The sequence below is a fragment of the Ambystoma mexicanum genome, chromosome 13 (genome assembly GCF_040938575.1).
Source record: "Ambystoma mexicanum isolate Mex_15411 chromosome 13, UKY_AmexF1_1, whole genome shotgun sequence".
Classification (NCBI taxonomy): domain Eukaryota; kingdom Metazoa; phylum Chordata; class Amphibia; order Caudata; family Ambystomatidae; genus Ambystoma; species Ambystoma mexicanum.
In genome coordinates, this window is record NC_090938.1 from 158995127 (window position 1) to 159139305 (window position 144179).

Below are 144179 nucleotides of genomic sequence, written 5' to 3' on the forward strand. Positions count from 1 at the left end.
GTGTCTCGCCCACTGAGGACCCCACGCACAACCTGTCAAGAGTTTTGTTTTAGGTACTGCACAAGTGGAGGGGGTCGTTGTTTTCATTTGTTAATGAGAGTTAGGAGCGCCATAGATCATCCAGCTATTACAAATCATGCATGAATTTTAAAATTGCAAGTGTTTTTTCATTTAATATGGCAATATAGTTATATTGTCCCTGAATTTCAGCACAGGTGATCTAAGTGCTGCTGCCTGCTCAGCTTCGGGTTTTGCATAAGTTCTAATGCGAGGTTTCTCCCTCGTGTGCTGCTCGTTACCACACCCTACTAGGGTGAGCAGATTGAGGTGCATTTGCTCAACATATTCCTCTGTTACAACACTAGGCTAAGGTGTGGGAAGCACATTAACGCTTACCTATTGAGAATTTATTTATTTATTTATGGTCCTTCAAAGAAAAGAGACAGGTTGGTGAAGTAGGTCATTAACAGACCTATAGTGGGGCCTTGCCTTCCTTTCCAGCCATCACTCAGACCTCTATTCTACGCTAGCTTTAGTATTTTATAGACCCATTAACACAATTTACACCTTTTCCCATTAGGTGGAAATTTCCTGTAGATTATTTAATAAAGCAAACATGTTCAGGACAAACTCAGTCTGTCCACTTCCCTTAGGTATTTCTCCTCCCCAAGAATGGGGAAAAAGAGTTCCCACAGCTCCAGTTGGTTCTTCATTAGTCTGCTTGTTTTTTTTTTCCGCTACTGCTCCGACAGTCCTTATTTCTTCTACAGATAGAGGACTCTACTTGCCTTCATAAAGACTTTAAAGATATAGGGCCCTTTATTCTTTTCCACTCATCAAAGTGACAGTCATCGGATGCAGGGTCATGCTCTTTCCTGGTGTGCGGGCCCTCATGACATTGATTGAACAGTCCTTGGTATCCCTCTTTGCCCTAAAAGAAAAGGGGAATGGCCATAAGAAGGGGATATATGGAGACTGGAAGAGTGGTAACTGTGTGATTGGGTCAGATATTCCAGGTTGCTCAACTGGCTAGAGAGGGAAGTATCCTCTAATTTCCCTATTGACGTGCAAGTCCTGCGGAGCTTGATTTTGAGATCTGTTTGCCAGCTCGGCAACGCCAACACCTCCACCCTTAAGAGAGGCGTGAATTTCCCTCATGTGTCTTCATCCTAATATGGCAATCAGCCAAGTCCAATATTAAGGATATTTGCGGGAGGAAGGATGGCTCAAGGGCAACATATTGCTCCTGGAAGCATGAAAATGCAGTGCCACCCAGGTTCGGATCCTGATACAGTGCTTGGCAACAGCTTGATGATATTAGGGGGGGAAAAACATTGATCAAAATATAATTTTAGAACCCGCCCCTATAGCCATTCCTCCCAAGGCTCTGCCTGTCCCAGTTAATACATCAAGCAGTGTGAAAAATGTCTCCTCTGATCGAGGTGTTCAAGCCCAGTTTTTTCCCTCAGGGGAATTTTGTTCTCCAGTGGAGAGCGGGCCGGCAAGACACCTCGGACCCCTGGTGGGGTTGCAGCTAGTAAGTGGGGAGGTTTATTTCGGTCTATTATCCTGTCAGTTTTTTCCCTTGACCCTTCCCCTAGTGGCCGGCAAAGCCAAGCAGGGTTGCATACATGCAGAGGTCACAAGCCTTATTTTTTCTCGAGGGACGGTGGTCCCAGCATCCCTTCACAGCCCTCAATTTCTGAGCATGGTAGCTCTGCTCTCAAGTCTTCCCCCCTTTTTAGGTGAATTGCATAATAAGGTTACAAAAGCCGCTGATGACTCACCTCAAGTCTAAAGAAACTCAGATAATATTCTTGTTTGGCTAATGACTTCTCAGTCTCTCCAGACTCCAAGGGAGTTAGCGGTGCTCCTTCTTCAGCCGTGGGGTTTTGGTTATAAGTGCAAAATAGTCCATATTGAAGCGGCGCAAAATGTCCAATTTCTGAGCTTCAACATGGACCCCAGACTCTGCTTCCCTCTCCTTCTGGGCTGCAGATTTTTCTTAGATAGTGAAGTAAATTCTTCTCCTTCTCAAAAAAGGAAGGGTCTCCCGCAGTCGGATAGCGGGGTATGGTGGTGCTGTTCATCTTCCAACCCTCTCTATCGCAAGCCTTTACAGCACTCAAGCCTCTTTCATCCTCGCAAGACTCTGTTTTTTCTGTTCCCCGAGAGCAGGAGGAGACTCCTTTTGTGGTTCAAACTATTAAATGCCTGGATAGCAGGGTTAACATTTTGGTTCCCCTTCCAGAGGTAATACTGGAATCTGATGCCAGCAGAGGATGCAGGGGGTGCCAGGATAGTTCAGTTTTTCCTCAAACGAAAGTTAGTTCTCTTCTAGTAGGAAACGTATTATTATTGCTTAGTTCTCCAAGCGGTTTTGGTAGTTTAGGATTTTCTCAAGGACCATGGGATTAATTGTCCTCCTTAGGTAGGAATATGTTTCCTCTACACGATGTATCTATCATTTGGGGGGGAATAAGGTCCAAGGCCCTAGCACATTTAGCATGGGTATTTAGTTTTGGTCAGCGTTCGGGACATTATGTGAAAGTAGAATGTCTTTCGGAGTCAGACACTCTGTTGTGGGTTGGAATTGCAGACATCTCCATGACAGGGGCAACTGTATGTAAGACAGGTCTCTCTTTGCAAAGTTCTTGTTTCTTCAAGGTCGGATTTAGGTAAATATCCTTCCCTCTTGTCATGATAGCAGAGTCCTGGTTCAAGGGCTCAGGAAGGCAACACCGCTAGTGTTGTTTGCCCGACCCCTTGTTTGGCCTTTTTCCAGGTGTGCTTGTCAACTTTCTGGATTTGGCATGCTTTGTATTATCCTTCTCCTCCAAAGGATTCTCTCTGACTGGTCAAGTCCCTCTTGAGCTGGTCATTGAGGGTCTCCGTCTTTTATGGCTTGGAAGTTTGAGTTCTCCTTGGTGTTCCCTGGGGTTTCACATAAATATCTTGGGGTCATCTGGGTTTTCTGGGAGGCCTCCTCGACGTTAGGCTACTATTTAGCAGGTACCTGCTAGGTTACATGGTGTGTGGCTCAACTCTTCCATCCCACTTCTGCCTCCAGAAGAAGTAATATATTTCTGGTGGAATGGGTTTTGAAAAGCTGAGAGGTTTATAACGGGCAGGGCCCTCAAGTTCATTTGCATTAAGGTCCCACTTAAGGCTTGGTTTTGGTTATATGGGATGTTAATAAGGTGTCCCTTTTCTCCCGCTCCGGTTTTTCTAATGAAGATTTGTCTTTCCAACATTTGTTTTCCAGGATTGCCATGTGGTTATGTCTTCTTTTTCGGTATCCGGTTAAAGGTGCGATTACAAAAGGTTTGAATGCAATAGGTTCGGGTACATAGGACCGAAAACAAAAGGTTCACATTTTTTATATATATTTATTTTTGGGTTTCCGTATAGGTAAAAAAATGTGGTTTTTACCACAAAAACAGGGGTTGGGGGGGGGCCACCCCAAAAAAAATATATTGTAAAAAAATCAAAATAAACATTTCAAACCTTTTGTTTTCGGTCCTTTTGTTTCGAACCTATTGTATTTCGAAACATTTCATTCGCACCTTTACCCTCTAACCTTCTTTTTCTATATGACCTTTTTTCTGGGATCATAGTATTGGATGTGGCCAACAAATGTTCACCCCTCAGGGAGTAGCTTTCTTTATCTTCAGGGTTTACCTTCTTACTATGAAGTGTTTTGAGTTGAAGATGGAGGAGCTTATTGCTCCTCATGCCACTCAGCTGCTAATTAAGTTACAAAGCCCTTTTGGCCAGTGTCCTCTCCCTGCCCCCGTTAGCCGGATGGATTCTGTGGAGTTCTGCAGGATTATGGAATTGGCACATCTTCCTGGGTTCTTTGCAGTTGAATCTGCTTTACCATATAGGACAGCTCCTGGGGGGTCTGGGCCTAGAGAGGAATTTTGTAAGCAGCTGATGGGTCTAAACTCAAAAACATTTGAAAATTATCTGATTTTATGGTATTGTCACTATTGTATTGATCATGCTGCAATTAATATGATGCAAGGGCTTCACACTTGCATAATATGAAGTCTCCTGTCTTGTCATAGAATGGCTAACCCCTCTCACTAACGTGAGAAGGGGGTTTAGATTCTATTAAAGACAAGGAGGCGAGCATTATCCCACCCACCCACCCTTTTTTCTGTTTCTTATTCCACCCACCCACCCTGTTTCATTTTGTTTCAGCTTTGGGGTGAGAGGTCCTATCCAGAAGAGTTTTGTCTTAGTTTCAGATTGCGGAAAGGTTGAGATTCCTACAGTTTTGCTGGATCTTTTTCTCTGCGCTACGCAGTTGGATCATTGCAGTGGGCTTCTGATGCAAGACAGTTGCAGAAAGAGGAGTTGGGGTTAGAGCAATGGACCTTTATTGGGGTGGGTCTTGGCTCATTGGTCATCCACAGGGCATGACCTGCCCTCCATGTTGTACTAGGGTGTTCCCATCACACTGTATTTTAACTTTGTTCTAAGTTTGTGATTACATTTTTTGTTTGTAAAGTTTTTTCTTGGCTGCTGTGGTTTCAGAAGTAAAGATTGTAATGCATAATACTCACCTCCTTGTCTTTAATAGAATCTAAACCCCCTTCTCACGTTAGTGGGGGGGATTAGCCATTCTACAGAGCTACCCGTCTCTTATCTGCCACCCGTTGCTCCTTGTTGCACAATGTGATCAATGTAGCGATGTGCGAGCAGACAGGCAGAGAGAGAAATAGAGAGAGAAGGGGGAGGCAAGGGCAAAGACAAAGAGAAATTGACATTGGCAGAATGAGAGAAAGTAAATGGGAGTGCATACAATTTGTATGCAATTGGCTAGGGTATCCCTGCTGATTGACCAATGACATCTCAGTGATATTCTAACCTCAGCGCCGCACAACTTTACACTGTGCGACTCTACACATGACCAGACACGCAAGATGCACTTTAAACTGATATAGCCAACCACACAACGCATCCCTACCATGCACATTGCAGGTGCAGCATTTTCATGCTGACATCTAACTGTGGAGAATAGTCTACTATATATAGTCTTTTTATGCTGTTTTGCCGGTAAAGTTATGCAAGTCCCCTTTATAAGCGTGTACACAGAGTCAATGCTATTATTTATGACCTGTTCGACCAGCATATATATGCACATATAGCATAGCCCCATGGCATAACCTTGCACTGCCCAAAGTTAATATGAACTACCAAGGATCCAGGAACCCCTTCAAGTCAGAATTTGAGAGCCCAGGGGCGTATAGTCAGAAGAAGAGGACCTAACATACTTATCACACATGAATAATGGGTGAAATTACATAACCTTATAAATCCTGAACTGAAAGCTTAAGAAAGCTTTGATATCACCATGCACTGCACTTGCTGTTCTAATACTTTCTGTTATAACTGTAAAGATTGTAATAACCAAACTGTCTGTAACTATGCCGTGATACTTCAGGCTCTGGGAGTATAATACATGTAATAAATAAATAAAGCAAAAACACAGCCCTGGCTCCACATCTCCTGACTGACATGGGTCGTGTAACACACTATGTGTCCAAGAATGTAAAGTAAAACAAGTAGTGTTACTTGTGTAACAAGCTAGCACGGCACCGCTTACAGGGAACACGTGCCTAAAGATGCTAGATGTTCAAGTCACCATATTAACAGCCGGTTCAGGCCGCCCAGGCAGGGGCTTGGAACAACTCACTGTGTGTAGGGGGAGGCGGAGAGAAGGCGGAGCAGCCCCGCCTCCCGTATAAGCAGGACACACACTAGATGTGGTGGTTCGTGCGTCACAAAGATGGCGGCCACCAGGTACCGCCGCTTCCTCAAGCTGTGTGAGGAGTGGCCCGTGGACGAAACCAAGCGGGGCCGTGACCTTGGGGCGTTCCTGTGCCAGCGCGTGGCTGCGGCCTTCCGCGAGGGCGAAAACACGCAGGTGAGCGTACTTCAGGGACCCTCTATCACCTACATGCCTAAAGGTCATAGGCGCGCGCATGCGCAGTACGTCATTGACTTCCGTCCTGTCATATTCAAATACTGTGCTCGTCCTGACTTGTGGGCGTGACGCCTTCAGTTATGCGTGTTCTTTACACGTGGGTGTCTGTGGAGTGTGGCTGGCCACTGGTAGATGCAAATATTCCTAAGAGCGATTGCCCAACACTACAAAGCACTGAGAAGAAAATGTTTAGTACTAGAACTCGAGAGACATGGCTCTGCAAGTGACTGTGCTCGCAATTGACACATCCACTGCAGAGCTTGTACAGTGGGTAGGGTGACCAGATGTTCAAGATAAAAAACCGGGACAGCAGCAAACAAAAAAGGACTGATATGGCAGTATGTGCACGCAGTATTTCCAGGACTGAACTGCTATCCTGCAAATAAACTGCCGTTTTGATTATTTAATGTAAGCATGTCACTAACAAAGGAGCATTTGCTCTGATTAATATTACATGCTTTCCTAGTTATTTGGCTTACCAATGTCTGTGTGGTTGAAACTGGTAATGTGTATGGTGGATATGTGAACGGTTGGGGGTTTGAGCCCAGTCTAGGATGTGAGAGGGACGTGTGAGGTTCTAAGTGTGGGAGAGAGGAGGAGCTCTCGTGTAGCATGGTGTGTGCAGTGGCAACAGACGCGACACCCCCTTGGCAGTCCACCATACAACCAGTTCTTTAAGTGGGCCGGGGCCTGCCGGTGCCAGGCCCCGGCAGTCTCCAAAAAGTGGTGCTGAGCTGGGGCCCTGCCGGGACCTCCCCGGTCCCACCGCAACATTGGTGGGACACATTAACCCGCTACAGCCGCGACGGGAGATGCGCCCACCATGCAGTCATTCAAGCTGACAGAAGTGGCAGCCCGCCTCAGCGACGCTGTGACTGACTGCCACTTCTGTCAGTCATAGTAACTGCCTCTGGAGACCAGTTGCACGAGGGGTCACCTGGTGATTCCTCAACATATTTCAAGGTTTATAAAAGATGGCGTGAATTGTGTACTTTTTTAGCCATCTTTTCTAACCCCAAAATGTTTAAAAAGATGGTCTGAGAACTAGGCAAACTGTAAGGTATGCTCACAAACATATAAATGTTATATATTTGTGTGCATACCTTACTATGGTTTGTGTACTTTGCAAGCCATCTTTTATAAACATAGAAATATGCTACATATTTCTATGTTTATAAAAGATGGCTTACAAAGTATACAAACCATAGTAAGGTACGAACACAAATATATAACATTTATATATATTTGAGTGCATACCTTACGGTTTGCGTACTTTGTTTAGGTCACGCCCCAAATGAGGCCCCCCTCGATTTCTTACCCCACTTAAAGCCCTGCATACAACTGACTTTATTCACGCGCCAAGCACGCTCTCGTTAACTAGGGTCAGTTGAAGCGACCACACGTTGCTGTGTCCCTCATCGGGTGACTACGTGCGATGCTACATCTCCCCCAAAATAACATCATCCTACCCCATCTCGGTTTTCGAATGATACAACGGGGTCTAGTAATGGACACATCGTTGCTTTCCGTGGCTTCTTCACCAGAACTCTGTTCTCCCCTTTCTGATTCGTCTTTGAACGTTCACGCCAAAATATGTGACGTATGATGAGCAAATAAATCAGCAGAGAGCCGCAGTTGGACTCTGTCCAGTACCTATCAGAAGAACAGCACCTATTGAAGTAAAGACACCTAAGAAAACCTGGACAGTGAGGTACCCATTTATAAAACCATATCGACACGTGAGACAGAATGACGATTGTCAAAATTCGATACCTGAAGAAGCCAAGAAGATACTAAAAGAAGACGAATGGTGACGTCACAAGAACCCAGACTGACTCACATATAGAATAAATGACAACCTGTGAATGATGAAAAGAGACTAAACACCATGGATAAATGACATCCCAAGTCTAAAGTGAAATGATTGATGTCAAAATGTCAGAAATGTATGCCATGAGCGTGATGAAGATATTCAGCCAGTTTAAACGTGTACATATGCACAGTAACCGCAAGAAGCACGGAAAATCGTGATGCTTACTTATGCTTAGTAGTAGGATAGATTGCAGCACGCGCCACCTATGCAGATCTACCTCAAAAGGAGCACTTTATAGAAGTATACTTCCACTATGCACAGGAACAGAACCAACCAAAGTTTACTAAAGGTCTCGAGAGGAGAGCGTTGCAGCAAACAAATTTACAATTAAAGACAGAGAGATAAACTCGGATGAAGACAACCATGCCAAGAAGCCAAGGTCATATCGGCTGAAATAGACCCGCAGTGGATACAATTATTGAAAAGAAGAACAGAGTATCCAGTGCAGAAAGGTCAAGATAAGCCACAGGTGGCAGATGGCTGACAGAATTAAATCAAATACACCAAATTGCATGGAGAATAAGATGATTTCACAGTGTCGAAATCACGTGACCGAGCAAGCAGAAGGGATGCAACTTTCACACCTACGCATGGACTCTTGCCATTGCCAGATGCCTTAACTTTCCCAGACCAAGAAGCAGACTCGAGGCCAAAATACAAAGAAATAATTGACACATGACCACTGAAGTGATGATTGATTGTTGCAATAATTGGAGGGAGGCTGGGGTTGCAGACGAACTCCCTGCACCTGGCCGGCTATTCTGCACACTGCTAAGCAAGTGGAAAATTATAAGTGGCGTTGATGCCAACCCAATCATATTGGACTGTGTAATCTAGTGTCCTATAGTTCGTAGAACAATGCTACATTGTACCTTTAGTGATGTCTACAGTGGCCATTTTGAAGGAAGGGCTTAGATGCCCCACCTGACATTGTTTATCCAATCCCCTCACTTCGTTACAATATACAGATATAGTATCTATATTAAAGTTACCTTCATAGAATCCTAAGCGCTAACGCTAAGCATTCCTCAATTCTCATCCTCCTTGACCTCTCTGCAGCCTTTGACACTGTAGACCACCCCTTACTTCTCAGCACTCTGTCCTCCTTTGGCTTCAAAGGCCCTGTCCTCTCCTGGCTCTCCTCTTACCTCTCCAATCGAACCTTCACTGTCTCCTGGGGCTGCCGTACCTCCCCCTGAACTATGGAGTCCCCCAGGGTTCCGTACTTGAACCCTTTGTTTTCTCTCTCTATGCCTCCCTTCTCGTCCCAGTGATCTCTCCTTTCGGCATCTCCCACCACTTCTACGCTGATGACACCCAACTCTTTCTTTCCTACACATCTGACCACCATCACAATCTTTCTTTCTACCTCACGGCCATAAAAAACTGGATGTCTTCCCATTTACTTTCCCTCAATACTGACAAGACTGAAGTGCTTTTCTTCCCTCCTACCACTCTCTCCCCTCCCACCCCCACCTTTCATCCACTTTCATCCTTCAAATCTCCCCACCTCGGCCCACACCCGCAATCTTGGCCTCCATCTTGACTCCTCTCTCTCCTTCTCCAACCACATCTCCCTAACCTCTCGCGCCTGTCGTCACCACCTCTTCAACATCAGCAAGATCCGCTCCTCCCTCACCTTCCACGCTTCCAAACTCCTAAATTCCTCCCTTATTTTCTCCCGCATCTTCTACTGCTCCTCTCTTCTCTTTGGACTCCCCGTCTCTCATCTGACTCCCCTAAAATCCATCTACCACTCCTCTATCCGTACTCTGTCTTCTCGGCCCTCACGACTCTATTTCTACCTCACCCTCTCAACTCGGCTGGCTTCCCTTCCCCTCACAACTGAAATTCCTCTGTCTTGTCTACAAATCTCTCCATGACCTCACCCCCATCTCTCTTCCCTCCTCTCATTTTACCCTTCCTCCCGCTCTCTCCGATTCGCTGATCTCTACCTTCTCACTGTACGCCTTGTGACGCCTCACGCTTCCGCTCCTTCCAATTCTTGGCCCCGTCCACTGGAACTCCCTATCTCTCTCTGTCCGCTCATCCCCTACCTACTCATCCTTCCGTTCCTCCTTGAAAGCCCTTCTTCTCTGCTCCCCCTTGACTCTCCTTATCTACTTCTCTGCCTCCCTCCTTCCCCCTCCTCCCGCTGACCTCATACTGGATACTGTAACTAGGAGGTAACCTGGAGGGCTTCCCCCCCCTTCGTCCCACTCCCGCTGACGTCAAACCTGACATTGATACCCCTTCACCTACCTCCTCTCCCCTCCCTCCTTCTCCCCCTCCTTTTGAGCAAATTGTTCCACATACTGTACTACTGGTTTGTTTAGTGTTTGTAAATATTCTTGTTGTTAGTCTGTAAAGCGCTTTGGAGTAAAGCGCTATATAAACTCAATAAACATAGAAACAATCAAGTTGCATGCTAAGTTTTGAGATATTACACGTCAGTGATGATGAGTTTTTGGTATAAATGATGTGTTTTTTCTGAAATTAATTGGAGTTGAAGCGAGATGGAAGATCAAGCAATTGCTGATATTCATAAACTCCCCGTTGTTTGTTCTTGTCATTAAACGGACTCCCTTTGTCATTGATTTGATGCAAGAGTATTAATCTGCATCCCCATCCATCTCGAGGGTGCTGCTACTCATCCTAAAGTGCTGTTTGGAAAACCCTCAGTCCTATGGGCCGGCTAGGGTCTCTACTGCCCACTTGGTAGCAGAGAGGATGGTTCGATTAGAATTGATTAAATAAGACACCCATTGACCGTCGACAGGTCCTCAGCAATATCACGAGTCCTTTGCAATCTGGCTAAGTAGACTGAGAGGCTCCCCTTAGATATAGGATAGTCTAGTGTAAACCCTGCAGGTTGAGGTCTGAAGGAACCTGTGCTTTCTCCCACAAACCCCTTCCCACTTCTACGAGCAGCTGATCGGACGAACAGCAAGGAGAGGCGGTAACGAAGGCGGTGATCCTGAGCATCCAGAGAGGAAAAAATGCAAACGGTGAGTGAGAAAGACTAAATACTTTGGCAAGAAGTGCATGCCTTAGAACAAGTAAGGGAAGGTAACGGAGGGAGGTGGGACAAAAATAACGTCAGAGTAAGAGTATAATGTATATAAGGGGAAATAAATATTGACTCGAGGGTGGCAGAGCATACAGGATACCGGGAGGATACCCGAGCATAGAGGATACTGGAAAGATACCCAAGCATAGGGGGAGATGCCGAGAGGATACTCCCAAATACCTAGGCTTTAATAAAGCACTAGAAGAAGCCTGCATTTAAAGTCCTGAATGAATAGGACGACATAGGAGACCAGATTCGATGAAAGAGACGATCTGAAAGAAATCGGCTTAAATTCTATGTCGGAATAATGATAGGGGCAGGAAATTTATGTAGCCGGCCGGAGTCTGTCTAGTCTGTTACATATGTTTTGTGTTTTTTCTTTTTTCTGACGTCACGAGGTAAGACATTTTGGGGGGAAATAGCATGAACATTGTGCGATTGTATAGCCAGGATGTTGTATGACATGAATTGATGGTTGTTGTTTGAAAAAGTAAAACAAATGTTGTGAAAAACGGGATTGGAGCTTGCAACGATTGGTGCTCACTCATATTGTTGATTTTGGTTGAGAAACTTAAAACATAACAAAGTGTCATATGAGGAGAAGATAAACAAATGTAAGCATGGAAGACATTACACTGTTAGTACACTTGTGCAAACAGTTGCCAAAACATGCACCTAAGCTGAAAAAGTACAGTGCAGAATGGGTTAAAGGAACCACCTACAAAATGTTTATGCCTTGGCTCCAGGGCGGATTGCTATCTAAAACGGTCCAGCAACACATGACAACATATTTGCACGCCACGCATACTGGCAAAAAGGTAGATAAACAGCTAGCTAGTTTAGAGCTTTGGAAGATGTACCAAGACGATAAGGAGGAGGAGCCTCCGTTAGATTGGATACTTAACATATGCACAGAGGGGGGTGAAACGCCTTCTGCGCCACCCGCCCCCTCTGAAACAAAAAGTGAAGCCAGTAAAGACGAAGGATTATATCCATTGAGGGAACTTAAAGCAGCCACGGGATATTGTCATTTTTAACTTCCTCGGCTTGTTGATATCTCACATTCTGAAACCCCTCCTCTTCCTCACCTGAATCTTCGGGCGTGGATTCCTGTTTTCAGCCTTTCTTCTTCTGACCTTTATGTTTCTTTTTTGTGTAGAGATACGGCCTTCCTCAGAGAAAAGCCACTCTGACCCCTTACTGGAAAAGGAATACAGAGGACCCCCTCCAGAGAGCGCCAATGAGAGGAAAAGAAGCTAGAAGCTTAAAAAAAACCTCTCTCCTAATGGGGTCATCGAGACTCTTTGTAGCAAAAAGTCCAAGGTAAGAGGCAGTCTCTGTAGTCAGGCGTAGAGGACTTGTTGATATTCTTGTTCCACGTAGATCTACTGAGATGGAGACACGATCGGGAAACAAACTCACAGCTACTCAAAGGGGACGGAAAACACCAGCCCATGTCTTGACAGCAGGTAAGGAGTCCAAGTGCGTAACCGGAACCACAATAGAGGAAAAAATGGAAAGTCACCAGAGGAAGGATAGAAAGTACGGCCGTGAAGAAGGCAGAAAGCAGCAGAAGCAAAGAAGCGGAAGCATGTGTAACAAGCGGTACGAGACCCGGTAGGTACGAGATTCACAGAAATAAAAAATAAAAAAGGGGGAAAATACAAGCAAGAAGGTAAGACAAGCGAGAAAAGGGAATCAGAAAGGCAGACTCAGCCGAAGCCTGACTGAAAAGACAGAAACACTACGAGCGAAATCCGAAAGAGAAAGATAGAAAAAGGAAATCAAGGCAGAAGGAAGCGGGACTAGACCCGCAGCGGAACAAAACGGACCAGAAAGGTAGGAAAAGGGAAATATAAGAATGGAAAAAAGCACTATCGTCTAAACCCAGCGCGAAACGAAGGGGTTGCAACGCATTGATCTGACAGGTGGGTGGGGTTAAATGCAGGACTGAAAACAGGAAGAAAGAAAAGGACTAGAACGGGGAAACAGGAAATGAGCAAAGCAGAATGGAACCACCTAATGGCAGCAGAGTCTCCAGTGGCCGCAAAGACGCCAGGCGGGCAGGCGTGAGTAGCGCATGACAGATATAGCAACCCGGCATATGAGTCACCTACGCAAAGTAGTGACGAAAGCCCAGAGAAGGACAGAGACAGAGATATTACCTCCAAGTCCCAAAGGACAAGGAGAGGCGCGAAAAGGAGACCAGGCACAAACAAGTAGATCTCTAGATACAGATTGAGAGGGAAAGAGATGGAAAGGAGATGAGGACAAAACTGATGAGATGCCATTCAAACAACAAATGGATGGGAGGTCAGATTTTATTAAAACTCGATGGCAAAGGCATTGAGGACGTGAGACAAAAGGGAGAGTTGGACGATTCAAAACGGAAAGAGAAAGAAAAGGAAAAAGGATTGAGAGATGAAAGAATCAGGAAAAAAGATAGACAGAGAGGAGAGCAGCTGTATCGCGAAGAGCAAGAAAAGAAACGGAATCATAAGCTAAGAGCAGCTAACGATCAGGACAGGCAGGAACAACAAAGAATAGAGGAAGAAGAACAAGACATACAGGAGAAGAGAATGAAGAGTCGTAGGGCAAATGAACGCAGAGATGCTAAGAAACAGGAAGAAAGAGTCAGAGAGGAAGTGAGGAAGCGCAGAGAGTTCGATGATGAAATAGAACGCAAGCGAAGACCGAGGGCAGAGGATCTTGACTATCTAGGGACAGGATCTTGACTATCTGGAAAGAGAGGTTAAGAAACCTGATCCAGTAGTAGACTGGGAAGGCATGAATTCTTTCCTGAGTACGATTCAGTACCAGGCACGTCTAGAGCAAATATCAAAGATGACTCCGACACCAGAAGCATCAGAGAAATGATCGATAGAATATATGATGAAATGGTGCTAGAACAGGTACCCCAAGGGAGAGGAGAGGACGAGCTTCTTGAGAGCACTCAGTTGTATGACACTGAGGACGCCTCCCGAAGTAACAGAAATAGAGAGATGTCCCTGGATAGGTTGACACTAAATGGAAACGAGGAAGATGAGAGGAGTTAGACAAGTTCGGCACAGACAATATCGGATCCAGAAAGAGAGGAGTATGAGGAAAAGGAAGGTGAGAGAAGACGCAAAAAATGCTTCTCAAGGGTAAAGGGAATAAGATGGTCAGATTCTAGTGAGTCTGCACCTAAGGCATCAGTCAGCCACACAATCAGAGCGACACAAAGGAGTATCCTACGGTCAGAGGGGGGTGTCTCCACCACCTTCTGTCAGCAGACTAAGGACATTGCCAGGTAGACGGCGATGCAGGAATATTACCCATGCAGTGGATAGGAAAATAATAAGAGAAGAAAAGGAGTGCCATGTGTTACAATTCCCAGTGCTCGAAAAAGGAGGAACGAGGCCACAGTATATAGCCTGACCACAAATGGATCGTGAAAATCTGAAAAATAAGCTTCCAATGTTAACCTCGGGAGCTGGAAATTGGATACATGAGCTAGAAAAAATGACAGGGGGAACACGTTAGCTATCGGGGATATTAAGGGTCTTATAATCGCCATACTTGGTGATAGAGCTGACGATGTGTGGACACAAGCAGGTTATCCTGGCATGACTACAGTTAATACTGCGCATGATGGAGCTCTGTTTAACAATTGCAGAGCCGCGGTATGGAAAGCATTGCGATTGCTATACCTGGATACTTCTGACATGGGAGCTATCGTGACACGAAAAAATGAAGGAATGAAAGGATCCTTTGCTTTACATTCAGAATTTCCAAGACGCAAGGGTGTTGGAAACACGGGAATCTTGGGGGAAATCTATACCCGCGTTTTACCATATATTATGCCAAGGACTTCCAGATCAGGCACAGAAGCAGCTCAAGAAATCGGTAGGAATCAAGGCCAAACCGTGGTCTGAAATACAGTTGACCATAGCTCACTATTGCAGTTTATTGCAAGAGAAAAATCGTAAAAAAGAGGCTTCACGAAAAGCTGAAGAGGCAAAATTAGTGCAGAAAAAATTGTCAAAATATGTAATTGAAGGAGCAGTGATAACTAGCACAGACGGATCGAACATACAGCAGGTCAATAATCAACAGCAGATTAATCAAGGCAGTAATGGGTTTTACCCCAGACGGAGAGGCCTTCGAGGAAGAGATTTCCAGAGTTATCAGGGAGGTTCCCAAGCTAACCAGGGAGGTTTTCAAAACATGCAAAATGGCAATCGGGATATGTCAAATAGGCAAATAGTCAGACCACCGCCAATATGTTGGACGTGTGGGATGACAGGGCATCTAGCATGCACATGCAGTAGTCATGGCATGGTGCAAAACGTTCAAGTAACAAGATTAGGGATGGTGAATCCACCTGTATTTTTACAGCAGGGTGGAAATGGAGTTGCACAAAATCACACGGTGCAGCAGCAGGCACCGGGAGCACAGCAAAACTTGCAACCTCAGAATATGATACTTTTTCCACAAGGACAGTCTCAACAGTTGCCGATGCAACTGTCACAGAGAACAAGTACAGGACAGGCATTGAATTCTGGAATGAGAAATAACACTGGTGATGGAGGAAGTCCATTCACTCAGCATGTATGGATTAGGACAGCTCACTGGGAAACCTGATGTGTCCTATCCGATCCGTGACACTGAACTCTCATGAGGAACCAAAGGTAGATGTCCTCACAGGGGATAAAGAATTTTCCTTCTTAGTTGACACAGGTGCAACACGCTTGTGTATACGTGAAGGAAAGTTTTCCTTGTCCAGCGATGCCATAAATACTCAGGGCTTCACAGGAGCAACAAGTCGTGTTCCTTTTACAAAAGAACTTCCAGTCTCTATAGGAGAATGTGACATGAATGTGCCACTGCTATATTGGAGGCAGACCCCAGTAAATTTATTGGGACGAGACCTAATGACAAAGTTAAACATGACAATCTCGTTCACGGAGAAGGACATAGTATGTTCGACTCTAGGAATGCATTATTTGAACATATGCGAAATAATTAGAGCATACGTGGTACAAATAGCTATGAGAGCTGTTCCACTGGAGCCAGAAACCTTTGCGTATGGAGTGTGCATACTAATGGCAGGGCTACCAGGCCTTACAGACAAAACCATGAGAACCCCAGATGAGTTTCTATTCAGGCCAAGAATACCTATGCATGAGGAAAAGGGACAAGAGTTTCCCTTGGCAATACACTCATCGACCTACAGCAAGCCTTTGATTGTGTTTTCAGGGGTAAACTATGCACTCAATTAAGAAAATGGGGATGCCCGATAGACCTAGTGGAAGCCATGGAAGCCCTATATACCAACACTTCTGTTAGGATACGGCTGTCTAATAAGGGAATTTTATCGAATAAAATAAACACCTTCTGTGGTTTAAAACAGGGATGTGCCTAGGCGCCACTCCTGTTTTGTCTTTATATAGCCGATCTGGCGGTGTCCCAAAGTACAGTTAGGGCCTTTCTGCTGAAGATCAATGGGAGGGGGAATTCCTTGTGTCCTCTTTGCGGACGATCTGGTCTTCTTAGATCAGACTCAGATCGGCCTGCAGAGGAGATGCCTTTTGAGTCCTATCTGAGCCATAATGGTATGAAGATCAATGCCGGAAAATCAAAAATTATGGTCCTGAAAGACGCTGGAAAAAAGAAGTGTGAGAGATTCACTTGGAGAGTAGAGGGGACTCCTCTAGAAATGTTCAACTCCATTATATACCTTGGAGTGACAATAAATAAGAGTAGAAGTGAAATTGACCACTATCTCTATTTGTGATCTAGGTTGTCAATATTGATAAATCAGGGGAGGAGCTTTCAGAAGAAATATGGGAGGTTCACGCTCATCACAATACTCTCATTTTACAAACAAAAAGTGGCCCAAATACTTATGGTGCGGAAGCAGTTCTCCATCTCTCCTTCTCTGTGTGGGACAAGCTAGAGGGTTTGTTCTGACGTAAGGCCCTGAGGCTCCCTAATGGTTTGCCAACTTGTGCAAAAAGGCACGAGCTGAAACTGCAGTCACTAGAATCCATGGTGGTACGGAGGACGATGGCTTTATATCTGCATATTCCCCTCCGCTAAGATCCGAGATACACTACTCCGTTGTCTAAATATTTTGGAAAAACGGGAGGTCCAGTGTAAGAGGAAGATCCCTGGGGTCTTAAATCCGGAGTGCAGATTCTGTAAAGAGGCTGAATCGGTGGAAAATCCTATGCATTTAGTAATGGCCTGTAAGTCCCTAATTGAAGTCAGAATTTTTTTGTTGTTGAAAGCATACATGGACAGAGGTGTTGCACTGGCTCTTCAGGAGTGTTGGAAATGGGTACTGTTGGGGGCGAGCAAATAGGAATGGTAATTGCAGCAATGAAAATGCTGGAATTTGTACTCTCGGGAAACGGAGAGGTGGCAACATTGAGCCCTCATGCTCATTGATTTACTGCGACTGGGGATCATGAAATTGAAAAAGTGAATGCTCTATGAATTTTGGAGGGTTCTTTGGGATAGGGAACTATTTATTTCAGCTGGATTATTTTTTTCTTCTAGTTTTTTAATTGTGACTTCCAAGATGATATGATGTAATGTTAAAGGTTTAATGTTATCTGGTTAACAACATGTTTGTTCTTCATTATTAAACCAATAAAACATTTTAATTTAAAATAAAAAAGTAAAAAGCTTTCCCCATGGAGAGACAAGCTCTCCTTATTGTAAGTTGTGCTCCCTTGGCAGCCGAGCACCGAGTGCTTCAGGAGCAGGGAGCACTCCTTTCCTGACCGGCGTGGGCTGTGGGAAGCAAACCAAGTTTGCTGTGGAGGAGGTGGCAGAGGTAGCAAAAGACACTGTGACAGCGGATATGTATGCAGCAACCAATGAGTTCCCCACTGTTGGCTAACCCTGGTATGCTCCATAATCGCCTGGTAGCCACTAATAATTATTTTGAATACCGTAATGATATGAAAAAGTTGAAGTGGCATGATAACACTGAAGAACAGAACCGAGAGGAAAGGTGATCATTGTTACCATAAACAAACAGCACCAATGTGTATCATGTCTTACCAGGGCAGGGACCTTTTAGTGGAGGTCCTTGCAGGATAGTGGTCCAGAAGTCATCAAAGTACTGTGGTTAAATGCTCTGAAGAAGAAGGGACAAGACTAACAAAGTATTTTGTGAATCATCCTGAAAAAACATTGTTGTTGATACAGATGAATTGTGGAAATGTTTTTTCCTAAGAAGAAGTTGTTAAATGTTAAATGTAAGGTATTTGTACCGCGCACCGTCACCAACGGAATTCGTCCCCAGGCGCTCCAGCGGATCTGTAAACGATAAGGTGGGATTGGTTAGTAAGGTGGAGAGGGAGTAGGATAGTGAGAGGAGTGGTGTTCTGTCGGCAGCTTCAGCTCGGTATACACCAGATACTGAGCTTTGGTGCAGGTATTGGATCGGTGTCAATCCGCGTGTGCTGTTGCTCCGGTTTATGTGTTGTTGCAGTGTTGTGAAGTGCGTGCGGCTTGTGGTGCGAGAGATGGTTGTGTGAGTTTTTGAGTGGGATAAGTGTGCAGAGTTTGAGGTTATATTGGTTAGTGGTTTGCCTGACCTTTAGCATGCTAACATTCACAGTTTTCTCCAAGTGTGGCACTTGATGGCCTTCACAGTCCTATCTAGAAGCGGCGCAGGCCAATGTTCAGAGTTCCATCCAGGTGTGGACATGCTAATATTTACAGTTCCATCTAAGTGTGACCATGCTAGTATTTACAATTCTATCTAGGTGTGGACATGCCAACATTCATAACTCCATCCAGATGCGACGCAGGCCAACATTCACGATTCTATCTAAGTGTGGACATGCTAATATTTACAGTTCTATCCAAGTGTGGACATGCTAATACTTACCATTGTAGCTAAGTCTGGACATGCTAATACAATTGTAGCTAAGTGTCGACATGCTAATATTTATAGTTCTATCTAAGTGTGGACATGCTAATACTTACCATTGTAGCTAAGTGTGGACATGCCAGTATTCACAATTCTAGCTAAGTGTGGACGTGCCAGTATTTACAATTCTATCTAAGTGTGGACATGCCAACATTCACAATTCCATCTAGATGCGACGCAGGCCAATGTTCACAGTTCTATCCAAGCGTGGATATGCTAACATTTACAATTCTAGCTAAGTGTGGACATGCCAGTATTCACAATTCCATCTAAGTGTGGACATGCCAATATCATGCCAATGAACTATTTGCTAAAAGTGGAGAGATAAAGACTTGTCTTCTAGTTGATCTGTAAGTCCAAGTGATAGACTTTTGGAGCAAGAAGAACTTTATAGTCAGAACTTGGTTGCAAAACAGAACCTTCCTAGTTTGAACTTTTGATCGAAATTCCTGCTTTGAATCTGGGGAAGGGGAACTACCCCAGGTTATAAGGATATACAGTTATCAGGTTACGTTGAAGATAACTGTTTCTGTTATCTTCGAATTGCTATATATTCCCTTTATCAGTTTGATGTATGTATAAGTGTGAGGGAACGATTCCTTTTGTTTAGAGTGTTTCCTTTAGTTTATAGGCAGGAAAATCATCTTTAGGGCAGGGATTGTGAGGTGTTTCTCAAAACTCTTTTGAGATAATAAAATGGTAAGAGGCCTCGCAAAATCTACTAGCCCAAATTGGCGAATAGTTTTTATGAAGGGTGAGTACCATTTGCATAATATGTGACTTTGCTGGCGAGTATGGAGATGTAAGACATTTTTTTTCATTTACTGAAACACACTGTGTAGTAAATGGCAAATGCAAGTGTCACTGTGCATGCTTGACAGCCTTGCACCAAATATGAAGTGTGCTTGTAGCGACATGCACCATTTATCAAAAAGTAGTGATAAATATTTCGTCATCAGTCACCTTGGGGCAAGTGCATTTCTCTTAGGTCGAGTATGTAAACTAAGGAACTTGCCCTGCAGGTCTAGTGGGTTTTTTAAGAATTTGCAAGTATTCTTATGAAAAACCTTCATCAAGTTGTCTGCCTCACATTTCTGACCCCTCATAATAGATGACCATAATCATGTTGCTGCTGAGGAGATCTTCTGTGAGAGTGGTTTGATTCGGGGGGCGAACATTCAAGTTGCAAGTTACTAACCAGCCATGAAGTCACTTCCCACCTCTGTTCTATACATGCACAAAGCACACCATTTCTTAATCACCAAGAAAACAATATCACTATCTAGTGGCGAGTGCGCTTTTTGTACTGTGTGCAGGGGAGGAGTACGAATTAGTGGATTGTCGCATGTTGGGCGGGAAGTAGAATTGTGAGCACTACAGTGAGGAGTGCAAACAACGAAGAGGCTACATATATGAAGGAACAATCAATCTGGTGGCAATGAATTTACAGGAGGAGAGCATCTATCAAGGAGTAATCTAGATTGGGCTACAGTGAGGGAACGATATCTGTGATGCAACAGCCCAGGAACAGGTTGATCATGATTCATTGAAGGATCACCAGTGAAAGTGTGCCTTTTAAATATAGACCACAGTGTAGCTGATGTGTAAAGTCTGTGAACTTATGGACTCTTGATGGGGCTGATTGCTCGATGGAAAATGCCAACTGGTGTTTCTGGCAGCTGTGGTGTTGCCAACCTCCTCATCTAGCGTCCACAAGAGCTGTGCCATAAAATGCAAGTGATCCCTTACAAAACACACAAGCTAGATTTCGCAACTGGCAAGCTGTCATGCTGAAATGAGGATTATGGTTAAGTTGCTGTTTCCACAGGAAGAGCATTTTTTGGGCGGCTTATAACTTCGCTCCCCCTGGAATAATCCTCACCAAACTTTGCAAAAAAAGTATATGAGCCACTCTGAATTGTTTTCCAAAGTTTGGTGAGGTTTGTTCCAGGGGGGGCAAAGTTATAGGAGGGGTCCCAAAACTTCTGTTTTTCCCATAGACTGAATGGGGGAAAAACTTTGTGCACAGCTACAGGTCAAACCGCTGGACGGATTTTCACCAAATTTGTGGCAGGGGCTTGGTCCAGAAAGCTTGCTTTTGTAAATTTGCTGACGTTCCGTGCAGTACTTTTCATTAAAATGACCAAAAAGTAGGTGTAAAAAAATAGTGATATCTATGTCCACTTCACGGTCACACTTCCCTGTTCCGTCCACGGACAAGATACCGATTGGCTAAGGGGCTGGCGTCATGACCGCGGACATGCAACGTCTCTGCCGATTGGCTGCAGCGAGATGTCTTCTGCGTCAGATTGTTTGGATGCGCCCGACATCTTGAATCTGCTGATAGCGGAGCGACAACCGGCGGAAACATGCTATATTTATAAAACTCTTTTGCTGTGTCATAGAGCGTTGGGAAAGGTTCAGACAGTAAGACTTGGGTGATGAATGCATTTGTTCTGGCGGTCGGTCTTCATGATGTATTTTCTGTGGCCACCTTGTACGCACAGAAAATGAGGGGTCTAATAACGTAGCATTTCAGTCCATGCAGTGCACAGGGAACTTGTAACTGTTGTAAGGACACGCGTGGTGTTAGCGAACATTGAAATTGACAGCATGCCGTAATTGCATTACTTTTTCTTACGTATATTGCATTCATTAGTACACCGCCATGGGTGTGACATGCTACGGTGGTTGTGGCCAGGGCCTACAGTCTTGGATGCATGGCCATTGGCCGAAGGCCTTACTTCCAAGTCTGTAGGCCCTGGCCACAACCACCGCAGCATGTCACACCCATGGATACACCCGTAGTATTGCATATCGATTGCCTGGTTGTGGGGAGTGTGTACAGTCTTGGGTGCATGGCCAAAGGCCAGGGCCTAGAGTCTTGGATGCATGGCCGTCGGCCGAAGGCCTTACTTCCAAGACTGTAGGCCCTGGCCACAACCACGGCAGCATGTCGCACCCATGGATACACTTGTAGTAATGCGTATCGATTGCCTGGTTGTGGGGAGTGTGTGCAGTCTTGAACAAACTTGTAAGCACTGGACGTCCCAGCCACTGTACACTCGTACCATGTAATATCTATGGACATACAGCTAGGACTGCAGCCTCTGGCCAGAAGCACTGAAGGATACGGATACCACACCTATAGAAAAACCCTAACTTCCACACATTACTGAGGTGGTTGTGGGGAGACCCTGCACTTTTGGGTGCATGGCCAGAGGTCATGCAGCCAACAACAAAGTTATACCCTCTTCACTTACAAGCCAACATGGGTTTTATCTAGTGCGGTGGTTGTGGCCAAGATGTATACTTTTGGGTGCATGGTTGCAGGCTGTATGCCATACACCAAAGCATGTACACACTGGCCACAACCACTGCAGTTTATCACATTTATACTTCACACCTACACAATAGATTATGTGTCTGGCAGATGTGGCCAGCTCCCAGAGTTTTGGGTACATATTCAGTACATGCTACATTTACAATGTTTCCTTCTATGGGTGTGCTACTGATTTTTAAGCAACCATGGGTGTAATATGCTGCGGTGATTGTGGCCAGGGCCTACAATGTTTGGTGCATGCCATAGGCCGTAGACCGGACGCCATACTTCCAAGACTGTAGGCCCTGCCCACAGCCACTGCAGCATGTCACAGCAATGGGTACACCTGTAGTATTCATTATTGATCAGATGGTTGTGGGGAGCGTGTACAGTCTAGGGTGCATGGCCAAGAAGAAACTTCTAAGCACTGGAGTTATAAGCTATTTCACATCCATATATTAAAATGCATGGACATAAACCTAATATTTTAGGCCCTGCTCACAACCACTGCAGCCTTTCACAGCTACAGAGACACCCCTAGTATTGAACATCACTCAGGTGGCTGTGGGGAGGGTCTGCAGTCATGAGTGCATGGCCGCAGGCCATGCACCCAACAGCACAGTTATATGTAGTGTACTTACAAGTCACAATGGGTGTGATATGGTGTGGTAGTGCATCACTCAGGCGGCTGTGGGGAGGAGTTGCAGTCATGGGTGCATGGCCAAAGGCCATGCCCCCAAAAGCATATTTGTACGTAGTGTAGTTATATGCCCCAATGGATGTCATATGGTGTGGTAGTAGTGACCAGGATGTAGAGTATTTGAACAAAATAATAAGCACTGCAGTTGTAAGCAACTATGGATTGTATATACTGTATACCCATACATTGATAAATCTATGGCCTCACACTCACGTCTGTAGCCTGTGGCTACAAACTACTGCAGTATATCACAGCTATAGGTACACTTGTACTATGCAACATCATTAAGATGGTTGTGGGGAGGGCGTAGCGTTTTGGGATCATGGCCGAAGGCCATGCTCCCAAAACCAACTTTGTTTGTAGTGAAATTACAAGGCCCAATGGTTCCGATATGCTGTGGTGTTTCTGCCCAGGACCCAGAGTCTTGCCTGCATGCCCAAAGGCCATGCACCCAAGACTGAAGTCATAAGCCGTGGGGTTATAAGTGAATATGGGTGTGGTGTAATGCGGTAGTTGTGTGCACGTCCTAGCTTCTTGGCTGCATGGCTGCAGACGATGGTCCCAAAAGTTAACTTATAAGTAGTTAATTTACAAGGACCATGGTTTTGATATGCAGCGATGGTTGTGGGTAGGAACTATACTCTTTGTACCTTGGTCGTAAGGCGTAGGTGGTAGGTTACACAACCAAGATGCAAGGGCCAGCCTAAAGCCACTGCAGCATATTAGTACCATAGATTAGACATGTAGGTTTGCATGTGTACAAAATGACTGCCAATTTACTTACTCCTTACTTTGTTCAGAATCCATATATGTTTTAAATGCCTTTAGTACTTGGCAGAAGTATCCTTTTTTAATTTCTGTGATAAAAGAAAAAAGTATGTTAGTCTTTGCATTTTATGAAAACTTACTACGTTGCATAATACACAGTTTACCTTTTTTTATCCTCATATTTAGTTTACAAACCAGTGTACTGTGCATTCTGCTCCGTTTCTGTGTTTGCTTTTCTAATCCTTGGGTCTGGGAAAAAATAATCCATGTCAGTTTAAAAAAAAACTTTATTTGCAATGGTACTAACTACTTCCTTGTTTCCTTTGAGTGTTTCCTTCATCTTTCTGATTAATGTTACGTTTGTTGCCTTGCTGCCGATTTTACCTTTAGGCGTATTCGAACTGTGCATTTGTTCTTACAGTTCTGTGATATTCATTTATTTGTGTCGTTGTTATATCCTCTTGGGCAGTTAGATACCTGTTGGCGTATTCTGTTTGTAGTCTTTTCCATCGTTTTTTGGTAGTCTTGAAGTACACATTATTTATTAAATTTTGGCTTTAAGAAAATTAAATAAGCATTTGTAAGATTAGCTGGCAATCTCTGCTTTAGAGTAATGGTGCTATCATTACATTCGAACCATCCACATTTCTTTTTAATGTATGCAGTGTAGTTGTCATGAGCACTGCTCCCGAGAAGCCAAGTCAAGCCCAGCATCCCCGGAAGCAGGCTCACGACCCTCGTCCCCGGCTCCAGCAAACCCCTATTGGGGCCCTTTGGACCATGTCCTGGCGCCTCTGGCGCCAGGCTCATAATGAACCTCAGTCCCGGCGCCAGGGACGCCGGGCTCATAATTCTTGCAAAGGTGCTTGGGTGGACCTACCTGTAGCAGACCATGCTGCATACTCACCTTTGCAAATGCTGGCAGGATGAAGTCCCCAGCCTTCTGCTGGGAGGAACTATTCCCTGAACTGGGACTACTTTCTTACCTGGGTGGGGCTGGTGCCACTCCTTAGCTCTGGAACACAGGAACTCTTTTACCTGGGCGAGGCTGAGGAAGAAGACACCCAATCACTCCAACACTATTTAAACCACACCCGATTGGGAAAACGTGCTTCGCGTTATTCTGCATCTGCAGCAGGACGCTCACCGAGTCAGCTCCAGCATTCCAGTGACATCTCCAGCTTCAGATCAGCCACCTGAGAAAGAAAGACACGAGAACTATACTTACCATCCAGGAATCCAGACACCGGCAGAACCTGCAAGCAAAAGAAACATAAGGTTAGCAAGTTGCAACACGTTCGCAGCCGCGCTCGCTTACCTGATCCATCTGTGCTTTCACGGATTCTTCGCGGCCTTCTCTTCAGCAGCCTAACGGCACCTGTAAAGACAAAGAACATTGTTAAGTAGGAATCGGGTGAAGGCGGCCGCATTTACTTTTCTTACCTGCTTTTGTGCGCGTATTACGATCTCTTCAACCGCAGCAGCCCGGCACCTGAAAACAAGAAAAGACATTATTTAAGTGCCATTAAAGACTGCAAGAAAGCCTAACACTTACGTGTTTCCCCACGTGCATCCGCGACTGGGAAAACACCCACAAGGTCCCGACACCTCCAAATAAGAAAAGAACATTGTTAGAAGTGCTATAATAAGGTCACAGATCATTATACTCACGTACTTCGTACGTGCAACGGCAATGGACGAACAACGCCCGCAACATCTCAAGACCTGAAAACAAAAAACAAGGGACATTATTGAGGTGTCATTGAAATTCCCATACCTACGTACAACCGCACGTGTCGCGCTCTCAGTGACCACGCCCTCAGCATCCAGGCACCTGAAAAAGACAATGCAAAGACTTCATTAAAGGTGCCCATCTCTTCAAGACTATAAACTCTTTATACCTACTGGCATCCGCTCGTGCAGTAACGGCGGCATCACCTTTTGGCATCTCAGCACCTGTGCCACTTCTAAGGCCACAAAAGACTTTGAGGACCTCCAGTGACGTAACTGGAACCCACGCACCCCTGCATAAGTTGCAGGATGGAGAGCCCAGCATTTATACGCCTAAGGTGAGAGCTCACCAGGACATTGGACTTTCGAAGAGTTGGCGATTAGTGAGGAGGAAGTCCAGCCAAAGGTCATTAACCTTTTTTTCTTCCGCCTGCAGAAACCTTACCCTGCAAGCCAGACGGTCAATAAGAGGAAGCCCAGTCCAGAGAGTCATCCGAGCTCTACGCTTCTCAATTGAAGAGACTATAACAGTTCATCCGGGACCAGCGCCTCCGTGGGAATCAGGTGAGCGTTACAGAACGCAAAGCCCTCCAATAACCTCCTACCCAGGCGCTATGGAAACTTCCGACACTGATCAAATGGCCCAGTTTCTAGGGGAATTAAGAGCTGAAGTACATGCTGCCCGCCAGGAAACGAATGACCTGAGGAGGGAATTGATTATGTCCAAAGAACGAACTGATGACCTTGCCAGACAGTTATTACAAACACAAGCGGGGCAAACCCCTCTACCTAATTCAGGAGGGACCTATACCCCGGCGGCTTCAGCCAATCCTGTTCAAATCAATCTGCCCGGAAATGTGCCTTTGGCTCCGCCCGAACGCTTCTCTGGTGACCCTAAGAGGTTTGCGGTGTTCATAAATCAGTGCCGATTGCACTTTCTTTGTAGACCAGCTGCTTTTCCGACTGATCAGACTAAAGTAGCCTTTGTGCTTTAGTATCTTAGCGGCAGCGCCGCTAATTGGTCAATCCCTCTGGTTACACAGGATGACCCGATTCTTCGCAATTTCCAGGCCTTCCAGGCCAATATGGAAAGACTTTTCGCAAGACATTCCCAGGGGCAGGCCCTGGACAATGAACTCTTTTCCCTACGGCAGGGCAATCAGGATCTTCTGGCTCATATTGCGTCATTTAACAGACTCATCGTTGAAACCAGATGGCCCGAGGACAAGAGGATCACGCTTGTCAACAGGGGTTTGCGTGGCAAACTCAAAGTCGTCCTAGCCCAGGTCGTGAATCCCCCTCAAGATTGTTCAGAGTACATTGATTTAGTGGTCCGATTGGATCACAGACTACAAAACAGAAAGGCAGACCGCTCCAGGTTCGAAACTCGAGTATTCTCTAAGCCACTAACTCACACCAAAGGAGTTGAAGCCGTAGAACCTATGCAAATAGGGGTCGTAAAGGGTCCCCTAACCCAGAAAGAACGCGACAGGAGACGACAATTGCAGCTATGTCTCTATTGTGCAAATTCATTTCCTCCGAGATTGCCCGGTGAAACCTCCGAAGAAGACAGTGGGAGCTTCTGATAAGAATTCCGAAAAGCCCGAGCCGGGAAACAACCTCGCCCGACAAGTGTAGAGGTCCGCTTGCCGAGCGTAAAAAACAGTTCTTTGACCTCGCACTTCATAATGTCAATGGTCCTCATAAATCCAGAACGACAGGATCGTTTGCATGCCATTAAAGCATACATTGATAGCGGAGCGATTGGAAATTATGTAGACCGCAAGATGGCTTCCAGGATGAACCTACCCCTTTGTCCTAAGGTAATTAAAGACGTCATTACCACAGTGGATGGTACAGAAATAGCCTCTGGACCGGTAACCCATACCACCACAGAAGTGACGTTATTAGGCCAAGATGGACATCGGGAGGTAATCGTGTTCGATGTGATCAAGGCCCCTCAGTTCCAAATAATTCTGGGGATCCCTTGATTGGAGAAACACAATCCTCAAATTGATTGGCGAGCAAAAAAGATACAGTTCCCAGAGTGTGCACCTACTTGTTATCCTCGACCCAGTATTGGCCTAGCGGTAGCAACATCCGAAGGACCGCAATTGCCTCCAGAGTATCAAGAATTCCAAGATGTCTTTCAGAAGGAACAGGCTAATACCCTGCCTCCCCACAGATCTTACGACTGTCAAATAGACCTGATACCCGGAGCCACTCCCCCTTGTAGTAGAATTTACGCCCTTACCGAGCCTGAAAATCTTCATTAGCGACAGTATCTGGACCAGTACCTGGCCAATGGATTTATCCGACCATCAAAGTCTCCTGCATCCTCGGCTCTGTTCTTCGTACCTAAAAAAGAAGGTGACCTTAGAACCTGTATTGATTATCGTGCCCTGAACCAGATAACGGTAAAGAACAGATACCCACTACCTCTGATTCCAGAACTCCTTGACCAAGTTAAGAACGCCTGCATTTATACAAAGCTAGATCTCCGGGGAGCCTACCACTTGGTACGGATTAAAGAAGGCGACGAATGGAAGACGGCATTTCGCACCAAGAATGGACTATTTGAATACCAAGTGATGCCCTTCGGACTATGCAATGCACCAGCCGCTTTTCAGTATTTTATGAATGATGTCCTCAGAGAACTCATAGATGTTTGCGTAGTCGTCTACATAGATGACATCCTTGTGTACTCATCTTCAGAAGCAGATCATCGGAAACATGTTAGAGCCGTCCTTGAAAAACTCTGCCAACATAAGCTTTTTGCTAAGCTCGAAAATTGTGTTTTTCACGTCACGGAGGTCGAATTTCTAGGCTTTATTCTGACACCAAAAGGAGTCCACATGGACTCGAGAAAGGTGGACGCTATCATCAAGTGGCCATCACCTACTTCCGTGAAAGGTGTCCAAAGCATGTTAGGTTTCGCCAACTTTTACCGCAGGTTTATTCCAGAGTTTTCACGAGTGGTGCAGCCCATCACCGCCCTCTTAAGAAAAAACAAACGATTCGAGTGGTCAACAGAAGCAGAACAGGCCTTTCAAGAGCTAAAAGCCAAGTTCACCTCAGCACCCATACTGAAACACCCACGCCCAGACCTCCCTTACATCGTTGAGACCGACGCCTCCAGTTTAGCAATGGGGGTGGTTCTATCACAGAGAGAGCCGGAAACTAACCAATTGCACCCCGTGGCATTCTGGTCTCGCAAGTTCTCGACGCCTGAAATTAACTACACCATCACAGATAAAGAGCTTTTAGCAATTAAGTCCGCTTTCAAGGCCTGGCGGCACTATCTCCTTGGAGCCAAACACACTGTCACGGTAATCACCGATCATTGAAACCTACAATACCTGAAAACCGCGCCAAAGCTCAGTCCTCCAGAGAGCTTCGCTGGGCACTTTTCTTTGCTGAGTTTGACTTTGTAATTACTTATCGCCCCGGCAACAAAAATGGCAAAGCGGATGCCCTTTCCCGGATTGGAATGGGAGATAATATTGTCAATCCTGAACCTGTGCCAATAATTCCAGAACAGAGAATCCTGGGCCTGATTTCTTCACAATCCATCGAAGATATCGAAGCAAAAGTTAAACAACTTGTGACCCCTTCGGACTTACAAAACTGGCAACTGAAGGGAAAGGACTTCATCATAAAAAAAGACCTGCCTTACTTTCAGGGACGACTATTCCTACCACATGCCGATTTACAAAAACAGGTAATCTCTTGCTACCATGATTCCTTGATGGAGGGCCACCCAGGCATTGCCAAAACCTCGGAAAAAGTCAAGAGACACTTCTGGTGGCCGTCATGGAGAAAAGACATAAAGGAGTTTGTGATGTCCTGTGGTATGTGTGCCCAAAACAAAGGTCAGAAGGAAAGACCACCGGGTCTCCTGCATCCGCTAGACATCCCGCCACATCCCTGGCATACCCTCTCCATGGACTTCATCACCGATTTACCCTCCTGTTCCGGATACAACACTATTCTAGTAATTGTAGATTTGTTTTCTAAAATGGCCCACTTCGTTCCACTAAAGGGCTTACCTTCAGCTTGAGTTCTAGCACGGGAATTCCTTGAAAATATTGTAAGATTGCACGGCTTCCCTTCGGTTTTGATCTCAGATAGGGGGAGCCAGTTTATCTCTCACTTTTGGCGAAGTTGATGTCGTTTAGCTCAAATCGATGTGAGACTTTCAACCAGCCATCATCCCCAGACCGACGGACAAACTGAGAGGACAAACCAAACTCTGGAACAATATTTACTTTGTATGCTACAGCAGTCGGAAAGTAATTGGAAAGATATCCTTTGGATAGCCGAATATGCTTACAACAACTCGATCCATTCAGGAACTGGAAAAAGTCCCTTTTACATTTTATATGGGATTCATCCTCGAACCTCCAATCTCGACCCGCCCCAAGATCTTGGAACGCCTGCCGTGGATCAACTTCACAATGCTATCACTCAAGCTTTCAAAGAAGCGACAATCCGCCTACAACAGGCTAAAGAAGGGTACAAAAGGGGATCAGACCAACACCGAAGAGACGCCCCTCAATACCAGGTTGGAGATCAAGTTTGGTTAACCACCAAACATTTATCACTTAAAGGACCTCACACCTTCAACCCAAAATATCTGGGACCATATCCAATTACAGCCATAATAAACCCAGTGGCTGTCTAATTGGGTTTGCCATCCCACATGAAAATACATCCGGTGTTTCACGTATCTCTACTAAAACCTATGCAACCTGGAACCAGACTGAATAAACCTCCAGAGCCTATTCAAGTAAATGGAGAACCTGAATTTGAGGTTAAAAACATCCTGGACTCCAAGATCATCAAGTCAAAATTATACTATCTGATCGACTGGAAGGGTTACGGACCTCAAGAACGACCATGGGAACCCTCTGACCACGTCCATGCTCCTCGTCTAGTCAGAAAATTCCACCGAACCTTTCCCAATAGGCCAAAACCTCCGGGGAAGGCAAGTTTGGGAGGGGCCTTGAGAGGGGGTGCTGTCATGAGCACTGCTCCCGAGAAGCCAAGTCAAGCCCAGCAACCCCGGAAGCAGGCTCACGACCCTTGTCCCCGGCTCCAGCAAACCCCTATTGGGGCCCTTTGGACCATGTCCTGGCGCCTCTGGCGCCAGGCTCATAAGGAACCTCAGTCCCGGCGCCAGGGACGCCGGGCTCATAATTCTTGCAAAGGTGCTTGGGTGGACCTACCTGTAGCAGACCATGCTGCATACTCACCTTTGCAAATGCTGGCAGGATGAAGTCCCCAGCCTTCTGCTGGGAGGAACTATTCCCTGAACTGGGACTACTTTCTTACCTGGGTGGGGCTGGTGCCACTCCTTAGCTCTGGAACACAGGAACTCTTTTACCTGGGCGAGGCTGAGGAAGAAGACACCCAATCACTCCAACACTATTTAAACCACACCCGATTGGGAAAACGTGCTTCGCGTTATTCTGCATCTGCAGCAGGACGCTCACCGAGTCAGCTCCAGCATTCCAGTGACATCTCCAGCTTCAGCTCAGCAACCTGAGGAAGAAAGACACGAGAACTATACTTACCATCCAGGAATCCAGACACCGGCAGAACCTGCAAGCAAAAGAAACATAAGGTTAGCAAGTTGCAACACGTTCGCAGCCGCGCTCGCTTACCTGATCCATCTGTGCTTTCACGGATTCTTCGTGGCCTTCTCTTCAGCAGCCTAACCGCACCTGTAAAGACAAAGAACATTGTTAAGTAGGAATCGTGTGAAGGCGGCCGCATTTACTTTTCTTACCTGCTTTTGTGCGCGTATTATGATCTCTTCAACCGCAGCAGCCCGGTACCTGAAAATAAGAAAAGACATTATTTAAGTGCCATTAAAGACTGCAAGAAAGCCTAACACTTACGTGTTTCCCCACGTGCATCCGCGACTGGGAAAACGCCCGCAAGGTCCCGACACCTGCAAATAAGAAAAGAACATTGTTAGAGGTGTTATAATAAGGTCACAGATTATTATACTCACGTACTTCGCACGTGCAACGGCAACGGACGAACAACGCCCGCAACATCTCAAGACCTGAAAACAGAAAACAAGGGACATTATTGAGGTATCATTGAAATTCCCATACCTACGTACAACCGCACGTGTTGCACTCTCAGTGACCACGCCCTCAGCATCCAGGCACCTGAAAAAGACAATGCAAAGACTTCATTAAAGGTGCCCATCTCTTCAAGACTATAAACTCTTTATACCTACTGGCGTCCGCTCGTGCAGTAACGGCGGCATCACCTTTTGGCATCTCAGCACTTGTGCCACTTCTAAGGCCACAAAAGACTTTGAGGACCTCCAGTGACGTAACTGGAACCCACGCACCCCTGCATAAGTCGCAGGATGGAGAGCCCAGCATTTATACGCCTAAGGTGAGAGCTCACAAGGACATTGGACTTTCAGAGAGTTGGCGATTAGTGAGGAGGAAGTCCAGCCAAAGGTCATTAACCTTTTTTTCTTCCGCCTGCAGAAACCTTACCCTGCAAGCCAGACGGTCAATAAGAGGAAGCCCAGTCCAGAGAGTCATCCGAGCTCTACGCTTCTCAATTGAAGAGACTATAACAGTTCAGCCGGGACCAGCGCCTCCGTGGGAATCAGGTGAGCGTTACAGTAGTGACCTGCATTGGTTGTAGCTCCTGCATGGTAGATTATACCTATTGTTGTAAAGGTTTCCTTTCCAAGTGACACTTGACCGTGTGGGAATTCAGTCAGTTTGCAGTTGTTTTTGGTACCATCTGCATTATAACGTAGAAGCATAAGTATTATGTAGGCACTATGCGATTGTATCAGTAAGGTGGAGCGATTGTCTGAATTGCAAATAGTACATAATCTGCCATGGCGTGCATTCTGTACAAATTGCTGAAATGGAATGGATTCACAATTAGGTATGGAAACATACACAAATCGCTCATTTGGGATTTGTTCCTGTATCACATTGTTACAGAGAGTGCATGTATGTTTCCACATGTACGATATCTGGAAGATTTCATTTACAGGTATGCTTTTGTTTTCCAATTCTAGTAGTAAATACATTAGAAATTCTTGTGGATCTTCCTATGAGTTCATAGTGAATCTCACATTTTCCAGCACAGTAGACCAATGCTTGCCTTATTCCATGAACACTGTATGTGTTGTCAGGATTGTTTGTTGCATTTCTATGCAGCACTAACATTTGCAAACACAATTGGTCTTTACTGTGTAAGTAAATATTGTTAACAATCGGTGGCAATTGAACTAGAATATTCATTGCCACATTTACATAGCAACTTACCCCAGTTTCATTTGAACATTTGAATGGACCAGCTAGTTCTGTATCTGAGTGCATTTTTCAGAGTTTCTGTTCCTTCTTTGAAGAAGTACCTGGTTTACATTCCCTAATAGGTTCTTCTTTGTTTGTGGTAATTGATGAAGATTTAGCTGCCTTTGTTTTCTTTGAGGGATTCGCTGTTGGATTCTGTTGCATTTCTGTTTGATTTAGTTTTCTTTCACCACATTTCACTTTATCTGGAACAGGATATTGTTTCAGATGGGGGTTGTACAGTGAACGCAGTCTATTGTATTCTAGAATGCAAGGAATATCAGCTTTGACTTTACTTGCATCAAAGTTCATTAGCAATATACCGTCAAGTGTACGTAAGCGTTATAATGCTACGTAGCTCATGCCTTCTTTAAAGACTGTGGGGTCGATTCATGGAATTAATGTGCGCCGAAAATTCCCGCGCAGAGGTGCCAAAACGTGCGATTCGCAGTAAAAGTGCGAAAATCGCAGTGCAAGTGTGAAAATCGCAGGGAAACCAGCGCACATCGATTCATGGAAGTCCGTGCGCGAGAAAAACATTGGATGTACGCCGGCGCACAGGTCATCCAACAGCGTGCGCCACGGCCACTGCGAAATCGCACATAGCGTGGCGCACATCACAAAAGTAGGCGGAACACGGGGCGTAACACTCGGAATGGGGAACAACGCGTGAAAATATGGGCGTCACTGGGGGAAGTACAGGAGGCAAGTGCGCGGAACGCCCACACGCTCGCCTACAACCCGTATTCATGGAATCGAATAGGGCAAACCAGCGCACGGTGAAAGACGCGCACAGGGCAAAACAAGTACGCCACAAGAAAGCAGGCGGTAGCGTCCCTGCGCCTGAAATAAATGTGCGCCAAAATGTGCGCTAACAAAAAGCACCCATATACAGCCATGATGAATGGTCCATACAGTGGCCTTCTTGGACAAATGAGGTGCAAAGGGGTACCGACAAACACGGACACCCGCTGTGTGAAAAATAGCGTGTGCGTGTGTTTCTGGGTGCGCGGGAAGTTCCACACGCGATTGGCCTGGGTACGTGTACTTCGGGGTGCGCGGGGAGTTCCACACGTGATTAGCCTGGGTACGTGTACTTCGGGATGCGCGGGAAGTTCCACAAGCGATTAGCCTGGGTACGTGTGTTTCCGGGTGCGCGGGAAGTTCCACACGCGATTGGCCTGGGTACGTGTACTTTGGGGTGCGCGGGAAGTTCCACACGCGATTGGCCTGGGTACATGTACTTCGGGTGCGCGGGAAGTTCCACACGCGATTGGCCTGGGTACGTGTATTCCGAGGTGCGCGGGAAGATTCACACGCGATTTAAGCAGGGTACGTGTATTTCGGTGGTGCCGGGGAATGCTACACGTGATTTGGCCGTGTGGGTCCTCCCAGGTGTTCCCTCTACACCCTCCACGGCCCCTGCAGGCAGCCCACACCACAGGGCACTACCATGCACCCCTGCTCATGTCCCACAGGCAACCCACATGTCACCTTGCACTACTGATCACCAACACATGTCTCCCAGCACCCCCACCCCCCAGAACTGTGGGGCACCCTCCACCAGGCCCCCACTCATGTGTCCCATCACCCCACCCACCAGCATCCAGGGGCACCCTCCACCAGGCCCCCACTCATGTCTCCCAGCAGCCCCCACCCCAGCCGTGCGATTTGCCTGGGTACGTGTATTCCTGGGGTGCGCGGGTAGTCTCCCATGCGATACCATCAGGGTACGTGTATTATGGGTCCGCGTGAACTTCCACACGCGATACCAGCAGGCTGCGTGTATTACGTGGTTCGCAGGAAGTTCCACACGCGATTGCCCTGGGTACGTGTATTTCGGGGTGCGTGTGAAGTTTCACACGCGATTTTGCAGGGTACGTGTATTTCGGTGTGCGCGTGAACTTCCACACGCGACTGGGCCTGTGAGAGTGGGGTACGTGTATTCCAGGGGTGGGTGGGAATATTTACTCGCGACTCGGCCTGGGAGAGCGTGTTACGTGTATTCATGGGGTGGGCGGGAAGATTCACACGGGTCGCCTACAACGCGCCGAAAAATAAATGGTCCAATCCTGAAACACGTACGCCAGCATGAAGCAGGCGTACGTCGACCCGCGCAGCATAAAAGTGCGCGCAAGCAACAAACAAGCTCAGACGCCAGGATGAATATACCGTTCCTAGCAGCAGTGGCCGTGGGTTACCAAAGGAGGAGGGGGAGGAGGATAGTGAGGGCCCGAATAATTTTCACTCCCAGAACCAGCCTTTTTGGGATGCCTGATGACCAGGTGTATGGGAGGTACAGGTTTCCACCACACATAATACTGGACCTGGTCAGTGAGTGGGAGGATGACCTCACATCACCCACCCTGTGCTCCCAAGCACTCAGCCCCCTGGAGAAGGTCCTTAATGTACTGCACTTCTTGGCCACAGGATCATTTCAGCGGACAAGTGTCATAGTGGGTGGGGTGTCACAGGCCACGCAGTCATGCTGCCTACACCAGGTCTTGAACATCATCACTCCACGCCCATCAGTCCGCAGGCACATATACCTGCCCAGGACACCTGCAGAAAGGCAGGCTGCCGCCCTTGATTCCTACAGTGTGGCACAATTCCCCAAAGTGCTAGGTGCCATTGACTGCACCCATGTGGCACTACGTCCCCCCAGGGGCATCTGAGCACATCTATAGGAACCGCAAGCACTGGCATTCCATCAACGTGCAGGTAGTATGTAATGCCAAGGGAATCATCACCTCAGTATATGCCAACTATCCAGGGTCCACCCACGACAGCTTCATTTACCGAATGTCTACCCTAAGCCGGGACCTAGAAGCTGGGCGGCAGGCGATACATGGCTGCTTGGTGAGTATGAATGCCACTGCACATGCATGCATGTCAGATGCAGAGTTATGTCACTACCCCACTAATGATACCCATCACCTCCTCACCAGGGGATAGTGCCTACCCTCTGAGCACCCACATGATGACGCCAATTCGGAACCCCATCACGCGTCCCGAGTTAAGATACAACACAGCCCATATTGCAACCCGGGGCATAGTGGACCGCACATTCGGAGTGCTCAAGTCACGCTTTCGCTCCCTTGACCGTTCTGGCGGGCAGCTGTTATATGCGCCCCCAGTAGTGTGCAGGATCATAGTGGCAGCATGTGTCCTGCACAATGTTGCAACACGCCGGGGCCTGGCTGTGGACATGGTGGAGCCCCCACATCCCCAACCACATGCACGCCCACTGCGCATGGGAGGGGAAAGGGCACGGGGTGAGGCAGCCCGTACGCAGCTGGTGGCTAATTACTTCACATAGAAATCACACCCCTGTGGAGTGCACGCAGCCCTGGCAGATACCATCTGATAAGCAATGATGATTCGACCTGACAATTATGACGAACAAAGGGACAGTCAACTGTCAGAACCATAGCGGCCTGAGATTGTTCATGTGGAAGTGTCACAATGTGTGCATCCCTACCTACACAAACACCACCAATGCATTGTCATCAAAAGACACACTTCCATGCTGCAGAAATAAATACCCACTTGCAAAATACTACATGAGAACAGTGCCATGTCACCCAACCCCTCCCCGGCACGGCCACACAACATACCATGGCATGTCATGCAATGTGAGAGCAAACAAATTAATCCCCACAACATGCCCCAAGTGTCACCAACTACAGTGTCCCTAATGGAAACATGGCCACACATGAAATGCTCACAGTAATGCAGGACCTACAACACACATGACCAAATACTTACCAAGAATACCAATCACCTACACAACCTCCAACCTACCTTAAACATGACTTTACAGATTTAAAATATTGGTAGCCTCACTACCTGATAATGCCAGCACTTCGAACACTTCCAAGTATACATTGTTAGCGCCACGCAAGAGTGTAGGTGCACTGCTTACAACATGGGCTCCAGTTCCAAGGTGGACCGCCTTGTGAAGACATGAGAAATGGACCTGCAAATTAGGAGGATGAGATGGATGCAGAGGCACATATCAATTCACAATGCAGTGTACAATACAACAACAATATGCACTATGAATGTATACACAGTATTGACTACAGACTGCCCACACATCAAATGGGAGTCCAACGTCACCATGTACGTTAATGTCACTTGGGCACACCCTTTGCAAGCCAATGGAAACGGGAAGCAGGAGGGGTGTGTGTCACACAAAACCAAGCATCTGAACCAAATTCATAACAAGCCTGCATGTGCCCAGCCACAATACAGCGTATGCCCACGGGAGCCACACAAGGCAACACACTGTCCAAAAAATAAAATAAAAAAAAATAAAAAGAAAAAAAAATCAAAAATGGCCATTAATGGGCCCAGGGGCGTGGGGGAGGCCACCCAGGAGGTCCGAGGACAGGGTGCACACCAAAACCCACCTGTGTGGATGTTGCAAAAAAAAAACACCTCCATGGGCTCATGGCCTGCACGGCTACCCTATTGTGAGAGAATCACTGCTGTCGCTCTCCTCACCCTCTGCAGCTACATCAGGAGGTGGTGGCACTATGGGAGGCAGCCCACGCAAAGCCCTAGTCTGGTCCTCCATGGCAGCAAGCATGCGGGTATGGAAGGTCTCGTTCTGGAGGATAATTGTGCGTAGGTCCCCATGCAACAACTCACGGGATGCCCGGACCTCCGCCCTAGTTGCCTGCATCTCAGCTGAGAGCGTACGTGTGAGACGCTCCAGCTGCTGTTCTGTCCTTCTGTTTGTTGAAGCATCAAGCTCAACAAGAGTCGTCCTGAGGTGAAGGAGTTCCACCTTCAGGGCTTCCCTGTGGCCCTGGGACTCTATGGGAATGGCTTCCCGCAGAGTCGCCAGTGCCGCCCGCCTGTCCCTGTCAGACGCCAACATGTCCTCCCTGTGTGACTGGCAGATGGAGTCTGTTGCCTCCTGTAGTCGCTCCATCAGCCTTTCGGGGGGGACAATGTAAGTGGCCACCCTATCCATGGCCTGAGCCATTATCTCTGATGATGCTGCCTGTTGGGTTACCATACCGTATATGGATTGCTCCCATGCGGTATTGCCCGGTGGCGTACGGACACCACGTCGGCGGGCACCACACCTGTCTGGGGCAAGGCGAACTGCGCCTTGCTGTGCCGGCACTGCCTGAGGCTGCAGGACTGCATTCCCCCTCTGATCCGCTGGCCCAGGAACAGGATCAGATGTTGCGGAGTGTGACCCTGCACCCGTAACTACCAAAGGCGTAGCTGCCAACACTGACATCCCCATTGAGGGTTCTAACCCTGGTGCAGGTGGGTCGGACAGAACAGAATCCCTCCCAGGAACACTCACCTGCGACGGCACATAGGTCTCATCATCCGAATCGACACCTGAATACAGCTCGGGGGAGGTGCAGCCAGAGACACCCTTTGAGAGCACGAACTGCAGCAGTTGTGGGTTCTCACCCACCACCACACCACGTCCCTCACTGGTGGTCGGTCGGGCTTGAGACCCCTCCTGGGTCTGCACCATCTCCACAACCCCAGCAGTATCAAGTGCGTCATCCCCTGCAAAGACATAAAAGAAAACAAATGGAAACAGGCATTAGCACTATGGCACACAATTAGGGCTGAGAAGCTACAGAAACAGTACTTGATTGACACATGTCCCACATGACTAAAACCCTCCCATGCATGCACCGTCACTGCGTGTGAAGGGGAGGCAGATGGCACACATTGATGACACCAAGATGGAAGATGAACACATTTGCTGCATGCTGCCTAGCAGTGGAATCACACATTAGCCTGTGATTGGCAGGTCAAATACACATGCCATCACACAGATGGCATGTACCCTAGCCATAAAGTGATGATGGAGAGGAGGGCACCAATTGTTCATTCAGTCTAGTTTGCTCATGAAATTGATTTTTTCATTGAAATGGTTCAAATGTTTAACCTGGAGCTGCCAGTCCAAAATGGTCCTATAGCTCAGGGACATGCCTAAACAAATCATGTCCAGGAAACAAAGCCAGTCCACTGTTACCATAGCCATGTCAGACATGTGACAATAGGACTGAGAAATGCCTAGTAAAAGTGGTGGTATGCAAACAATCTGCCTGAATAAACAGAGGAAAATAAGCAACAATGTTGTGGCACGATGACACTTTAAGGGCAACTGGCGTGGTGTTGGGCTGGATGTCTAATGTTGGCAGAAGGGATACTGCTATACCCAAATGCTGGTGGGCAGAATGTATTGGATGAGGCACATGGGTGACCCAAACCACTCAGGCACACACACCCTCACCTGGCACCCAAACAGAAGCCCTCACACACACACCATGCACATGGATGACACACACATGCATGTGCACTCACCGGACAATGCCTCGTAATCTGCCAGTTCTCCCACGCCTTGGATCTGTTCCTCCGTGACGTAGGTCCCAGCAACCTGCTCATGTGGAGTGAGTTCTATGTCCTCTGCTGGAGACCCACCTCCAGTCACTAGAGTAGCGGCATGACTTGAGGCCAGCTTATCCTTTGCCCTGCGCTTCAGGTCATTCCAGCGCTTGTAGCATTCAGTAGCTGTGCGCCTCACGATTCCAAAGGCACTTATGAAGTCCGCGATGGTCTGCCAGTGTGCCTGACGTTGTGCAGGTGTGGTCTTGGATCCTGCAACAATCACCATTTCGCGGTCATGTGCAGACACATACTCTACAAGTGCATTCAGTTCGGCCTCATTGAAGCTGGGCTTCCTTGACGGGCCGGACTGTGTAGCCGTGTCTGGGGCATCAGCCTCTACTGGACTAGCACTCTTCCTCTTCCGCTTGCAAGGTGGTGGGGATCCTGAATGTCCTACGCCACTCTGGACACTAGGGGCAGGAGCCCCGGTGGACTCTGTACTAGGAGTGTGGGATTGCACACTCAGCATGGGAGTTGGTGCAGGCATTAGCTCAAGTGTGATGGTGTCTGGGAGAATGTCAGCACGATGGACTTGGACCGACACTGTCCTGGCTGGGTGTGTGAGAGGTGGGGTGGATGGAGCCGCAGCTGCCCCTGCAGCCTCCGCAGCCTGCCTACGCGGGGCAGCAGATGACCTAGCTGCCCCTGATCCACGTGCCCTGATGACACCAATGTGCACCGGCGCACGTGGCCTAGACCTGCTGACCTGGAAGTCAGCCATGGAGTCACCCTGTGCCAGGTCTGGTTCCACAGTGGGCTGGTCCAACAAGGGGTGAGCATGGATGGTGTCAGCCACGTTACCCTCAACCAGGGGGGGGGGGGCCTGGGTGTCCCTGACTGCTCCTCCACACATGGGATGGCTAGGGGCACCCTGCAAGTCACGGCCACGTCCCCTACCGGATCCACCACGGCCACCACTTGGGGCTCGGCCACCTTTGCCACCCTTACGGCTTGTTCGCCTCCCAGCCATGGCACTGATGTTATTGTGCGTATGGGAGTCGATGTGAACTATTGTCCTGGGCAATTGGGGGTCAAAGGGGTTGGGTACCAGATGGTAATCGTACCCTAGTGCTCTAGCAAGGCTGTATGTCACCCCTGGGGAAAGATGACGAGTCACGCAACGCACAGGCACCCCAAAAAAGGGAAGTAAGGTGCACGCAACCCCTCCTAGAACACGTGTGTGGAAAAATAAACCTGCACTACGCTGTGGCACCCAGAAACGCAAGAATGAACGTATGCGTGTCACACGCAGCCTAGAATGACCTCTGAAGGGGTATGCGACACACGGGGCAAGCACAGATGTTAAATACGTGCGCGACTCACCGTCTGCTAGGAACAAAAGCGTGAAAAATGTGCGCGTTGGCAACACCCCCGCCAAAAGAAGAATTGTACGCTGTCTGAGGAGACAGGACAACAGTAGAAGGGAACGCTGTTTGAGGAAACAGGCCCAGGAAAAAGAGGAAAAGAGAAAAAGCTGTCAGAGGTAACAGGGAGTACGAACTTGAAACGCTGTGAAGTAAATCGCGTGTGAACTGACAAGAAGTACAGATTTCACCCACTCGCTCTCCACGAAAAGCACGTACAAGGAAATGGCATTCTACACGTACCTTTTATACACACGTCACAGACGCGCATACGCGATGAGGCCATTTCCACCAATTACACGCTTTGACACTCGGACGTGTATCTTTTTTTTTACACGCACCATTCTCTACGGTCATGCGCGTGACATCATAGCCGCGCATGGGGGCCCTTTGTGCCAATGAAATCGCGTATGCGTGCAGACGCGCTTACGCCCTTTCCTCGAATTACATGCAGACGTGCAGGATTTTCACGTGCCAAATCACTCCGTATCAAGCTGGCCACGCGTAAGCACACGGAAGACCACGCTCCTGCCCAGAAAGCCGATTTACTGCCCCCCAGAGCCCTGAGCACGCTCCCACCTGCCATCTGCTGCTGCCTGACTGCCTGCTGCCCACGTGCCCTGCCATTTGCTGCCTGCACATCAGCCAGGGGTGCTGTTGCTGTGACCACCCCTGCTGGAACCGAAGACTCCCGACTGGGATTCCATCGCTCCACAGCCCATCCCCGCCCCAGGACCCAGTTGCCCACCCACTCCTGCCTCTGGGGTTGTCATGTCGGGCACTGCAACATCTTGCACCACTGACAACCCCCGGCCAGAGAGGCAGAGGGGCACCAGCTTCAGTGCCAGGGAAGTTGGTGTCCTGGTGGAGCAAGTCCTGGGGCAGTATGATGCCCTCTTCGGAAGTGTTCGCGCCGACAAGGAAGGACGGACTCGGATCTGGACGGACATCGTGACTGCCATCAATGCGGAGGGGGTGGCAGTCCGCGACTTCCAACATGTCAAGAAGCGCTGGGAGGACTTCAGGTCCAGGACCCTGAACAAGGCCCAGCGCCTCTTGAAGGCAGCGGATGCTAGGGGGCGCCGGGGCCACTTGTCGGAAGATCAGATGAGGGTCCTGGAACGCATATCCCCAGCGCTCCACGTCCAGGTCCTTGAGAGGCAGACCCGTCTGGAGTCGAGCGGTAAGTGTACATGCATCATGATTGTAAGCTGTGCGTGTGGTGATGTGCCAGTAGTGTGCCGGTTGCACATCTGTTTGTATGGGGCCGAGTATGGGTGGGGGTGTACAGGGCCGTGAGGCTAACACATGCGAGGGCTGTCATGTGTGAGACATGGATGGTGCTTGTGTGTGTAAGCTTGCATGCCAAATGCAGTTGTGTGGACACACATGTTTGGATGAATGTGTATGTAAGTAGGCATGTTCGTGATGTCACGCATGTATGTTGTTTTCAGCTGTATGTATCAGCACTGTGTACATGTGCATATGTGTGTATTTGACAATGGTGCAACAGTGATGTAACATGGATGCATGTGACAGCGGGATGTGGAAGCCTGATTGGCAGATGTGACATGGATGCCCATCTGAACACTGGGACAGTTGGCTGAGGTGTACACATGCATGCAAGTGTGGTGGTGTGCGTGCATGTGTAGTGCACTCCCTGTGTTGCATGTGATGTCTGGCTCACCTTTGCCTGCTCATGCTGTTGTATGTGTATGGATGGTGCTGGCAGTTGCGATGTGGCTGTGGTATGGCTCATGTGTGCAAGTTGAAATGACATGTGTGTTGCCAATTGTGATGCCATGTCTGAGGTTTGCCAATGCCACTCATGTGCAACTGTCATGTGTGTATGTGTCCATTGTACAGTGCCCTGATGCCTGTGTTTTATTTCTCCCTGTCTGCAGCGTCAACTGATGAAGAGGGCGGAGAAGGTGCTGTGGAGCACAGCGGCGGGGATTGCACCGCCAGCCGGAGACGCAAGGCCCGGCTCCCCTCCCAGGTTGTGATCTCATTGGGGAGTGAGGAGTCCGGTGCCGCGTCCCAAGCCGCAGCTGCCGGGGGGAGGTCCAAGAGGCGGAGGTCGGAGTTGGACTCCTCGGCAGCAGAAGGGGCAACTGGGACCCCACAGGGCCCAACGGGGGAAGATGGCACGGAGTCAGGTTGGTGGGGGGTTTGGTGGAGGAGGAGGCCGTGCAAGCAACAGAGACGGGGTCTGGAGGTGGGGATTCCACTGGTGCTAGTGGTGCAGTGCAGGACCAGGGGCAGGAGGCAGCACAGGTCGCCGCGCAGGTGCCTGTGTGCAATCCTGTCCCTGATCCTGTCACTGCATCATCTTGCACCAGCAGGGATGCCTACGTCCAGACCCGTTTTCAGGCAGGGGATGAGCTCACGACAACTGGCCTTCCTCTGCCTGCGGACGTGGCTATCCGGGTCCGGGTTGAGCCTGTCCTGACTGGTGTGGTGTTGCGTCAACGGGCCATGCGAGGTGACCTGCAGTCTTTTCATGAGGAGACTGCACGTCATCTCGAATGGCTCGTTGACCGCGTCGGCCTACTGGGACAGGTCACCCAGGCCGGATTCCTCTGTTTGATGGGGCTTGCTCAGACCCCCTCCTCAACTGAACCCCCTATGCGCCAATCGTCCTCCGTGCCATCTTCCCACCCATTAGTCACCTGGGTGCCCTGTGGAGCTGCCTCTGACGGTGCGGCCAGGCTGGTGGAGGAGGCATCCCTGCCACAGTCGGGAGTCGGACGTCCAGCAGGGGTGGACACATCAACGACTGCACCCCAGCCAGCGGAGGATGTGCAGGCAGCAGGAGGCAGTGCACGGGCAGAGGCACAGCAGCAGCAGCAACGTGGTGGGAGCCATGATGGCTCGGGCCCTTCGACATCGGAGGGGCAGACATCGGCCGGAGGGCAGGAGGACACAGGACGGGAAGTGTCTTCCGTGTGGCAGCGGTTGGGCCATGCCATAGATGCGGAGCGGCAGCGGGCGGAAGAGGCACGGCTCACGATGGTCAGGGCGGAGAACTCCATGCGGAGGGCCCTGAGGCGGGCCGAGTGCCTCGAGGCAATCCGCAGGGAGTTTGGGGTGAACATGTCGACGGCCCTGCGGACCCCCAGGGCCATGGAGGAGGACTGCCTCCGGGACATTGAGCAGGAGTTCGATGATGCCCTGGCCCGGAACATCCCGAAGTGAGCCGTCGGACTAGCCCGCTGCCCTTGTAAATAGTTCTGTAGTTAGTGTTAGGTTTCCTTTGGTTTTGCATTTTTTTTGGACCTTTTGGACAATGGGCCACATTTTTGTATATAGTTTCTTTTTTTTAGGTAGTGTTATTAGATAAGTTTCATTTATTCTGTTGGGATCATGCACCCTGGATTGTTTATCTGTATATAGTTGACTTTTGGATTTTCATTTTTTTTTTATGATTTACCCATGGAGCAATGGTTTTCGATTTTAATTTTCCATTGGATTTACTTTTGTGGACTGTGCCTTTTGGACACCTTTCCTTTGTATTATGATTTGTGGTTTTGCATTATTTTACAGACCTGCTGGTTTATTTTTTTAAAATTTCCATTATTGTTTGTTTATTTTTGATTCAATTTATGTTGCTTTTAATACATATTTGTTCTTCAAACTTCAATGTGTAGTATCATCTCATTGGTTTCATGCATATCATGATATGGGTTTTGACATTCACTGACACCCATTGGGTGTATGTGAGGGACATGTGTTCATTTCCAAACTTGCAATTGGGGTTCTATCATGTTATTGCCATTTCTAAGTGGGTGGATGCAATACTCGGGTGGGTGTTTGGCATTTGGAGGCTGACCATAAGGGCCAGGGATCTAGATTGTGATGACATGTTGGCTGGGGGACATGAGTGGGGGCCTGGTGGAGGGTGCCCTGCACTGCTGGGGGGGTGGGGATGATGGGAGACATGAGTGGGGGCCTGGTGGAGGGTGCCTCTGGATGCTTGTGGGTGGGGGTGCAGGGGGACATGAGTGGGGGGTCTGGTGGAGGGTGCCCTGCACTGCTGGGGGGTGGGGGTGATGGGAGACATGAGTTGGACATGAGTGGGGGCCTGGTGGAGGGTGCCCTGCACTGGTGGGGGGTGGGGGTGGTGGGAGACATGAGTGGGGGCCTGGTGGAGGGTGCCCTGCACTGCTGGGGGGTGGGGGTGGTGGGAGACATGAGTGGGGGCCTGGTGGAGGGTGCCCCTGAATGCTGGGGGTGGGGATGCAGGGGGACATGAGTGGGGGCCTGGTGGAGGGTGCCCCTGCACTGCTGGGGGGGTGGGGGTGGTGGGAGACATGAGTGGGGGCCTGGTGGAGGCTGTCCCTGCACTGCTGGGGGGTGGGGGTGGTGGGAGACATGAGTGGGGGCCTGGTGGAGGGTGCCCCTGAATGCTGGGGGGTGGGGGTGCAGGGGGACATGAGTGGGGGCCTGGTGGAGGGTGCCCCTGGATGCTGGGGGGTGGGGGTGGTGGGAGACATGAGTGGGGGCCTGGTGGAGGGTGCCCCTGGATGCTGGTGTGTGGGGGTGATTAGACACATGTGTTGAACATGAGTGGGGGGCTGGTGGAGGGTGCCCGGCACTGCTGGGGGGTGGGGGTGGTGGGAGACATCAGTGGGAGCCTGGTGGAGGGTGCCCTGCACTGCTGGGGGCTGGGGGTGATGGGAGACATGAGTTGGACATGAGTGGGGGCCTGGTGGAGGGTGCCCTGCACTGCTGGGGGGTGGGGGTGGTGGGAGACATGTGTGGGGGCCTGGTGGAGGCTGCCCCTGCACTGCTGGGGGGTGGGGGTAATGGGAGACATAAGTGGGGGCCTGGTGGAGGGTGCCCTGCACTGCTGGGGGGTGGGGGTGGTGGGAGACATGAGTTGGGGCCTGGTGGAGGGTGCCCTGCACTGCTGGGGGGTGGGGTGATGGGAGACATGAGTGGGGGCCTGGTGGAGGGTGCCCTGCACTGCTGGGGGGTGGGGGTGATGGGAGACATGAGTGGGGGCCTGGTGGAGGCTGCCCCTGCACTGCTGGGGGGTGGGGGTGGTGGGAGACATGAGTGGGGGCCTGGTGGAGGGTGCCCTGCACTGCTGGGGGGTGGGGGTGATGGGAGACATAAGTTGGACATGAGTGGGGGCCTGGAGGAGGGTGCCCTGCACTGCTGGGGGGTGTGGGTGGTGGGAGACATGAGTGGGGGCCTGGTGGAGGGTGCCCCTGAATGCTGGGGGGTGAGGGTTCAGGGGGACATGAGTGGGGGCCTGGTGGAGGGTGCCCCTGGATGCTGGGGGGTGGGGGTGGTGGGAGACATGAGTGGGGGCCTGGTGGAGGGTGCCCCTGGATGCTGGTGGGTGGGGGTGATGGGACACATGAGTTGGACATGATCGGGGGGCTGGTGGAGGGTACCCTGCACTGCTGGGGGGTGGGGGTGGTGGGAGACATCAGAGGGGGCCCGGTGGAGGGTGCCACTGGATGCTGGTGGGTGGGGGTGATGGGAGACATGAGTTGGACATGAGTGGGGGCCTGGTGGAGGGTGCCCCTGCACTGCTGGGGGGTGGGGGTGGTGGGAGACATGAGTGGGAGCCTGGTGGAGGGTGCCCTGCACTGCTGGGGGCTGGGGGTGATGGGAGACATGAGTTGGACATGAGTGGGGGCCTGGTGGAGGGTGCCCTGCACTGCTGGGGGTGGGGGTGGTGGGAGACATGTGTGGGGGCCTGGTGGAGGCTGCCCCTGCACTGCTGGGGGTGGGGGTAATGGGAGACATGAGTGGGGGCCTGGTGGAGGGTGCCCTGCACTGCTGGGGGGTGGGGTGGTGGGAGACATGAGTTGGACATGAGTGGGGGCCTGGTGGAGGGTGCCCTGCACTGCTGGGGGGTGGGGGTGGTGGGAGACATGAGTGGGGGCCTGGTGGAGGGTGCCCTGCACTGCTGGGGGGTGGGGGTGCAGGGGGACATGTGTGGGGGCCTGGTGAAGGGTGCCCCTGGATGCTGGGGGGTGGGGGGGATGGGAGACATGAGTGGGGGCCTGGTGGAGGGTGCCCCTGGATGCTGGTGGGTGGGGGTGATGGGACACATGAGTTGGACATGAGTGGGGGGCTGGTGGAGGGTGCCCTGCACTGCTGGGGGGTGGGAGTGATGGGAGACATGAGTGGGGGCCTGGTGGAGGGTGCCCCTGGATGCTTGTGGGTGGGGGTGCAGGGGGACATGAGTGGGGGCCTCGTGGAGGGTGCCCTGCACTGCTGGGGGGTGTGGGTGATGGGAGACATGAGTTGGATATGAGTGGGGGCCTGGTGGAGGGTGCCCTGCACTGCTGGGGGGTGGGGGTGGTGGGAGACATGAGTGGGGGCCTGGTGGAGGGTGCCCTGCACTGCTGGGGGGTGGGGGTGGTGGGAGACATGAGTGGGGGCCTGGTGGAGGCTGCCCCTGCACTGCCGGGGGGTGGGGTGATGGGAGACATGAGTGGGGGCCTGGTGGAGGGTGCCCTGCACTGCTGGGGGCTGGGGGTGATGGGAGACATGAGTTGGACATGAGTGGGGGCCTGGTGGAGGGTGCCCTGCACTGCTGGGGGGTGGGGGTGGTGGGAGACATGTGTGGGGGCCTGCTGGAGGCTGCCCCTGCACTGCTGGGGGGTGGGGGTGATGGGAGGCATGAGTGGGGGCCTGGTGGAGGGTGCCCTGCACTGCTGGGGGGTGGGGGTGCAGGGGGACATGTGTGGGGGCCTGGAGAAGGGTGCCCCTGGATGCTGGGGAGTGGGGGTGATGGGAGACATGAGTGGGGGCCTGGTGGAGGGTGCCCCTGGATGCTGGTGGGTGGGGGTGATGGGACACATGAGTTGGACATGAGTGGGGGGCTGGTGGAGAGTGCCCTGCACTGCTGGGGGGTGGGGGTGATGGGAGACATGAGTGGGGGCCTGGTGGAGGGTGCCCCTGGATGCTTGTGGGTGGGGGTGCAGGGGGACATGAGTGGGGGCCTCGTGGAGGGTGCCCTGCACTGCTGGGGGGTGGGGGTGATGGGAGACATGAGTTGGATATGAGTGGGGGCCTGATGGAGGGTGCCCTGCACTGCTTGGGGGTGGGGGTGGTGGGAGACATGAGTGGGGGCCTGGTGGAGGGTGCCCTGCACTGCTGGGGGGTGGGGGTGGTGGGAGACATGAGTGGGGGCCTGGTGGAGGCTGCCCCTGCACTGCTGGGGGGTGGGGTGATGGGAGACATGAGTGGGGGCCTGGTGGAGGGTGCCCTGCACTGCTGGGGGGTGGGGGTGATGGGAGACATGAGTGGGGGCCTGGTGGAGGCTGCCCCTGCACTGCTGGGGACTGGGGGTGGTGGGAGACATGAGTGGGGGCCTGGTGGAGGGTGCCCTGCACTGCTGGGGGGTGGGGGTGATGGGAGACATGAGTTGGACATGAGTGGGGGCCTGGTGGAGGGTGCCCTGCACTGCTGGGGGGTGGGGGTGGTGGGAGACATGAGTGGGGGCCTGGTGGAGGGTGCCCTGCACTGCTGGGGGGTGGGGGTGCAGGGGGACATGTGTGGGGGCCTGGTGAAGGGTGCCCCTGGATGCTGGGGGGTGGGGGCGATGGGAGACATGAGTGGGGGCCTGGTGGAGGGTGCCCTTGGATGCTGGTGGGTGGGGGTGATGGGACACATGAGTTGGACATGAGTGGGGGGCTGGTGGAGAGTGCCCTGCACTGCTGGGGGGTGGGGGTGATGGGAGACATGAGTGGGGGCCTGGTGGAGGGTGCCCCTGGATGCTTGTGGGTGGGGGTGCAGGGGGACATGAGTGGGGGCCTCGTGGAGGGTGCCCTGCACTGCTGGGGGGTGGGGGTGATGGGAGACATGAGTTGGATATGAGTGGGGGCCTGGTGGAGGGTGCCCTGCACTGCTTGGGGGTGGGGGTGATGGGAGACATGAGTGGGGGCCTGGTGGAGGGTGCCCTGCACTGCTGGGGGGTGGGGGTGGTGGGAGACATGAGTGGGGGCCTGGTGGAGGCTGCCCCTGCACTGCTGGGGGCTGGGGGTGGTGGGAGACATGAGTGGGGGCCTGGTGGAGGGTGCCCTGCACTGCTGGGGGGTGGGGGTGATGGGAGACATGAGTTGGACATGAGTGGGGGCCTGGTGGAGGGTGCCCTGCACTGCTGGGGGGTGGGGGTGGTGGGAGACATGAGTGGGGGCCTGGTGGAGGGTGCCCTGCACTGCTGGGGGGTGGGGGTGCAGGGGGACATGTGTGGGGGCCTGGTGAAGGGTGCCCCTGGATGCTGGGGGGTGGGGGTGATGGGAGACATGAGTGGGGGCCTGGTGGAGGGTGCCCTTGGATGCTGGTGGGTGGGGGTGATGGGACACATGAGTTGGACATGAGTGGGGGGCTGGTGGAGGGTGCCCTGCACTGCTGGGGGGTGGGGGTGATCGGAGACATGAGTGGGGGCCTGGTGGAGGGTGCCCCTGGATGCTTGTGGGTGGGAGTGCAGGGGGACATGAGTGGGAGCCTCGTGGAGGGTGCCCTGCACTGCTGGGGGGTGTGGGTGATGGGAGACATGAGTTGGATATGAGTGGGGGCCTGGTGGAGGGTGCCCTGCACTGCTGGGGGGTGGGGGTGGTGGGAGACATGAGTGGGGGCCTGGTGGAGGGTGCCCTGCACTGCTGGGGGGTGGGGGTGATGGGAGACATGAGTGGGGGCCTGGTGGAGGCTGCCCCTGCACTGCTGGGGGGTGGGGTGATGGGAGACATGAGTGGGGGCCTGGTTTAGGGTGCCCTGCACTGCTGGGGGTGGGGGTGATGGGAGACATGAGTGGGGGCTGGTGGAGGCTGCCCCTGCACTGATGGGGGGGTGGGGGTGATGGGAGACATGAGTGGGGGCCTGGTGGAGGGTGCCCTGCACTGCTGGGGGGTGGGGGTGATGGGAGACATGTGTGGGGGCCTGGTGGAGGGTGCCCTGCACTGCTGGGGGGTGGGGGTGATGAGAGACATGAGTTGGACATGAGTGGGGGCCTGGTGGAGGGTGCCCTGCACTGCTGGGGGGTGGGGGTGGTGGGAGACATGAGTGGGGGCCTGGTGGAGGCTGCCCCTGCACTGCTGGGGGGGGGTTGATGGGAGACATGAGTGGGGGCCTGGTGGAGGCTGCCCTGCACTGCTGGGGGTGGGGGTGGTTGGAGACATGAGTTGGACATGAGTGGGGGCCTGGTGGAGGGTACCCCTGGGGGCTGGGGGTGCAGGGGGACATGCGTTGGTGGGCAGTAGTGCAAGGTGACATGTAGGTTGGCTGGGGGGCATGGTGGATGGGCTGCCTGCGGGACATGTGCAGGGTAGGCCCCTGTGGTGTGGGCCGCCTGCAGGGGCCGTGGAGGGTGTAGAGGGAACACCTGGGAGGACCCACACGTGCAATTCACGTGTGGTGCTCCCCGTGCACCCCTGGGATACACGTACCCTGATGGAATTGCGTGTGATACTTCCTGCGCACCCCTGAAATACACGTACCCTGCTGCTTTTGCGTGTGATACTTCCCGCGCACCCCTGGAATACACGTACCCTGCTGCTTTTGCGTGTGATACTTCCCGCGCACCCCTTGAATACACATACCCTGATGGAATCGCGTGTGATACTTCCTGCGCACCCCTGAAATACACGTACCCTGCTGCTTTTGCGTGTGATACTTCCCGCGCACCCCTGGAATACACGTACCCTGCTGCTTTTGCGTGTGATACTTCCCGCGCATCCCTGGAATACACGTACCCTGATGGAATCGCGTGTGATACTTCCCGCGCACCCCTGAAATGCACGTACCCTGCTGTTTTTGCGTGTGATACTTCCCGCGCACCCCTGGAATACACGTGCCCTGATGGAATCACATGTGAGACTTCCCGCGCACCCCTGAAATGCACGTACCCTGCTGTTTTTGCGTGTGATACTTCCTGCGCACCCCTGGAATACACGTGCCCTGATGGAATCGCGTGTGTTACTTCCCACGCACCCCTGATGTACACGTACCCAGGACAATCGTGTGTGAAACTTCCCGCGAACCACGGAAATACACGTTCCCCGCTTGGCGTTTGCTGTTTGGCAGCCCTGTGAACTGGTCCAGGGTTAGCGCAGCCCTTTGCGATGATTTGGGAATTTTGAAGGCTTTTCCTTGCGCGAGGGCGTTCTTGGGGGCGTAACTGGCACTGCTGCAGGGTCGCTGCGCCACTCTGCGCCACGGCTGGTTTCGGAGGCTAAAATCCATGAATACGCTGTGCGATGAAAAGGATTTTTTTCGCACGCGGCTGGCGCAGTGTATCGCACGGGGACACTGTGCGCCAACCGCGTGCGCCACTTTTGTGCGAATTTCTATGAATTACCCTGTGTGTTTCCTATATATATCAATGCTTTATCCAGGGTAAGACCTTGGGATTTATGAATGGTAACTGCTTATGCAAGAAAATTGCTCTCTACGTACATACATGTCTTTGAAGAGAAGGAATCGAGCAATTGAGCGTCCTATCCTTTTCACTTCTGAAAGTTTATCAAAGCTAATATTGACAAACTGAATGTTGCTGTCACGTGGGTATGATTGAAAGCCAACAACTGTACCCAGTGCCCCATTAACTAGTCCTTGCTCGATGTCAAGGTTACGTTTAAGCATTAATCTACAATTTAAGGATAATTTTAATATTTTTTCCAACCCAGCTGTGTTGGAGATTGAATTTTCTAAACTATTTAGTCTTGTTGTGGCTTGCTCACACATGGGTACTGTCATACCATGTACGTCTAGTTTGTCTGTAGTGCTAATTTCAATTATTGGTTGCATTTCTTTCATTAACATTGTTTCATTGAATTTGAAACAGCTTGCAAGAGTTGGCATTAAGGCCATACAATTGACATTTTTGTGCGCAATTTGTTCCATAACATCAGTTGCACATGCATTATCGCTATAAAGTGCATGAATGTGCCGGTTTTTCAATACTGCTTGTGCTTCTTGCGATAGTACACCAACTCTAATACTTTTTAAGATGTTGGCATAAGTGAGATCTGCAGATTGCTGCATGTTCTCTGTTAATTCTCTGTATTGGAAATGTTGCCAAAGGTTGACATTTCCTATGCTGCCAACAGTTTTACGGCAGTTTGTGGCCTAAGGTTTTAAAAATAGGTTCACCTTTCGCTGGTGTCAATTGTAGAAGATCTCCAAAAACGATAATGTGTTTTCCTGCAAAGAGTTCTTCATTGTTACTTTTAAGTACTTCTTGCAATCTGAGGTGAATCAAAGCCAACATTAGGTTGGAGACCATGCTCACTTCATCTATTAGTAGCATTTTCATTTGTTTTAATACTCTGCGTACTTCCATTGTAGCTTCTGCAGAATGTTTGTAATAGTCTAATTTATTTTGATGCTCTACTGGAAGCAGTAGTAATCGGTGTAAAGTGACACCGCCTATGTTGTACGCAGCTAAACCTGTGGGGGCCGTTACAACAGCTGACAGTTTGTTGTTTGTCAATTGTTGAAGGAACTTGCTGATGATTTTGATTAAGAATGTTTTTTCTGATCCAGCTTCACCACACACGTACAGCAGTATAGGTTTGTAATTTTAGCAGGCACATTCTTTATTTTCGTGTTGTACACCATGTACAATTTGTTTTGTTACGTCTTCAAAAATGGTGTGCTGATCTTTACGTTTTGCTTGTTGTACAGTTAAGTCTTCTGTATCTTCTTGATACTGATACATGGTGTTTTCTACTTCTGCCATAGCTACTTCTGCCTCATTTGCTGTTAGTGGTTGTCCTAGTGGTTCTTGACTTCCTGTAACAGAAGGTTGACTACTGTCGGAAGAGTCCTTATCTAATTGGGCCTGGTTCTTCTTCCTGTTGCTGCACATCGTGTAGCATTGTTTTGTACTGCTTAAAGTTCACATCGGGGATAGTGCTTTCATTTGCTTTAAACGCATCTTCATAGCAGTCATAGTTACCTAGTATGTCTTCCTCTTTTCTCCATGGTTTAAAAAGTTGTAACAGAGACATGTAATATAGTTCTTTCTGTTGAGGAGTTTTTAATGATAATTTTACATGATTAATTAAGCTTCGTTTGGTAAGTTTCCCTAAGCTCCCTTCACAATCGGTCCCTCTATATCTACCTTTGCTTTCATCGGGTTTTATATTATTTTTGTATGCAAAGTTTTGAGTTATGTGGTATACACACATGCTTTCCAAAGTGCTGCTCCTGTTCGGATAGTATGTGTCCAGTAAATAGTTTTTTAGAATGTCTTGGCTGTTGGGATAATTTCTGGCAATTGTTTCTATGTCCTCATATGATTTCAGCACTCTTATTCTAGATTTAGCAGGACCAAGACTTAGCCATACTATGTTGTCTGATTTTCCATACAAAGCAGTACCGGTTAAACGATCTGCTGCTTCATAGGTGCCACATTCTCTATGAGAGAGCATTTTTATGCCTAGGCTGTACAATTTCTGTGATAGTGTTTTGTCTGATGATAGGTCATTCCAGAGGTCTTAAATCTCTGTTTTTTCTGCTTTTGTTAAGTATGCTGTAACATATCGTGCAACAGCAGTTGAATTGTCTGCAATGTACTGCACATCTATGTTTGTATTCCATAAGAGGGCAATGATTGCATTGTAATCATTGATATATTTTGATTCTTCTGTTCTTTTTCTTTTTATGTAATACATGTTCTTAGGTGATAACACTATGTCGAACTGAAGACATGAAGTTGTTTACTTCAACTGTTTCTGTAACTGGTCTAGGGAAACCAAAGCGGCATTTGGTGTAGTATTTACCTTTTTGTTTTTGTATTTGCGGTGACAATATTTGCCACATTTGTGTCTTTGAAATTTTAAAATCTGCCCATGCAGCTCACTATGTGTCTGTTGTGAAGGGATTTCACAAGTGACATATTTTTGGATAAATTGCAAAACAGTGCTATCACTGTCGTGACCAAATTTAGGTGCACCTTTGATCCATAACAGCATGTGAATATGTGGTGCTCCTCTCGCTTGATATTCTTTTCTTCAAAAGAAGTGTTGCACTTCTCCAAGGGGAGGAACAGTTTTATTGCAAATAAAGTGTAGCATGGCAATGAAACGATGATGGAAATATCTTGACACATTAACTGGATCTAGAGAGCAAAGTTCTCCAGCTGTTAATATATCTATGTTGTTTTTGTTGCTGCTTACTATGCGTAGGAACTCATGTAAATCTTCCTATGCATATTCTGCACAACTTAGTGTAACAAACCAAGTCGGTGGTCCAAGGTTTCTGATCATACAACGCACGTCTCTGTGTCGACAGAACAGGTATTCCTTTGTACCACGCATGTTTGCAAACAAATTTGTTATAATTGATTGTAAAACCTCATCTTTTTCCTGTACTTTTTGTATTAACTGCGTAGCTGACATATTTTGAAAGTGGGTTCCAGATTTCAAAATGTTTGCAACTCCGTAACATAGCGTTGCTAATTCACTTTCATAGAGTAGTTGGAATATGCATTCCACATTTTGTCTAAATCTGGGATCTTGCGAATACCTTCGTAATGAGCGGTATTCTGATGCCCCAATATGAGTGGGTCTATCATTTTATCTTCCACCTTTGCCATTAGGAAATAGCAATGGAAAAGCACATGCTTCTATACTTTTTTTCTGCATGCTCATTGGTGAACCTTTGGTTTGTCCCATTTGGTAAGTTTCTAGTGCATCATCTATGCTTTCATTGGAATGCAATGGATGAATTGTGTACTGGTCCAAAAGAGTGGATACTGTAGCAGGATCCAGAAGTTCAAATTGTCCAGTTTCTGATGGCTCTTAAATTATTTCAGTTGTTTCCCTTAAGCTTTCTTTAATATTTATTTCCTTGTAGTACTCGTTATTGTCTTTTAGATATGGCAATACTTGTCTAACTTTTTTTTTTTTTAAACCTTTGTTTATTTAGCTTGGCAGCACAACACAGGCGGCAACACACAGGGCAAGTACAATGTAATTACAGTTGAAATAATACAGGCATACAGCAACTGCTTCCAATGTGGACGTGTTCATCAAGTACTCATGCGGAGTAAGTGCGACGGAAGGGGAACTGTGATTCAGGATGGGGAACCTAGTTGGTTAGGGGTAAAGGCTGGGAAGAGGCATCCGGTGTCGCAATTAAATTGGACATATAGTATCGTAATTTAAGCCAGATATCTCTGGGTCTTGAGTGAGTGGGTTGCAGGTAAAACCAGGTTTCCTCAGTGTCTGAGGCCCACGTGATTGCCTTGAGCCATTGGGCATGAGTGGGGGTGTGGGGCATAGCCAACAGAGTAGAATGGATCGTACTGCAAGGAGCATGCAAAGGCCAGCCAGTTTTTTGGAGTCACGGGGGAGTCGGGAGAAGTCGTGGAAGAGGCACTTTATTGGGGAGGGGTCGATAGGATGGCCAAGAATACCGGATACGGTTGAGCACCCAATACCCCAGAATTGGGAAAGGCGGGGGCAGGACCAAAGCATGTGAATATAATCGGCAGTATCCTGGCCACATCTGGGGCATCTTGGAGAGTGGTCACTAAACATACGATGTAATCTGTTTGGGGTATAATGAAACCTATGCAGTACCTTAAGCTGAATCAATTTGAGGCGGGAGTTAAAGGATACCCGGTGAATACGAGCACACATGTGAGCCCAGCGTTCGTCTGTCACCTCCACCCCGAGGTCGTCTTCCCATGCTCGCCTCAGTTTCGGAGTAGATCTGGATTGTGCCATGGTGTACAGCCTAGATATTTTACCTCTGGTGGGTGTAGGGGAAGTCAGTTCTTCAATAGCGGGGTCGTCTGGCGGTATCGCTGGGAACATGGGGTATTTTCGTTTAAGGGTTTTGCGAAGGGACGAGTACTGGAGCCACGCACACGGGCCACGTCTCAAGGGCAATGGGAGGCCCGGCCACTCAACAAAGCTGCCCTGCTCGAAGACGTCTCGAAGCAGCTCGTATCCCGCCTCAGCCCAGCGGCACACCATTGGTGACGGTACTCGTGAACCCCCGGGAGAAAGTTCCAGAGCGGGAGGTTGCCATTGAAACGGGTAGGCAGTATCAAACAGTTTCCATGTGTTTGTTAATGCCAAGGATGTACAAGCAACTGGGTCCAGTGAGTCCAGTGCAGAGGGGACGGGTTGTATCACCAGGGAGCGGATGTCCCGGTCACTAACTGTTAGTTTTTCAAGTCTGACATGTGGAGGGGGGTCCGTCGTGTTAAACCAGTACGATGTGTATTGAATTTGGGAAACCAGCCAGTATTTAAGAAAATCAGGGGCCCCAAAGCCACCATTAGCCATAGGGTTAGACAAGGTACCAAGTTTAAGTCGGACCGCACCCGAGTGCCACAAGAAGGAGTTGATAGTGTGAGTCAATACTCGGAAGAAGCCCTCGCCTGGCCATAGGGGGATGTTGGTGAACCTGTAGAGTAGTTGGGGTAACACTATGATTTTCAATATCCCTATTCTGCCTGCAAGGCAGATAGGCAACTTGCTCCAGGCTAGCGTCTTGGTCGCCAGATGCGTAAGGTAATTTTGATAGTTCTCCTCGAAGGTCGACTCAAACTGTTGTGTTATTTCTATCCCCAGATAGGTGACTTTTGACTGTGCCCACGTGGACCCCAGGGTATCAGGAGGAGGGAGGGTGCAATCCGTGAGTGGGAAGAGAGTGGATTTTGAGCAGTTCACCTTGAGGCCCGATATACGACCGAAGTGGACGACGTCCTTCAATATCGGGGATACATTAATGGAGGGAGAACGTATGAAAAGCAGTGCGTCATCATTCTACAAGGACACTATGTCAGCCTGACCCGCAGTGCGGAGCCCTCTATGTGCGTGGGATTGGCGTAGCATGCCAGCAAAGGGTTCTATTGCTATAGCGAAGATCAGGGGAGAGAATGGACAACCCTGTCTCGTCCCCCTAGCGATCCTAAAGAGAGGGGAACATTGGTCTTCAGTGTGGACCCTGGCCACAGGATCTGAATAAAGCACTCTGACCCAGGAGATAAAGGTGGGTCCAAATTTTCATTGTTCGAGGACCCGCCAGAGGTATTTCCAAGAAACCGAATCAAACGCTTTTTGCATGTCGAGAGTGGCGGCTACCGCGTGTACGTTGGGACTTATTCTGCTAATTATATTAAAAAGACGTCTCGGGTTCAAAGAGGTAGAGCGCCCTGGGATGAAGCCCGCTTGATCTGGGTGGATAATAGATGGCATACAAGGGGCAAGTCTTATCGCTAACAATTTGGCATATATTTTGACATCACAATTTATGAGCGAGAGCGGGCGATACGAACCGCATTGTGTGGGAGATTTAGCAGGTTTGAGTAATACAGTTATTGTGGCTTCTCGAAGTGATGGGAGAAATTTGCCTGCCTCTACTGATTCCTCCAGAGAGCTATTAAGTAAGGGAGTAGAAGAGATTTATAGCGTTTGTAAAATTCAATCGGGATGCCATCAGAGCCGGCGGCCTTCCCCGAGGAGAGGGAGTCAATGGCTTTCGAGAACTCCGGGGTGAGCGGAGAGTCGAGGGACCCAACGGTCTCAGGGGAGAGGGCTGACAGGGGGAGGGCATCGAGATAGGAGTTGACTTCCGCCATAGAGGCCTCATCTGAGTTGGAGTACAGGGCTTCATAAAATGTAAAGAATTCTGAGTTGATGTCCTGTGATGCGATAGCCAAAGAGCCATCCAGCCTTACAATCCCGGGGATATGTGGAGCACCTAGCTCACGGCGGATGAGCCTAGCAAGGAAGCGGCCAGGACGCTCGCCCTCTCTGTTTTTCCTCACCAGGCCACCAGGGTTATCTAAGAATTTTTGTTCACGATCCGCCAGGGACCGGAATGTGTCTAGTTCCACTCCTATAGATGCCAGAGTCTCAGGGGTTGAGAGTAGCGAGTATTGGGCCTCCAGGATCGATAGTTTGGATTCGCTTTCAGCAATGTCACTTTGGATTGTTCTGAGAATGCCATTTTCCTTGGACAGCGCTATACCCCTAATGTAAGCCTTGAAGGATTCCCATAGAATGGCCTGCAAAGACACTGAATCTGTATTTATTTCAAAGAACTCTTCAATAGCTACCTCGAGCTCGGAGCTGAACAATGGGTCGAGGAGAGAATGGAGTTTCATCCTCCAGTGTCTAGTACGGTCGCGGTCCGGGCCCCAACCCATGGTAATGGTCACTGGCGAGTGGTCAGATAGGGTTCTGGGGAGGATCAGTTGTATCACATTTTATATCAATACATCAGAGATCACCCATCTATCAATTCGGGAATAGGAGTTATGCACCGAGGAGTAGAAGGAGTAGGCGCGGGAGTCGGGTAGAGGAGTCTCCATGCGTCAACTATAGTGAGGCGGGGCAGGGATGACAGTGCGGTATAGGCTGCCTTGGTGAGTTGACGAGGCCTGGACTCAGATCTGTCGAGGTCTACATCAGAAATTGTGTTGAAGTCACCCCCCAAAGAGTAGGAACTAGGGGGAAGCCATTGAGAAGGGATGTGAGGTGTGTGTATAAAATTCCGGGTCATCTATGTTATGGCCATAAATATTCAGTAAGACCACCTCCCTGTTCTGAAGTGTAGCATGGAGTAGTACATATCTGCCCTGCGGGTCTCTGTGAGGATATAAGAGCAAATTTAAGACTCTTGTGGATAAGAGTCATGACCCCACGGCTTTGGGTAGAAAAGTTGGTAAAGTATCTTTGGGGGCCCCACGTTTTGGCAAATCTCACACATTGTTCGGCACAGGCATGTGTCTCTTGCAAAAAAAGGATCTTGGTCCCATGACGTTCGGCCTGCATCTCGAGTTGTCTCATTTTCTTTAAATTGCCCAATCCCTGCACATTCCAGCTCATGAAAGTCAGGTTATTTTCAGTCAACGATGCAGCAGTGTTTGTATCAAGAGAGTGTTAATTTCCAATGGTCCGGTTTAGCAGCCCTGCAGCCCCAGTCATTCAACGTTACCCTGTGGTCCGCCTCCGCTGCCAATGCCAAGCTTTTTATAACATAACATCCAACGTATCCCACCCCCACCCGCATCCCTCCCCCACCTAGAGGAATGACAATCCCAAAACCCTTTAACCAAATCTAAACCGGTGGCATCAACGCCTGAGGGCCGGACTAGTCGCGCTGCTCCGGGCCAATGGCAGATCCAGATATCCAGATAAAACATAGTGCCTACAATGAAGATTCGTACATAACTTGGAAAAGGTTTTTTGCACATATTAGTGTGGTGCAAATGGGGGTGGTCGGTGCCGGCGACCCCCCTCCCCAACGGGACAGCTGAGCAGTTGTAGAAACATGTTTGGAGGGGAGGGTCATCCTGGGAAATGTTCGTCAATGAATCTGGAGGCCTCCTTCGGGATCGTGAAAAAAATGCCTGGTTGGCGTGCTCTATGCGCAGTTTGGCGGGGTATAGCATGGAATATTTAATTCCATGATCTCTGAGCCTTCTCTTCACCGCCAGGAAAGTCTTGCGCTCCCGTTGGACAGCCACCGAGAAGTCAGGGTAGAGGTGTATCCTTGCACCTCCCAGCAGAAGCTCTCCCTTAAGTCTTGCGGCCTTGAGGAGGGCATCACGGTCTCAGAAGTTCAGAACCCGAGCTATAATGGGTCGTGGAGGAGCGCCCGGCTTAGGTTTGGCTGTCAGGGCCCGGTGCGCCCGCTTTATAGCAAACTGTGGGGAGAGCCTCGGTGAGTCAAGGAGCGACAGCAATGTGTGTTCGGCATAGTCCTCCATCGGCTCATTGATACCATTCTCGGGAACACCGATATTGCAGAGGTTGTTACGCCTCGATCGGGATTCCAGGTCCTCATTTTATTCTCCACCTCAAGGACTCGGTTGGAAAGAGCGGTGACCTCCGCACGTAGGGCACCCAGACCATCCTTGGCGGAGCTCACCCTAGTCTCAGTCTCTGACACACGACTGTCGGTCCTTTCGATATGGGCCTTGATGGAAGATATGGTGCCATTCATGTCGTCTAATTTCGAGTGGAGTGTGGTGAAGCCCTCGCGGATGAGTTCCATCATGTTCTGGGATTCCGAGGTGACATGGGGTGATGAGTTAGTAGGGGCCTGTTCAGAGACCTCTTCAGACGATCTCACCAGAGTCTTTGTAAACATGTTAATGGAGGTTTATAGTGATAATACCGAACTTAAAAATCTCGAAAAAAAAAATCTTGAAAAAAAGGCCGAAAAAAAAATATCGAATTTTTTTTTTATGACGTTTTTTTTTTTAAATGGGGGGTTCCCCCCCAACCCCCCTTTTTTTCTATTTTTTTTTATTTTAACCCTTTTTTTTACTTACCTGACCCAAAAAATACATATATAAAAAAATTCGATTTTTTTTTCGGCCTTTTGACCGACCACCGTTAATGGAGCTCTGCTTTTTCCCGGCCCTTTTGGTCATTGTGACGATGACGAGTGTCAAGCGGAGTGAAGGAGAGCTGGTGGCGCCTCGGTCAATGTGCGAGGGGGACCAGCAGGATACAGCTCCCTGGGGGACCAAGCCGCTCACCCCTGCCGCAGGCGGCCGCACGGGGTGACAGTAGGATATTGTATTTGTCCCTGTAAGGAGAAGGGGGTCCCCCAGATTGTGCAGACGGTTGAATTGGTGTGCAGCGGTAGGCAGCCCTATTTGCCTATTGTACCCCAGGAGGGGGGACCTAGAGGATCAGATAGATGATCAGGTGGTCCGGTGACCGTGCTCTCGCCCACACAATGGGTGCGACTACCAATGCAGCCTATAGGAACTCGGCCTGTAACAGGTAAGCTGGGGATGGAGACCCAAATTCACCTGTGTGTGTAGACAGAGGCACCCGCCGCAGGTCACCGAAGGGTTAGACGCGGTGTCCTCAGTCCACCTCCACAGAGGTCAGGAGCTCAGGCGCAAGTGTCCAGTTGTATTTGCTGAGGGGGCGAAGACGAATGTCTCTCCGTCTTGTAGTATTGTCTATAGGAAGGTTGGGATGTGCATTCCATCGTTAGTGGGTCCATGACGTGATCTCCGGAATAGATGATGTGGTTCACGGAAGGCTCCAGTCAATGTGTGGGGCGTACAGTCAAAGTAGATGGGAGGCCACAATGATGTAACCAGGGGCTAGGGCCCCTCCGGGCACAATGCAAAAGTCTAGTGCGGTCTAAGCCGTGCGTAGATAGAGCGAGAGGATTTAGGCAAACCCGCACCGCAGGGGCGCCTTGAAGAAAGGAGGAACGGAGCCGGGACAGGGTCCAGGCCACAGTATATTCTCAGATGCGAGCCATCGGGCCCCAGTGCGTTCTATATCGAGTGTTCACGGGCAGTGTTCCCCACAGGGCTGGCGCAGCCCAGTGTTATCTCGCCTCGAGGCCGGCATCTGCTGGAAAACAATCCGCAGAGCACTGTAGGGTATAAGTGAAGCAGTGTCACTCCACGGGGGAGTTCATGGGGCCCTCCTCCTCCACGTACCTTATGGCCACAAGGATCTGGCCGCTTAGCGCACGTTGTCAGGGGAGCGCGGTACCTGGTGTCCACTGGTGTACCGCAGCTCCACCCCGAGTGTTGGAAGTCTCGCTGACGGTGGAGGGGAGGCCCACCACCGAATCGCTTCTCCGATGAAGCGCAGCAACTAAGGAGGAGGGCTGGGCAGGGCCGATGCAGGAGCAGCCGCCTCCACGAAGCGACACCGGTCCAGCACCCAAGGGTCGGAGAACGCCTCGGGCCGCACAGCTCCAACGGCCGCGTCCCCCGCGACGGTGATGCGCGGCCTCAGTGCACGCACAGTCCTCCCCCGATCCATGCCTCTATTCAGAACTGCGGAGGCGTTCCATTCCTCAGCGGGCCTCCGTACGGGTGGCGGGGTGTCTCGGGTTTTCGGGGTGGATCGGTCCATCTCTCCCCTGGAACAGGATTTTGGCGCGTAGGTGCGCCACCGATGGGGGGGATGGTCGCAGCGGTGCCCGATTACATGGTCCCCGGCACCGTTTTCCATTGAGATTTGGACCAGGGGGTCCTTGGGCCAGCAGCTCGTAAATCGTGACAGCTTGGGTCGAGTCTTTGGTCGTAGAGGCACCAGGTCAGGATCGTGTGATCTGCCTGCCACGGAGCTCGAACTTCAGGCGGCCATCTTGTTCGGCGCTCAACAGCGCCACCCCCCTTGTCTAACTAACTTTAAGTCCACCAGTTGTTGCCAAATTGTTTTGTCTTTTGTTGGTACACCATTTACCAAGACTATTAAAGAATGCTTCATTGAACGTTGCACTCCTAGAGTGTGTACATTTTCGGTTAGATCTAATGGCAAATAAACTACTTTGCCACGAATGCCTTTCACCAATTCAGAGGGAGGTAATTTTGCTGTTTTTGGATGAAGGCCTATAATTGCTTGAAATGGGTGAACTGTTTGAATTATGATGCTCTCATACAAATTGAGTTGTTGCCTGATTTGTGGTAGTGGGAACAATTACAAATTATTTGTAATAGCACGTGAAGGAGTGTGGTTGTTGTCTAATTTTGTAGTACAGTAACTGTAACATATTAGGTGTTCAGTTAGTTCATATTTGTTTTCTGCTAAAAGGTAGAGAGCTAATTCAAACCATTTGGAATCTTCATTGTCTTCTATTTTGTATGCTATGTCCACATTTTTTGTGTTCCTTTTATAAAACGTTCTGCGGCAACACACACACACATGGTTTGGTACTTCAGACGATGCCCTTTTAAATTTTAGTATTTCTTTTCTGTATGTGTGTAATAGAAGGTTGCTATGTGCAGATTTGTTGGTACTATGCTCTAAAACTATTGCATTTTGTAAGTGGCTTTCACTTCCAAAATACTTTCTCTGAATATGGTCCATTTCTTCTTGTAAGTATTTGGGTGTACCATGCAGAAGAGTGTTATTTAAATTGCCTAATTCTGAAGCTGGACTTTTTGCATAGTATATTTTATACACTAGATTTCTTACATTTGAATGATGTACTGATATCCTTTAGATGTCATGGAAGGTGCTTTTGCAAATAGGCCCAGAAATGCAGGCTAATGAATGTTCTTGTAATCCTGTGTATTTGCGCACTGTACAAATATCCATATTTTGCAGCACTTTCATTTTACTTTTGTCTTTCCCTTTTACATACAGATTGAGGAACTGACGTAAAGATTTGGAAGCTTTGTTTGGAATGGCACACATTGATGTGCACGGCCATTTGTATACTGGACGGTGTGGTTCTGTCGAATCGAGATGTAATTCTGAGTTTTCAGGGGATACTTTTGTAAGCAGTGTTTCTTGTTCCATGATGGTACTATTGATTTTCTCATACCCTCGTCCACTGCTATGGATGGCAATTGTGTTTGTTTGATTTTGTTTTTATGCTTCTTCATTAAAATATGGTTCTGTGGTTGTCGTGTGACTCCATTCACCTCAACAAACATTTAAAAAATTATTTTTGTTCACATTCCGTTTATTGCTGAGTTTCTTTTGTAGTTTGGTACTTAGTTTTGTTAGTGATTTCATCCTACTTAACACTAATATAAACAGCTTCCTTTTGAGAAGGATTGCACTGTCCACGAGAGCTTGTAGGATTAACTTTCTACGGTAGGTTTTAAGGGGTGAGGATGATTTCGGTCCTCTTCTTAGTAGATTCTGAAGCACTCTGTGATGAAACATTTTTGCTAAAATACTTTTTTTTACTGTGGGTTCTTGTTACTATATCAGGATTATTAGGAGCATTGTTAGCTGTACTGGTAGCCGTTTTTTTGCCACGCTTTTTATGTTTTGTGACACATTTTGATGGAGGAGGTAAAGTTTCGGTAGTTGAAGCTTCCTTTGTTTTGCTAAACAACTCCATTAGCTGGTTTGTTCCAAGCTCTACTACAGATGGATGCTTTGATTGAACACTTTTATTTTTATTTGCTCTACTTCTGCGTTACTTTCTACGAAGTTCCTTTTTGGTAGGCATTCATTGGTATCTGTTGAAAAAAGAAGGCATGCTTTGGTCTGTTGTTCAATGTATGTGTGCTGTATGCATGCTGATGGGGAAGCTCTTTGTCATGGTGTGTGAATGTGCATTGGACTCTTACAATGATTTGGTAAGGCTATTTTACTGTTTGTATACTACTTCAATGTGCTTCAGATGAGAGTACAAAGTGGCCTAGTGGTGACGAGAAGCATTATTAGTAAACAAAATGCCATAAACTTGAAACAGCAACTTCTTTTCTAGAACTAACTTTCTAATGATGCTGTAAGTTATTTGAGTTCCAAACACACAGGGATTTGTGAGCCATTCTGCCTGTTATTCTCTGTTTAATAAATGGGTATTTGGAGGTAGAATGGTTCAGAAATCAATGTTTCCTGTGGTATACAAATTAAACAAATAACCCACGCAGCCTCTTTGAGGAATAGTTACAATATAAAGTTAGTACTGTGCTTACTTATTTTTGCGAAATGACCAGGTTTCTTCGGATATGTCGTTTGCAGTGTAGATGCTGTTGATTCTCAGGAGAGTAGTCTTAACTGTGATTGAAAAAAAAACATTAATTACTTTGTGTGTTTACAGCAGTGATGATACTGCACACATTAATTGTGCATCTTTCGTCAGAGCATTCTCCCTTCATATTTCAACCCAGTGCACGTGTGCATTTCACTTCACTCTGTGCTGCCTTTGTATGTTAATTGCAATATGTGACTTGCAAGTCCTTCTGAATTGAGAACAATTTTAAGGTTATGGTAATGCCTTGTTTTTTAAAAGGTATACTATCTATAGGAGAGAGGTTTGTAAGCAATAGGGCATAATGGTAGATGTGAAAAATGTTTCTACTTGCAAATTATAAGCACAATGCCGACACATCGGAAGACCCTCAGAGGGAGATGTCACCACAGCAATCGGGAGAGCTTATTATTCTCATACGATCACATTGCAAGTAGCATTACTGAAGGCCGTACACAATACACAACTCCGACATTTTCTAATGCAAAATCGAGTTTCACCCTAAATAGCCATGCTTGGAGAAATTTTTGTCCATGGCTTACAACACTATGCCGAGAGTAGGCATGTTGCACACCATTTTGATGTGAGACGAGTGGAGGTGGTGTGGAGCGCTGACACTGATGCCAATGTTGCAGCAATTCTGCAAGTTTGCAGAGACATGCGTAAGATGACCACTTCTCATGTGGTAATTTTGCACTACAGTGCTTGCCATTTGAGCTATGTGAGGTCACGTACTTTGTTGGCAGATTAGGGACAGTTGGTTGAAGCACTCATGAACATCGTCCCAACAACAAAAGTATTTTTTTCTGGTTTACTCCCTAGAGTAAAATGGAACAACAATTATGTTTTCTGTCCAGATCAAAGTATTGCGAGGTGTATCATCAATCGCGGCATGCGTGCCTTCATGTTACGAGCTGGTATGTTTTTCTGCAGCCACGATAACATTGTTCCAAGTGATGCAGATTATTTTTTAGCAGATGGTGTTGCGCTATCTTCTTTGGGAAATGCCATGTTCTTCTGGAATGTAAGGCTTGCTTTAGAGAAGGTTATGTAATGGTTGTAGGAGTACAGTAAGGACAAAAAATACAAAAAAATAAACAAAATAACAGATGTCTGTAAGGCATCTGCCCAAAAACAAAAAAAATGTCTCTTTTTAGAGCCCGCCTTAAAGGGGAAAAAGGGGAATAATACTTTAATGTAACGTCGTCACGCTCTGATCCTATACATGTCCGCGGATATGGCAGTAGTTTGCAGGCTGCGCATATCACCAATGGGTGGAGACGCATGCAAATGAGAATGAGCGGAGCTAGGGATTGGTCAATAAAGTTCAGTAGGTGTGTTCTGAACGACGAGATTCAGTAAGACAAGATTCAGTAAGACCGTCTTCTCCCTGACAGGAGACCACACAGCCATGGCTCTGCGTGCTCGAAAACAGATTATCTGGATTTTGGGAGACTCATGGATACATTGGTTGAAGGTGCATGCAGAAAGCTGCCGTCTATCTGCAGATCTCGGATTTCCTCGTGTGGAAGTGCACTGGCATAGCGTGCGTGGAATGAGATGGCTGGACTTGGTACCTCTCTGTGTTACTTTACTGACAGAGCACCCTCCAGATATACTTATCATTCATTGCGGAGGCAATAGTTTAGGCCATGTCTCTGGAATTTCTTTGCAATTTGCAATGAAGGAAGGACTTGCGAAGGTCATGGACATGTTTCCAAATTGGCAAATAATTTTTTCCCGTATTGCACAAAGACAAATATGGCTGCGTTCTTCTGCATTTGGTCCACAAATGGAGAAAGCGAGACGCAATGTGAATAAGGCTGTTTGTGCCTTTCTAAGAGATGTTGGCATGTCCTCATTCCACAATGAAAACATTTTGTTTCGCAGCTCTTTAATTTTCCGCAGAGATGGAGTCCATCTGACATATGCTGGCAATCAGATTTTTCTTCGCAATGTACAAAATGCATTGCGACCTCTTTTGCATTCACAATAACCTATGTGACAATCCGTTTTCTCCAATCCACAGTTTTTGACCCACACAACACACCACTGAAAGGCTCTTTTCAGAGCCACCACTTACTCCCAGCGTCCACTTCATTGGGTTTGCTCCGCTTGCACCCTCCTTTTTTGTGTGTCCTTCGACTGTTTGTGAACTTTTTCACGAATGCGCGGAGGCCTACATTGGTCACTTGATAGTTCTATTGTTAAACTGAGAAAGGCGGCTCTGTAAAGAGCCATTACTTTTAATTTTTGTTGTTTTCAACTTTCCTGCTTTTGCCCACACTACACACTAGGAGAGGAGGACAAAGGAGGGTAAGGAAGGGACATCAACCACGGGGATAAGAAAGGGCAAGTGGACAGAGAAAGATATAGGGTGAGCCTTACTTGGGTAAGGAGCAGATCTTCCGGTGCTCTGTGACCGTAGCCTCAAAAGCACTTTGAAAACTCTCCCCCCTGCAGAGTACTGTGTCCCAATACATAAACACTATTGTCACCTTTGAAAGGTAAGGGTCAACAGCATCGCAAATGGCTTGTGAGGCAGCTGGAGGGAGGCGCTCCCCCACAGGAGTGTCTCTTGTGGTGACAGGATCGGACACAAAGGATGCCGTGGTGGAACTCGATCGACTAAGCTCTTCACATGGCACCACCTTGCGAATATCCGCACTATGGAACAAAGTGAGGTGTTGCTTCATGGTTGTCGTACCAAAGCTGTATGCACCAAGTCTCCCGCGACTTAGCACCACCTGGCACTGGTTACACCTCCAGAAGAATAAGTAACCACAAAGAGGAGTTATAGGGCGGTTCCCTCCTGTTTATGCCAATCGTTTATAACACTCAAAACAACAGAAGGTAAAGTTATTATAAGTTATTCCTGTAGCTAGATCCCTAGCCAACAACTAAATCTCCTTATCTGTGAATAATCTCTGGCCATTAAGTAGGGTCCCTAGTTAGTGCTGTTGGGCCGACTACAAAAGGTGTCGAGATCTTCTCCCTGTACTCTCTAAAAACACTTTCCTGGTGTCTGGTATGTGCACACAGGTTGGAGGTCGATTCTTGAATTTTAATATGTCGCCCCCAGTTCGTGTGTCTTATCGTTAAAAAAACAAGTGCTAATCCCAGAGTATCTGGATGAATGGCCAGATAACAATGGGGAAAGAATTTTCGTTTAAAAACTATGTGGAAAGTGAAGATATTAATTCTTCATAACTCCCAAAGGTTTCAGATTTGAACCGCAAATTGTGTGGATAACAAATTAAGTTTCCTTGAGACAATCCCTTTGTTTTTCTTTGGAAAGGGAGTGTGGGTCTGGGTTACCCTCCAGGCCTCTTATATGGTCAACCGGTTTCAGCGGGATTCTTGAGTTGCCGCTTTCTTCAGGACGAATACTTCAAGTTGAGGTATCCTGAACAGTGTCTTCAACACTGTTAGATGGTAGAGGGTGTCCAAGGTTTGATAGGGTAATTACTTCCTAGTCCTCTGTGTTGTAGTTCAAGGGTAACGGCTTGATTTTTCGGTGATGTCCAATTTATAGCCAAAATGCTAGCAAGGTTGGTCTTATTTCATCCTTTCTTCTGGATATTATCCCTCCATTCATCGGTTTGTTCCTTCCCGGATCGAATCGTATCCAGGATACGATTCGATCCGGGAAGGAACAAACCGATGAATGGAGGGATAATATCCAGAAGAAAGGATGAAATAAGACCAACCTTGCTAGCATTTTGGCTATAAATTGGACATCACCGAAAAATCAAGCCGTTACCCTTGAACTACAACACAGAGGACTAGGAAGTAATTACCCTATCAAACCTTGGACACCCTCTACCATCTAACAGTGTTGAAGACACTGTTCAGGATACCTCAACTTGAAGTATTCGTCCTGAAGAAAGCGGCAACTCAAGAATCCCGCTGAAACCGGTTGACCATATAAGAGGCCTGGAGGGTAACCCAGACCCACACTCCCTTTCCAAAGAAAAACAAAGGGATTGTCTCAAGGAAACTTAATTTGTTATCCACACAATTTGCGGTTCAAATCTGAAACCTTTGGGAGTTATGAAGAATTAATATCTTCACTTTCCACATAGTTTTTAAACGAAAATTCTTTCCCCATTGTTATCTGGCCATTCATCCAGATACTCTGGGATTAGCACTTGTTTTTTTAACGATAAGACACACGAACTGGGGGCGACATATTAAAATTCAAGAATCGACCTCCAACCTGTGTGCACATACCAGACACCAGGAAAGTGTTTTTAGAGAGTACAGGGAGAAGATCTCGACACCTTTTGTAGTCGGCCCAACAGCACTAACTAGGGACCCTACTTAATGGCCAGAGATTATTCACAGATAGGGAGATTTAGTTGTTGGCTAGGGATCTAGCTACAGGAATAACTTATAATAACTTTACCTTCTGTTGTTTTGAGTGTTATAAACTGGTTACACCTCACCAGGTTCGCACGTGCTTTTGGTACGTTCCCATAAATGGAAAACAACCGCCACACCCACGACTCCCGGCCAGTGCTTGTAGTGCAGAGTTCCTTCACCTCATTCTCTTCTTCCTCGATCTCTACATCCTCACCCGTATACCTCTCTGCAGGCCCTTGGGGAGGTGGTGGTGGTAGCGGGTTTGAGGTTGGTGCAGAGGATAATGAAGCAACAGCAGCCATGGATGCCATACCAATTACTTTCCTTTTGGTCACTACAGCAGTAAAGGCAGTACACCTCAATCGGCTATAGCTAGCAGGACAATGAAGATGCGCTCAGGGGTGTGGCCATTTATAGGGTGGAGGGGTGCGCCTCGTGACCATCTTCATCACTGAAAAGCGTTCCGAAAATTTCACACATGTCCTCAGATAAGCTATTGTCTGGAATATGTGAAATTATATTTTTAGACTGTACAATATTTTGCCTTGTGTGCATAGGTTCCTTTTGTACTGTTGCGGAAGCACACAAACTGCGCAAATGAGTCCACATGCTCAGCGTGGGTGCAATCACATGATGATGTCCTGAACACATCCACGACAGAAATGGGTGTCCGCTGGACAGCAAATGCAGACTAACAAACGCGCATGCGCGCAAGTGTCCTAAGGACAGTGTTCGGGTTCTCAAACTAATTCAAAGTGCGACACAAGTGAGACGGACAGTTAGGGTCAGGCGCGATGTTCGATGTACTTATAGTTGTACTGTGCATGTGCGTACATGATATGCTCACTGTACGGTCAGTTCCAGTGTCCTTAGGACAACTCCATTTTGTTTGACTATGACCTTGCCAGCCACTGCGCCTGTTCTATGGACGGCACCATCTTGGCTGCAGACAATACGGCAGGTATACTGTCCTTAACACACTCCCATTTTGCTCATTTACTGCCATCCCGGCACCTGGTGTGTTCTACGAACATGTTTTATCTCATTTGTAAGCGGTACGCCAAGGTATAATCTCCTTAGGACGCTCCTTTCTGTTTATGTACGCACAACTTGCAAAGATGGTGTGGTCAAACATCAACTCCATCTTGCTTGACATTAGTAAGGGTAGGTGTACTGCCTTTACAACATGCACATTCCCTTGCTTTCGGATCGGTCGAACAGGCGCGCTGTTCGTAAACATTTTAAGTCTTTTTAAAAAAAAAATGATTCCTCAAACTCTTTAACTACAACTACTATACAAAAACATTCCAAACACACACACAAACTTCATTCCAAAGAAAAACCTGGGGAAGCAGATACTGACACAAATATAGGGGAATTAGGATTCAACACGGCCTGGTTATGAGGGGAAGATTTGTGAGGGGAAGGAGGGATGGATGTTTCGTCGAAACATCGTCTATTTTCGACGAAACGTCTATTTTCTTCCTGAAGTTTTGGGGATGGTTCACTAGGGAATGGAGAATGGGGGCAGGTACAGGTGGGACAGCGGTAACATACTTTTCCTCTCACACAGTCTTCCACAAACTCCCTTAAACTTTTAAAATTCTCATTCAATGTGTCCATTTTCAATTCAATCCTTTTGATCCTGTCTTCTCCTGTGTCATTTGTTGGCCTTTCTTCTTTTCTTTCCTGGTCTGTAAAAAATAAATATATATCTATTAAATGGCCATAAAATACTGACCATTACTTTGCATATGCAGAGTAGTGTGTACCATTGTTATCGCTCTCTTCCGACATTTCCCCATGCGGAAAGTACCGTTCCAACCACTCCAAAGTACTCGTCATTTCTGTCAAAACAACAGAAAGGCATTATTATTTCTGGACCACATACCAAAAAAAAATACACACACATACAAAAAAATGACCTTCACTTACTATTTCGATGTTATTTCCCTTCGTCCTACTGCGTCCGTCCACTGTCTACACTGATATATGCTTCTATTCCAGATTTTTGAATACTGTGCTACATAAACATCTACGAATGCTTCCCTTACTGCATAATTGTACTATTACTCACAAAACACAAAGAGACCACAATGTATACCAATAGAAGCATATACAGGGATTGTAACGTAGACAAAAAAACCTGCTGTATTACCAGAAACTATTCATAACCGTCCACATTACCTTCAAGCACAGAAAAAATTGCTGTGTTTCAGATTTCCTTCTTATCCTATGTATATGTATGATATCATGTCATTGTACCCTAAGGAAAGTATTTTAGGAACATATGAGAAGGCTTACACCTACAAATATAGCACTTTTAACCTTTTCACGTCCAGGCTGATAGTGAAGAAAGGCACCTGGCTTACATATGTCAGTAAATAAAAAATGAGGGTAGTACACATGTGATGTCATCAGTGATGTCATGAATGACATTTTAGATGTCGTCTTTGATGTCCTGGGTGTTAGTCTTAGCAGTGAACGTAGGTGGTGCGAGTTATGGTTGCCTAGTTTACCAAAATTAGGGAAAGTGTAGTGTTTTTTGGTTTCACTGTGAAGTATAACATCCCTTTAACAAAGTTGTTTTACTGAATGGACATTATATATATATATATATATATATATATATATATATATATATATATATATATATATATATAGCAGTGAACAAAAACAAAGGGGCTAAACAAGTGATGGCATCAGTGATGTCATCAATGACATTTGTGATTCCATCTTTCATGTTCCGGGTGTTAGTGTTAGCAGTGCACAGTGGTGATGGCAGGTATGGTGACGTAGTCTACCATAATTGGCGAATTTCAGGGGTTTTCCGGTTTTACTTTGAACCATAGTGGGGAGGTGGGAATTTGCTTTTTAGTGAAGTGCACAGGTTTTTGGTAGGACAACTTAATCATAACGTACCCTTTAAAGTTTGTTTTTTTGTAGTGATATATAATTACACAGCATGCAATAGCGGGCGTGTAGTTATGGTTAAGTTGCTAAACCCATCGAAAGACCATATTTTCGGCAGCTTATAACTTTTTAGGAATCGTCACCAAACTTTGCCAAAGAAGTATATCGCGGCTCTGAATCCTTACGCCAAGTTGGGTGAAGTTTCGTGCAGGGGGGCAAAGTTATAGGGGGGCGGTCCCCAACATTTCTTTTCCCCCCAAAGACTGAATGGGGAAAAACATTGCGCACAACTACAGGCTGAACGGCTGGACGGATTTTCACCAAATTTGCGGCAGGGGCGGGGGCTTGGGTCAGAAGGCGTGCTTTTGTATGTGGTGGAAATCCTACGAGTACTTTTGTTGCAAAAAACTGAAATGTACGTCTCAAAGAATTTGTGATATCTGGGTCCGCTCTGCAGACCCATTTCCCTGTTCGCTTTGCGGACCGAAGTGTCATTGGCGAGATGTATGCGAACATTGGACGCGGCCAGTGGTTGGCTGGAGGCAAGCGTGCTGTGTGTCAACGTTTTTGGGAAACGCCGCCATGCTGTATCGGAGGATAGTGTTGGGTGTGTGTGCCAAGGCTCTAAGCCATTGTGTGCATGCTGGGCCTCTTGTACGTAGTAGTGTGCCCACTAAAATTAGTCATGTCTGGCTCCGCTCCGTCGTCCCATTTCCCTGTTCGCCACGCGGGCACATTTTTTATTGCAACGCAGTGTGCAGTGACGTGACGTGATGTGTGTCAAAAGTTTTCCATAAAGGCGCCATGTTGTATCGGAGGAAAATGCAGTGGCGAAAGGGACTCAAAACATAGTTTACGGCATCTGGTTGTGGGAAGAAGGGATGGAAAGCATGGGAGAGTGAGAAGTGCTTCAAGTGATATATCTCATTAGAAGAAGACGGTGGGGTACCAGCGGTATTCGTGCATACTACGACACTTCGCGGTTACCTCCACAGGCAACAATCTTGTGTGGTCATTGCAGGCAGCCTTCGTTATGGCATGCAAGATGCAGCAGCAATGACTTTCTGTGATGAGTGGTGGCAGGCACATTTGCAGAAGCAGAGTGCATTCCACAAGACATTAACATTTACAGATAGGGTGTATTATGGTGTGCTGTGTGTGGTAAGTCCATAGCCCCTTTAATGCATGGCTGCAGCCCTTGCATAGAAACGTATGTCCATTGATATGATATGATATGATAAGGCATTTGTAACGCGCCTATACACAAGTGTTTCAAGGCGCGACGAGTCAGGGAGGGGGAACAAAGGGAGACAGACAACGATCCTACTAGGCCAGGTGTCATTCAGATTGTGCAAGTGCATGGGTAAGGGGGACGGGAAAAGTGCAAGGGGGAAAGGGAGAGGGGAAAGTGCAGTACAGGGTTAGTAATGAACAAGATAAATAATAAGGGCCAGCTGGTGGCAAGTGCAAGATAAGTGCAGACAAGTGCTGGGAAGGGGGCCTGTAGGGATACAGAGACAGTCCCGCAGTGCAGGGGTTGCCAGGAAGGCAGTGCAGGGGAGAGTGGCTGGGCCAAGGACCGAGATTGGTGAGTGGCCCAGTTGCTGGTTCAGTACAGTTTCAGTGATTTAGCAGGGGAGAGGGAGAGAGAAAGCAGAAGCAAAGAGGAAGGTTTTGAGGTGCTTCCAGAACCGGAGATGGTTCTCCTCAAGGTTCAGGGGGGCAGGAAGGCTGTTCCAGAGGGAGGCCCCTGCTGCGGAGAGAGATCTCCCCCCAACTCGTTGCTTGGAGAAGCGGCTGACCCTGAGGGAGTTGGAGGCGGAAGAGCGAAGTGCTCGAGAAGGAAGATATTTAGGAAGGGAGAGTTGAAGGTAATTTGGCCCCAGGCCCCAGAAGGCCCTGTGGACAATGCAGAGGGTTTTGAACTTAATCCTCGCAGCCACAGGGAGCCAGTGAAGCGATTTCAGTCCTGGAGAGATACGGTCCCTGGGCTTGAGGCCAAGGACAAGTCTCACAGTCCTGTTCTGGATGAGTTGCAGAGGGCGGAGAGTAGAGGCAGGCAGATTTAGATAGAGGCTGTTACAGTAGTCCAGCTTCGAGAGAACCAGGGCTCTGAAGACAGTGAGCTTCTGGGGGAAGGAGAGGAAAGGAAGGATACCTTGGTTGAAAAGGTTTGTCCACTGGTTGAAAGTCAGGGCCACATTGTTGCTTTGTGTGTGTGTTTTTTTTTTTTTTTAAACAAAATGGTGGCGTCCCGCCACATATATTTACTTCAATTTGCATTTTAATTTTCTGCAAAGATTATCTCAATCGACATGCTGAATATCAAAGACATTGTATACTCATGATTAGCCGGGGTATAAATACAATACGTCTAGATATTGATCAGATGGTGTGTGGGGACAGGCATATCTGAGCCAGATGGTGTGTGGTCCCGTGACGTTTCGGCGAAAAACGCCTTCTTCAAGGGTGAAAAACCCAGTCCAGTCTCCCTACAAGGAGGAATCAAGTGAAGATGGTTTTAGTGTAATAAAGTCACTATAGTGTTGTTACAAAAAGCACAACGGGATATTCGCATGTCATAAAAACAAAGGACAATTTAATTAAAATTGAAACGCCCCCCCGGCTGTTAAAGAGAGTTGAAACTCAAACTTGTGGCTTGTGCTAGCCAGAGACCTACCTGAATGGATTAAGGTTGAAGGTGAGGTTCAACTTTCACTGTTGCTGGACAGTGAGAAAATGGCCTTGGTGTAGGGTCTGGGGAGCAAACGCTGGTATGTTCCTAAGACAGAGATAGGAACATGTAAATGGTTTTAACCCGTATGCAGCCTGGATGAGTACCAAATATGAATACAAGTGTATAAAAATATATATATTTTTTTTGGTTCAAAGTGTGCAAAATCACCACCGAAATGATCCAGTCCCCAGGTGTTAAACTACAAATTACCTGTTCTTCTAGGTCGGTAAATTATGGAGGTGTCCTGGAAGCGTGTAAGAACGCTGTGGGCCAGTGCTGAGATGCTGGCAGTGAGGGGTAGCTACGTGCTGTCAACTACAGATTGCAGGCAGATGAAGCAGCTGCATATACCTAGAAAGTGGATGCGAAGTAACCCACTAAACAAAGAAGGAAAGAAGAAAACAGAAGAAGAAACGAGAATCAGCAGGCGGGCCGGTCGAAAGTGGCATGTTGTGGGCCCTGTGCAAGTTGGGCCACTGTATCGAGGTAGCAAAGGTCCTATGTAGAAGAGGCATCATTGTTACCTGAATTAGACGCGGTCCCGCTGATGGAGCATCTGCAGTTCGCTGTGGCAGCCATGAATGCTGCACTCGAACTGACATAAACAGAAGGAGCTGTGTACTAGAGGACAATGCGCATGTGCAGAAGCGTAGACACTCGGATCTGCGCATGTGCAGGTGTAATGTGTACCTTGTTACGCACATGCTCAGAAGTGTCGACATTGTGGTTGTCATGGAAGCTATGGAGGACACTTGTGTTGTACGTGGAGTCTAATCTGAAGAGGTACAGACAGCGGCCTATTGCGAATAGCGAGCGCATGTTGTGGGCCATCTCAATGTGTGGCTGTAGATTAGGGAGGACGATGTAAAGATAGAAAATTAAATAAAATGAAATGTTGGGCGGCTAACTCAGCGGTTCGGCCGGAGTGCTGTGCCGTAAGTGTATGAGAAAAATCAGAGGACACTGATGTATGAAATCGGTGTGCACTGTGTTCTACAAAGCAGCAGGTGAATATTGTAGAAGACTCAAACAGTTATGCAACATGCATCTTGTATGTACATAAGGTTGTATCAAGGCGTATATGGGTCACAAAAGGATGTACAACAAAATATACACAAATGTACAGACGGCAAGAAGACATCAGGGGTTACAAAGACAGATGCCTAGAGTCTAAATCCTCATATATTGTTGTCATTTTATCATTTAATGCATTTAGTACACTGAGTGCAAAAAATGAGAGCCGAGGAATGTACTAGCGTGAGGCAAGTAATAAAGTGGCACATTAAGCAAAGTAGATGTATTCTGTAAAACTACATTGACCCTTTAGGTGTATACTTTGATTGTAGCGGTGGTCTGGGGAAAGGTAAGCTTTAGCTATAGTTCATCGGCACCGCCTCATTGAGGCCTCTAGTGGTTGCTTTTAGTTTAAAGATCCACCATGCTTCTTTGTGGTTAAGTGCATTGGTGGTGTTGGTATTATTGAGGATGGTATCGACAACCCACCATTTCATGTCGTCTACTCCATGTTGATGTTCAATGTTGTGTGAAACTAGGGGTGCTGTGTGTACCCTGCACCGGATACGTGACCTATGTTCCCCTATCCATTAGTTAACTTGTCGTTTTGTCTGGCCAACATATCTCATTCCGCATGGACATTCAATAACATAAATGACGTTGGGAGTTTTGCAATTCGAGAAGTGTTTTATCTGCCTATCTCGTTCCCCAATCTTGAAGGATGTAGTTCTTTTAGTTAGTTTGCACACATTACAGGCTCCGCATGGGTGGTGTCCCACGATCTCACGCATACTCCAAATTTCTGATCTTTGTGATTTTTTATTGAGTCTTGAGTGGGTGAGTATATCTTTTAGATTTTTTCCCCGTTTTAGTGCCATCCGTGGTAATGGTTCATCAGGTAGACTGATTTGTATAAGGGGCCAGAATGTCTTGATGGTGGCCTTTACATGAGTAGAGTCCGGGCCAAAGGTGGTCACACATGTCATCTGTTGTCCCGTGTCCGGATTCTGTGTTCTTGGTGAGAGGAGGTTTTCTCGTGGTATATACTGGACTCTTTTCCTTGTGTTATTGACCAGTTATTTGGGGTATCCTCTATTTCGCAGTTTGGTCTCAAGTACAGATGCATTCGCCTTATATTATTCCAACTCTGTGCAGTTACGCCTTAACCTTAAGAATTGTCCGAATGGTAGGTTGTTTCTAAGGTTATTGGGGTGAAAACTCCTATAATGAAGGAGAGTATTACGGTCAGTTTCCTTTCTAAATAGGGAGCAGATTAATTTGTTCTTCTTGACCGAAATGGTTAAATCCAAAAAGTTAATACTTTGGTTGCTTTTCTCCAGAGTAAACTGGATTTCGCTGGTTTGATCATTCACCCATTTCAAAAAGTTATCCAAAGAGGTTCCATTCTCCTGCCAAATGAAGATGATATTGTCAATATAGCGGAACCACCGTGAGATTTTGTCACGGAAAGGATTGTTGGTGTGAAGAATGAGCTGTTGTTCGTATTCTGACATAAAAATTACTGCCAGGCTGGGTGCGAATGCGGCACCCATAGCGGTACCGCTCACTTGAAGGTAAAAGGTCTCATCAAATGTGAAAAAGTTGTTACGGAGGGCCAGTTCAAGTAGTTCTACTATAAAGTTAGTAGGTACTCGAGTCTGTTTCATGTTGTGTGTAAGGTGCTGTCTAATGCATTCTATGGCAGAATCTTGTGGGATGCTAGTATATAAGCTAGTGATGTCCATTGTTACTAGTGTTTCTTCTGTGGGAACAAAAGGCTGATTTTCAAAGATGGAGATAGTAGCCATCGTGTCCCGTAGGTAGGTGGGTGTCTCCTGACTCAGGGGTTTCAAAAAAATAATCCACAAACTTGCAGATTGGTTCGAGAATAGAGCCACAACCGGATACAATGGGCCTTCCCGGAGGGTGATGTTGATTCTTATGAATTTTGGGGAGTGCATAAAAGGCAGGTGTTCTGCCTTCTGATGTGGTGAGGAAGATCTCCTCCTTTTCAGTAATCCATCCATGTTCTGATGCAAAGATCACGCTCTCCTGAAATTTAGTTTTTATTTCCAGTGAGGGATCCTTTTTCAATTTCTTGTAGTTAGTTGGAATATCCAAGAGTTTTTTAACCATACTCTTGTACTGGTCAATGTTTTGAATAACTATTCCGCCTCCTTTGTCTGCTATTTTTATAACAATCTGTTTATTCGTGGAAAGGCTTTTCAGTGCTTTGTGCTCTTCAGCAGATAGGTTTTGTTTCTTTTGTTCCTGTTGGTATTGGAGTTTGGTTATTTCTTTCTTAAAGCACTTTTCAAAGGCTATAATTGAAGGTGATATTTCATTTTCTCTTGGGTTGAAGTTGGAGGGTACCCGAAGGCCCGAGTCCTCTTCATGTTCTCCTGGTTCCTTATCTTTGAAGTAGAATTTGCGTCTTACTGTCCTAAAGAAAGTGGATATTTCTTGGTCGAGATTGAACCAGTTTGTTCTATTAGAGGGTACAAAGGAGAGACCTTTAGCCAAGACCGCACTCTCCGCCCTAGTAAGTTCAAGGCCTGATAGATTGAAAATTGGAATGTTCTCTAGGACCTCCATTGGTTGCGTCGTCGCCGTCCTGGTTGGCCCCACTGTTGATAATTGTAGGGGTAGTAGGGCATTTGTATCGGTAGTGGTGGACCCCAGTAACGACCTCTGGGGCCCCCCGCCCTAAAAAAGGAACCTGAGGAGGTAGTGGTGCAAGTTGGCCTCCGGATTGCTGTCTCCCTGAGTTTTGAGGTGATCTGTCAGAGGACCCTGAGCTTGAAGTTTCAGAGAACGTGACCCTCTTTCTTCTTCCCCTATTGGGACTAGTTTGGTTAGCCGCTTTTTCTCTGTCTTTTCTATCCTTGTAATCTGGTGCCAGGTATGGATGTATGTTTTGCAATCTTGAAGTTTTGGATGTCTTTGGTTAACTTTTTGTGCTTTTTCTCTGAGGTTGAAGCCATGAATTGATCAAATCCTGTGTTAATCTCCTTTAATTTCTCCCTAGCGTTTTGTAAGTCCTCATTGGTGAAGAATTTTTCTTCTTCCGTTGCCAATTCGATTTTAATTTTGGCATGGATTCTTTGTGCTGTGCTGATGGTTAGCACCATTAGGTCTCTTGAACATTTGGTGGATATTTTGCTAAAGCCGATCATGTATTCTTTATCTTCTAAGAACAACGCCGGTTCATTACGAACTATGAGTCCTAGTGGGACCATATTGACTCTTAAATACTCTCTTAAGAAATGTCCATGGACCTCTGTCCGGAAACATTTTTTCTTGAGTTTGAGTAAATCATCGCCAGATGCTGTGGCGGCTAAATGCTGTTGGGCCCCATCTAGATTGGAAAGGGTGGGGCCCTGGATGATGTCTGCGGTTTCTTCTTCTGAAAAACTGAGGACCTGTTCCATTGTGGAAGGAGCTAAAGTAATAGGGCAGGTCAACAACTGGGTGTAGCACAAGAAGGTGAGGGGGGCAGAGTTAAAAATACATGGAATCAAACAAATGACTAAAAAGGACAAATTTAGGGTGTCCCTATTATAGCAATTGCTATATCTATAAGGTAGGTAACAGAAGGTTTGGCTGCATTGCACACATTGTTGGTTGCATGGTTGCGGTGATCGGTAGAACATCCTACAGTTGTCGGTGTATGGGTGGAGATGCTGCATTGACCAGTCGTGTTGTGTATCCACTCGGTGCACTAATTTAGTGTCTCCACTGGGTGCACTAATGGAGAAGTGTACATATGGAAGAGGTGACGATGCAACTGGTTCTTATTTGCTTGCGTATTGTGCATTGCACAGATTAGTAAGTGTTGCAGTGCACTATGCAATATTGCTTGTATGCACATAGTAGAGTGTGGAGAGCAGGACCAAAGTTGTGAAGATTGTGTTGTTTGGTTGGCATTATTACAATGGTTTCTGAATGGCAGTGGGTAGCGGTGCCAAACACTGTGGTATGTTTGTGCACTACAGTAAGTGGAACATGTGTGCTTGCATTCCTGCTTTAGGGTGCAGAGGTTGGGTAGAAGTGCTGGTGCCTATATTGCCTTTCTGAATTGTGCCAAATGGCTACATTTATTAATTTATTTTTTGCATTTGTAGAGCGCACTACAGCCCGTGGGCATCGAGGCGCTGTAAACGGAGCGTAAGAAGGCTTATTTAAGGGTTACAAGAAAGCCGCCATGTTCACCTGCAAAGCTTTGTTATGTTGTGGTGGGTGTGGGCAAGGCTTAGACTGTTGGGTGCATGGCCGAATTACGTAAGCTATGCATCCAACAGCCTAGGCCTTCATCACAGCCACCACAATATAATGCAGTCATGCACTTGTCAGTCTGCATGCATGTCAAGTAGGTGACTTTTACGCAATGGGTGTGGAGGACATTGTAGATTTGTTAGAGCAGCAGAACTGAGCTGCTATGCGTACATTAGCATACGGTGCACATCATTGCCCCTGTTGCACAATATGGAGCCACATGTCACCATTTGCGTTTGCTATGGTTAGGCCCTTATAAGACCCTTGCTTTAGTAAGTGCTGAAAGATATTGTAGCATAAAAGATCGTGCTTAGCAGCACACATGTAAAATATGGCCAATGTACACAGCCTCCTACATACCGTTCACCACACCTGCACCCAACAGTCTAGGCCTTCACCACAACATAATGCAGCCATGCAGTTGTCACTCTGCATGCATTTGAAGTTGGTGACTTTTACACAATGGTTGTGGAAGGCTTTGAAGACTTGGTAGAGCAGCAGAAGTGAGCTGCTATGCGTAAATTAGCATATGGTGTACATCATTGCCCCTGTTGCACAATAGAGAGCCACATGCCACCATGTGTATTTCAAATGGTTTGCCCCTCATAGGGAAATGGGACTGTGGGCATTGTCCAATCAGGTGCTTAGGGTGTGCGTCACAGGCAAGGGCACCAATAGGAAGAAGGACTCCTCCTTCTTCACTGGGGAGCGGCCCCCGTGGTACTTGGGGAAGAGCACGTGCCACATTCTGCGCTCCTCACCTTGCTGGCCAATGGAAATGGGCTTGTGGGGATTGTCCAATCAGGTGCTCACGGTGTGCATCACAGGAAAGGGCGGCAATCATTTTTTCCATTACTTTGTGTAGTGCGGATGGCAAACCTGGCAAGACACACAGATTTCATCATGGGTGATGCCTTTGTGGAAGATGGGTTTGTGTATGCCCTCCAAGAAGGCTTTTGTGGAAATTTTGGTTTGGAGGGAGTGGAGCTTTTGTGATGCAGTGTCGAAGCGTGCTGTTTCGGCAGAGTGCTTGTAGGATGTCGACCATGACCACTTCCGCAACTGTGTACATGTTGCGATCGTGCACTTTGGAGCCTTCTTTTTGGGTTCCATGCCTTGTTCCCATTTGTGGCGTCAATTGAAGAAGATGATGAAAGCAGTGCAGCGCATTTTTCCCACTGCCAAGGTGCTTTTCTCATGTACACCACTGAGAATAGTATGGGACTATTCCAATGATTCCTGTCGCCAGCCAGATGTCAGAAGGGGTCTCATCAACAGAAGCATGTGTGACTTCTTGAGTGCTGCTGGGATGTTCTCCTGTGAGAATGAGAATATTTGTTCTCGATATATACATACCTTTTTTGAAGGAAATGGCATGTCTTTGTCGACTAGTGGCAATGACATGTTGTTTCACAATCTACAGGCTGCACTGAAGACCCTATTGTAGAATGTGAGCTGACGTACAAAACACAAAAAGACTTAAACTGCAAAAAAAGGTGTTTCTATGGAAGCACCTCAAAAACAAAAAAGGCTCTTTTAAGAGTCTCCACAACTATTAACGTCACCTACCCTGGTTGAAAGTTATTCCCCCACTCCAGTATGCGCACAGCATGAAGTCCGCGAATATCGCGATAGTTGTAGGGTGTTACGTGTTAGATACGCCCCTTTTTGCAGATGACAGCCATAGAAATGGGCTTGTAGAGGCTACCGGATTGGTCAATAAGGTTTCTGGGTGTGGTGTGTACGGACAGACTGTGATACACGGTCTATTTGTCGACAGAAATGTACAGGACGCAGTTATGGCTGTGTGTTTCCAAGCTACAGCGTGCATGTTTTGGGGGGAGTTCGAAATACATTGATGGCTGCTCATTTTGGAATCTATCACGTGGATGTGTAGTGCTATGGAGTACCTACAATGAGGTGACTGATTTTGGTTTGTCTGTGTGACACTTTGGAAACGCGCAATCATGCCGACATTATTGTTCGTTGTGGAGGGAAAATTGCACAACATGTTTCAGTGCCGTTTGCGATGAAGGAGGCACTTGCTCAGGTCATGCGTCTATTTTCGTTCTCCTGCATAACTTTCTACCGCATATGCAGACACCGATGTGGCTGCGTTATTTTTCATTTGGTCTGCAAATGGAGAAAGCGTGGTACATTGCAAAGAAGTGTATTTGTGCCTTTCTACGACATGTGCCAATGGTGTACTTCAGACATAGCAATATGACGTTTCACAGCACAAACAGTTTTCCCCAGCAATAATGTTCATCTTACTATGCCTGCCATCTTGATTTCTGCACACCCCATCGAAATTGCTTTGGAGCCGTTCTTGAAAGTCGTTTTTGTAGTAAGTGTTGCGCACTACAACTCTTCAAAATGCTATGCACACATAAAGAAACCTCTTTCTACAGAGCACCCCTTTCCAACCGATTCAAGTACAGTGTTTTGCACAGTGCCATGCCTCCCGTCCGGAATCCGTTCATTGGCAATTCTATTGTGTATCTCTGAAAGGTGCTTTCTTTATTTCCCTTTTTTCCTTTCCCAGTTAATTTCCATTTATTTTGGTCTTCTAACACATGCCACAGAAGGAATGGCAGGAAAGGCCCGGTACGGAAGGGGTAGCACCTGCATGGATACCATAGGGGACGTGCCGAGAGACGGCATTATTGGGTGGCCCTCACTTACATAGGTACCAGTCATTATCATGCTCCCGGACGGACCCTTCTACCAGTCATTATCATGCTCCCGGACGGACCCTTCCCACGCACTTCCAAGTACCTTACCTCTGTAGAGTAGCGCGTTGCAGTACATGCACAATACAGTGCCCTTTGCAGGGTAAGGGTCTGTAGCACGGCATATGGTCTACAAGGATGTTTTATAGCTCCGCTGCCCTACAGGAGTGCCCCTGTTGTTGGCCGCAGTAGATGTGGAAAATGCTGTACATGAAAGTACCCTACTGCAATTTTGGAAGGGCGGTAGACTGCACACTGGTCCCTTGTGCTTCCATTTCAGTTGTCATCACATGCAGTTCAAACACTTCATGCTACCCTATTAGCCACAGGAGTAGCGTTCACAGAGATGCATACATTCTGGAATACAAGAATGTTTACAACAACGCAAAACACAGCTTCATTACGTGGAGCAGGAAGAAAATTATTCAGTGCGACCCATGCAGCTACAGTACTTTTCTAACCACCACTGACATTGTTTGCGCTCTAAACATTCTGCTGTTTGCTTACTTGCATTTACATTCACTAGTCTGTGCGTGTCCAAGCTGCACCAGCTTTGCCATTTTGCAGACTCACTACAAACTGTCTCACCTGCAGTTACATGTTTTCTTCAACTGTACGACCCGCAGGCGAACTCTTGACTCTTTTCGTCACAGTGCTCAATGCATAGACTGTGTGTATGTTTCACGGGGCATGGAAAGGCAAGCAACACATCAATCAAATTAATGCAACATTTAACACGCCCATGTTACACTGCAGGTTGCTGTTCCTTGTTTTCCAGTGGGCCTCATACAGCCGGGCGTGATGTCATCTTTGATGTCAGGGTGTAAGTCTTAGCAGTGCACAGTGGTGGCGCAAGTTATTGTTGCTTATCTTACCATAACTGGCAAATTTCAGGGGGTTTTCGGTTTTACTTGTAAGCATAGTATGGATAGGTTGTTGGTGTTAGTGAAAAGTAGCTGTAAGATTCCTGTAACAAAAGTTTGTGCACTGAAGTTGCTAGGTTGTTCTTAGGGCAACTGAAGCATAACGTCCCTTCACCAACGTGTTTGCACTGAAGTTGATAGGTTTTTAGTAGGCCACTGTAACCAGACCCTTCCTTTAGCATTGTTTTTTCAGTAAAGGGGATAGGTTTGTAGTAGTGCAACTTAACCATAGTGTCCCTTTAACAATGTTTTTTGTTAGTGATATATACTGACATGCTTAAGATGGGGAACTAAGCCGTTGGCTGTCTAACTTCCACCAGGGACTTCCAAATTGTCCCTACTCTATCCAATTGTTAGTGTTGTAACAGGAATTTGGATTGTGTTTCACTTACTATACTCTGGTTGGACTCAGGTTGTCCTTGCACATCCACACTCGCCTCTCCCTCTCTACTATGACTACTTCCTGTTCACTCATTCCTGATATCCCTTTGGTCTTTTACTTCGCCTGATCTTACCCTTTGATGTTGCTTGTCACCCCATTCCTCCTTGACATCGTGACTCTCCTTTTCCATACTATTACTGTGCTCCTCCTACTACTGTCCACCTCCGACTCCTACTCTCCTCCCACCATCTACTCAAACACCCTCTGTTGCAAGTTTTACATTCACTACTTATACTAACCTCTCTGTTTAATCGCGCACAGTCACACTGCAGATCCACTTCCACCCCTAAGCCAATACCTCACCTGCCCCATAAGCCGCCGCTGCCACCTGCTGGTCTCTTGGTCACCCCCCATCTCTGACCTCACTAGAAAAAGCCACAATTCCAGTATCTGTCTCCTGATTATATCCCCCTGTTTCTCCTGGGATTGACTAACTTTCCTGGCCAATCCTTCTTGGTCTACCCCTCCCATGACGTGTGCAAGGAAGAGCCATTAAAAAGGGGGCTAAGCCCCATCCACTTTCTGTGCACGGGCTTCCCGCATATTGTCGGATAGAGGGTCAGTGTTCATTTTTGTGACTCCAGACCCATAGCCGCGGTGACCACTGAGAAGTGAATCTGGGAGAGTAGGGATAGCTCCCCATTAGGTCCCAGGTGTTCTAGGGATCTGCATGGTCCTGGGTGTATGCTCTGGTGACTCTGCATGGATAGTCTGGTGGTCACCTACCGCTGCGGCTTCATCTGGTTGCTCTTTCGCTCTCCGGTGCTTCTAGCATCAAGCAGTGCTGGAGTACGCATGTGTCTCTACTTCCCTTCTTGTTCCACTATACTCTTGCTGCTTCGCCCTTCGGTCTCTTCGCTCAGGCTTGGGGTACCTGCATTGAACAAGACTGACTAGACACTCGTAGAGGTATGGCATAGGTTTCATGGGGTCTGCATACAAATATTCTGGCACATGGGGGGTGCCCTCTCTGATACCACTGTCTCTAGTTCTCTGTCTACCCCCTCCCATGCTTAGTTGACTAGTGTCCCCTCCCCCCCCCCGCCTTGTCAGGGCAAGTGTACTGACCTTGTCAGAATAGCCTGGGTACTATTGAGCTAACAACTGTAACTATAAGCAAGAGACAAATGCGTTTTAACGTGAAATATGAACCCAGTTATGTACTGGTCATAAATGTAATGTACATCTTCTCTCCTTCTGCTTCCCTGTAGATCGCCAGCCCTGAAGCCTGTGACTTGATGTTTGATAGCTTGGTCCGGATCAACAGCAACGTTTACAGGGAGAAAGTAAGAATACACTATTTTTTGTTTCTTAAGCACTGTGCATTTATTCTGTGTTATACCATGTAATCCAATTCACAGACTCATTAAAAGAATAGTATGAGGCCTATTTTTTCTTTTAAAATATTGAAGCAATCGTCTGCGGTACTGTATGCAAATGTGCCCCATCTCAGCTTTCAAATGTATTCATGTGGGCAGCCATTTTAGAATTAATCTTTGCCACTCTGCAGCCACTGTTAAAAAGTAATAAGGATAGATTGGCTAATGGAGGTTTAACATTTCTCTGCAGAGGGTACATCCTGTTTGGAAATAATTACAGGACCATATATGCTAATGCTCCTGTCTAGGAGTCCGAACAAGGATCTGTCATACCCTCCTTCCATTCAGTATTTCAGGTGCACCATGGAAAAGATGCAAGACCATCAACATACTGTGCATTGGCACCAATACCCCAATAACTGTAACTGTGCTTGACAAATATCAGTGTACTTTGACCTATAGAGTATTAAAAGTGCAGTGGCATATTATTCATTTAACAAGGTTCTGTCATACGGCTGCTCTCCCATGTTTAGTACACCTGTAGAGTGAGCAGGTTGCACAACATACTGTAAGGTGCCCTGGAGCATTTATTTGGTGAGATACAGAGGGCATCACTGGAATTTAGGGTGGCAAAGGCCGAAGTGTGATGAATGGGTGCCAACATGAGCAGTATGACTCTGTGGGCGAGTTTCTAAGAATGCATTGATCATCCATGATACTGTGTTGGCTGCGAGAGTCGTGCCTGAGACTCAATCCGAGGGCCAGGTGTCTCAGTCCCCTGTGCTGTATCCTTATTCCTCTGAGTCCTTATCAGACATATTGCATGTTACCAGGCTGTTGTTTGTACAGCGCCCCCCCCCCGTCCTTCATTTGGGCTGGCGCCATCACAACTTGTAAACAATGGCGCTATGTTAAGTGCGCTGAACAACAGCATTTACACACTGATAATGCCATACGCGTCCTTGCTGAACTCCATCATGACCTGTTAGTAAAGCTGGACAATAAAATAGAGTCGATAATTGGAGAACCTTAACAGTGCCATCTAGAAGCAAAAGTAGATTCCATAGTGGCCATGCTGAGTTGTCGGAATCCACCCCCCCCCCCTCCACACCCATGGCCCTAACTGAACTTCAAGTCAGCCAACCTCCACAGCCCAATTAATGGCGGATGAAGTGGAGCATTCAAACCAAGCTCATTCAAACTCGCCACCTCAGGTGACGGACCAGGCAGTGGGTGACTTTCCTCTCTTGTAGGCATAGACGATGACATCATAATTGGTAGAAACTTTTTAGCTGAAACATTGAAGGTAAATGCTTCAACTGATTCAGATACCGCCCAATTGACAGCCCCTGCAAAAAGTGTATTTGAAGTATTCAAAATGCCTCGCAAAAACAAGAAAGGCAAAGCACGGCTAATTACTGTCACCAGAATTCTGGAAAAAAGGTGAACTCAAACCATCAAATCACTGCTAGCAAAGTACCTAAATGTCACATAAAGACATTCATTAAAGCTCTCACCACTCCTGCTAAGGGAAAAGCTGTAACATCTAAGCCCAAGATACCGCACACTAAAGACAATTATGAAAGCAACCATGCCCAACTATGCCCAAGCATGATCACTGATAGGTCGCCTGATTCCCCCCCCCACCACCCCTCCTTGAATGATTGTATGAATTGCTCTACGTATTCAATATCAACTCTACCAGACATGTAGAGGTAGCCAGAGGGAGATGCATTCCCCGCTGAACCAAGCGAAATTGCCCAAGCAGTGAGTCTCCGAAATGTGGGCGATAGCTTCCTGACTCTGGAGCAAAAAAGAAATCTGCCCCTAAATAGCGCTAAGTGGGGTCCCTCGTTCTCAATTACACTAAAGCATGACAAAGCACAGGACCTAGACAAGGCAATAGCCTTGCCCCAAAGATTGAATAGGCAGAGTAACCATATGGACGTGCCTTGCGAGGTACTCTCTCCCTCTGCTCCTCTAGTTGAGAAAGGTCCGACTGAAAATAGTACCTCCCTAACCCATGTTGGGAAAAGTTACACCATAGAAGAGCAAAAATGTATCACCACACAGATGTTAGATAGAAAGAGAGGTGACCCCTACCCCAAAAAAACAACTATAATAACTGTATTTAGCGAGATAAAGATGCTGAAAAGAGTAAAAATTTAACGACATACAAACTATCCAATTCTTAAACACGCAAATTCAATACCGTGAACATAAGAGTATCATCACAAATAGTAAGAGAATACATATGAAAGGAAAGAGCAGCCTTGGCAAAAAAAGGTATAAAATTGTCCATCTCAAATACATTTCAGTTAGCTAAAACCCTAACTAACAGGTCATGCAAGGCCACCGAAAACACCACAAACCTATAGAACGGTGAGATTTCAGCAACCTGAAATGAAGCATCAGGATAACCAGAATGGGTGCAACAATCGCACAGTAGAACCCCTTGCTAAATTGAAAGAGCCGGCTAGGAGCTCGCAAGGAGAGGCACAGGTATCATGGGCCTGGCTAAGGAAATGCTGCGAAACAAGCAAAGAATTTACTCGAACATGTAGAGCCAAGTCCAATCTGATCCCTCTGAGTATGAGATTGCAATTTGGAACACAAGAGGGTTTGCACATCTTTTGGACCCTAAGACTGCCCATCACCTACTATTGTATGATATAATAATACTGCAGGTGACCTGGTTGTGGGATCGGCTGGTAAGGCCCAATTACGAAATTGCATGGATACCTGCTATTAAGCAGGTAAAAGGGGGCCCCATGTCGGGACTACTAATTGCTACCAAAAAAGCCATAAATGCCAACCTAACCCCGTGGACCTCACCTCACTCCTGCTTACAACTGGTTCAGTTAACACTACAAGGTGCATGTAATGGCCAAAACAACAAATTCGCTATTGTGAATATATCCTGGAATCCTGCAGCAATGGAGGATGAAGCATTTTTTAATAACATCACACAAATGCTTGATATGATTGCATGCGACCCTGAGAACTACACAGTCCTGGTCGCTGGGGATTTTAAAAACTTTGCACAATAAGAAGGTAAAATTATGTCAAAAGATGGCAAACTCTAATCGGTGAACCTAATTTGCCAATGTTAAATGGATCTTGTAAAGCCGACGCCCCACCCAAACCCACATGGAAAATGGGAAATTCCACGGCTTAATTGATTACGCATTTCTCACAGCTACTGCTTTAACTCTGGTGACAAACTTTAAAATCGTTGACCCATCCCTTAGCGATCATAACATACTCCAACCCTCCACCCCCCCAGCCAAACATTTGGGCAACCAGTATCTATCATGCAGGGCCATAAAAGAAGCAAATGGCACCGCCTATGCTTGACCTCCTCTCTGCTAGACTTAGGAAGCAAGAAAACACCACGCAAAATGATTCCATGGTGGATTACACCCACGAACTGCAAATATTTTATGCAGCCCAAAAAAATAGAGACACAAGTACATTACAAACACAAATATCCCTATGATCAGACCTTAGCAAAGTTTTTTTAAAAAGCTACTAAGGGATATTAGGCAACGAAAGGCACTCTCAACTAAGACCACATGCAGCAAAACTGTACATTTGTGTACAAAATACAATCATTTTGTTCGTCAGCATAAAACAAAGATCCAGGCAGATAATGAAAGTATGCTGTCTTCCTTTGTGACCAAATCCAGTGCCACAATTTGGAGGCTTTTGAGTCAAGTGCCAAATTTCAGCGCAAGCATACTGCTGAACTCGGTTTCTGAAGCAGATTAGACATCCTATTATAGTGCAATTTATGCAGATCTGGAACACATCACCTCAGTCACTTCTCTGAAAGAAGAGCAGACCCAACCTAACTTTGACCTGCTGGACATAAAATTACTACTACAAAAACTGAGCACGTCTCGATTTCCCCCGGCCCGGACGGGCTCTCTAACGCAGTCCTAAAAGAAAACCCTGATAAATGGGCTAGTATACTATACATGGTGTTCAGCAGGATCAAAACTGTAGGTACTATAACCGGCATCATGGAAACGTTCACGCATAGTACCGGTATATAAGAAAAGTGACAGACAGTCACTGGCGAATTATCGCCCTTTGGCGTTACTCGACCTACCAGGGAAGTTGTATGCTAGGATCATCCTTAAAGACCTAAACAAACGCTGATAGCTGGCAATCAGATTGACCCGCCCCACCAATCAGGATTTGTTGCGGGCTTGGGTACTGCCATAAACCTTATAATATTTTCTGCCCTGAAAAAATAAATCCAGATTGCAAATCGACCTTTATAGCCATGATTTTTAGATTTCAGAGTCGCATTCGACTCGATATCTCGCAAATTATTATGGTCAAAACTGATGGACGCCGGTTGCCCAAGATACATTCTACACACAATACAACACTTTTATTCAGACACTTCTATACAGATTAAATTAAACCAACAATGTCTATTATCTCTACCCATCCCCCACCAACCGCAGGATCAAATAAGGCTGCATTTTTAAGGCCTTGCTCTTTAACTTCTACATCAGAGACGCGAATAGTGTGTTTCAGGCTTCCCATTCTTTCCTGCCGAAACTTTGGAGTCGCTTGCTCACAAACCTGATTTATGCTGACGACTTGGTCATCATTGATTGCACCCTGATTGGCCTTCAAAGGCAACTCCAAAATCTGCCGAAATATGCTGATAAAAACAAGCTTGCAATTAATGTGACAAAGTGAAACATCATGAAGTGGCACTGCAACACCAAGAAACTGAAACGTCCCTTCAAGTGGACGGTCATTGGCCTGAGCCTTGAGCCGATACACCAGCATAAATATTTACGCTAGATGATCAGCGACAATAAAATCAAAGCCCCATACCACAACGACCTAATGCACAAGGCAAAACTCTAGCATCACAAGCAAAACTGGTCCATGCCAAGTACAGGAGATATTCTTATCTTTCTGTAATAACATACTATAAAGGTAAGGTGGTTCCAGTCTTGACATATGGTGCACATACCAAATTACCTGAGACCCCACCAGACTGGACCTTACTCGAGGGCTGTTTTTGGAAAGCCTCATTGCCAATTCCGAAATCATTCCCTATACAGGTGGCGAGACACGAAATAGGACTTCTATCATTAGGGGCCATAGTCAATTGGAATGCGATCTCGCTTTATGCTAAGTGTAAAACTAAGGAGTGATACCAAGCCTGCTTATTGATGGCGGTTGAAGCCGGGCTGGAAGAGAATAAACCTTTGGCCACTTGGAGCAAAGTCTGCTGTGAGTCAATGAAATTAGCAGACATACGTTTGGACCTTATAATTGGTAACCAACGGAAAGCTAAATCGAAATGGTGGGTTTATGATTGGATGAACACCAGAGAACAGTAGCTGAACTAAAACCTATTCCGGAACTGAGGTTTTGATCGTAAAAAAAAAGTAATGATGTACCAAAATATCCAACCAAGTGTCATTTAGAGTGGACATTATGAGAATCGGATTTAATTTATGCCCCACCAGTTCTTTTAGCAACGCAATCCCCAATTCACATGGATCCATCGTGTACATACTGTTTGAAGTTGGAGCATAGGGAAACTCTTAAACATGTATTGTTGGAATGTGAAATCTTGAAAGGTATGCAAACAGAATATTTTCATGAACACCTGTGTGATTTTCGAAATCTTTCAATGAATGAGTTGTGGGTAATCATACTCGGTGCACATATTCTATCTCTGAACATGGATGTGGTCAGATATCTAAGGAAACTAGAACTTCTAACTAAACAGCACCAAAGATAAATGTGACTTGTTTTTTGTGTATTCCATTGATTTGTTCTGGATGAAAATAACCCTACTGAAGGTGGAGTACTATTGGTTCTATTAAGATTGTGTATAATTGAGTGTTCATGTCATTTTACCTAGACAAAAATGTTTTGACCATGAACTATTTGAAAAAGTTGTATATCAACTAAAACAAATAAAACATTTAAAAACACCCAAAAAAGAAGGCATTGATTATGCTCCCGAGCTCACTCCTTTCCTGCTCATCTGTTCATTTATGGGTGTATGTGTCTGAGAGCTGCTAGTGTGTATTTTATGTGGGACTAAGGAAGCCTACTCATGCTATACCTTTGTATACAACTATTTATCTGCTATCCTTGAGTCCATCCTGAATTATGGTAATGCTTTGTGTTTAGGCCTAATTTCAGCCCATACAGAACTTAAAGCAAACCGGTCACTGAAATCAAATTGTGAACAACCATTCAGTTCGATTGAGACTTGCACTCAAAGCAAAGCCTATAAATGCTGTCTTTTCCTTTCGTCCGTTAAGTATATGGACCACTCTCTCTTCCAATATGTTTGCAGGAGATGCATATTGACTTTCCAGGTGGTCTGCTTTTAGCTTTTCCCCCTCCTCATTACAATCCCATTTGCCAGGAAACATTATGGTCTACCCTGTTCTTTGCCACATATCATAACTGCCTTTTCTCTGTCAGAGGAAAGCTGACACTGCTTTTGAGATTGAATGCAGCATTTTGGTTTCCAGCACACATACTGGTGCTTTTAACTGCACAAGTCGTCAAAGGAGTTAAGAATACAGTTTGCCCATGTCAATTAATTCATTCTCTCTTAGTATCCGAGGCTGAGGGATACAAGCTTTACCGGAGTGACAGCGGAAGAATGCAGAATGGTGCTGGCAACAGGTAAGAGTGCTGTAATGTTCAAAGGCAAGTGTTTGCAGAGGGAGCTTCAACCACTCGCAGTTTCTACTAGCATAGATTCTGTAGTGCATGAACCGCCTGTGTCCATCGTTCCGTATGGCCTTCCAGCAGTTTGGAGCATCCAAATGGTACACGTCTACAGGCCAGTTGAGGCCAGAGAAAGAGACTCTTGTGCTCCAGGCATATGCTTCCTTTCAGCCCCTATGACTATTTCAAGGACATAGAAAAGGTATGCATGACCGAGATGAAAAAAGATGCGATCATCAGCAAGCAATTCCTTTTAGCTGCCAGCAGATACACAATGGGAATTCCTGTTAAGTGAATGCTTGCAAACTCTTAACAGTGAATTTGAACTTCCATTCTTTTATTCTGAAGAGGGTGTGGCATATAGCACTATTTCAAATAGTGTCCTCAAGCAGACGTGAAGTAAGTGTTGGAAATAGAAGGACATAATGAAGACACCAACATGTTTCAAATGGATCGTGTCCTCAAGTATTCCTCATCCTACAATATAATATCATACAGCGTCAGCTGCTTTGGAATATTTTTACTGGCAGAGGCTGCTGTGCGTCGATGCGGTCCACTCTTGTCTCTCGAGGGCTTCCATCTCAGAGTCAACGTCATCATTGGTATATAAAGGGCACACACAGCACACGTTGGCTTCAGTTCAGTTTTTCTGTGAGAGCATTCGCTTCGAGAAATACAGCGCGCTTCTGTTTTTTGTGAAAAAACCTTGTTGAGATGTCCTCACCTTCAGCTCCCTCGACTCCCCCCCCCAGACCCTCCAAGTCTGGGTACAAGAAGTGCTACAACTGCGGCGCCAACCAAGATGTCCCTCACGGACCCCCATCGAGTGTGTCTGTGGTTCCTTGGCGTTGAACATAAAATCGCGGACTGTCAGTCGATGACTGGTAAGGCTCTGAAAGAGCATAAAGGGAAACTAGCGGCGGGTAGGACCCCTACTAAATCCCCTTCGAAGTCTTCATCGAAAATACGATCTTGCGACTAGTCGTAAGTTGTCTCTCCTTGAAGGAAAAGGTCCAAAAACGATCACTCTCCCGGAGCGGGTCATACCATTCCTCTTCTTCTTAGAAGAAATCGACAAAAATACATTGTAGGTGCCCTTCTTCAGGTTCAACTGATTCCTCTTTGGAGAGAAGTATAGCCTGTCCTACTAAGTTCTCCACTCCTGCTGAGTGGGAACATTTCAGACAGGAAGTGTTAAGAATCTTCGAGAAAGAGGCCCCAACGCCCTCAAAGACAAGGTGAAAAGGTTCCATGTGTTGATATCCCTGTAAAAATATTGCCATATTTTTATGCCGATATTAAGGCATGGAACCTGCAGGGGACACCCCCTCAACCCCCAGTATTATTTTAAAAGGAGCGGCGGACACCCCTGCAACTCCCGCTCCCAAAAAACCCTAATATTATCCCCACAAAAAATAATGCCTATGGCCGTTCCTGATTACCATATATACGGTGATATTTTAGGTGGGGATAATATTACCTGATACCGGTGAAAAGCTATGCTCCTGTCGAGCCATATAAGGCAAACAAGGAAAGACAAAAGGCTAAATCCTGCACACCCTCGAGCACGGGACGCAAGCCTGAGATCCTTTGAGATCTCCACACAATGAGAAATCGTCAGTCTGTCGAGCGTCAAGCCTTTCGAGGGCTCTGACGAAGTCAAAATCGACAAAGTCGTTGACACCTTTAGCGTCAACGCCATTGACGAAAAAGTTGTCGACACCGGTGGTGCCAAAGCCATCAACGCCTTTACCTTCTCTATCCAGATCTTACAAGCCATTTCCAAAAAAGGACTTCCTTAACTCTTTTTCTTGAATTTCTGAGGACTATGAACCCTCAGACAATGACATTCCAACATTTGGATTGCAACTGGACACGCCTAACTTCCCAGAAAAGTTAGATTTCTGAAGAAACCAGACTGAAAGATTAGTATGAAAATCTGCAAACAGCTAGTGGGGTTGACACACTCATGAAGTGGAATATGGCAAGCCAGACTGAGCAGAACATGCGGATGCCTCCTATAGGCACCTGATTACTAGAGTCATTGATTTCATATGATGGAGCAGACCTGAAGATCCACAAAAGGATCCCATTCTTCCTTTTTATGTGGCTCTCCAGAAAAGGGTCATAGCAAATTGGGAGGTTCCTGAGTCGAGTCCATCGGTGAACAAAAACCTTACATAAGAATACAGCGCATCTAGTAGCGACCCGAGCTGTTCAGGTAGCGACATGTACCTCAAAACAAACTGCACATACCCTACCTTCCCACCAGATAGGGATGATGAGCGTTTCAATGCTTGGGCAAAAAAAGGCATTTTCTGCCGGAAGCATGGCGCTCAAGTCTGCAAATGCCATTTGCGCTTTGTCAAAATTCACATTCACCCTGTGGGACTGTGTAGCTATGGCGGCTGACCATATTCTCCAAGGGGAAGAGAGAGAGACGGCTTCCTGAGCATTGTAAGAGACGGCAAGGAGGCTATGTGCAAGCCTCTACAATCAGGACTCAACTCTGCTGACAGAGCCATGGCGGCAAGCACAGTAATAAACTGTGCATCAGTTTTTGTCCCGCCCACATGGGCAGTCCAGCACCAAAATGCTATGGCAATTCCCTCCTGAACTAGAGTACCAACAGCAACCCCATACAAGGGTTTCAGCCTTGTTGGGTCTCATCGGTGAGGTGGAGCTGTGCCTCTCTGAGCACAGTGAGCAAGGGGTCCACGTCTGGATGACCCTAGGAAATTTAGGGTGACTAAACCTAAGTCCCTTAAATAATAAAAACATAGCCCATGGGCACAGCTCCACCTCAGTGATGAGGCCCAACAAGGCTGAAACACCTGTATGGGATTGCTGTTGGTACTCTGTTTAGAAGGGAATTGCCATAGCATTTATGTGCTGGACAGCCCATGTGGGCGGGACAAATACTGATCTGCAAATGGATATTTCCCATCTGTGCAAGGTACAGTGAGCTAAAGTGTGGCTGCGGACTCTTGAGTGGGTACCTTCCCAAAGAACTGGTCAATGAGCCATGTTCGTTCTCGCAGAGGGTCGCCGATGGACTCTTTTTTTGATCTTTTTTTTTTTTTAAGGGTCTTGGATTTTGTCACCCTAAATTTCCTACGGTCATCCAGAAAACTGTTAAAAAAACTGAACTCTAAAAAAAATGAGTCAAACATGTGCTTTGGCCAACTTTTCCATCCAAGCTCATTCTGGACAATAGCTAACTTTTTATTCCTTTTCTTGTTCGCTTCAACAGTGGTACATTTATGAAGAATGAAGGGCCTGACATATAAAAAAAAAAAGAAAAAAAGTGTGTTGGTTAATCCACTCATTAAGAAGTCCGTACTCGATTACAAACTTTAAACCAATTACAGGCTCATAACTAATGGCCCTTTTCTGCTAAAGATAGTTAGCCACCTTACAGTTGCAGTACCACCTGGAAAAGGCTGACATTATGCACCACAGACAATCGGGTTTTAGATCGTTTCACGGTACAGAAAGTGCCCTTTTGGACCTACAAACTGAAATGCTTAAAATTATGGATGAAAGCAAATTGGAGCTGCTGATGTTATTGGATCCATCGGAAGCCTTCAATCTTGTGGACTATAATAAGCTTCTTGAGAGTCTAGGAAATTGCTCTGAAGAGGCAGTTGGATGGATTAGATCCTTATTGAGCAACAGGAGGTCCAGAATTGTTTGGGGCGATGTATTCTCTGGACCACAATTGCTTGATTGCGGGGTGTCTCATGGCGCTTGTATGTTGCCATCCTTATTCAATGTATACAGCCGACCCGTTAGTTGATCTTTTAGATAAACTGGGAGCGCAGTTCACCAATTATGCTTACGACACTCGGCTCTTAAAGGGAACTGAGTAGGGACTATGTGAAAGATACAGAGAAAATCTCTATAATCTACGGAACAATACAAAATTGGATGGCTACCAACGGAATGTGCTTAAATGGAGATAAAACAGAGATTTTGATTTTTGGTTCTTCCCAAGCATGCGCCAAGCTCCACACTCAATATATCGATTTTGACATTGAACATCATTATATCAAAGCAGCGTAAAACTTTAGGGGTAATTTTTTAACCTTTTTTGAACATCAATGCCCATATTAAGTGTTATAAGCAAAACCCATACCACCTCAGATTGCTGAGATTGGTTAAACCATATGTTTTCAAAACAAACTGCTCTACGCTGGTTCGAGCTATTGTAATGCCCAGGATCGACTATTGCAGTGCTTTGCTGGTTGGGGCTAGCAAGGGATGTTTGGGAAGACATCAAATTTTGCAGAATGATGCAGTTCGGATAGTGAAGAGTGTCCCCGGACACAAGCCCCTTTCGAATCATAGGAGGGAGTTACACTGACTTCCAGTGAAAGCTAGAATTTGGTTTAAAACACTTACTATTGACCGTAAATGTCTTCATGGACAAGCACCTCGGCATATCAAAAAATGTATCACGGTACAAAACTTTGCCAGAACTACTGGGCCTGCTGACACCATGCGCCTGGCGTGTCCCAAGAGCAAGCGGGTTAGAGGTAGTGGCCGTTTCTTCCTGGTGCAGGCTGCCCTGGCATGGAACAAACTTTCCAAAACTCTGCGCACCAATAGAAATCCGATGAGCTTTAGGAAGCAATTGAAAACTGCCCTGTTTGAATAAGCTGTTCCTTTATGTTCTCCTCTGACTCCTTTTCACTGCTTTCCTGACTGCGCCCTGATGCCTGTGGGCTCCGACGCTATATAAATGAATAAATAAGGACTCCAAGGTCCCAATTCTCAGGCAAGATGTCAGACCTTCTTCAGATTCCGAGCCTTCTGTGGTGGGCCTGCAAAGACAACATTCTGAAAGGAGCACCTTTTTGGCAACCATGGCCGGAGATAATAGTAGTTACGGACGTCTCTCTCACAGGGTGGGGAGCCCATGGCAACGATGTGACAATTAGCGGTCGTTGGTCTCCATCGGAGTCCAAACTACACATCAATCCTTTGGAGCTGAGGGCAGACTAGTGCCCTCTGTACAAGGAAAGAATGTCCTGATAATGACAGGCAACACAGTGGCCATGTACTCCCTCAACAGTAGAGGAGGCGTAGGTTCACTACCACTGTGCAGAGACAATGCAGTTCTGGACAATTCAAGAAGGAATCTCCATGTCGGCAGTTCACCTAGCTGGAGAGAACACAGCAGCAGACTCTCTGAGCAGGCAGAGCACCGTCTCCCACGAGTGGGAGTTGGCTCAGAAGGTCCTTCATGAGTTCTTAACCCTTTGGGGAACCCCTCACGTAGATCTGTTCGCGACCAGTGCTAACCAGAAGTACAAACTGTTCTGCTCCAGGTAATTTCACCCAAAAGGAGTTCTACAGGATGCGTACGTACTGGATTGGGAGTTTCCACTCCTATATGCGTTTTCTCCAGTCCCCGTCATTCCTCCTGTGATCAAGAGGTTAAGAAAGGTCGGGAAATCCATTATCCTTATTGCCCTGGATTGGGCAAGGAGGACATGGTACCTGGACCTTTGGGACATGTCATCTGCCCTCCAATGTGTCTTCCCCAAAGAGAGGACCTTCTCTTGAGAGAAGAGGGTTGGTTCTCCATCCAGAGGTCAAAACACTTAACCTACACGCATGGTTTCTGAGAGGTTGAGATACAAGGATTGGGACCTTCCAGACAACGTAATGGAGATTTTGCTTTGGTCCAGAGGGACAGCAAAAAAATCCTTATACCACTGCCTTTGGAACACATTCTGCAGCTGATGTAGGGTAAAGAATGTTGGCCCTTTTCAATGCAATACACCTATTGTGTTGAATTGTTTGTTACATTTGGCTAATCTGGGGCTCCAGATTGGGACCATTAAAGGATACTTGGCAGCGCTTACTATCTTCAAGCAGAGGAAGTATTGTATTTTAAAATTACATTGATTATTCAATTTCTTAAGGGACTCACTAACGTGTTCCCTCCTACACCTTTTCAAGTCCTAATTTGGAATCTTAATTTGGTATTCACATTTCTGATGTGTGCTCCTTTTGACCCACTCCACTCGATTGGATGTTTCCTCCCACACATTCCTCATCGCCCCTCCCAGCCTACCCCGCTGTAGAATTTCCAAGCATAACACTTTACGCTCTTTGAGAGACTGGTACTGTCTAGGACTCACTGATGCTGGTAATTTTGTATAAGGAAGGTGTAAAAACAGAACAAGCCAACGGGCGCTGCGCCTGCTTTATATATCAACTATGATGTCGACTCTGAGATGGAAGCCCTCAAGGCACCTGAGTCGACTGCATCGAAGCACAGCACCCTCTGCCGAAAACAATTTTCCAATGCAGCTGACGCTAGAAGATTATATCATTAGATGAGGAATACGTGGGAGGAACATCCAATCGAAAGAACGTTACCAGGGGTGAGTAACTTGTTCTTCTGATTGCTTGTGTGAGAACATCCATCCAATTAGAATAAGCTATTCTGGACTCTCATAAAAGGGGGGGCTTGCCCAGGATGTTGAAGGCCAGGTCCTAGCCCAGAATCCTAGTGTTGGTGTTGAGGTAAACATGCTAAAACAATAACGCAAAAGATTCTGCCTTACTTTTATGAAAAGGTCATCTGTGTGGTTTGTCTTTTGTGGGTGAGGAAGTGTGGAATATGAGGCAATGACCTGTATCTTTTACGTCTTGTTACAGACAGCCTCGATCAGATGGAAGACGCCAAAAAAGGAATCTGGAAGAAGCTAAAGGACAAGTTTAGTCCAAAGAATCCTGACGAAGCAGGGAAAGAGTAGCCATCCCTGGAAAGGAGCACAGGGCTATCCCTTGCACCACCTCCTCTGAAATGTACATACTTGTGATGCTTTGTATATTAGTGCCAGGCCCTCGCATTAAACTGTTTCCCACTCTTTCCGATGGCGTTCTTGGTGTGGTGCTTGCATGACGCATAGTGGGAACCGCCAGCACAGAGTATCTAGTCATTGCATAAGTGGCTTTAAACTGCTGATTTTACAGGCTCCTCCCAAAAAGTAACATTTTTCCAGTGCACAGCAAAATACCTAGAAGTGCTGCTTCAACATAAACATTGTGTGAACACCAACATTCCCGTTGGAAGAAGTTGCCTTTTTGCAAGTTAAAACTGGTACTTGATTCACCGAGGCAAACAATGCGATCAGGTGTACCCTTCTCTGCTATGTAACTGTTGTAGAATGTATTCTGCAAAAACTGGTCTTCAGAGGTTTGGAAAAGTGAAACCCGTTTTCCAGCGCACAGAGGGACATTCCAATATATGTCTCAAACTGGGTGCTTGGAGCAGGATGTGCCAAAAGTACAATCTTTGCTTCGGTGGGTCTCCGAAAAGGTGATGGTATACTAATCTGCAACTTGGAAAATCCTTTACTTTGAGCATCACCATAATAGAAAGGCATGTGTTGAGATAGCTCAACACATGATCGGAAGATAGCAACTAGTAGACCAAATGCGCTGTCAATGTGTGCAGGCAAGACCTTGTTGGAGGGGTGAGGGGAGGGGGGGCATGGGGTCCTCCTCAATCTGGGAAAGAGGGTTTACTAAGACAGAACTATCCCTGCCACAGATATATGAAGTGGGGGAGTTGGGAGAGCCCCAGTCCCCCCCCCAAAAAAATAGTGCCTTGAATGCCACCCCTGGGACTGCTCATTATCTCCCCAAACCCCAAAGTGCATTTTCTGGCCATGTTTTTCCCTTCTTCATTTCAGAACGGCAATTCCCAGAATCCCCTTGAGAGCAACCTAGAACACATGTCCCATAGTCTGGAATCAAACCAAACCGGGAAATGGACGGAGCATCTTCTTGCCGAACATGCATGAGACAGCAGCACACTTCCTGACATTCCCAGACCAACCCAGGCAAGTGGAATCCTGCAGAAACCGAACTGTGATTGACAAGGGAATGCATGAGGCCATAGAACACCATAATCCCCAACTCGAAATGACAACACTCCCCAACATCAGAGGAAATACACCAGAAGAACCGGCAACTTGAGCTCCTGGTTGCTACCCCACCAGAGAATGTTTCCAAAACCGTTCTAGAAAAGCTGGAGGATCTTGTTTTTTTTTTTATTTTTTTTTTTAATTTTGTTTTTTAAGCTTGTGTAAGCCAACCCAATGGGAAAAGACAGACACCTATTGGTGCAGAGAGCTAGGTGAGCACTGCAGCCAATGGGAAGAGGAGGGGGAGGGAAACGAACCCACCAGCCACACACTCTAAAAGCATGTGTGGGTGAGTTCACAGGAGACGGTGAAGCAAGAGCTCAGTTGGGGATGGGTAGAGGATTAGCGTGTTGGAGGATTGGTGGCAGTTTAGTACAGTTGAGGTATTGGTGAGAGTGAATGGGAGATAGGTGGAGGGGGAGTGAGGGCAGTAGTTGGTGTGGGAGGGAGTGGTAGGAGAGATTGAGGCTAGTAGAGAGATGAAATGAGATGAGTGGGGATGGGGTGAAAACATTGCCAGTGAGTTTAGTGGAAGGTTGAGCAGGGCCCCCTATACCAGAATTTGGGAGAGAGAATGGCCTTAGTGTGGAGAGGGGAGCATAGAAGTAGTGTGAAGAGGGGAAGAGTAAGGGGGAGTAGTCAGATCGGAGAGAAGATGTTAACATTAGAGGGTGTATGCAGGTGGTAGGAGAGAGAAAGAGGAGAGAGGCGGGAAGAGAGAAGTTGGGTGGATTTGGAAGGAGAAGAGTAGTTAGTCAATCGATTGGGGCTTTCTTCTCCAACAGCACACACCACCCTCCACATTGACAGTGTAAGGCCAGTTATGAGGTCCCTGAGGGAGTTAGCCTGCATTCTGGGAGCTCTCTATAGTCAGACCAAACAGTAGGAGTTCCCATCCACTAGAGATGAACTGGCTCAGGAATGTCCCGGTTACGAAGAGGGGTAGCAGAAAGACAGAGGGATGGCCCTATCATCACTCCCTAATCCCTTTCTCAGCCTTGTGCGCTACATTGGAAAACATGTGTCTGTTTTCTTGAACTATCTGACAATTATACAGTAAGCGGTGTCTAAGCGTTAAACAGATTATAAAACCATTGGAACATCCCTGTCCTCTCTTAAGTTATTAAGGTCATGTGACAATTGTTACTTGGTTGAGGGAATACACCTGGCACCAGAATACACTTTAGTGTTTTAATAAGGAAAAGTAAAACATTAGACTATATTGCATGGAAATTATGCAGGCTGGTTGTAACAAAGTTGTTTAGGCAGTGTTTTCCTTTAAAGCAGGATTATTTAAGAAGACAGGCATACAGTCTAGATCTCAATTTGTATTCTTTCTTCGGGGACCGCAAGGCCGCTCTCTGGATTTAGGGCTTGGTCCCTTTGCCAAGTATCCCAAACATCCTCCCCTTTGCGGAGGATCTCTCTCGTTATTTGTCCACTGGTCTCTCCCCTCTATTGCACATCCTCTCTTCCAGGCATCAAAGTCACTTTCTCTCTTTAATGTAGCACACACTCTTCTTGGCTCATAGGACTCTCCTCTCCTCACTGTAGCACCCTCCACCCCCCTGGGGTTTAAAGGGGTCTCCCCTTTTGTTGCACAACCCCTCTTCTGGGGATCAAGGTCAGTCTCTTTCACTGCAGCTCACTTGGGATAGCGGTCTCTTCTGGTCTCAAGGGGCCCTCCTACACCTGCTTGAGCAACCCCACACCCCCTTTACTGGGCTCACGCGGCATGCCTCCCACATCACTGGGGCACACTCTTCTTCAGTGGTACCAGGGGCTCACCACTTTCCTCATTGGCACACATCCCGCTTCTCTGGTTCAAGGGACTCTTCTGCCCCCTCACTGGAGCACACCCCTCTTCTGAGTTTTCCAGGCGCTGTACTCTCACTCACTGGAGTTCATCCCCCTTCTGGCTTCAAGGGGTTCACCTTCCTGGTGTTCTCCAGTTTCTTCAGCAAACGGCCTCCTTCAATGCCCAGCCCACGGAGACGCTGTCTGATTCTTAGCCTCAGTTTTAAAGACTTTGCAATCCTTCCATTGACTGAGGCAAACTTTTGTGGTCATTTGATACTTGGTTTCCAACTCCAGGCCAGGGGAAGGAAGTCTTGCCATCGTTTTGGGTTTCTTTCAGTTTGTTTACAGTGTAGTAGCTGGTGTTTGTTTGCTGCTATGCTCCTCCCCTGCCTTCTGGCTGCCCCCCTGAAAAGCTTGTTGTGAATTTCTAGTGTTTGAAAGTCCATCATAAGGTACATTAATACCGCTAGTAAGATTCCACCTGTGCAAAATCGTTTTTCCTTTGGGAAGGGGAAACATTCATCTCTTTAAATCCTGCAACTGCAGGAGAGCGAGAACATTCTCCTTTACTATCACTACTGTTGGGTGAGGGTGGTTAGAATGAGTAAGGATTTTCCCATCAAGACCTGCACCTGTGGTCAATGTGGTCTTTCTGAATTAGCTAGTGTTCCCCATAGCAAATCTACTGCTGAAGCCCTGGTACACGTTCCAGAATCTGCTCTCGGTTTGGAGCTATAAATCTGATACAACCTTGGGGATTCAGTCCTTCATATCATTGTTTCTTTGGGACCTGGTAATTATTGACTAGTTGTCCTCTCCGGAAGTTCAGGAATAATTCAGAGATGATTCGCCTAACATCCAGGGTCTGATTTAGGGAGACACTCAGATAGGGTCTTTAGTAAGAATCAAGATGTGACCAATCCAAGGAGCTAGTCACCTCTCCCCAATGGAGAGCCCACCCCCTTTGGGATGAGGGAAATGACCCTGCTATTCTTAACACCCCCTAGGAGACAGAGAAAGCAGGATTCGTCTGGAGGGGATCCCCTTTCCCCCTTTAGGGGACAGAAAAACCCTAGAAATGGACAGAAGTCATCATCCTTTCCCCCCCGACCCCAAGCCCTAAGAACCTAATTGGCTATGTGGGAGCTGAGATATATATAATAATCCTGACCCCTTTTATGTAATGGTTGGTTTGTTTTCAGACCCCTAATATCCTGAGACTGAGACTGAGACAGCAGAGAATTGGATCTCCCAGCCCCTTGGAAGAGCGTCAGTTGAAGAGGCAATCGGAAACAGCGTAGCAGCGAACCCACAGAGCTCATGAGAGTGGGAAGGTCAGCTAGAGGTGGGGCTGAGCAGGGACTACAGCAGCTATAGCGTCTCAGCCAAAGGTCTACGATGCGGGAAGGCAACAGTGCCGACCGAACGAGTACTCAGTAGGGCCTGGCTCTAAGAAGCGGAAAGGAATGTGAACCTGTGAAAGACCGGCCATAAGGAAAGCCGTGCCACAACCCCAACCCTGCGGGAGACCAGAGACAACAGCAACCAATGTTGAACTCTGTTGAAGAGTCAAGTAAGTAGCTCCATGTCAGGCAGCCACCCCCCAAACCCCCTCTGAGGAGCATTGCACTGCAGAAGAAGATGCAAAGAGGCTCCTGAAAACCAGGAGGTGGGCAGTGCTGCAAAGAAGAGAAAGTAGTACCCCAGAGTGGGGAGAGCACAAGGAGACCGCAGAGTGACCCTGGAGCACGGAGTATCCCCAGAGTGAGGAGAGGAAGTAAGATGAGTCACGGAGCAGATAGAGACCTGAGAAGCCCCAAACTGGGGAGATACAAAGAAGCCCCAGAGTGGGGAAAAGCATAGAGAAACCTCAGAGTATACAGAGGTAAAGAGACCCACCCTGGTTTGAGGAAAGAACCGAGGAAAGAGACTGTGGGGAGCAAACCAAGAGACCCCAGAGTGGGGAGAGGGGGAGAGGACAGCAGATTCCCTGAGTGCGGAATGAAGGAAGAAACCCAAGAGAGACTGAAGGGATACAAACTGCATGTTTGGGTCTGTGCCTATAGGCAAGAGGCCTTTCGTAGAAGGGACACAAGGGTGCGTAATCGGAAACCAGCCGCTGCCCCTTTATTTGGGCCATGACCCAAAGTACACCTTATTTGTATCTGTTTTTCCTTACAGAAGTAGGAAGAGAAACTAGGATTTTGGACTGAGGACTGCATTTATGTACAACATCCTGGCAGGCACCCTTTTCCTGTTTTCTTTTTTAGCATAGGACTTGGAGTCTTCGGGAAAGATTGGATCTTTTTACTTTGAAGAAAGAATAAGAGTTCAGATAATATGCCTTCTTGCCAATCTCCTGATTTTGACCTACCACAAAGGTCAAGCCCTGCCTTGTGCGTTAATTGTCATTGCACCTGATAATACTTAGGATGCTTAGGTGATCAGATTGGAATGTGCGTCTGGGTCCTGTTAGTCCTATTCTGAGGCGGACAGGGCAGGGAGCAAGGCTGACACTGACTTTGTCACAGCATTTTCATTATATTTCTCCTTTCCCTAATAGACATGTTATATTTGTTAATATGGATGGATGCGATTTCCTCGAATATATTCCTCCTAATGGAGATTTCACTGAATCCATTTCTCTGAAAAACCACATCTTCTTTGAACTTTTTCTACTTTTTTACTTTTTTTTGTAATGCAGTGGGAGAACCCCCAAATCCCTCCCTCCCCTAACTTGTACCATTAACCCCACACCCCACGTATTATGCGTTACACATATACCATTTCCCCTACTATTTTCAGTGAAATCTCATTAGGGGAAATGGTATTCGAAGAAATCTACGGTAACAAGTCAGATGAAGTATATTTACCTTACCATTGCTGTACTGTCGAGTGTGCACTCTGAAGCAAACCATTTTGCATGCTGCTGCTCATATAAATCGCAATAAATGATATTTGTATATGTTATCTCTGCCTAGCATAGACCTGTTTTAGAAATTATGGTACATTAGCGTAAATAACGACAGATGAGAACCAGAAAACTTTCTCGGTGGACTCTATGATCAAGAAAATATCGAAAATGTGTCCTTGCCCCCTACAATGTCATTTGCCAATCAACCTTTCCTTAGTTTCTCTTTCATGTAATAGATTATTTTAGGCCCTGTCATAGGTTTACTTTGCCACCAGCAGGAACCATGGAATCCCTCATGCCTCCATGGGATCTGGACTACAGACTGAATGGGGTTACTGTGTCATGGACAGCGGTCCAAACCTTCTTGATCTAGAAAAGACAACATGGTGCTCTTAAGCAACCAGAAGTTATCCTGAGGGTGCGGGGTCTCTTGCCCCTCAGGCCAGATTGCCAGACAGGATGTTGTTGGGTTACATCACTACCATTCATGGAAACCGACGTAGAACTATCTGGGAATGAATGAATCTATTGTTTTGGCGGGTGGCAGAATAAATGAGCTGGAAGACCCGGTGCTAGTTTTCTCTCTCCTTCTCTGGTCAAGAGATGAGAGCTCTATAAAGATCAGCGGTTTGGAGGGTGGATCAAGTCAGTAAAGCGAGGACCAGTTTAGGTGCAGAGTGCAGTTTTCTTGGATTTGCAAGCAAATGATGCCCCTTTTTGCCATTGTCTGAAATGGATGTGCGAGCATGGTTTCAGACAGGTGACTTGGGTATAGTGCTCAATCTGTATGCTGGTTTTCTCAAATCACAACAGTTTTATCCAGCCTGGGTTACAAAACATTTTGTGAATTTTAAAACTCAAAGTTCAGAGGAGGGCAATGCTGGGCCGTGGGTCGGCACCACCCGTTCTAGGGGCAAAAAATAACAGTGCTTCATGCAAGCAGGAAGGTAGGGACCCGTTGTGGGTGGTGCTGAACCAAAGAAGAGAATGGACGTGGTTACAGTCCAGGTGTCCAGTAGGTGACTCCGAAGGTCTGGTTAGCGGAAGATGCAATTTGAGCGCAGCGGATAAAGTTCTGGTAAAATCCGGATTCATCGAAGTGACAAAACACTTTGGAAATCTATTTAAAGGTCTTTGGCCTTTGCAACGAAATGCCTCACGGACTGACTGTTACCAGTATGAAGGGGGTCACAACTTCTTCCTGTGTTGATATCACCCATTTTCATCGCCAAAAAGAAATCTGGACAGGTTGCCTTCCCAAGCGGTGGCCTGTTCACAAAAGCACATGCCTGAATTCGCTCGTGCTTAGGGTGACCTCGAAGCGGCGGCGTCGGGGCGCAAAGATAAAAATCACTGTTGGGGTGAGATTGGGGCTGAGAGGAAAAGGATGGCACAGAAGGATTGAGGCAGAGTAAGGTGGGGAGAAGGGGGCGCAGGAGCGAAACCGGTCTGGGTCACCTGCATGAGGCAGAGGAGCTGGTGAGCGGGGCACCTCCGGAGGTTTCAGGGGTGTCCCTAACATCAGAGGTGGGTGGGGCGAGTGGAGCAGGCCCACACAAAGTAGTTCCCTGCAGCACCAAAGTTTCATCTGGACACTTAGTTTGGTGTCTTCTAATCCTTCAGGACTCGTCCCGGCATTTGATGAGGGAAAGATGCAGACTTCAAGGTTCTACTGGAAATTTGGGAGCTAGATGGAACCTCTGCTACCAATGAAAAGGGTGGATCCTTTCAAACCTTTCACTATAACAGCCCACAAGTGATTGGGTGGATATGTTAGCAGAGTAAAAGAGACTGTGGAGGGCTAGATACACCATCTCCTCTGGAATGCTTACCCTAGAGATGGTGCAGGGGGTATCTCCCACGAGCACCTCCTCACCATCCAATGCTTGCTTTCATGGCAATGTTATCTAGCTCGAGATCTATTGATTCACACCTCCATCCCCAAAGGACATGAGCAGTCAGTCCGCAAGGCACACAAGCTGGGCAGAAATGATTACAGAGACCAAACACCATACTGTGAGGTGTGTAAGTCCGGGTTTGCGCTTACTGGTGTATACATGCAGCAAATAGAGGTTTGTGGCAGAGTTTGGTGGCCGCCATGACGGGGCCCTCCTTACTCAAAGATGGCAGCCCACTCTACCGCTTTGGCCAATAGAGTTGCAGGGAACAGCCATTCAAAATCTTGCAATGCTGCCTCTTGAATTTTGCAAAGGTCCCTTTGTTCCGAGGGTGGGGAGGGGGACAATGACTGTAGACTGACAATCTACCTGGGTCAGACCGGGGGGGGGGAGATAAACTGTCACCTGGCTAGCAATGCCCAGAAAGACCAGTGTTTGTTATAAACCCCACTGGATGAGTACTGTGCCTACCATGAACTGTATGCGATTGCGTATAACCCGATGAGGTTGATACTACCCTGACCACAAACTGTTGTAGACCATGGTCCTTCATAAGGTTAGGTTGTGGACAAAACCCTTTCACTGGTTATGTTTCCCTTGAACCCTTGCACTGTTGTAAGGCGACTTCTCGCAACTTTGTCATAGCTTCTCCTTAGACGTCCATCCCTTTACTACAAGCCCTGTACGTTGAATCAAATAAAGCACTGTTGGAACATATACTGTCTCAAGTCGTTAGTTGATACCTCAGCTTGTGACCACTGCCACATTTAAAACACTCACTCGCTTCTCTACTGAGCTTCACCCAAGATGTGAATTCCAGCAAGAGTCCCAGGCTTCCTATTAATTCACTTGCTAGATCTGGTTCTGAAGACTTCAGTGCAAAGAGATGTCATGACCAAATATGGGCACATCTATTAGCGTTTACACCAAGTGACCATGGTTAAGCTAAGAAATTTGGGTTGGATTTCTAACAGAGCATATTTTTTTTCCAACTCTGGAAATTAGACACAAACCTATGTGAAGGCTAACCATAGGGTGACCTGGTGAACTGTGATGAGTTATATGTACAAGGATGGAATATCTTTTGATCCTTAGACTTCTATGTTATATCTATAATCACATAAGCTTTGCTTCCCTGATGAGTACTTTGATTTCCCAGGCCTCTATTGGATTCTCTATATTTATGGCACCCTTAAGGCTCATAGTTAGTAGAGACTATGACAGTCTAAAATACCTTATACCCAAACAGTACCCCACCATTCTTTTTGAACAGTGGCCCATGTGCTATGAACTTTAAGCGGGCAACCGATGCTCCTTAGTCATCTGTGCATTTTCTTATCCATTGAGAAAAAGCTGCTCCCGTTCCTACCTCTGAGGTGTCCAATAATCTTGCTCACTCATCCTGTGCCTTGCACAGTGCATGATTCAGCCCTTATAATGTTTTCTGATACTCCTCAGACCAAGTTTTGGAGATGTGTGTCTGCAGCCAGAATTACAGAGAGTGTTAAAGTCCTCACCTGTGACTTACATGTGCTCCATTACATATTTGCTTACCCAACCCATTGCTTAACACTTTTTCATCCCCAGTAATGTCCCCATCTAAGGCCACACTGTGTGTTTTCAGCATATTAATGATTCCCAGTTAGGGTGCCCCTAATATGCCCTTTGGTGTTTTGTTCCCCCTGAGCAGGTAGCTTGTTTGCTTGTTGATCCTAGCAAGTGGCAGCTTTTATTTTGTATTTTTAGTGGGCAGCACACTGCAGCATCCATTTTAGACTTTAGGGAGCATAGGCATGGTCCCTGTTAAAACAGGAACCTGTTTCTCAAGTCCAGTGAGACTCCAGAATGAGGTTATGTTTACCCCGTATCCATGGAAATTAGTTTATGGCCACATAAGTTCATGGACTTCCTGAGACTGCCGGGTTGGCACCTCTGAGTATCCATGACTGCAGATGTCCAGTTGTCTGAATGTTAATCTTAGATTCACTGCTGCTGGTCCGAAAGGCTTAAAGTTGAGACTATCCATGATTGGGAAGCTGCTAAATAGTGTTCCTGAGTGGATACTTGAAGTGCACCCAGCTCCCAAGAGTGCTATAAAGATTAGGAGATTGCATCATAACCTGATCAATTGGTGGATCCTGTCCAGGCACAGCTGAAGAGGCCTCAATCCAGAGCTGCCCTGCTGAGGGATCTCTTCTGAACCTGCAATTGAGGGCACAATACTGCCGGGTTCTATACAATTAGACTTTTCCACACCGGCCCCCTTCATCTGACCCAGGAGGACTAGCTGTAGTACTCCCCTTCAAGCACTCCTTGCTCCCTGAAAATACACCTTCTGGACTTTGCCAGGCTCACCTTGTCTGGAAAACGAAACCACCTGCAAGGACGGCCATTGTGCAGGATCTTAGACCTACAACTATCGAATCCTACAACTTGCCTGCTTTGAACCACTGGGGCACCACCTTCACTGTTTGGCTACCAAGAATGTAATTATAGCTACTGTTCTGTACCCCGGCATCAGGTTTGTCCTTCAACACCTCATGGGATAACCTCATGGGATAACCTTTTAGTGCAAGCTGTCCAAAAACACCACTTGTGCTGACAGTAGAACGTTTGACTGCTTTGCATGTCTATAACTGCAGCACTTTCTCATTAGTTTATCTGAATGGATAACATTTAGTTTCACATTCACTCTACAAAAAAGTATCTATAATGTTGTGTTTGGATTCCAGAATGGAATTCTCAACCCGCCTCGGGTGAGCAACAGTCCCATTTCCTTTGGGCCCAGTAAATATTATGTTTCCCAATGGTTATCCCTTTAGACTGGGAATAGACCTGGTTCCTCTGGCCTTCAGGATTGTAACTCCATATCTGTTCATGGCCTCCTTTAGTAAAAAGATTATACTTATTGTGCAGGTCCCTCGTGGCAGATGTCTCAGCACATAGAGCCCTCAGTAGATTCTCGCATGAGGAGGACTGTCTGCAGGGGCATCAGAGTGGCCAGTAGCCCTTACCTTCCATTAATGGCCTTGCTTGAGCCTCCCCTCTGCTGCAGCACCTCCCTTTCAGCAATCTGACTCTGAAATTTGCAATAGGGTGATACAGCTGCTGCCCAGTCTTTGTCTGCTTTTTCCATGCCCATGTTAAGTTGCACTCATTTCCTAACAAGAGTGTGGCAATCGTGTCATTAACCTGCAATTACAGTGCTAGTTAGAAATCCTTTTGTGGGTGGCACTAGCTAACGAAGTGGGTTTCAGGAAACTTGCCAGATCCTCTGGGGTGTGCTGCATCCAGACTACAAAAGGGATACTGGCTCCAATATTTCTAAATGTATAGCATAGACCACCCACATGTTGAGTGCTCACAGGAATTTCTCTTAAGGCCTCTGGAGGATGTTCATAGACACTGTGAGGGGTCAGAAAGTAGAGGTGGACACAAAGTTGTAATGTTTTCAACATTAGTCATTTTATTAAAATAAAAAGGGTTTGGATAAAGGCCTATCCGTCCCTTTCCTAAAGGGAGATTCTCTGCTTGGAAAACTAAAACTAAAGCAAGCTGACCTTGTGTCCAAAATGTATCTGACCCTCGCATCAAAACATATGATCAAAAGGTCCAAAGCAAGTGTCCTTGCTTTAAATTCAGCAAAAAGTGTGCAAAAACTAAATATGTAAACCCAACAAAGCAATCCTTGTGTCCAGGAGTTGATTCCCTTCCCTGTGCTATCTCGGGTATAGTGTTGAAAGTGTTCTGCTCAAACAATGTTCCATTAAGATCAGTGGAAATGTCTCTTTCATATAACACTCTCCCAAGATTGATGAAAAGTGTCTTTTCCCAAGTAATGGTATTGGAAAAGAGTGGCATAATAGCCTTTTACTCACAATGGCGTTTGAAAGGATGGCAAAAGTGTCTTCTATATAACTTCTTAAGGATGGTCTCCTGGTATAGTCTCCTGCCAGGAACCTTTTTCACGATGTCTTTTCTTTTTGCATACCCTACATGGATTACCTGGTGTACTCTCCTGCCAGGAATCCCCCTCTGCTTTGCAGATCCCCTAGTGTACTCTTCTGCCAGGTAACTTTCTTACCAAGGCTCACTGCCTGTTGTACCTCTTTGACCATTTCTTTTTACAACTTTCTCTGTCAGTCTCTCTTTCTCTTTACGTATAACACAGTTGTACTCCTTCAATGTTTATACTTTATTTGCTCCAGGCATTACTTTTTCCAACTTCCCCCAAATAGGCATCCCATACATGGAGACCTTTTCAAGCTTTGTTAATTCCATTATTGATGTTCATCGGCTTGTGGCAATACTTGTTCCAACCTTCCCCATATTGACTACATATATATGAATATTTTTACAGATCTTGCCTTTAAATTGCTTCATTATAGTTCATTTGCTTATGACAACATTTACTCCAGCTTTCCCCATATCAACATATCATATATGGAGACTTGGATAAAAACAATCTTTGTCGGTATGCCCCGGGGCTCCCAGTATTCTTGGTCAGACTCCCTAGTTTTGCTGGCCTTTCCAACCCGTGGCGTGTAGCTGCGATGAAGTCTGTGCTGCAAGAAAGCTTTCACTGCTCTGCAGACCCTCTTGCGGTTCTCCAGCTGGCTTCCCCGGTGGAATTGCTGCTACTCAAAGTGACCACGTCCCTGGCAGCCTCTCATTTGCTGCCGGCTCATCAGCGGTCTCCCATCAGCGTGTTCCAGGTCTCTTTCCTTTCTAGTTGGAAGCGCCTGCCTTCTTCAGCATAGACTGCTCGCGTATGTCTGCCTTCGGTTCTGCTTTCCGCTGTGCCCACTCTGTGTCTCTCTTCTTCTCCTTCTCTACTACCAATTCGAAAAGGCGCGCCATTTTGAAATGTCCCGCACAGCTGACTGGCATTACAACTAATCTTCAAATTTAGCTTGATGTGTTTTTCTGCTCCACATTACTTCCTTTCTCCTCTTCCTCGTCCCAGTACTATAGGCTTTATGGGAGTTCGAGTCCATAGGGTTTTTAGACTTTAACACTGTATCACTTGTATTTGGTTCAGATTTACAATATGCCATCAGTATTTTGGAGGCTAAATTGTCAGGGGGAGGGGTGGGATACTGAATCTCTTTAAATGGAGTCATCGCTTCCTCCTGATATTTGTCCTCTCCACAACATGATCCTCCCTCATAATACCAACCCCAGTGTCACGATCAGTTAGCAGCATCCTTCCCCTAGCCGTGTGGCAGAAGAACAACAGGGAATCAGTGATGACTCTGCAGGATTCATCACGTACAAACAGAACATCATCTTCAGACAGAACATCATCAGTTGGTTCAAAGAAAATGACCACTAAATGCACTCTAGTCACTATCCTACTATTCCTTCTCTTTTTGCACTGTAAATAGACACCCCTATGCCTACTTGATGTTGAACTGCTTTCTATTATGTGATGTCTTCCTGATTATGCTTACTGTATGTACATACCTTGCAATTGACAATTTGACTGTATAATAACTGTGTAACCAACCCTAAGCTGAAAATACTAATGTACCCCCTGCGCCCTGATACCCTCGGGTCTGGCACACATTGCGAATAAACAAACAAACATACCCTTCCCCAAATGTTGCTGGTTTTCACCGCCTTTATTGGGAACCGGGAAAGGAAATCCACATTACCCATTTTATTTGCTTTTAGATGCTCTACAGAGAAACAATAGGGCTGTAAATCAAGAAACCAGCACATGGCCCTTGCATTAGTGTCTTTGCGAAGGCTTAACCATTTTATTGGGGCATGGTCTATGACATGTTGGAACTTTCTGCCACTTAACGGCACACTTAATAGCTAGGGCTTTAAGTTCAAGAATCGCAGAATTCTTCGCTAGGGTAAATAACTTTCTACTTATATAGAGGACAGGATGCTCTATAACATCCATCATGATGTAGAGAAGCAGGCATACACGTCATGTATGGAATGCTCCCCCTTACCTCCGTCATACTGGACGAACAGCAAGAGAACACTGTACATGACACCAGGTATCATCCCAATACCACATCGAAAGTATGAGAGATGTTATGAGCTCAGACAACTGTACCCGCGAACTGATGCGGTAGATTTGAGTCTGTAGACTGCTGGATATAGACAAACTAGAAGTACAGTAAGACAGATGAGAAGTGAAGTCATGAAGAGAGAAGATACAGGGATGCACTGAATCTGATAAACGAATATCTAAAGAATGAAGATGTAACTGAAGCAACAAAGTAAAAATGTATGCAAATATCAGGAAAACCATATATACTAAGAAGATAAGTAACAGGATGTAATCAATGTATATATGCAGAAATGCAAGGTAGACAAGACAACGTAGAAGCTTGCTAAAGTAGACAGTATAACGCGGGTAAAGCGGCCATTTTGAGAAAATGGACATCAGCATTGTATAAAAGTAAGCTAGAAGCCTTGAGAGGAGAGAGAGAAAGAGAGACCAAGAGGCATGCCTACTAGAAAAGGGGCATCCAATGAGGTTACTAACACTTACATAAAGTATAGGTTTATATGTTTCCCTTAACAAATCCCTCTGTCCAATAGCTTTTATGGTTTGCACAGTAGGATGACATCATAGCTGACGTATAATGAGGTAACTTTTTTCAGAACTGAAAAGATTTGAGTGTGTGAGCTACAATGTTTGTTCGGCATATTACCCTACTTTATTGAACTGAGGATAAAGTAGTATTTTGCTATATTCTTTGAGTCTCTCTTGTTATTTGGGCATGAGATTGTTTATTGTGACAATCCCATTCGGCACTTGGAATGCTCCATGTGCAACTGCACAATGACTCTGTGAAAGAACTGCGCCTGAACCTCTATGTGAGTGTGAGGAATTCGACATTCCGCACAGGGAGTGTGCGCTCGCCTGTTTTTTTTTTTGACATTTTGAAATTAAATTAAATTTTGGGAGATCAACCTTCTGGAAATGTGTGGGGCTAATCCGCACATATTTTGCAATACTCGCCACACAAACACATAGTCAAGTGTACTCTGGGGGGACACAGCCTACAGGCACAGTTCTCCTTTCATGTTCATCTGGAATGCGACAGCCACAATTACATCAAAGCATCTCAGGAAGGGTGAAGGCAATGCCTTCCTGCTGCCATGGCCAGCCTAATTAAAATATCAAAAACTCCAAGGATCCACCCTGCTCACTGTCAGTTCTGTGTGGTGGCAGCACCTACTGATGAGTTAATTGAAGCAGACCCGCGAAGAGGCCTGGTCACAGAACTAACAAATGCTAGGAAACCCAACACCTTTTTGATATGCATCTGTCAACTGAAGTCCGCTCCCACCCCTTAGTATGAAGGGCAGTGAATGTCATGAATGGGACAACTGTTTACAGTAGACAACCCCTGCAGGGGGGACCCCCTTTCAGAGGGAAGACTTATGTGATTTGATGGAGACAGTAAGTCTGTTCTCAACACAAACCTCAAGGGAGACTTATGCTTTATCAGGAGCTGCAGAGAGCTCAGTTAACCAGAGAGACACTTTGATCCACAACAGACAGATTGGTGGGACCTAGTAGCACGTGTTGTTACCCCTTTACCTTTCCTGTTGCAAAGCACTCTGGTTATGACATCACGCATAACAGAATATTGTTAGTGGGGTCCCAGGATTTGTTCATTAAGGTAGACTTAGCCTGCACCAATCACTGTGGCCCATTTGGCTCTAAAAGAGGGCTGAGCCCCTCTCTTGGAAGATCATCCGACGACTTTGAAAGGAGTAAGAAGGACTCATTTGGACCCTGACTGAAGGTACAGTCTGGCCTGCAGCTTCCGCCAGTGAAGGAAGGCCAGGATGTCCAGGGGGGGAAGCAAGATCCCTCCCCTAAACATTTTCCAGGCAACAGAGGGAGATACCAACCTCAGAGGACCCGCCCAGCAGCTTCCAGGACTGGTACCCAGCCAGAACACAGTATGCCCTGCTAGGTTCTGCCAGCAAGCCTCCTTAGTTGGAAGTGCCACAGAGTCCCTGAACAAAGGACAAGGCCTTTGCCTACAAACACTCTCCTCAGCTTTGGGTCGTCCACGTTTAAGGACGTCGCAAGCCCTGCGAAGAAGCTAGGAGGAGTCCCATGACAAGCATAAACCAGCATCAATCTTTTAAGGACATATTCGAGGCTGTCAAGCCCTCGAACTGCGATTGACTGCCCCACTGACTGTTGTCACTCTGCAGTCCCTAAAACCATCCGAGACACCTCGAGCAGCATTCCAGATCCGCTAAACCAGCACAGAGACGGCAATTGTTAACCCTGAACCGCTGTGTAGGCCAGCCTGCAGTCATCAAACCTCGCTTGCTGAACTACCTGCCGCCTGATACCCACTGCTGTCTCCCGTCTTGAGGTCTGTCACAGAAGCTGCAAGGCGTCCTGGAACCGACTCGATGCTTTCTAGCATCAAGATCATCTCAAGCCCCAGATACATTGTGGTTCTGTCCCCCTGGTCCTTCTCCAAAGGTCCCTAGTGATATTTATGACCCCTTGCTCCCTTGGTGCTGAAACCAAATAACCTTTAACAGTTAAGACTGATTGCTTTACCGACTATCCTCCTGTCAGTAACCAGAGTGCATCCCTTTCCTTAGTGAAACTGTCTGTCCTCTGTGTTCCTTTACAGGGTGGGTTGTATTTTTTAGTGTGCTAGAACTGTCTGTTGTAATATTAAAGTAGATATGTGTATACAACCTTGACTGTACAGTCTCTTTTATCATTGGGTAACAATTGTATTTTCTCTGTGTTGCAACTAACTAATGTTCCACGACCTTGCACAGATAAGCCTGCTGTTCCGTCCATGTTACCAAAATTGGACAAGGTGGTTTATAATTGGATTTGTGTTTCCAATCTGTTCAGATTCCTTCTGGTGTACAAGAGGTGTGGGGCTAATTGATGGTTTAAAAAACAGATATTCATCCCTGTACCACTGGAGCCCCAGAAGTTGATTCATAACATGAGTCATCAGTTTGTAGGATGAATTTCTTATTGAAGTCTGCCACCTTCAACCCAGGTTTCTATACAAAAAATGTTTCAATTTATTAAAACATGCTTGATCTTCAGGATGCCATTTGATTTTATGAGGTTCAGCATTTCTGAGTTTGTCAGAAGAGAAGTTATAGACGAGACGTCTAGCATACCCAACTAACTCTAAAAAGGCTTGTAAATCTTGGTTCTGGGAGAAGGAATTTCTTTGACCGCTTTGACATTTTCAATCTGGGGTTGAACAAGTCCTTTTCCTACAGAGAATCCAAGATATTTTACGGCAGACCTAGCAAGATGACATTTCTTTGGATTTGCATTAAGCCCTGCTTTCCACAGGGCCCTCGTAACTAAACATAGATGGTACATGTGTTCTTTCCAAGATTTGCTATGTAATATCAATATAAGCCCCACAAAAGGAAGCATAGGGTCAAAGAACTTGATCCATTAACCTTTGAAAGGTAGCTAGAGTGCCATGCATACCAAAAGTAGGACTATACATTGAAAAAGCCCCAGTGGGGGGAGTGGGAGCTGTTTTTGGTTTATCTGCGGGATTAACTAGAACTTGCCAGTATCCCTTTGTCAGGTCCATCGTGGTGAGGTATACTACATCTCCCAACCTGTCAAAATGACCATCAATTCTAGGCATGGGATAACTGTCAAATTGGGACACGTCATTAACTTTTCTAAAATCAATGCAAAATTTCCATGATTAATGATGACCAACACAATGGGGGAAGACCATGGGGTTTGAGAAGGTTCTATAATATCGGCCTTTAACAGGGTTTCCAACTCCTCTTGAATTACATTCTTTCTACTCTCACGTATTCTATAGGGTTTTAAATGAATTAGCCTTGCCTGGAGGGGTACCGACGTAATGCTATACCCCTTTCACTCTTCCTGGTTCTGTTGTATAAACAGCAGGTAACTGTTCTGAAATATCCATCAAATCTTGTATTTGATTTTTTTTCCGCTAACTCTGGAGAGATTAGTGTTTTGGTGTTATTTTCATCAGATAACTGACTAGTCAACATCACTGAAATCTTCGGCAGGATATTCTCTCCATTCTTTCTGAAGATTTATGATAGATGTGAGTTTTAATGTTTCTGTCTGATTGTGAGACTTGATAATTAGAAGGTCATGTCTGTTCTATAATCTCATAGGGTCCATGCCACCTAGAAAGCATTTTATTTTCTGAGGATGGAAGGAGAAATAATACCTCCTGACCCACAGAAAAAGATCTTAACACAGCTTTCTTATCATGGTACTCCTTCTGCTGTTCCTGGTTTCTAATCATATTAGTCTGTACTATGGACCAAACAGCTGCCATATATGGTTTCAAGCGCTGAGCAGTTTGGAATATTGGTAGAGCAGCTTTTTTTCGCTCTTCCAATGTTTCCCCCAACATGTCCAAAACATCTCTTGGTTCTCACCTATATAATAATTCAAACTGGGAGAATCCTGTGGAAGATTGTGGTGTTTTACTAATGGCAAAAAGGGCAAATGCTGTCATAACATCCCAATTCTTTCCATGTACTTCTACTAGTTTCTTTAAAATGTGTTTCAGGGTCTTATTAAATCATTCAACCAAACCATCAGCTTGGTAATGATGAATAGAAGTACACAAAGTTTGAATCTGAAAAATCTCCTTCACCTCCAACATAAGTTTACTCATAAAGGTAAACACTTGATCTGTCAAGATCGCCTTTGGAAAACCAACCCTTGAAAAGAAAGGAATGTAAATTTTTAGAATTTGTTGTGAGGTCTTATTTCGTAAAGGAAACACTTCAGGGTAACGAGTTGCATAGTCCAATATCACCAATATGTATCAATTCCCCAACTTTGATGGTTCTAGGGGTCCAACTATATCCGTAACTATGCGTGAACAAGGTATATCATTAATGGGTAAGGCTTGTAAGAGATCTGGGGAGGCACCTGGGTACTTGTTTTCTGACAAAGTGCACAAGTACTGACAAAATTCTTTATATCTGCATTTATTCCTGGCCAGTAGAATCGGTTGAGATTTTTGGGATTGAGTTTTAGCTATTCCTTGATGCTACCTGTCAGATGAGAAGGAACAATTTCAAAAACAATTTTTTGATGAATCTTAGATACCACTATTTGTGACCTAGAAATACTGTCGGGTCCAACATCTCCCCTGTATAGCAACCCAGATTTTAAAAAGAAAAATAGTTACCTCTTTTCCCTTCCTTTCTCTTCAGGCAATACCTGAATGAAAGGTTCTGCCACTAAGGGATCATTTCTTTGGGCAAAGGCTAGGTCAGGAATAACCTCAGGTTGTTCTCTACTGTAGGGATATGTGTTATTGCTGATTCAGAAGACGGCTCTGTCTGCTTCTCCAAAACCTTTAGTTCCTCTCCCAGTTACGTCACTACCCTTGATTTCTTTGGGCTTAGGAAATGGAGCCTTCGCCAAAATCCCTTGGGCTAGTCTCTCCTCTGCTTTGATTTGGTAGGGTTGTTTCCCATTATTTTGTATCATCACTTTTACATTTCCTCTAAAATTGGGGTCTGATGGCCAATCTAATGTAAGTACCAGGAGGGAGAATAAGGACCAAATTTCTAGGTATTAAAGTTCGGCCCCCGGGTTGAATCATTTCACCCCTACTACTGTGGAAGTCAAATCCTATAGACAGTTCACTGGCAATGGTAGGATCGGAGACTGTCTTACGAAGTTTCTCAAACTAAAACAGTTTCTGTCAACTGAATTTGATCCCGGTTCTGACACCATATGACACCATATGTGAGGGTTCAGAAATGAGAGGCGAACACAAAGTTGTTATGTTCTCAACATTAGCCATTTTATTAAAATAAGGGTTTGGATAAAGGTCTAGCTGTCCCTATCCTAAAAAAGAGAGTTTTGCTGCCTAGAAAACTAAAACTAAAGTAAGCTGTCCTTGTGTCCAGAATGTGTGTTTTAGTGTGAGGGTAAACACAATCAAAAAGGCACAAGGTAAATGTCTGTGATTTAAATTCAGCAAAAAGTGTGCAAAAATCAAATATGTAAATGCAACAAAACAATCCTTGTATCCAGGGGTTGATTCCCTTCCCCTGAACAGTCTCCGGTAGAATGTTGAAAGTGTTCTGCTGAAATATTGTTCCTTTAAGATTAGTGGAAATGCCCTTTTCATATAACCGTCTCCCAAGGATGATGAAAAGTGTATTTTCCCAACCAATGGTATTGAAAAGAGAGGCAAAAGTGTATTTCCCCTGCAGTGGTGTTTGAAAGGATGGCAAAGGTATATTTTCTATACAACAACTTCTTAAAGATGGTCTCATAGTATACTCTACTGACAGGGACCTTTTTCACAATGTCTTTGCAGATCGCCTGGTATACTCACCTGCCAGGTATCTTTCCCCAAAGGCTCCTTGCCTGATGTACCTCTTTCACCAGGTCTTATTACAACTCTTTATCTTTCAGTTTCTTTCTCTTTAAGTATAACACAATTGTACTCCTTCACTCTTTATACTTTATTTGCTCCTGGTAGTACTTATTACAACTTCTCCCATATAGGTATCACACATATGGAGACTTGTTCAAGCTTTGTTTTTTAATTTCATTATTAGTGTTCATACTTGTTCCAACCTTCCCCATATTGACTTCATATATGAAGAATTGTACAGATCTTGCCTTTCAATTGCTTCATTAAAGTTAATTTGCTTATGACAACATTCCAGTTTTCCCCATATCGACATTTCATATATGGAGACTTGGGTAAATACAGTCTTTATCGGTACGCCCCGGGACTCCCAGTATTCTTCGGCACACTCACCTGTGTTTGCTGGCATTTCTGACCCTTGGCAGTGAAATTGCTGCTCAGCAACGTGACCATGTCCCTGGCAGCCTCTCCATTGCTACAGACACCTCTGCGGTCTCACAGCAGCATACGCTACGCTGTTCCCAGTCTCTCTCCCTTCCGGTAGAAAGCGCCTGCCTCCTTCCTGCATAGCCCGCTCGCATGTGTCTGCCTTTGGTTCCGCGTTCCATTTATAAATGTCCTCCACAGCTGATTGGCATTGCAACAACTAGTATGCATATTTAGCTTGGTGTGTTTTCTACTCCACATGAACTCCTTTCTCCTTCTTCGTCGCAGTACTATAGGCTTCATCGGAGTTGGAGTCCATAGGGTTTTTAGACTTTAACAGTTTATTGCTTTGAATAATTGTTTGAATCAAAACTGTCAGAAACAGGAGATATTATGTAAAGATTATGTGTAATGGCATTTGGCTCAGATTTACAATATCACAATACTACATAAGTCACAAGCTACCCTCTCCTGTTTTTCAATTCTGCCACTTGTGCATACAACTACAGTCTGGTTGTTTAAAAATAAAATGAAATTTTCAGTGAGAACATGAAGCATTAGAAGGTGATTGCATTTACGAATGGGAATGCGGCTTTGCTACATTCAGTAATGGATGCAGAGAGTAATCCCGAATATATGGGTCATATTAAAACGTGCATGCAGTCGGAGATGCACACTGTAGTAAACCCAGGTAATGGGAGTCCACGTGTATGCAAGACTCCGCCGTGCCCTGATTTTAAATTGCATTTTGCAGGACTGTATATTTGAATAAACGTGTAGACAAGAGCGAAAAGTACACACATTTACCAGCAGGCTTGAGAGTAAGCACAGTTGGGGAAGAGCATGAAAGTTTAAAATGTGGCCATGACGTGACATTCTGGAAGGAGAGTGGCCTTTGACTAAAGGTATGTTTGGCTTTTAGGTGACAGAGACTCTTCAGTCAGTCCAAAGATGTGAATCCCCGCAAATGTGAGATAAGAAAAATAAGTGACGGTCAGTGAAACGCATATACGGGACTAGTCTACGAAACAATGAAGATAAGGACACAAGTTTATGGCTCTGATGAGAGCGATCTGATCTGGCTAGTTTGAGTCAGGGTGGATAGTAATATTGGGCATGTCTGTTTTTTTAGGTGACGTAAGCCCTATACACTATTGAAGGTAGCATTTTTGGCATCTACGCATGGCGAGAACAATAAGGTTAGAGCTATCCTCTTATTCCCCTAATTCTTTGGGTTAGGAATGATTGATAATATTAAAAGATTAAAGAGGGTTCCTAATAAGATTGTTACAGACCCTTCAGGAATTTTGAAGACTCTGCTTCAAGAAACAAAAAATGCTTGCCTGTCCGATGACAAAAAGAGGTCCGTGGCAAATTTGTGGATACAAAGAATGGCAGATTGAGTAGGCCGGGAAGGGTATTCCAATTTATCTTATGTACATGTTTTATGTTTTGTATGGAATGAATGTCACTCGAATTGGTCAGCGAAAAGATTGAACCTTGTTGTACAAGGTTCTGTGTCATTTCATCGACGGTTGTAATTTCGATGTGTTTTTTTTTTACCGTAATTCTGTGCCCTGATGCCTGCAGGTTTTCGCCGTGTTATAAATGTAAAAATAAAGAAATAACTCTAAATTTATTTTTTTTATTTTTGGGGTTGTTCCCTCCAATCCCCATCCCCTATTATTTTAACTATTCCGACACCCCCACCCCTTAGATACACTTTCCCAACCACCTATATATTTCGATTAGGTTTTTCAGTAAAAAATAGTCATTAAAAAAGGCATCGAAATTACAACTGTCAATGAAAGAACGCTACTGTTGTACAAATAGTGCATTTCTGTCCTGACAAAGCCCTACAATCAAAATGAGGTGAGATTGCAAGGGATGGGCAGATCACTGTGGGAAAGGCCGAAACGCTGTGTGTCGACAAACCTGTTTTTAATTGTATGCTCGGTTTATTTTAACAAAACGGGACATTAGATAGTAGAAGTCCTGAGGAGAAATGTGGGTGATTGTGTATTCTCAGTAATGCAGAAAAACAGTGAGAATCTCTTACTCATGGATAAAACTAGCTGAACCCAATGGGTTCATGGAGATCTCCAGCTGAATTGACTAAAAGAACATGAATGGTATTGAGAACATGACCTTGTTCCCATTTTGACCATGTGTCGACATGTGAAAGAATTGCTGAAATAGTACTATATTAGCACATAAGGCACTTTAACTAACCCACACTGCCACGTTTGTACTTTAAATATTGTTGTATGTATAGATCTTGTTATATATATTTTTTATTAGATGAGTTTAAATAAGACAAGAATTGAAGGCTTGCACAGTATGAATACATTTTTACTTTTTTATATGTACATAAGGATTTGGAGTCTTGTATACTTTGTTTTGAAATATAATTAATGGTAGGTGTATGCACAATTTGCAGAATTGAACAACAGGAGGAGGGGGTAGCTTGTGACCTCATGTAGTATTGTGATGTGTTATATCCCTGTTTTGACATAAGCTCCCCGTTAACAAAAAAGTAAGGGATCGATCTGTTATAATCAGATTTACAATATGCTATCAGTATTTTAGATGTTCTAGTTTTCCGGTCGGGGGAGAATACTGCATCTCTTTCAATGGAGCCATCGCTTGCTCCCGATAATCGTCCCCTCCCCCACACATGATCCTCTCTCATAATACTACCCCCAGGGTCTGGATCAGGTAGCAGCTGCCATCCCCTGGCCATGTGAGAGGTGATCATCACCGGGGAATCGGTGATGACTCTGCAGGATTCATCACAACACTCCGTAACACTATGCTTTTTTTCTGAAGGGATGGCTATGCCTCTTCAATCTGCAAGGTCAGGCTGGCCGCTGGTACCCCTTAGGTGCTCGTCTTACCATAGGATCCTTCCTTCCATCTGTGCACAGGCTTGCTACAGTCCCAACACCTTCTGAACCTGTTGCTAGCCATCCCTAGACAGTGGAAGAACAGATGCTACATCATGTGCTCCACCCAAGGGTAACTTATCCCATCTCGTATTTTGTGGAACCAGGGAAGGGGGTATAGAGAGATGTTACGTGTGATGCTCCACCTGCTTTTCAGGAGGTCTGTGACCCTTTTGGTGTACTTCGAGTCCCACCAGTTGCTAGCTAGCTTGGGGGGCGGGGAATGTCTAGAACTAGTTTAGATTAAGCTATGTGCTGTAACATCTCTGTGGAAAAGGCATTTAAAATGTGCTCCAATATGATGAGATTTAAAAGTCCATTCCACTTTAATCCCTGGAACCATCCATGCAGGATTCTCATGGTACCATTCAGCCCGGTTACCAAACCTGTGCTTTCTTTCGTCCAGGAATCTCTGAATCCTCTCTCTGATACTCAGGTTTTTCTAAACCTTTGAACCTCCCTCATTTAACTATTTTTTCTGGTCATTGTTGCACACTCCCAGAATGTTTTTTAAATGTTTTTATCGTGATATGGTTTTAATAAAACCGTTCAAAAAAATGTATAACAGACGAAAATATTATTAACATCCTATACCAAACACTCTTACAATATACTACTATTGGCAATATACAGAAAAGATTGATCTATGTCCAAATGCTGGCCACAAAGGACCGGCTTTTCACGCTGTAAAGGTCACAACTGCTAGGTCCGTCTTCTCTTCCATGCCCACTCTCCTGGTCCTTTTCCAGAGTCCCCCACTCCCCCAGTCCGCTGCCCTGTCAGCTCCCCTCCCCTTACCTGCTGAGAGCTCTGGATGCCTTCCTCGCCGGTCTGCAGGCCATGAAGACTGAAGCCCCAAGTACACCATGTCGCTCTTCTGTACGTGCAATCTTTTGTGTCTTGGGCTTCTGTCTCGCAGCCTATGGACCGTGAACGGAAAGAATGAAAAGTCAATATTAAGAAACTGCTAATGTCTGACAAAAGGCTACATCTTTTACCGTACATTACCTGTACATTTTTAAAGTTCACACTTTTCTTCTTGATATAACTTAACTATTGCTAAAAATTGACCCAATTTCATACACACTGCTAAAATACATCTCCCAAAATAATCTTCCACTATCGTATCTATATCATGGACAAAACCTGCATAAAACAAAGACTTACTCAAGGGACACTGTGTACAAAGATGTGATAGATTCAATGGCCCCTGCACAGAATTTTGTCTACCACTGTGGGGGAAATAAGCAAGTAAATGGGCTGCTTTGTCCTCATTACTCGCCCAGATTATATTGCATGCCAAATCAAAATGTTAACCAAAAAAGGCGTCCATACAAATCCATCAAATCTTTGGGAGAGGAGATCCATGATGGGTTGTGGGAGAGTTGAGGAAAAGCAGGCATTTAATCCAAATTGGCACTCAAGTTAGGGTTAGGGCTTGTATGAGTTGCCTGAGCTATAAGTCTGCTGGGGCTCTGATCCAGAAGCTGTACAAGACAGAGGATACCAAATAAGTAGGAGAACATTATGTTGGGGACGTTTATCCCAAATAATGGTGCCTGGTACAAGCCACCAGAGCAGAACTGCCTCCCTGAGAGTCTTTGTAGAGCCTGTGTCCCAATTGCAGGAGGGGGACACTCGGCTGGAGCGCTTGGAATAACTGGGGTCTGAAAAGGACTTTGGAGATGAGGGGGGAGGAAATCCTAATCTAAGGAGTCCCCCTGGTCAAAAAGAGCAGCCTGTGAGTGCTTGTCCTGGTAACAGCACTGAGAGGCTTCAAGTACAAGGGGGGAAACTGCAATGTTTTGCTCTAATAAGAGCTCAAGGATACTCGTGGGCGGCTTGATCAAAGCATAGCTCCAGTAGGAGTGCACAGATGGCTACTGAGAACACACCTTCTTCTGGATCATCAGCCAAGTAAAGACCTGTGCTGGAGCATTTACAACCGCCCCGATTCTCTATGTGCAGTGAAGAATGCTTTACTGGGTGCAAATGCCCTGGCTCTGTGTGTGGATTGGAATAAAGATTAGACATTGTATCAAGGACATTATGAGCTCATTTCTCTTTGATTTATTCTTCCAGCCTCAACGTTACCTGAGCATGCTCTATGTTGGTACCCCATCTTCTAGAAGTATCCATGCAGCCCCTCCCGTCAATTAATGAATAAAGGTGTTTGTCTCTACCTCGTCACAACACACAGATAAAAGGTAGTCCACCACCTAACAAAGTGAGTCTTGGCTAAGTGTGCAAAGTTGTTTGCACAGGGAACTGAGAGGTTCAAGGTCACGCAGAGACAACATCGCAAAGTCTTGACCCTAAGGCAACCTTCTATGAGAACTAAAAGGGAGGAGGGGGTACAGCGAGGTATATCTTTCAGAGAAACGCACGCCGTTCAGGGTCTCTCGCTGGAAGGCAATGTTTGGGATTTCGTCCTCCCCGCTACGTGATTGTGTTGGGGCGAAACCCAGACCGCTGTTAAATTAGGCGTTCCATCATATTAAGCATTTTACCAGTGTACTTTGAAATTGTGACCTCATCCATCGCTAACTTTATGAGCAATATAAGTTTTGTTTGGAACTCTCATCATTAAAATTGGAGGTTCGAACACGCCACTTGCACTGAGATTGTTGTATTACAGGGCATTATCTATATTCCTCTTCGAGTTTATTTCCGTAGGGTCTTTGGGATATTTCTGTTGGGCTCATTTCTAGTGCAAATGCGGTTCTCCTTTCGAGTTGTCAAGACAACCGGCAATTGATTTTATAGCCCTCTTGTTTGCCTCTTGGGCCTGGTGCCCTCGAGTTTGTCCCTTTTCGTTCCACAACCTGTCTGCCTTCCCTTTCCGCCTCCCAGCCCACCCTCCTCCCCTGATTGGCTTACCTCTGGTCTTCACTGATCTTCCGTGGGCAGCCCTCTGCCCGGCAGCACTGCAGCTAAGGGCCCCAGGGCAAAGGGCGGCTCCATCTGAGGCGGCTCCAGCTAGTGTCTGCAGGTGTCAGCAGGGGAAGCCAGTTGCCAGCCATCTACCAGCAGTGACTAAGTAAGATAGAAGTGGCCCTGTAAACACATAGCCACATGGACGCTTCACAGACCTAGGTGTGCTCTTCCTATTATTCTCCTGTGTTAAAAATTGCATTGTGAAAGTATTTAAAATTGCATTTTGAAACCTAGGCCTTTTCCCCACTTTCAGGACTCTCAAACTTAGGTGTGTTGTTTTTTCTTTGTGTTTAAAAAAAAAAAAGAAATTGCATTGTGAAATTGGTGCCGTGCTGTGGCTTTCCCCTAGCAAAGCACTTATTTAGTGAACCTCCTACCATTATCTATGCGCCTGTTGTCTTTACTTTACTTTATACTTTAATCAATTTGTATCGCGCTGCCTTGAACCCTGAGGCGTGAGGGCGCAGATAAAGACAAACAGGTACAGCATCAGCAACATAAAACATAAAGTTACAACATTAGCAGAGCTGAAGATAAACGTGGTTACATAAAGTCCTGTCAGCAGAGATAACCACAGTCAAGATAGCAGTGAACTAAAAAAGGGCGCAGTAGGGATGGCCGGTGAGCAGTAAAAGGAAGCAAACATCTAAAAAACACCGTACAATATTAAATTACAATGTGAGGCTCCTCTAGGAATGTGTTTACAGCTTCTTAGAAAAGCGGAAGAGTACTGCCCCCACAGCCAACTATGACACAGCCACGGTTAGGTTTACTACACCAGTCACTTAATTCCAATCTGCGCAGAATTATCAGATCAGCCATTCTGACAACCCCCGCTCTGGTTCTCTGTCATAGCCAGGCAAGGACTTTATTACGTAAGGCTTGTTTGGGTTCTTTTCCTTCAATCTTCGGGATGTTAGTAATAACAATGTTCCTTTGGTCCATGATGAAATCAAAAGTACTCAGGTTGTTTAATTTAGGCAACTGTGATTTTTTTTTTTTTTTGTTGAAGACTCCGTCGGGATACCTTCTTAGGTATAACAGTAACCGCTGCTCATTGTTTAACTGCATGTTGGCTAGATGTAGATGCCAATGGAGATAATTCCGGTAATGGGTCTATGAGGTCGACCTTGGGGCTATTGACTCTCTCTTCAGTGACTGATATTGGCCCTCGCCCCCTAAGGCATACTCGCTTGGAAAAGCAGTTTGCGTGTCCTTATCTATTGTAGCCCTTTGCAAATTGACTTGGCAAGCGTTGTCTAACTTGGAGGGCATTGACAACGCAGTCAGTTTAGAGGGCACGACTATATGAGAGACCAAGATTACTTTAGATTGCCGTAAATCGAGTACCCAATCTTTCAGAGCGTCCACCATAATACCCAGATCAAAAGGACTAGAGCATAAAAGGAGCTCATTGGCAATACTAGCCAGGAGAAGGGGCCATTGTTCAAGTTGGGTAGACTCAGCCAGGGAGGAGGATAGTTCCCCAGTTGCCCAATTGTCAACCTGTCTCATCTCTCTCCGTCTCGTCAGCTTACTCCCTGCTCAGTGTCCTTCCCTAGTGTTCTCCCCTCTTCTTATCTCCTCTCTCTACCTAGTCCATGATGCTCTCTGTCTCTCCCATCTTTTCTAACTGCTTCTCGATCGATCGACCGACTATCCTGCTCGCCTCACTAAATCTGTTAGGAAAAAGTTGAAAAAGGACATCCTGGTTTCCAAAACAGGCTTCCCTATCGCTGACACCTATACCAGTACCTCCCCTAGGTGAACTTTCGCTGACATCATCTTTGTCATTCCCTCGCCAGACCTATGGACTCTACACATGGTCTCTGTGCTCTCTCCCTTCTCTTCCTCTCCCATTATGGTGGCACCCGGTGGCAGGCCCTCTTGGCCTCCTTCCACTCCTCTTAGGTCATCATTAATGTTTACTTGAATGGTACCGTCTTGGTCCAAGGACCTCAAGCCAACCTTCTCCTCTTTTATAGAAGCTTCCCACCCCTCATCAATTTCCTTTCTTCTCCTGCAGTCCCCTCTCCTCCCTCCACAGCCTCCTTGCCTACCCTTGCTGTCTCTTCCTGGGCTACCTTGTCCTTTTCTGCTCCCCTTCTGGCTTCTTCTACACCTCTGCAGGGTGTACCTCTGATTTGTACCCCTCCCCCAAGTCTTTCAAGGACGGCAGCCTTCTCCATATTGCCACTCTAAACTCTCGCTCAGCTGTCAAACACTCCTCTGACATCTGCCACCTCCTGGGGGGACTTGACCTCGATGTACTCGGTCACCGAGACATGGTTCACGGCCAACTCTGTCACAAGCTTTGATACTCTCCTCCCTGATAGCTAAAACATACTCCCCGCCACCCAGATCCACAGTTCAGAGGGGGTATAGCCCTGATCTTCCCAGAGTGGATTCCTGCCTCTGTCATTCCTACTCCTCTATCGAATGCCTCGTCTGCAGGCTCTCTCTCTCTCTCCCCTGGCCACTCACTTACTGTGGCTACCATCTATCGGCCACCTGGTCAGATCTCCTTCTTCCTCTCTGAGTGGGCGGACCTCTCCTCTTCCCTCCTGGTCTCAACCTCACAACTCCTCGATCTTAAAGACTTCCACATCCACCTGGATGCTTCCTGTCCTTCCACTTGGCGCTTTTGTGACCTCTACAACTCTCTCTCTCACTCTCTATTCTCCCATCTGGCCCGACTCACTCTGCAGGGCACACCATCGATGTCCTGATCTCTTCAGACCTTCCCCTTTCGAACCCTCTCACCACTCCTCTCTCCTGGAGTGATCACTTTGGTCCTTTCCTCCCATCGCAGCCTCTCTACCCCCCAGGTCAAGCTAACTCCAGCACTGCCACCTACCTTCTCGGTTATCCGACCCATAAAGCATGTGTCAGTTGAGGCTTTCGCTGCCACTTTCTCCCCCCCCTCTCCTCCCCCCTTGGCTGGCTCACACCCCGACACAGCCCTTTCCATGCCTCACTCTGCTATATCTAATACTCTCAATGTTCAAGATCACACCTCTTACTCTCCTCTTTGTTCCATTTACCACGAGACAGCCCTAAACAAACACCACGCATACAGCATTTAAATGCTTCCCATGTATTAGCCACACTGATTTCCTCTGAGTGATTCTCCATAACAAAATAGCTTCCGAAACAATCCGGTCCAAAATATCATCATCCAATAAAATAGAGGTGTTCATCTTCCATGAGAAACTTCTTTTACACTGAAATTTAAGTCTCAAATGCATCTCAACAGGGGCATGATCACTCAATAAAATATTACCAATACCACTAGAGACAAAACTTTCCGACACATTTCCACCAGTAAAAATCATACCTAGTCTAGAAAACACACTATGCGCATTAGAAAAGAAACTGTATTGACGTTTGTCGAGGTTCTCCATACGCCACATGTCTTTCAAATTGTGTTCCTCCAAGAGTGATCTAAGCGCCTGATGATGATAATCACAACGCAGCACACGGCCGATCTGACTTCTGTCCAGTATAGGATCAACCACAGTATTAAAGTCACCCCCAAGCAGAACATTAGAATTATTCAAATCTAAAAGAGTCTGTGCAACCATTCTGAAAAAGGATCCGTCATCCACTGTAGGTGGATTTGCGTATTGGTGAGATTTCTCGGGATCTGATGCTTGATCAACAGACTCTGCGAAATTGGCTGCTTTGAAAAAACTCAAAAAAGAAATGGAAGACTTTTTGTCACTGAGGGCCGAGCGTGGTTTGTTCTATTGTAAGTGTGCTTATTTCGAAAAGGGAGAGCGTTGTGACAGATGGCTGGCATACCAGTTGAAGAAAAGGATTTCAGAGTCGGCAATTGCTTCTATGATTGAAATGGAGGGTAGAATTGCATTTGATCCCATTAAAAGTAACTCAATTTTTCGTGACTTCTATGAGAATCTGTATAGCAATGAGGCAGGTATTACTGGTAGGGGTGAAGACCTCTTTGGTAATTTGAATTTGCCTAGGATTCAGGATGCTGACCGTGATCTTCTTGGTGATATGATAACGAATGATGAGATCAAAAGCGCGATTTCAGGGCTGAATGTGGGTAAATCACCAGGGCCAGATGGCCTCCCTTGTGAGTTTTATAGGATCCTCCCGAATTCGGCCTTGGAGCTCTTGAGAGATATGTTTGTTTCTAGCAAACTGGTAGGGTCGTTACCTAAGAGTACTAACCATGCGTCTATTTCGGTCTTTTTGAAAAAAGGTAAGGATTGCAACCACCCAGCTAGTTATCGTCCAATCAGCCTTATCAATACAGATAATAAGATTTTGGCCAAGGTTCTCGCTATGCGCCTAGTGCAGTTCATGCCGACTTTGATTGGTGGGGAGCAATCTGGATTCATGAAGAATCGGCGTACGTCCAGTAATATCAGGAAATTGTTGCTTACTATGGAAATGGCAGATAGATTGGACTGTGATGCCGCTGTCCTTTCCCTTGATGCGGAGAAGGCTTTATGCTGATGACCTCTTGTTGGTGCTGCAGACTTTGGAAGTGTCCCTGCCATGTCTGTTGGGGATTTTGTCGAATTTTCATGATTGTTCGGGATACAAGGTTAACCGCTTGAAGTCAGAAGTGTTGCCTCTGTCCAACAGGTGTGATGAGACTCTGGTTGAGGGACTGGGGTTCACTTGGTGTAATGGGCGTTTGCGCTACTTGGGAGTATGGCTGACGTTTCCTGTCTCCCGTATGGTTGATGAGAACATGAGTGTGGTTATACGGGATTGTAAATTGGATTTAGAAAGGTGGTTGTTGCTTCATCTTTCACTGTGGGGTAAAGTCAATGCCCTGAAAATGAATTTGACTCCCAGGATTAACTTTGTGTCTAGCATGCTTCCTTTGAAAATTAAGAGTAGTTATTGGAAAGATGTAGACCGTCTTGTTCAGGAATTTTTATGGGACAGAAAACCGCCTAGACTTAGTCTGTGGAAATTACAGCTTCTGATTCATTTAGGTGGTTTAGGGGTTCCGAATTTTAAGGCCTACCATTTGGCCTTTTCTGCTCATTATTTTGTTCCGTTTTTGAATGGTGAATTGGACAGCTGGGCGGTGGCAAATTTGAATGCCTACGGGCTGCTGGACCCAGAAGCCCTTATTGACCACCAATACAATGATTCCGGAAGGTAGTATGTTGACTACGTCCTTTTTGCGTAACTCTTGGATTGAAGTCTTGTCATTGCTAGGTAGGGACGCATTTAAGTGTAAGAATGCCTCTATCTGGCTGAATCCTAGGATTAGGGATAATTCCAAGACGTATTTTTGGCCTGAATGGTTCCTAATGGATATTGAACGGGTCTCTGATTTGGGGAATGATGATCGGTGGTTGATAGCTGCTGAGCTGAGAGAGAGATGGAGTTTTGATGATTTGTCAGACTCGGCTTATAGACGCCTCAAGAGGTCTGTGGGTGATGTGGACTGGTCTGACTCTTTGGACATGAATATTTTTCTGACAGATTCTAACAGTCAGCAAGGTGGTTTAGCCAGTAGGTTATACAAGCTTTTTGTGTCACATTTTCAGAGTAATGACAATCTAAGGGGAGTGTGGAGTGAGAGAATTGGGTCTGATATTGATCTTGAAGCCTGGCAGAATATGTGTGGAAACGTCTCCTTGTGTTCGCTGAATGTGAGTGAAAGGTCTCGACAAATTAAGATTCTGAATCATGTGTATTGGTGTCTGGAAACATTGCATAAAAGGGGCATGACTGACAATTCTGATTGTTGGGGTTGTGTTCAGGACGTTGGATCATTGGAACACATGCTATGGAGCTGTGTGCGGGTCAGGAATTTTTGGATTGAAATTTGTGGTGTGTGTGATAGAATTTTGGGTGAAGGGTCTGTCCTGGATTTTAAGACAATGACCCTGGGGGAAGATTCAGGGCTGGCTGATGTCAGCTCCGCCCTTAAGAAATGTTTTTTTAGAGCAACCATTGTTGCGAAATGGTTGATTCTTCGAGGATGGAAAGGTCGGATCCCTTCGTCATTTGAGGAATAGGTCCAGGAAATGCACTGTCTGTCTAGAACAGAAAAATTGATCTACAAATTGAAATGTAAGTTGTCGTTATATGAGAAGATCTGGAATGTGTTCAATTACTTCTTTTGATTTTGGTGTTTTTTCATTATCCTTCTGTACTATGATTCTGTTTTGGTATATACTTGTAAATAAATAAATTTAAAATAAATTAAAAATACTCTCAATGTTCTTGCCCCTGTCATGAGGATCCGCTTGAAGCCCAAAACCAAGTGCAACTCTTGGTACTACTCAGACCTCGTTACCCTTAAACGCAAGTGCAGGGTGGCTGAGAGGAGGTGGTGTGCTTCCCGTACATCCTCTGACAAACTAGCCTGCTGCCTGCTCCAAAGGCAATACCGGCTCTCTGTCCACACCAAGAAGAGAGCCCATATCCAAGCCTGCGTCTCTGCGGCATTTAACAACTCGGCCAAACTCTTTAAAATCTGCAAGGAGCTGGCCAATCCTGCTGCAGTCTCTACCTCTCCTGTCCCCTCCCAGGCCCTCTGCATGGCCCTGGCTTCTCATTTCATCTCTAAAACTCAGGACATCCCGCCCTCTCTCTCTTCCTCTCCCCCTCCTCCCTCCACTCCCTGCTCTTCCTCTGGCCCTTCTGCGGCTACCTCTGCTCCCTCCTTCTCTGCCTGTCCCCTATTCTCCTCAGACAAGGTTTCTAGACAAGTCCGATCTATGAAAGTCTCATCAAAACAGGTTCATCCCTGTACCTCCAAAACCATCAAGCACCACACAGACACCCTGGCTCCTGCTCTGGCTGATTTCTGCAACCACTCCTTCACCTCTGGAGTCTTCTCCTCCCCCCTAAGCACTCCCTTGTGCACCCTCTTCTTAAGAAACCCTCTGCCGACCCTTCCTGCCCGGTTAACTATTGTGCAATCTCCATCACTCCTTTCCTGGGCAAACTCCTGCAAAAGCTGGCCACCTCCAGCTTAATCGTCACTCTGCATCTGTTGGCTGCCTCCATGACCATCAGTCTGGCTTCAGAGCTGCCGAACATCTGTGAAGACCTGCTTTCCAACCTTGATTCCAACACCCCCTGTGTCCTCATCTTACTTGATCTCTCTTCTGCCTTTAACACGGTCAACCATGCCATCCTGCTCAACCGTTTCTGTGATAACCTGGGTATCACCGATCAGGCCCTGGCTTGGCTCACCTCCTTCCTCTCCGATCGATCTTCCCAGGTCCAACTTGGGTCCTTCCTCTCCACCATGTCTACCTGTGGTGTTTCCCAGGGGTCTAACCTCTCTCCCTGGCTTTTCAACCAATACCTGGCACTTCTTTCCCAATGCATTGCCATTCTGTGCCCCAACTTTCAGTACTATGCGGATGACGCAACTCATTTTCAGGCTCCCTTCTGCCACCTCTTCTCCTTCTCTCATCTCTGACCGTCTGTACGCCATCCAGGAGTGGTGTGCCGCCAATGATCTCTGCCTCAATGCCAGTAAGACTGAGATTCGCCTCATTGGCACACCTGCTCCTTCCTTTAATGTCACTCTCTGGCCGACCTCTCTTGGCCCTCTTCCTGCTCCCACCTGTGAGGCTAAAAACCTCAGGGTCATCTTCGACTCCACACTTTCCTTCTCTCCTCACATCTCTGATGTCTCTTAGAAGTCACACTACCAGCTGCACCTGCTCCGAGGTATTCTTACTTTCCTCTCCTTCCACAAGAAGCTCACTGTCTCCAGAACTCTGGTTCTCTCTAGGCAGGACTACTGCAACAGCCTCTTTCTAAATCTGCCTGCCTCTACTCTCTGCAACTCATTCAAAACGGGACTGCAAGACTTGTCCTTGGCCTCAAGCCCAGGGATCGTATCTCTCCAGCACTAAAATCTCTGCACAGGCTCCCAGTGGTGGCGAGGATTAAGCTCAAAACCCTCTGCATTGTCCACAAGGCCTTCTAGGGCCTGGGGCCTCAATACCTTCAACTCTCTCTTCCTAAATATCTTCCTTCTCAAGCTCTTCACTCATCTGCCTCCAACTCCCTCAGTGTTAGTCGCTTCTCCAAGCAGCAAGCTGGTGGTAGATCTCTTTCTTCTGCTAGGGCCTCCCTCTGGAACAACCTCCTTGCCTCTCTGAAACTTGAGAACCATCTCCAGTTCCGGAAGCACCTCAAGACCTTCCTCTTTGCTTCTACTTTCTCTCCTCCTCTCCCCTGCTGCTCTCCCGGCTGAATCTGGAACTGCACTAGTTACCTGACTACCCTCTGGTCTCTGGCCCTGGTCCCCTCCCCGCCAGTTGCACACCTGCACTGCCCCCTGGCAACCCTTGCACTCGGACTGTTCTGTATCCCTACAGCTCCTGCTAGCACTTGACACCTGATGTCTGCACTTGCACTTGCCACCAGCCGCACGTTTTATTTATTATTTATTTTCTTTATTTATTTACTGTTTCCTATATACTGCACTGCCCCCTCCCATTTCCCCTGCACTTTTCTGCCTTCCCCTGCACTTTTTTCGATCTCCTTGTCACCTGGCCTGTTTCCCCTCCCTTGCCTCATCACGCCTTGAAACACTTGTGTATAGACGCGTTATAAATGTCATACCATATCATATATCAACCTTAGCCTGTGGGTTGCTTTATCTTTTGATCAGAAAGATCTTGATCCTGTCCATTGCCCGTTGATTATTTGGTCACTATCTAATCGCTCTCGCACTTATTTCAGCACTTAAATCGAGAAGAGAGTTAAACCTCAGCTGCCTCAACCACCTACTGTTGGTCACATACAGCTGTGATTCTGAGCACAAAGGATCTATCTGCACCAAGGTCTTCGGAGATGGACGTAGTCACCAGTAGGCATCTTTAATTAACAAACTTAAGATCCAGAGCAGATTTTTGTAAGGCATTTCCTTGGAGGGCTCAGTGCACTAGTTTCTAGGTATCAACAAGAGTGAGGGCAAGGCCATGAGCTTCAATTTTGGAAATTACTGGTTAATTATTTAGTTCATACAAGAATATGTGTAATACACGTCTAGGCAAGTGTCACCTTCCCCCATATGCATCTTCTCACCGCCAGGACTGTATGGCACCATATACACCCGGACTGGCATACATCTAGAATGTAGGAAGGGCTGAACGCCTAATCTCTAGCCACATGATAAATGGTCTGTGTTCTGGTGACATAAGGGCAGGGTGGGGGACTTTCTTAAGAGTCTCCAGACTGCAGGTTGGGCACAAACTTTGGTTTACGTGTTGCCTCTGTATAGTTCTTTCTGAGCGTCTTTGTTGGTCCCTTTTTAGAAGCTCAAGTGAGTGCCTCTAAGGTTGACACCCAGAAAGGAAGAGATTAACAAACGCAATATCCAAACCCAGAGCCTACATAGTGGAACATGCCAACCATTGGAACCTACAACAACCTCACTGCAAAGTGCAATTGGTCTGTTTTTTAATACCTTCTGCTTGCTTCTTCGGACTGGCCCTTTCACATGCCCAATGTTAACTCCCCTATCCCTGCTACAACCAAAGAAGTAGGTTTCTATGTAAATGCCTTGATCTGCCACTTCTGCTCCTAGCTCTGCTCTTCCACATCATGCCACTCGAGTGATTGTCAACAGAACTCCATCTGCTGCCCTATTAAAGTTGGGTGTCTGGTGGCAATGCCTCTTCAATAGCGATAAGACCCTACATTAACGAAGCTAATGCCACGACAATTGCTAGAGCTATCATTTTGTCGCATCTCGACTACAGCAACACTTTACTGCTAGGTGCCACGAAGAGGCCATTGCAAAAGTGCCAAGTCATACAAAATGATGCAGTTCGCAGTCAAGAATATCAAAAACAGAGAACATGTATCAACAGGGAGAAGAGCACTCCACTGGTTAAGAGTGGAGGATAGAGTTTAAAGCCATGTCAATAATCCACAGATGCTTATATGGCGAGGCCCGGAGCTATTTTAAAAAACATTTCTCCTTTTATATACCCGGAAGATGCTTAAGATCAGCCGACAGGGGCACCTTGAATCTACCCTGTGCCAAGCGTGCACCAGGGCAAGGAAAATCCTTCCCGGTGAAAGCAGTAATCTACTGGAACAATACGCCGACGGTATTACGGCAAGAAGTGAGTTACCAGAGGTTCAGGAAATTGCTCAAAACTTTTTTGTTCCAATTAATAGAGCCGATTTCTTCCGCCTGCACCCAATCATAGTTTTCAGAGAAGAGTACTATGTGTATTTGATCTTTCTTGGTTTCCCGCACCCTGATGCCTGCGGGCATCCGGCGCGTTACAAGCAGACAGATAAACATAATAGATTGTGGTTCTCATCTCGCAGGGACACTTCAGAGATTGGCAGCTTCCTCTGGGAAGTATGGTGTCTGTATCCTTTTGCAGGTGACCTCTTTCACTTCTGATGACTTGGCGGCATTCCGTCAATGAGTACAATAGGAGTTCTTGCTCGCTGACCAATGTGTTTGCCTGCAAGAACTGAACACCATTCCCTCTTAAGCCAGCTCTTGGACTTTCATAGTTGTATGCATGTCATGTAACCTATGCCAAGCATTGCGGCTCCTGTGCCCGAACCCAGGAGCCAAGTACCCTGCAGCGAAATTCATTCCGACGGCCTCCTCCAATGTCCTTTTCTAGTCTACATACACACATACGAAATGATCTCACATTTTTATTTTGTTAAAAGAAAATTTACATCTTCAATCTCAGGCATTAGAGATTCATATGACATCACCCCGAAGAGTAACATGAACTCCCTCAGTTTCCCGCCCTCCTTTCACCACAAACAACCCTCACAGTGCCCCTACACCATACCCATGCAGGCGTGCCAGTGTGCCAGTGTGCCGCTAGCTTGGCGGCCTTAGACCCTGACTCTATGTCCTCCCCCTCAGCCGTCCATCGTTGCTGCCAGCGGTATGTTGATGGGAAGCTGCAGGACCAGCTGAGCAAATGGGCTGCAGCACGCGCACCTGTGGCTCGAGGAGCAGGAGGTAGAAAGTCCTCTTGGAGTTAGATTTGAGGTCCGACGCTGGACGCATATGTTTGGCAGCATCTCCTGGATGTAAGCCAGGTTAATGCACCTGCTTTACAGTAATGTCTCCGTATAATATTGCTTTTGACCCCTTTGTGTGTAGTGTGTGAGTATGTGTGGAGTAAAAACGTGTATGTATACTGCCAGACCTTTGCTTACCGCCTGCCTTCTACAGTAAACAGTGATGCAGACCCTTCCCCAGCCTTGCTAAGCGGGCTACCACGGCATCTCTGTGTCCCACACCACTGTGCTAGGTGGGCAGTGCATAGATTCCCATTGTTGGTTGAAGGAACGTTTGGGCTTTTCTCTGGTAGTTTAGCACACCCTTTATCTCTCCTCCAATCATATCCTTGCCAGTCTGAAAAGCAGCTCAGGATGGTTCTCCTCCATATGCCTTTGAAACTTTAGGAGGGCCTTCGAGAAGTATTTGGGGTATGCGCAGACCACTCTGGGGGGGGATGAAGCAGAGAATGTAACTGGTGGGGGGATGTCAAGTATAAAATGGGGAGTTAAAATCCACAGTCACCCAAATAACAACAGGACCCCTAAATAAATTATCTCTCCACATGCACTAAAAGGTGATTCAAATGATGTGGTTTGCAACACGTTTGTGTATCTGTGAAGAAAACCTCAACAACTCATAGTGAACGAGAGCGCTGCATTCAGTGTGTGCATACAAGTTCCTCTCAGTGTTCCAAAGCCTTTTAGCTTCGATGGACGCTTAGAAAACGGCGGATAAGAATCCATTGGCACGTGGTCTTGTGTCCTGCATTGCTCTGTTGGGGCAGAAGGATCAATAGATTGCCCCCCACCTCCTCTGCTTGGCATCACAGCACTCCGCAACCAGAGGTCATGTGTCCATGGAGAGTGTGGGTCTAGTTATCTGTTCATATCCGATTGGGTCCTTGCAATTTGGTTGCTCCCACACGTACTGTTCTGTACGTCAACGAAGCCCATTCGTTGCCTTCGTTTCCTCTGTTCCGTCATCTACAGGAGAGAGAGAGAGAGGGAGCACAGCATTAGGAATGGAGCGACTAGCGGACTGATGGATACCAACTGGGTCAGAATCCAGCCCTCGCTATCTCTTCATCCCCATCCTCCCAAGTGCAAGGGCCTAGACAGCGAGAAACTTGATTGAACAAATCTAGACCCTGATCATTCAGGAGTTAGTCGGCAATGGAGGTCAACCTGCCTGCTACGAATCATTTGCATAAAAACTTTGCATGAATAAAGAGTAGTCCACATTTAGAGGGTTTTGCACATACGTTTTGAGGGCCTTGCCTTAAAAGGGCACAGTGCTGCGCCCCTTATAGTTCTAGGTAGATCACAGAGAAAGACAATATAGGCTTGACAGTCTGGGGCGGCCTAGAAAAAAAGACGTATACAACTAGTATTTCTGAGGCGAAGAACCCTGAGCAGATCTTCTTAAGGCACATGCCGAACACTGACCACCATCAAACAAACTCTGCGATGCTCTGCCACTCTTCTTCCAATCTAAGATCTCAACCACTAGTCTGAACATCTCCAGCCATCCTTCTCCCACGCTGACTTACAGTTTCTCTAGTTCTATGGACACCCACTTCAACTCACAACCACCAGCCTTCTCCTGCTTCTCCCCTTTCACTCCATCTCCGGTGTAATCACTGTTTGCTGAATGCAGGGGCCTGTGATCACCCCTCAATCCTTGCCTTGTAAAAATATTCAAACCCATCCATTTATAAACTCTCACTACACCATGGACATGGGGTTTTGGTTATTATGGACAACTGAAAGAAGTGTTGCTTTTGACTGTACATGAACCATCGCAAAAGTCACTGTTGTATATTGTGGGCGCAACTATCCGGACCGCTAAGTTACTTTTATGCATGTTCCCAGGGTTTAAGGAAATTGATTTAGTTTGTTTGTTTAGTCCCAATAAAGACCTGTTGGGAAATGTTCTATGTCTGGCTCATGTCCAATCCTAGAATACTTTATAACAGTACATATATGTTTCTCTAACGCATTAACCTGTCTAGTATGGCTAACATTGGCATCATTGCCTGGGTATTTAGTGCTTCCTTTACTTCACCCAATATGGTGGCACAAAGGATATGTTGCCAGAACCTTTCCAGTTCCTTGTCTCTTTGACCTTCTGATAAAAGAGGTTACTCGTTCAGTGCCTGGATTCTTACCGGTTCCTTTATCTCAAAGACCTGTCCAATCAAGTGGGGGAATTGTATGTATGCTGGATCCTTACCTGTTCTTTCTAGTAAAAGATTTGTCCAATATTGTGAGGCACTGGCTACTAAAACTGGCACATTTGCAGCCCCATATCTCATTAACCTGTTTGTGCACTGGTTTTATGCCTAGGTCTTTACCTGTTCCTTCAACTCGTTGAGCTGTCCGGTGAGGTGGGAAACCAGCCGCATTGTGCCGTTCAACTTGTCCTGCAAGCAGCGGAGCTCGTTCTGTTCCCCTTCACCCTCGTTGATTACTAGCGACATAGCGCGCATGCGGGGGAACCAGTCCAGATTCTTACTCTGCAAGAAATAGAGATCTGCGTTATACAATTGTCCTTTTGATGGGATCCCATGACCCACTTGCCTTTCGCTTGCTCACTGCCATGCCATTTCGCTGCCTAGCGTTTTTCATCTATCATCTTCTTTCCACGCCTGTGCCAGGATCGGCCATTGAGGGTTGATGTCTAATTAGTTTCTCTGCTTCATACTGTAGCTTTACTTTCTCAAACACACCAACACCTCTTCCAATCTCCCTTCTCTCACTGACACTTTTGTTGGCTTACCCTTAATCTCCTTGCCTTCCTTTCAACTAGGTTCTTTTCTCCCCAGCCTCTCTTATACAATACAATTTCCTCTCTTCTACTTCTTTCTAACAAGTTTAAACCTCTTGCACACATACGCCTGGCTTTCTTCCCTCTCCGCTTCTAGTCCCCTTATGTTCTTCTCTGCTTTCACCTGTCTAAGCCCCACCCCCTTTTTTTCACTGTTCCCCTCTCTGCTTTCTCAAAAAACTGCTTTGAAAAAGTAATTTTATCTCCACAAACTATGTTCTCGTGCCCTCCTGTTCTCTACTAGCAGTCTACCCCTCCTTCACTATCCAATGCAAAACCTCCCTGGTTGAAGACCTTGTGTTACGGAGCATCGGTGATTTGCGTGAACCCCAGGTCAAGTCCCCAAAGAGAGTGGGACACGTACCTTGATCATTTGCGCGACATAGCTTTCGGGCCCAGTGTAATCCGTTTTGTTCTTCACCCGCACCAGCACTATGAAGTACAGGTAGTTCCAGATGTTGTGCTCCAATGTGATGTGCTCCTCGAAGGACACAGTCTTGTTGTCGAACTTGTCCCGCTCCAGACCTGAGAATGGCAGTGATGACAGTGAATCAGGAGATGAGAATATCAAAGTTTGATTGTAACTTCTGGTCTGTCTGCTTAGTGTGCGAAAGCTAGCAAATGTGCCTGCAGTGGGACTTGATTCTGTTAATTCGAAGCTGCCTGTGCATGGCTGCATTGGCTTGACCTCCCTGAACACTATTGTATAGCTGCTTCCGTGAATATTGGAAGAATAGCTCCCTGTGAGAAGGTTCCTGAAAGTTTACACAGGTGATTTTAGACTGCTTGTTTGTGTACCTTTTGGGTGGCTGAATAATTGGGACTAATTTGATGTTATTATTCTGCATCTATCTCTAAGACATCTCACAGGTACCTATGCTTCTAATGTGTGTGTGTGTGCGGCTACTCTAGACATGCATTATCATCCATGCAGCATTAAGACGACCTTTGCTATACTACATGTATATGACTGTGCAGTTTCTTGGCCATGTGGCGTTAAACAAATTCCTGCCCTGTCTTCAGATAGTAGACTTCAATAGCTATGTCTGTAGTAGTGAAGGCTGTAACTGGGCTGACTGCTTTAAGCTTGCCTGCCTATCATATGATATGGCATTTATAACGCGCCTATACACAAGTGTTTCAAGGCATAACGAGGCAAGGGAAGGGGAACAAAGGGAGGACAGAGACCACGATCTTACTAGGCCAAGTGACATTGAGATCGTGCAAGTGCAGAGGGGAGGAGAGCAGGGCCAGGGGAGGGGGTGGAGGGCAGTGCTGTACATAGGGTCAAACAATAACTAGAAGTGCGGTCAGCCAGTGGCAGTTGCAAGGGTAAGTGCAGACAGCAGGTGTCCAATAAGTGCAGGTAAGGGACTGTCGGGGATACAGATACAGACCCAAGCGCAAGGGTTGCCAGGAGGCAGTGCGGGTGTGCAACTGGGTGGGCAGAGACCTGGGCCCGAAATCAGAGGGTAGCCAGGTGACCAGTGCAGTATCGGGCAGGAGATCAGCAGGGGAGAGGAAGAGAGAAGGCAGAAGCAAAGAGGAAAGTCTTGATGTGCTTACGGAACCAGAGGAGGTTCTCCTCAAGTTTCAGAGAGGCAGGGAGGCTATTCCAGAGAGAGACCCCAGCCGAAGAAAGAGATCTTCCCCCAACTCGTTGCTTGGAGAAGCGTCTGACCCTGAGGGAGTTGGAGGTGGAGGAGCGAAGAGCTCGAGAGGGGAGGTATTTACAAAGAGAGAGTTGGAGGTATTGAGGCCCCAGGCCCTAGAAGGCCTTGTAGACAATGCAGAGGGTCTTGAACTTAATCCTCGCAGCCACTGGGAGGCAATGAAGATATTTCAGTGCTGGAGAGATAAGATCCCTGGGCTTGAGGCCAAGGACAAGTCTTTCAGTCCTGTTCTGGATGAGTTTCTGAGAGCGGAGATTAGAAGCAGGCAGTTTAGAAAGAGGCTGTTGCAGTAGTCCAGCATAGAGAGAGCCAGAGCTCTAGACACTGTGAGCTTCATGGGGATGGAGAGGAAAGGAAGCGGTTGGTAGTTTGACTTCTTAGAGACGTCAGAGATGTGAGTAGAAAAGAACAGTGTGGAGTCGAAGATGACCCCAAGGTCCTTGGCCTCACAAGTGGGAGCAGGAGAGGGCCAGGGAGGCCGGCCTGAGAGTGACGGGAAAGGAGGCTGCATGTGTGCCGATGAGGAGAATCTCTGTCTTACTGGCAGTAAGGCAGAGATCATTGGCGGCACACGACTCCTGGATGGCAGAAAGACAGTCAGAGATGAGAGAGAGAGAGAAGAGGTGGAAGAGGGGAACCTGAAAATGAGCTGAGTGCCAACCGCATAGCAGTGAAAATTAAAGCAGAGTGCGGCAATGCAGTGGGCGAGAGTAGCCAGGTATTGGTTTAAAAGCCAGGGGACTATTAGACTGTTTTAGGGCCCATGTACAAGATTTTGTGACTGTTCCTGATAAGGCCATTTTGAGTATGCCTGAAAACTTTTTTGACGCACGCTACCAGTACTTGTCCCAAAACACAGTCTCCAGGCAGCGATTCAGCTACTGACAGATAGCACCTGCTCTCGGATTGAGCTAGCAAAACTTTTAAGCTTTCTCTGTGTCGGCACACCACACGCACCTTCTATGTTAGATTCAAAATTGTATTTTGACTTGAACCATTAAACCAACCAAAGCAAATGCGAAAGGGCAGGGAGCGAGCAGTCAAGGGAACTTCCAAATGCTTCCGCTCGTAATTTGTCAACATCTACATAGATATTCTTCAAAAACTTTAAGCAGTATCCTCAATATTTAAGCTTGACTCCATTTCAAATGTTCTGATTTAAGCCCACAATACTTTACAAGCAATAAACATGACAACAAGCAACACATTTTGAATAGGGTTACTACGGCACTTGTGGGGTTGGCTGCTCTCTGAATGCTTTCCTGGGTTTCTGCTGTGGCACTGGTTGTGCGTGAGACACAATTCCTCCAGCCCATTTAAAATTTCACGGTTTACCCTCAGGTATTATCCAGCCCTCTGTTTCTCTGAATTCCATTCTTATGTCCTCTCCCCCTCCTGTGGTCGCATCAATTTTCTTCACATGCCCTCTTCCCCCACTCTTAAACTCACCAACGACCCTAATGGGCCTGCTACCACCCACCTGGTGTCATGAAGTCTCCTCACATGGTCTCTTAACGTCCCACTGCACAATGTTATTGTGAATGTAATTAATGTGTCCTTTACCTTCTCTCTTTAGCCTCTCTCACATTTAATCTACCCATTGATCTGGTTTCCGGAATGCCATTCATGCATTCTCCACCCCTTCTGTGAATCCGCTACCCCTGGTCTCATGAATATGTCTATTTTTAAGAACTTCCCATATGTGTCTTCTAGTCTTGTGTAACGCCACCTTAAATCGTGTGCTAAATCTAAGGTCTCAAAAAGTACCCCCTTGCCCTCTGACCCTCCCTCAAAACTCAGGAATACACATTCAGATGCCCTGTAACTCTCCTTCATATGTCAAATCGTTGCGAAGCAAAGGCAAATGAGCAAATGGAGTGGGTAAAAAGTGGCAATGCCTGCTGCCCTCTTACCACAAATGAAGCAAGTGGTTTTCAGCACCTCCTCCTTCTTCTGCTTCTCGCTCCTCAAATCAGCAAAAGTGTCAATGATGACCCCAAAAATGAGGTTCAACACAATGATAATGACAATGAAGTAGAAGAGCAGATCAAAGACCACCCGGGCTGGGAAGAGCGCTTCCTGCATCGAGAGAGGAAAGGGAAAAGTGGGCATGAAGAACAGAGAAGGCAGCGCATGTTTGGCTGCTTATAAATTCTCTATCATGGACCTCTAGCTTGTAAGGTCTTTCAAGTGCTGTGTCAGACACTTTAGGTGTCGTCAGTGACCCCTCAAACATACATTTGCGGTACACAAATACACATCTGTTCACCTTCAGATGCGCAAGGACTCCTCGGAGTTCCTTCAGAATCACAGGTCACCTCAGATATCCTTCTGATGCACATGGTCGCCTCAGAGCTCCTTCAAATACACAAGATCTCCTCTGGGATCCTTCAGATGCACAAGGTCACCTCAGAGTGCCTTCAGAGGCACAAAGTCTGCTCTGAGCTCCTCCATGTGCAGAAGGACACCTCAGAGCTCCTTCAGATGCACAAGGTTGCCTCAGAGCTCCTTCAAATACACAAGATCTCCTCCGGGATCCTTCAGATGCACAAGGTCACCTCAGAGTGTCTTCAGAGGCACAAAGTCTACTCTGAGCTCCTTCATGTGCAGAAGGACATCTCAGAGCTCCTTCAGATGCACAGGGTTGCCTCAGAGCTCCTTCAGATGCAGAAGGTCTGCTCGGAGCTCCTTCGGATGCACATAGGTCTCCAAAGCGCTCCATCATTTACAAGGTCTCCCTGGGGTTCCTCAAGACACATGCAAGTCTGATTGGATTGAAGCTCTTTCAGGCAACCTTGATGCCTCCTCAGGGCTCGTCCAGACGCAAAAGATCTTACATATGTAGGAGGATGATTCATTAGTACTCCTAAATAAACACAGGTATACCAGAGGGACATCACAAGTATGGAGATACCAAGAAAAACATACAGGAGGTAATTTTGGATTGACCTATAAATAGCACGGAGAGGGGACTGCTTACGCCTACACTTGCATCTAAGCAGTCCTCTCTGTGTTATTGTGATTACTTGTGTGACCGAGTGTACATTTTGCAAAGAAATATAGATGGTCTCTAGTTTCTGTACAACGAATAAACCCATTGACAAAAACAATTTTAAATGCTGGTCGCGACATTCCTGCATTGTGGACACAATGTTTATAAATCCCAATGGGTTCTGCCTGGTTTTCGCTGCATGGTGCCGCCTAGGGTGGCAGATTCTACCCACCGCTGCCACCTCTCGGCAGAAAATGCACAAACATTGAATGGTTTGCAATTTACTGGCACAGAAGGCCACAGGCCCCGGACCGACCCATAGGGGTGGGACGATAGAGGGCATGGGGGTTTAGGCATAGGGCATGGGCAGAGGGGAGGCTCGCACAGGGGGAGGGTGGCCGCAAGGCCGCGTCACCTGGAATTGCCATGGTAACATGGCAGCAAACAGGGAAAAAGGTGCAAAAAATAAGCAGGGGGTGGGGGGGAGGAGGCCCGGCCCCCAGTAGCAGAACAAAAGAGGGTGAGGAGAATAAGTCACCAAGAAGGGACCAGCACAACGAAAAGAAAGCCCACCCAGCAAGGGTAAACCTTTCTAGGAAGGAACAGAGCTTGTTTCGTTTGTTTCGTCCTCTTTGCGATACTTACTTTTATCTTGCAGGAGTGCCGTGGAGAGAAGCCTACCGGAAGAAATCCGCTGCCAGCGGCGTAAAGCAGGAGAGGAGTACAGGCGTGGAGGAGAAGCCATCAGGAAGAAGTGGACCAGAGCGGAGGTCTGCTGCCAAGGAGAGGACAGCAAGAGGAAGCTTCCAGCAACAGCAGCAGGCGACCAGAGCGGAGGTAACATGTGCAAGGGGAAGACAATGAGCGGAAGATTCCATCAGCAGAAGACCGCAGAGTGAGGGTCAGAGCTCGAAGCAGCAGCTGATGAGGGATCCCGCTGGCAGAGGAGGCCGGGCAAAACAAAAGGCTGCAACAAAGTAGGATAGGCAGGCTGGGCTGT

At 46.8% G+C, this 144179-nt stretch overlaps 2 protein-coding genes across 2 annotated transcripts in view; one reads left to right on the forward strand and one right to left on the reverse strand.

Annotated features, from left to right (window-relative positions):
* The first annotated feature begins 5757 nt into the window (after positions 1-5757).
* Positions 5758-98293, forward strand: UQCC2 (ubiquinol-cytochrome c reductase complex assembly factor 2). Its single transcript, XM_069633521.1, has 4 exons — positions 5758-5935; positions 84565-84639; positions 91290-91359; positions 98080-98293. Exons 1-4 carry the CDS (start codon positions 5798-5800, stop codon positions 98175-98177), a joined length of 381 nt encoding a protein of 126 aa, XP_069489622.1. The 5' UTR covers positions 5758-5797; the 3' UTR covers positions 98178-98293.
* Positions 98294-135311: 37018 nt separating this feature from the next.
* ITPR3 (inositol 1,4,5-trisphosphate receptor type 3) overlaps positions 135312-144179 on the reverse strand; it is a 510867-nt gene continuing 501999 nt past the window's right edge. The window contains exons 55-58 of the mRNA XM_069633522.1: positions 142101-142266; positions 138879-139039; positions 138042-138203; positions 135312-136671 (exon numbers count right to left, since the gene is read on the reverse strand). Coding sequence (XP_069489623.1) covers positions 136564-136671; positions 138042-138203; positions 138879-139039; positions 142101-142266 — 597 coding nt within the window. The 3' untranslated portion in view covers positions 135312-136563. The remainder of the gene's footprint in view (positions 136672-138041; positions 138204-138878; positions 139040-142100; positions 142267-144179) is intronic.

Coding starts and splice junctions, on each gene's coding strand:
- UQCC2 (XM_069633521.1), top strand. CDS start 5,798: ATGGCGGCCACCAGGTACCGCCGCTTCCTCAAGCTGTGTGAGGAGTGG. Junction 5,936..84,564: donor GCGAGGGCGAAAACACGCAG/GTGAGCGTACTT, acceptor GCTTCCCTGTAG/ATCGCCAGCCCTGAAGCCTG. Junction 91,360..98,079: donor CAGAATGGTGCTGGCAACAG/GTAAGAGTGCTG, acceptor GTCTTGTTACAG/ACAGCCTCGATCAGATGGAA.